Raw genomic sequence first — 144,179 nt, 5'->3', positions numbered from 1 at the left:
CAGAATCTCAAAGTAAATGTAAAGACCTCATAATTTAATGGAGTTTCTAATAATAGATAAATATTATTGCAATGGTTTCTACAACAATAAAAAAATTAGATATTGTTGTCTGATTTAGTAGCACGAAAGTCAGTTTATCAACATACTAATCCCATGAAACATAGCATTATGTGAAAGACATAAACTTTTGAGTACATTATGGTAATGTACAAAAAGAATCAAGCTGGTACTTACTTGGATATATTGTTTGCCATTAATTGATTTGTTCAATCATTTGTTCAAGACATGTTTTTTGAACCCATAATATTTGTCAGAAACTATATAGGATGTCAAAGTTTCAATGTTCAGAAAGACATTCAGGTGCCAAAGACAAGCATAAAATGAACAAATAATCTAACATATAATGATGTTATAAAATAATAACATAACTATGATATACATATGCCATAGGAAATTGGATATACAGGTTGTGAAGAAAATAAACAGATGACCACCTGGTAAATAACTGGTAGCATCATTTTAGGTAAGGCTGCTCAGAGATGAATTTCTAAGCTACTATCATTTTAATCTGAAGAGTAAAGTATGTCATCCCTGAAAATAGATGCTGAGAAAGTATTCTTACTCTGGAGTAAAAATTACAAAACTCTTCAGACAAATAAGGCTTGGTATATTTGACAAATGGAAAGAAACTCAGTGAAGTTAGAATATAACTAAAGAGGAAGGGAATAATGTGATTTGATGTTGGAATAATAGACAACAAATATGCAGAGCCTTGTAGATATGGAAAGTTGTTTGAGTTTTGATCTGAAAGCAATGGGAAGTCATTTCATTGAAGGGTATTACTAATAGCAGTGTTTATAAAGAAAAAACTGAAAGCCATCCAAAGTACATAAATAGGTGACTGGTTCAGATAACGATATATCTATAGAATGGGTACTGTGTAGCAGTAAAAGGAATGACATACATCTCTATAACTGTGCAGAATATGTAACACATACTGCAAAGAGTGTGGAGAACCCTGTGTACAGCCTGATATCATTCTTCTTCAAGCGGGACAAAGTCACACACCCGCCGACTAATATGCTTATATAGAAAAAAGAAGAGAAACCAAACCTTATTTAAATGATGGGCTACCTAGAAAGGGAGAAAGAGACTAAGGTGAAAGAGATTGGGGTAGAAATGAGATTTCTGTCCTCCTGGTTTGTAGTTTTGATTTTAGAATCATGTAAATTGTTTTTACAATCACACAACAAAATTGAATCAAATGTAAAGAAATTCTTAAGAATTGAAAGTTAAATAAAGCAAGTCAACTAAGTGCTAGCCTTTTTGCTGTGACAAACACTTGAGATAAATCAACTTGAAGGAAAGGTTTATTTTCACTCACAATTTCGGAGTTTGCCGTCCATTGTCAATGGACTTGGGGTCATTTGGGTCTGTACTAGCATAGTACCTGGCAGACTGCATGGTGGAGGGGGAGGATCTCATTGTGGCAGCCAGAACACAGAGAGAAGGGAATACTGGTTCCCCAATAATCTTCTAAGGAATGAGCATAATTTCTTCATTCTCTGGACCCCACCTCTCAAAAGGTTTCATTACCTCCTGCTAGTGCCACAGGATAGCAAGCAAGCCTTTAACACATGAGCCTTTGGGGGTCATTACAGGTTCAAACTATAGCAAACTGTTTACCAGGGGACTAAATTACACTGTCATTAATTACATCAAGTGATTTTAAAATACAGTAATTTTTGCATCTCCAATAGGTATAGTTTAAATACAAAATTACTGCAAAGAGCTCAAACTGTTTTTAGTAATCATGTTGTCATTCTGAAACTATGTGTCTGTGTGTGTCTGTGTGAAGCTATAATTGACAATCATTTGTACATAAATACATAGATATTTGCTCATATGGCATGACCAAACAGTACGTATAATAGTATTGTTAGCATTCAAGATTTTTACTAGATAAGAAAATACGTGTAAGAAATAAAATTAATATTGGAATTCAAATTTAACTATGAACTCATCGTATATTTTATCTTCATTTCTTTCCCAAGCTCTATCCAATGAGAATGTCTACCAATCCAAAAATGGGTATCTGAAAATAAACAGACATTTCTCAGACAAAAAGTAGAAACAGCAAATAAACATATGAAAAAATGTTCAACATCACTGATCATTGAAGAAATGCAAATGAAAACAATGCTGAGATTCCACCTCATCCCAGAAAGAATGGCTGCTGTCATGAAATCAACCAATAGCAAATGCTGGCAGGGCTGAAGGGAAAGAGGAACACTGCTCCATTGTTGGTGGGAGGGTAGACTGGTGCAACCACTGTGGAAATCAGTATGGAGATACCTCAAAGAACTGGGACTGGAAGGAAGTCCCATTTAACCTAGCTATTCCTCTGCTGGGTATCTTCCCCAAAGAATTAAAAGAATCATACCACAATGATATATGTACATCCATGTTCATAGCTGCACAATTTGTAATAGCTAAAGCTTGGAAGCAGCCCAGTTACCCATCAACTGGAGACTGGATAAGGAAAATGTGTTTTTTTAATAAAATGGAGTTCTACTCAGCCATAAAAAAATGAGAAATTAGAGACATTTATAGCTAAATGGGTACACATTGAAGCCATCTTCTTAAGTGAAATAAATAGGACACACATGTGTAAATATCAAATAGTTTCTCTAGTGTAAGAAACTGAAAGTATAAATAAGGACTAAAAGGTATAATAGATAATATGAAATAGGAAGAAAAGGGGCAAAGGGGAAGGGGAAGTGGAAGGGGTAGGGGAAAGGAAAGGGAATGGAATTAATATGAGAAAATGAAAAAATGTAAAGAAAGTCTTTGTAAATAGGGAGGGATGGAGGGGTTGAAGGGAGGGCAAGGGAATAGGGAAAAAGTAAGAACCAAGAGAGATGTAAAGGTGCAAATTTCCAATGAAGATTGACATTATAGTGTATACCTAAAATGTACCAATACAATTAATTTTTATAAAAGAAAGAATGTCTAGAATACAGACTAACACAGAAGCCATGAGCATTTCTAGCATTTAAGTTAAGATCTTCAAATATCATCATTTCCCACTTACAGGAACCAGAGTTATTAGAAAAGTGGCTGCTTCCGGGTCATGGACAAAAGTATAAGAAGAACAAAGATCTCAATAGAAAAAGTGAACCAAAGCTCAGGAACCAATTTGAATTAGTTCAACTTGTCCAAAATGGATAATTTGAACAAAGGAAATAATAATAACTGCAATAGATACATGTTTAAAATACTTTATGAAAATCTATGATTTTATGTTTATGCCACAGTTTTTAAAATAGTAGATATATTAAAGGATCCTAGGAAACCAATCCATTCTTATAAAATGTGCAAATAAGAGAAAAAATTTTCTATTTCCTGTGCAAATTCACCTCAGTATCCATAGCTACATGAAGAAAGTTTAGTTTCTATTGACATATTCCACGAAATAAATGAAAAAGGAATGTAGAGTTGGAAGACAACCAATTTACAACCTTTAACATAATAATGGATTTAGACTGAAAATATCAACAAGAGCTAAAACTACTAAATGAATTTTGGATGGGGAATATTATTATAAATACATCAGGCTAACAACATGTTAACCCCTGTATCTGTTTAAAAGTTCCATAAAGTATGATAATCGGTTATGTGACTTTATCAATTATGTAGCATACTAGGATATGTAAATATTGCCAATGAACTATTCTTGCTACACTATGAGCATGAACCTCATCTCTTCCTTAATGTAACTATTAAGACTCAGAAAACCTAAGTCAAAAAAATGTTAAAATACATCATGCTAGATTGCATGCAGTTAGAAAAATTCAAAATGAACGATACTGTACAGATCAAATGCCAAATATCTTCAACAGATAAGTTGGAAGGATAAAGAAAAAAAAAAGATGAACTATATAAATTTAAGAGACTTGAGAAATCAATATATGTACTAAATATACTTCTGAAATAGTTTTGCGACAGTCATGGAAATTTGAACACTAAGTACATGCTATGTATGATAGGAGAGTTAAAAATAAATCTTTCCCGGGCATGGTGGTGCATGCTTATAATCTCAGCACTCAGGAGGCTGAGGCAGAAGGGTTGCTGTGAGGTTGCTGTGAGTTTGAGTCCAGCCTGGGCCACATAGTTCAAAGCCAGCCTGAACTACATAGTGAAAATCTGTCTCAAAAAAAAAAAAAAGTATTTATCTTTCAACAATTTGTACTACCATAGTCACACAGCTAAAGTAATATGATGTCTGCTATTCACATGGTAAGGATGTGTCTGGGGAGGAGGGCATTTGAAGGTATAATTATTCAGTCTGGTGGGTGAGTACATAGGGATTCAGTGTTCTATTTGCTTTACTTTTAAATATATTTGAAAGTTTCCATAATAACATTTTGAAAGTGAAAAAATACAATGGGCATGAGAAGATTTTGCAGACATTTAGAAAAGTTTAGAAGGCGTAAGTAAAAACAAAAGACAAATTAGGAGGTTACTTCTGTGAGTCAGGAAAGGGATGTGTTGTTTTGACTATTGAGTGAGTGGCAATGAAGATGAAAAACTAAAAAGATTTGGTATATTTAGTTGAGGTAGCATCAATTGGATTTTTACTTGATTGGACTGTTTTAACAAGAATGCCTCCTAGTAATAACTGCTACTATCAAAAAGACTAATGATAAGAAGTGCAGGTTAGGATGCAGATAAAAGGGAACATCCACACACTGTTGTTGGGAATGTAAATTAACAGAGTCATTATAGAGACAAATATGGAGATTCCACAAAGAACTGAAAATAGAACTACCATATGATCCAGGAATCCCACTACCGAATATATACTGATAAGAAATGAAATCAGTATTTTGAAGGGACATCTGCACTCCCATATCTATTGCAGCACTGTCTACAATCACCACAAAACCCCCAAATTGGACACACCCTAAACGTTCATCTACTGATGAATGGATAAAGCAATACGAAACATATATACATATATATTATATATAATATCCTTAGCCACAAAAAGGATAAAATCCTGTTATTTGTAACAATATGAGTGGACCTGGAGATCATTGTGTTGATGAAATAAACCAAGCACAGAAAAACAACTACTGGATGATCTCACTCATATGTGGAATCTAAATATCAACCTTGTAGATATTAATAGAACAGTGTGTATCATAGACTGGGGAGTGTAGAACAAGGAGGGATGGGTAAAGTTTGATCAATGGGTAACAAATTATGTGTAGATAGGAGTAAGTAGTTCTGGTGTGCTATTGTAGGCTAGGGTGATTATAGATAACAATAATGTACTATATGCATAAAAAGCAGAGGAAATTATTTTGAATGTTTTCACCAAAAGCAGTGATAAGTGCTTGAGGTGATATATTTAGCCTGATTTAAACATTATATGATATATCACATACCTAGTACTTCATAAATATGTGCAACTTTTATGTTTTATCAATTTAAAAATAAATTTAGTTATCTAAGGGAGAATAGTCCCTAAGATCTCTGTGGGAGATATGGTTAGACAGAAATGTCTTCTGCTAAAATTGAGAAGACCAGGAAGAGAGGGAGTCACATGGAAATTTGAAGTAAGAAATAAGATTTCGGTTTGGAATATTTTACTATTAAGAAATCTATTCCACATCCAGATGAAGAGAGACACAGGGGAGAAATCAGCCAGGTGTTAAGAAAAACCATCAACATATAGATGAGATATAGGACTAGGTGGGTGGGGTATAGGACAGGACCAGAGGGGATCGCCTACAGAGATGATGGAATCGAAGGAAAGCTGGAACAGAACCCTGAAGGACAGTGGCACAAGACTCCATATAGAACAAAACGAACACAACGACCAGGGCACAGACAGCTGGGACCCAGAACTCCAGACAGTCACGCAGACCACTTTTCTTGCTTGTTATATTTTATAATTTATTTAAGGAGGCATTCTTAAAACTCTGCTTACTAATGAACAAATGAACTCTGCCCCTTCCAAACCAACTTGCCGCAGCAGTGCGCCACACAAGATGTCAACTTAATGTTGCAAATGTAAAGATTTTCATTTCACATAAAAATCAGACTGAAATCAGAACAAAGATATCCCCGAACATGACCAGACAATATACGTGATTTGATAACTTAATAGGAAAGCTAAGTATGACAGAACTTGTTCTGATCAGGGTACATAATTATTTATACAACTTACCTACTGTCTAAGCCAGTGGATCAGAAGACACTGAGCACTGAGTTTCCTTTATATTTTCCTGAATTCAGTGAGAACTGATTAACCCATTTAGAAAGAGCTAAACCTATCTTTATATGTAGCTAATTATGTTCTAATGCATACATTCAGTCATGCCATGAGGCTGTCCATCTGCAAACTGCCAGAAATAAGCTGCCCAAATTCAGAGAACAACTTATTTTAAGGCTTAAAAGTGACACTGATTTAAAGCTTGCTTTTGCTGATTTGATAAACTGTAAATTGAAACAATTACATTAATGTAGCCCATCTTAAGGCCAAGGATTTTTCTAAAAAGAAAAAAAGAAAGAAAAGGAACAAGTGATTGCCTTTAACGTTACATGTTAACAGAATAAAGGTGAGTATAAAAATCATTTTTTGACCATGTGAGAAGTGCTACACTAGAAACAAGTGAGTAGAACAAAAATGTTAACTGTTAATCTCACATGAGTAAATAATAGTTTCCAAAACAATGTTTCAGGATAACAGGTTTTACGGATTGGGAATTTTTAAAAAGCCATTTTTCAGTTAGTTTGCTCTAGCCATTTCCTTACTGAGACTTGGTAAAAATAGCAAAGGAATAAGGGCATAGTTCAGAAGCTAGCAGGATAGTCAATCCACACAAATGATACAACTGAAAGGCAAGGCTGCTCTGAAAAGATGGTAGAATCATCTGGGAAGAGGCCAGGAAGTAGAGAGGCAGAAGGCTATGGAGCACGGCAAAAGAGAACTGATTTAGAGACCTCTGAGACTTTTTGAGAAGAAGCCTTTGTCAAAAAGCCCCCTCAAAGGGATGAAGATGATCATGATAACAGCAAATCCATTGTTTCTTTGGGAAGCCCTGTTGGAAAAATCCATTTTCCTAATGACACCCTTAAACTGCACCTGCAGGACCAACACTGTCCTATATTACAGGTTTGGCCAGAATGGAAACATGTACAGACAGATTCATTTTTTTCACAATTTATCCACATTTTCTATTTTGCCTGTATTAAAGCATCCTTTATTTGACATCCCCACAACCAGCACATTGTATGTCTGAAAAGCATAAAACAATGAATCCTTGTTTAGTGGAATTTTTACATCTTGAATTTAAAAATACTCAAAGTTATTTGTCAATAATTATGTCTAATCTGAACTGGTTGGATTTTTAATTTTTCAATCATTCTAATATATTTTCTTTGTTTCTTTTCATTCCTTTTGAATGACAGTGGATCAAGGCCAGCCCGGAGTGAGAGGATTTGGCATGCCTGGGAAATTTAAAAGTAGTAGAGCCCTAGCAAAGTTTCTAATAAGATAACCACAATATGGCTAAAAGATTTTATTTATTATTTTTAAAGTGCTATTTACAGAAAGACTGTTTTAATTAATATGCACATCAAAATAGGGCAAATTTCTAGTTTGAATAAAAATGGTATAATTTAAGACAACAAATTTTTGCAAACATACAAAATAAATCAACCTAAAGTTGTCAAGATAATTCAATGATCAGCAATAATTATTTGAAAAATTCATGACTTTTAATAGTTCACATTATAAAATAAATAGCAGGTCCAAGATACAAAATTAGATTACTTTGAAATTCTTGCCAGTATTCAAGTTACTTGATAGTTAATTACATGTACACCATTGTAGCTTTATAATACTTTCCAGTAAAGTAAATGCATTTAGTGAAGTAAATGCATTTAGTGAAGTAAATGCTGATCCAAGTCACTGAGTGATATCTGGAAAGAAGATATGTCTAATATTCATAAACAGAGTCACGGTGTTTCCAAATAAAGAAAGAATATATTATAAAGGCAAAGTGTGCTACTTGAAGTGTGTTAATGTTGTTGCTGGGTAGGTATTTGATGGTTGTCAAAGGGGCTGTGTATTTCTAGAACTTTCAGCCTTGACTTGAAGACCACTAGGTTATGAGAACTGATAGATTAAAGCTAAAGCAATTTTTTTAAAAAGCCAACATGAAGCTCACATGGAAGGTAAAATCCCATCTGAGTGCAGCTCTATGAACAGCCTGGTGGTGTGAAATTGCACATAATCTGGACAAGATTTTTAGTCCTCTAATGCTCTCCCACCCAAGGAACTATAAAGAGAGGAACTCTTGGATGCATTAGAGGAGACCTTTTTCTTCTCGCTGAATAATAGTTTATTTTGTTCTTCCTGTGATCCAAGCATTGTCACTTTACTCCCAGTGCAGTTTTACCTATTCAACACTTTTCAGTCATATCCATCTATCTAAATAGTCCAAATCTACACATATTAACATTTCTAAGCAAAACTCTGGGCAGATTTTCACCCTGCCCTTTCCTTTCTTTAACACAATCTCTGTGACAGTTTCCATTTCCAGGTTGTTTTTGATATCATATAAAAAGATGCTGGTGTTGCCTTTGGGTTTTTCCTTGCAACTCAAGAAATCATTTCACTTCTAACAAATGATGGAGTGGAAAGCCTGTTAGAACAAAGGCATCAATATATTGAAATTTTTTTCTGTTCTTTCTACTGTGCAAGAACTAAAAGATGAAAATATATTTCAGTTTATGTTTTATTTGCAAATCTACATCAGTTAAAAATCTGCATTATCTACAAAATTCACACTTCTATTTTCTACCTTTGTCTTATAATTATAATACAATTATAATATAATTCTTACACCTTAGAATTATAGAAATAAATTTAAATCTCATTAAGAAGTGTTCATCTAACTTATTTAAACCAGTAGCATTCAATAAATGGAACTTGGGGCAGGGGGATAACTGAAAATAGCCTATCCCAAGTAAATCTTGTTAAACTTATACAGAGACTACTATGAGATTTGAAAGCATAATGCCCTATATGTCCTCTTAATAAAAGATTTTGAAGATATATTACCTAAGATAAACAAAAAAGACAGAATAGCATGTATAATGTGCTGCATATTGTAGAAATATTTATATAGTATCTATATGCATATATGGTCCAGCATATGAATGAGTAGCATCTGAAAAGATACAAAAAAGATCAATAATTTACCTCTGAGTTACAGGTATAGAGAATGTCAATTATGTGTGAATTGAGACTTTTTAATTTCAGTTGTTTCTGCCTGATCTCTTTTAATTCTGTTTCACTTATGCATATATTGTTTGTATTAGAAACATACATTATTAAGAAAGCTTACCTGGGTCTTCTGAAGGTATTGATTCCCTCTATTCAAGATTATTGAAAATTGGCAGCACAGAGAGGACAGAGTGTGGTACAATAAAAATTCTGGAAATTCAGATTTTCATGAACATGTCCTTGTGACCATGTTGTAAGTCACTCTTCATACTTTGCTTCATCAATAAAATATGAACAAGTGGCTCCACCCACCCCATCTTTGTATTAGCACTAGATATTGTGGTAGAATTTAAATAATAGGTGAAAATCCTTGCGAATCTTATGGGCCTTCTGCTTCAGATGCAAAAATCTGTGGATACCCTGTTCACTTTCAGAGCTCATATGATCTAAATCTCACTTTATCCTGAGTTATTTGTCTATTTCTACTTGGGATTTTTCAGTGGGAAAATGTACTCCACTAACATCAGATAGTGAGAGCCATGATCACAATAATCCATACCTAATCTATAAGAAAGATACTAAAAATGTCAATTTAGGTAGCAGATCCATAAAAAATAGTATGCTTTTTAAAAATATAGTTAGTATATACATTATATTGCAATAAGTTAACTGCTACACATTTTTCTGTTCACCCACTTATAATGATAATGAAAGTCATCATTTACTAAATATAAAGCATGATCTAAGAACTTAATGGTGTTATATATGTCACTTATATATCATTATCAAATTTTAGGTAGTCATTATTAATGGCATTGTATGAGTAAACATAATGAGACTACACAATGTTAGCTTTTTATTCCAAGCTACACGGCTAGTAACTAAAATCTGATTATGACTCAAGTGTATGTAAATGCAGAAGCCCATCTTTTCCTACCCTGTATTAGCTGAATCTATGACCCATTCCAATCCCAAACTTGGTATCTTCGCTTATTATTAGCTCTTAAACAACATCACAAATTTAATTATGTCTTATGGCACCAAGATGATTTTAAAAGGGCAGAATTTAATTCAAATGTACAGCTTTTGAAAAAAGAAAAAGGGGGAAAAGAAGGAAAAAAAGGCTCCCTAAGCAATTGGGTGGCAAAAGAAAAGAAAAAAATGAGGGAAAGTTTTAGGATCTTGACAAACCAAAGGGAACCAAAAATACTACATGAACCCTACTGCAAAACAAGCCAACCCTCTAAAATTACTGGATTGATAGGAAAAAAAAGATATAATTAGGATAGAAATTTTTGACCTGCATGACAAAAATGAACAAGAAGAAAATAAAATCCATACATATCTGTGTCAGAAACCAAGTAAATTAATTTTCATATAAATTAACTAAGAAATTTCCTCCAAATAAAAAATCTTGAAGCAGCAGAAAACTGTGTTTACTCCAAACAGAATTACATATGCTCAGTTGAGAATATAGCAAAAACATGTTAAGTCAGAAAATCAAAAACTATGAACTGAAAAGGAAATGGAGAAAATGACAAAATTATCTCAGTAATGAATAGTATTTCATGATGAATACACTAAAATGAAAATTTAGCAAGTAGAAACCAAAAGCAGGGAACCAAAAGAATGAAGATAACAATAAAAAAATGAAAGCTAATGGAAAATACACGAGAGGAATAAACATAAAGACAAGTTGTAATCTCATTCACAAATTGTTTTCCACCAGGGAATGCTCTAACAATTCTGAAGCTATGCAATTTCTAGATTTGAAAATTTAGTAAATCAATTGTAGATACTGGAAGTCAGGATTTTTATAGTTGGAGAAAGAAGTTACGAATCACAGAAAGTTGGAAAGCTGGGAGTCTGAAACAAATCTTGTTTTAGTATTAGATTGAAATCAGAAACAGGAGTACACCTTCATGGTACTCTGTGTGTTTTGTATATATGTGTTTTTATAATTATTAAATAATATAGGCTTTGTGAATTATATATAACTTCTGTTGTATGTATGTGATGTATGAACACATGCTTGTATAAAGTGGCACTTCAATTCACAAACTTAATTCTTTCCCTATTCTGGTCTCAATCTTAGTTGGATGAGAACCGAATCAAATTTAATGGTTAGGTTCAATTTTCTCCATGGGGAATTTGATTCTGTTCTCATCCAATTCGGTTTGCTACCACAATCATGGAAAAAATTAAATTCATGAACCGAGGCACCACTGTATTTACTTAATATACACTGAACACACATACATATGCATATAAATTTGTGTGTGCATGTGGCCCTTCAGATCCATGGGTTTTACATCTATGGTTTCAACAAATCCCTGAGAAAAAACATTCAAAAAAGATTTGTACGTGTATTAACATGCACAGACTTTTTTCTGGTCATTGTTCACTAAATAGCACAATATAAAAACTATCTACATAGCATTTACATTGTCATAGATATAAATATTTATAGAAGTTTTAAAGTATACAAGAGAATATGAATTGGTAATCCAAAAATATAATCGTACTTCTTGAGAAGTAGTCATATTGACTTAAGTACAAAAAAGAAAACGACTAGGATATTTGGTTGATGTGTGTGCTCAATATGAAAATGGGCTCCTTCTTATCTAATCATTGTGATCCACCCATTTCCTCTGCTCTGGTGGAGATTTCCCTTCCACTCTACTATAAAGTCTTTTTGGTCTTAGTTTTGGATAGGATTCCTGGCAATTTTGCTATTTATCACAAATTACTAAAAAGGAATATGATTTACTGGTAAGCTGGAGAGAATTATCATAAACCAGAAAGATAACCACGAATAATATATTCAATTTCTCACTGATTTGAGTGAATGAAATAAAAGGGCAAACAAATAAACAGTTTAAAGTATCCAGAAGCCTTAACTCATGTGTAAGAGGGCACCAGCAATGAAATGTATCCTATCAGGTGTCAGGAAGGGACTCTCTAGTCTGAGTGTCAGGGCTGGTTAATTAAACAACTTTGAAATTATTTTTTATTTTTGCAGCTAAGAAGCAGAAAAAAATCATATTTTGTATAATAGTGACAAAATAAATCCTCGCATATTTTCGAGTTCAGCAAATATCAAAATTAAGTTAAAAAAAAGAACAAATGTTCAGATCAATCATTTGAATGTATTTGATAAATTTGCATAACAAAAATTAGTTGAATGATATAATTTAATAAATAACTATATAATTACTGCAAAATAATTACTAAAAATTTAAATGCTCTGTTATATCTCTGTCATTTGAATCGTTATTTCAAAAATGAAAGGGATTGTATTCAACAGTGTTGGCAAATTTGCTAGGGGAAAATATTTGGATAAACTAATGATCCCTATATATTTTTCTCTTTTACAAGTCAGTTTTCTCCCAGGGGAACAAAGTTTTGTGGCTGTTGTTGCTTTTCTGTGTAGTCACAAAGTGCTTTGTAATTACATTCAAACTCAGTGAATGTCAGCAATGTGATCTCTAAGGGAGATGGCTTTAATTCCACCTGTTTCTAATTTCCTCATAGTCAATTCTTGATAGAAAGTCTGAGCTTTAATAATACAGCTTTAATATTGCAGGGCTATGGAGACAGAAGTATTATACAGTCTTCTGTTAAGAAACTAGATGGGAAAAATAAAACCTTAAGAAAACCTACAGTTTCTCAAGGTTGGATCTTTCTTATTCTTCATTTGCAGTCTAACATTAAGCCTAAATTCACATTATTTATTAGGAAGTTTTGGATGACCAAAACCATATTTCTCTTTACAGCTTGGCTTCTATCCTTCTATAACGCATTTTGTTTTAATAGAGTATATTCTTAGATAACATTAAGACTTTAAAAATTGAAATACAGTATTTTATTCAAATCAAAGCGTATGTCAAGAGAAAATACTGTTTGAGAGCAAGGACTGGGTCTTGTGTGTATTTAAAATGCTTATATTTTCCAGGACAATGGTTTTCACAGAATAAAGGCATAATAAGATAGTGACAATTTCTTGTACAAGGGGATTTAAATTGAAACAGCGCACACAGTCTTTTTGTAATCAATTCACTTTCCATTACAAAAGCCTTGTCTTTGATCTACCTTTAACATCACAGGGAAAGTATAGGTACCCATCCAGTACAATGAAAGCCAGCTTTCTGTTTTGGGGGAAGCACTAAAGTTTCAAAATTTGAAATTTCAATAGTTGTCTCATCCCCTGAACTCACTACATCTTAAATTATATGTTTTCATGAACTTTTTTATTATATGTTGGATTTTTATAACCCGTTTTCTTCCAATTGATAAACTCCTTCAGAGAACGAGCATTATTTACAATCTACCTTGCCACAGTACTCAGCAGAAATCTTTGCACATAACAAACATTCAAAGAATGTGTGTTAAATTCATTCTAGAAAAAAAATTAATGGCAAATATTTGCTCTTTCCTTCCTTCCCAACTAGAGATTCAAATACTGAATGATTACTTTTAAAATTTCCAAAGACTTATTTAAAATAATAAGTTTCCTTCTTTTTTTTTTTCTTTTTTCTTTGTGTTTGGACATGAAAAAATTGTTATAGTACTAAATATTAAGTAATATGTTAATTAGATATGACCTCCAATATCCAAGATCTTAAAGGAATGTTTCCCATGTAAATGGCTTATACTTTGCTATAGACTGAATATTTGTGTCCCCCAAAGTATTTTCAAGCCTAATGCTTTTTGGAGGAGGAGCCTTTGAGATGTAATCAGTTCATCAGGTTCTTAATGAATGAGGTAAGTGCCCTTTTAAGGAGCCCAAAGATTAGTGGGTCATTGTCATAAATGGATTAACTCTCAAATAAAAAGACATAAAGGAATTGAATGTTTAAAAGCCAACAAATTTTTTTCAAAAAATTGAATGAGGGAATATTCCTATATAAAAGAATGATAACTGCTTGAGCAGGTTGATTTATTTAACCTATTTATACATTACACAACGTAGATGTGTACTGAAACATCAGATAATACCCCACTAATATGTATATTTTCATGTTTTTAATATATTAATTAAAAATAACTATGATTTTAGAAAGAAGAGAAATATAACTAATTTTTCCATCTTCATTTTATACCCTGAAACTTTATTGAATTCATTTATCATTTCTAACATTTTTTGAGGTAGACTTCCTGGTTTTCCTAGGTCACATCATCTGCAAAATACAAATAATTTTACTTATTTCAGTCCAACTTAGATGCCTTTTATTTACTTTTTCTTACCTAATTTCTCTGACTTGAACTTGTAGTATTATGGTGAATAAAAATGGTGAGCATGAGCCTCTTGTTTTCCTTCTTTATCTTAGAGGAAATATTTCAAGTTTTCATTGTTGAGTATTGTATTAGCTGTGACCTTATTATATCTGATTTTTTTGTGTGTTGAGATATCTTATTTCTCTATATAATCAGTTGGTAATTTCTTTCTATCATGAAAGAATACTGAATTTTAACAAATGCTTTTTCTGCACTGATAGTAATGATACGATTTTTTTTCTTCATTCTGTTAATGTAATCTATCACCTTTATTGATTGCATATGCCAAACCATCTTTGCATTCTAATTATTTAATTCTTCTTGATCACAGAATATAATCATTTCAATGCTATGCTAATCTGGTTTACATTTATTTTGATGAGGACATTTCATCTATGTTCATTAGGAATATATACACATTTTTTTGGTACCAGGGATCGAAATCGGGTCCTTGCACTTGCAGGGCAGGAGCCAGAACCACTGAGCTAAATCCCCGGCCTAGTTCATTAGGAATATTGACTTGTATATTTTTCTTTTTTAGTATCTTGTCTGGTCTTTGTATTGGGGTTAAGACATGAGAGAAATGATTGTTCTCTATTTTCTGCCATGAGAACCTACAGAAAGCAAATGACATCTGCAAACCTGCAGAGGACACTTAGCAAACACTAGATCTGTAGACACTTTGAATGTTGACTTCCCAACCTCCACAACTGTGAGAAATAAATGCTTGTTGTTTGAACTAGTGAGTTTATGATAATTTGTTATAGCAGCTCAAACTATCTAAAAGATACATATTCTACCTTCTGTCATTGCTCTCTAAGACACAACATCATTGTGAGGAATATATGACAGAATGAAACTTAATAACATGGTGGCCAGGAAACCAAAAAGAAAATGGAGGTAAGGCTCAGTTCCCAATATCTCCTTCAAGAACGTACCCCTAATGATGGAACTTTCTCCTGCTAGGCCCTCTTCCTAAAGGTTCTACTCACTCCTGATAGTGCCACAGGCCAGCAATCAAGCTTTTAGCATAAGGGCCTCTAGTGGACATTTAAGATCCAAAACAGCACATAAAATATATTGTATGTTGGAAGGTACAATCATCAAAACCCCTGTGCAAACAGAACATGAGGCCACTTATACATGAGAGTGTCATCACAGGAGAAAACCTCAAAATGTACTCTCTTCATTTCACTGATCCCTGTTCAACCTTCCTCACCAGATGTCACATGTCTCATCTCACTGTGGGGAGTTACTGGGCAGACAAAGATAGCAAAAATGAGACAAATACAAATTAAAAAATTCTAAAGTTAAAGACAAATTGGTAGGCATGTTCTACCTGAGTCAGTGATTTTCAGACTTTTTTGGCATGCATCAAGTTTTCAGACAACTCAAGTGTTCATTTTATTTTTTCTTTAATTTTCACATTTCTTTATGCAGAGATAAGGAAACCAACAAAATGTCTTTGCAAATTCTCATCCATGAGTTACTAACATCATGGTTCATGATCAATTAAATTCTAACATAACCTTGGTACTTTAAAATATAGCATCTACATCTTTTAAAACATTGAAGAACTATCAAATTAACGCTTAACAGAAAAGTGGATTAAACTAAACATTAAAAGAATTCACCTTTATGTTTACCCTGCCAAAGTTATTGCTTTGAGGACTTGCTCAGACATCATTGAGACTTTTGTGAGTTAATTGATACTTAGGTAATGCAGTATTACTTTTGACATATATTACTTATATTTCTGATGATATTTTTTCACCAAAAATCTTAATTTCTGAAATGCCTCCAGAATAGAGTTGCAGAATTACTTAAGCATACAATGTTACCCATAGACATATGTAAAAATACTGGCAGAGAGGTAGGAAATAATTTCTAAGTGGACAGGGTTTTACTGCATAAATTTGCAAGTGGGTGCTTATTCTCATGAATCTTGTAATTCCTATATCTTTATAGAATAAAGACTTGCATTGTATAATCAGAGACACCCAACTCCTTCCACCTTTTTTAAACCCCTTTAGTGTGTGAAGTTTTCTGTTCAAGGTTTCTATTTAAAGTCTTTTCTTTATTATGTTTCTACAGGGATTTCAAGAGCTGCTTCTACATCTCTTGCTTTCTACTTCAGTTTAAAAAAATCCTACTGGGGTTTCTATTTTTGTGTTACTTCACCAGATGTCCAAACCATTTAAGACATGGCCTCTAAATCCTTGACAGCTATTTGAGGGTGTCAGTATGTTCTCAATTCTCTTCATTTTTACCTGATCTTGTCTTGCCTTTTCCTATGGAAAGACTAAAACAAACAAGTAGAGAGCCAACAGGATGCAAAACACAGTGAGTACCGGTGGGAAATATAATTCTCATTTTCTGCTCTTGAAGAACTCAGACAAATATAGAAATGTGTAACTTATTAACATTTCTTATATAGTGTGAGAAATTGTCCCATACCTTTTGGATTAAATCTCTTCTCTCTTGTAAGCATTTCTGCTCTTTCATCTGTAACCAATCACTTATTTCTCTCATTCTCTCACTTAATTCTCTTTCTGAATCTTAATCTACATAAGGTAATTTGGTCAAATTGATGAGAATAAAACAGTAAAAATATTTTATTGTTAAAGTTTTTTCTCTGTCACAAGAATTTAGAGAAACTGATTTCATGTTTACTTTGAGATTTAGGCTAAATCACAAAACAGAATACAAATATCTTGAATTGTATTTTTCTAGAATCAACCTAACCATTTTCACAAAGTGCATTTGTGCCTATGAAATTATGACACATGATTAGTATATACTTATAATACCAACAACACAACAACTATAGCCTTTCATGAGAAAGTGTTATATAATATTACTGCTACTATTAATGATCACAACTATTATAGCGTATTTAACACATTTGACTCTGAGGTAGTAGGTGTTTTGCCTAACTGAAAACTTTTAGCTGAAGTTTGACAGAAGACCTCAAACAGCAGACTGGAAACATGAATCTGAAACTAACAAGACCATAAAGCAGACCAGGGTCAGGGACCGTGAGATTCGTGGGTACAAGACCTGAACAGGCACACAAGGGCCCATTCGGTTTAACACTATGCAGGAGACATGATGAAATCCTTAATCATTTTATCTTTCCATTCCTGTTTGGTAGGTGAAAGTGTATCTATATACACTGCCATTCTTTGCCACTCTATTTGAATATAACCTTCATGAATACTTAATTAGCACAGAATCCATGTAGAGCCATCATAAGTTTGAGTTAATGAAAGTCAATGCAAGTACAATGTAAGTGTGCCATCTCTAGCACTGAGTAAGTGCAGGGTACTGACAGACCAAGAGAGCTTGTACTTTCTATTCAAACAAAAACTTGCTTCCAATGCAGAAAGAAAGTCAATGACATTCTAAGAAGTGCAAACTACCAAGCAGCCTTATAGTATTCTATCCTACTCATGTTCCTTACCTATTATCCCACCTCTCCCAGTGATAAGGACAGACAAAGGAAGAGGCAGGTCATGGTAATGTGGAGTTTCTCTTCCTTTCTGTCCTCACTTATCCATCTGTAAGCCAGTGCCAGTAGAATATGAACTTATTAAAAAGCGAAGTAAAAGTGTTGTGTTATGGTTCAGATCTAAAATGACCCCAAAGCATCATCTATTTGGAAACTCATTGAAATATGGGGACATCATAACTGATTTGCTGTTAGGAGGTGGGGCCTTGTTGGAAGAGGTGGGTCACTAGAGATGTGACCTGGAAGGGTTTATTTCCCTTTCTGTCTCTGCCCTTGACTCTCTCTGACTTTCTCTGCCTCCTGTCCACCAGGCTAGGAGATGCTTTCTCTCCTCCACTTTGCCCCACTTCCATGCTGTCCTGAATTGGACCCAGGTGACTATGAACTGAAACATGAGCCAAAACAAACCTCTCTTTCCTTAAATTGTGAGTATTGTGTCTCAGTGATGAAGAAGGAGACTAAGCCAAGTTTCATTAGTTTGGTTCAACATTTCCAATCTTGGAAACAATGGATTAAATATAAAACATAATTTGTGTAATTTTAGTAATTACCATATGAGTTAAATTCTCTTGTATTTTTATTTAAAACAGGTATTGTAAAGAATACAAAATTAAATAATAAATTTCACACTAATAATTTAAAATTATTTTCTTAGAATGACATTAAATAGTAAATAAAAACCATCAAAATAGTCTAACTGGGGCTCGAGATTTAGCTCAGTGGTTTCACTGCCTGCTGTGCAAGCTCAAGGACCAGAGTTCAATCCCCGGTACCAAAAAAAAACAAACAAAAAAAACAGTCTAACTACAAATAAACAAAGACACATTTTGCTATATGACAACTGTTTTGTTCTGGTTTTTTAGCAAGGATGTCCCATATTTTATTTTGAACAAGGCCCCTTACATGCCAAGTCCTGCTCATGTTAATTACTACCATGCTAGGAACCTGGGTTCCTTCTGTCCTGGTGCTCCATTATCTGTTTTCTTAGTGTTATGGCTCTCAAGACAGAATCCACTTCACTGGAAACACAAAGCCAAAGAGCACATAATGCTTCCTATTTGGATGAGTATAAGAAATATGTCACATGATTCTTCTCCCTTGTTTTGTAGCTCAGGACAATAATTATAACTAGTACTCTAATACATTTAAATTATGAAAATCAATGAACATATAATGTCTACATTTTAAAACAAAGCATTTTTATTTCAGTTATTCTGAAACTAAATATCAAGGAGAAGATAATAATTTTGAGAGAATTTTTCATATTTACACTCAATGGCTCTGCATGTTCTCTCTACTATGTTAATCAACTTACACCTCTCTTGCTACTGTCCCACTGTTCTATAGATATCTTGAATTCATTGTACTTTTATTATCTATGTTCAGTAAAGTTCCATGTATAATTAGTAGGTCATGTTGCACAAAATCATATAAATACATTTAATACCTAATACACTGAACTTGAAAAACCTTTCAAATAATTAACTGGAATTAAATGTCTCAGCATTCTGGAGAACTGAATAATTAAATAGGTGTATATTATTATCCCCATTTTATAGATGGAATCATAGATAAAAGATATTAAATAATTTGCTGAAGAATACAGATTTAGTCAATAGCAAGAATAAATTGGGAATAATACTCAAAATTTGCATTAGGAGAAAAAGTTCAGCAGAAATTTCTGCTACATCTGTATTCTACATAGAAAACTAAATTGGAGTTATCACTGCTTTCATTATTAATATTCATTTGGTATCAAAAATATGCTAGGTACTATAATATACACGGAATGAGATAAAACCCCCTAACCCCAGCTCAACTATATATCTAATTCTCCCAACTTATTACTAGTGCATCCAAATGGGTGTTTTATCACCTTAATTATTTTCAAGAAATGATACCAATAGAAAAGAATCTTCTCAGCCTAATTGCTACAGAAAATACATCTTATATTTGCTCATATAGTACTAACCTTTCTTTTTACTGTAAAGATGAAGACAGTATTTGAAAATGCATGTTATGCCCAGAAAGTAACTAAGGATACAATCTGTTAATTGGGAAGTTCTGTTAGTTAAGTAATTAATTTGGGCTGCATTCATATTACCACCACTAGTTTTAGTTGTAATATTAAAAATCTATTTTTTATCTATAAGGATGTGGTACGGTGCCAACCATAGTTAATTCTCTGTAAATAATTGTTCCTGATACCTGTGAAGTACATATTATCCCTAGTGTACAACTGAGGAAGAAAAAGGTTCTGAAAAGTGATAAGCGAGGCCAAATGACACATGGTTTGATGGTAAATGTATAGTTGTTCTTTTAGCTGAGTAATTTGTATTGCAGCATAATTACTCTCAAATTGTACAGTGCTTGATTGTCTTAAAATAAGACATATTTAAAACAAGAAAAATATTTGTATATGTCCATTTTAATTGTTAATATTTTTAGAATTATTGATATCATTGAATATATTTTTGCAATACTATATTGTGTTTTTAACTGACAAACATTATTCCTTTTCTTGCCTTTTGTGGAATGATATTTTTGAAAATTGTCTTTCTACCATTTTGGAAATTACAGTTCTTTTGCTATTTTTTATGGTTATCTCTAAAATTTTTTAATATATAAGAAGTTATGTTTAAAATTAATCAATTCTCTTAGTATTCTACTATAAGATTATCCTGTTTTATTCATGATCTTCTATTTTACATTTATAGTATTTTCAGGTTTTCACTATTATAAAAATTTTGGTATGAGTATATATCTATATATTTATCTAGCTGTCTACAGCTGCATGATAATTTACATATGCATTTGTATAACTGTGTGATTATTTCTATGGTATAGACCCATAAAACATGAATATTTTGTCAAAAATTATACATTTTAAATTTTGGTAGATACTGCTAAATACTTTCTCAAAATTACATATAAATTTATACTGACATAATTACATATAAATTTATATAATATATAGTTACATGTAAATTTATACTGAGAATCACCCTTCTACCATCCTTCTTGTCCTCCTTTTGCCCTTCCTCATCTTCCTGCTTCTCATTAGTTTTCTAATCTGATGCACAAACAGGAATATCTGACTATTGGATACTTTAACACTTTCTTGTTTTGGCAAAATATGCATAATATGCTTTTTAAATTTTTTAGTATTATACAATTTTATAAAATTTGGTCAATATTTTAAAAATACAAAGTTTCACATAACATTTCACTTTCCCTCAAAAGAAATTGGTGGCAATAAACATTTCATTAAACTACTTTCACATGAGTTTCTACATCTTGTTGTGAAATTATGTGCCATTTTCATTTTTGAATTGCCTATTGATACTTTTAGCAAATTCTGTGTTATCCTTATTGTCTAAGCCTCTTGATGCAAGAAATGATAGCCTTATAAACTTGTTCATGAATATCTTTTAAACTTTATTTTTGTTGTTTTTGTTTTTGCATTTTGTCTTCCCTTTTGATCTTATTGAGATTTGAATTAATATGTAGTTGTGTGCTTTTTAATTTCATTCTATTATCTGAATTTTATTCCATTATTTTGTCACCCTGGACTGAGGATTGAAAGCCCCTTATGTTCTTTTTTTATGGTTTTATGATTTTGTTTTTGGAGTTAATCTATACTTATTCTGTCACTGTTTTCAGTAAAGAGACAGGGAGGGGGTTGAATGCTCCCTCTCCTCTTGGTCAATTTTGGTTTTATTCATTTGTTTTAATCTTCATAGTGACATTGTCTCAAAAATATTCATTTAGAGATTTATTTTTCACATTGATTTGTAGTATCACCTCCATATGTACTAAAATCACAAATTTGCTTGAGGTTAACTCTCTCTTCCATTCCTATAATCTATCTGAATATATATATTATATAAATCTGAATATATATTTTATATATATATATGTATATATATATATATACACATATATATATGCATCATATTCTCTTCATTCCCGTAGCAATTCATTTTCAACTTTCCATAAGGGCTGTGCTATAGTTTGGATTTGAATGTCCCCCAAAAGCTGGGGAATGGGGAAAAAATATGAACCAAGAGAGATTATGTAAAGATGCAAATTTCCAATGATGAGTGTCATTATATTGTATACATTAAATATACCAATATAATTAATTTTTTTAAAAGCTCAGATATTGAAAGTTTAGTCCCCACTCCATGGCACTGCTATGAAAAGGTTGAATCTTTAGGAAGTGGTGCCTCATAGGAGAAAGTTAAGTCTCTTTGCTTCTGACTACCATGAGATGAGTAACTTCTCCCACCCTCCAAGTCACCAGTGGTGTTCTGCCTCATCACAAGCCCTAAAGCAACAGGACCAACTTATCAAGGATGTAAATCTCCAAAACTGTGATCCAAAATAAGCTTGTCTCAGTTATTTTGTTAGAGTAATGCAAGGTAACACAGACTGTCTTCTGAAATTTGTTTTCTCTAAGCTTTCCATTTTCCATAGTCCTGCTAATCTCCTTTATGGATTGCATCTACTTTCTGATAGTATATAATGATAGATATGACTCCACATAGATGCAGAGAGATGTTAGATATGTTGTTCCAATGAAAAGGTCAGTATGGGTATTGTCTATGTCTTAAATAAATTTCCTATAAGTAAACATAAAATGCAGGTGTATGGAAAAGCAATCTTTTAAGAAAACCCTTAAATATATTGTGAATGTACAAAATAATATAGACATTTTTAATAATGATGTATAAAATTTTCAAAATTTATAGTACAATGAAATCAGAAGTTAAAATTGATTTTTGATCCATTCTAGTTTCAGTAAGTGTCAAATATTTCAGTGTTACTTTGACCATCACACTATCCATTCTAGTCAATTTTATTTACAACAATTACTGAAAGTGTGACCCTAAAGAGATTGTATTTCATTGTGAAAAGTTTAAAATACTTTAAAATACTCAGAACTTTAAAATACTTAGTTTGATACTGTCATATCTATTCAACCATGAAATGTGCCTATTACATATAGGACAATGAAAAATATTATTTTCTCCCTATTCAAATACTCTCTGTAGATGACAGTATACATTATATGCCTTTAAAAAACACCATAAGTGTAAGAGCAAAGTGAAAATTTAATGTGAAATTTCAATTCTCAATGGTGCCACTGAAGGGTTATTGAAAGCAAACATAAATGTCTGAATTAGGAAGAAAATAAATAATTCTTTTCTTGTGGACATGATAACTCAAGGGATTGATAAGTTTGAATCTAACCCAGGTGGATGTTGATTAGAATTTTCAGGCATCTGACAGCTGAGTAGAGATTTGTGTGGAATAAGTTGTTGGTTATAATCTTAATAAAGAAGAGTCAACATCCTAAAAGCTTCCACTATGATTAGAATTAATTGGTGCCCTCTTTAGCAGCATTGGTCAAACCATTATGTTGAAATGGCATCTTTTCATTCTCTCAGCTTCACTAGCTAGAGAAAAGTAAGGAAAGTGGAAAGTGTCATTTGCTATTATGAAAGCAACAGAAAGCCAACAAATGAAGGACATCACCTCACTAAGCCTGCATCCATCCATTAATTCATCACATCTTGGTACACATGAGAGAAAGAGGGAGCAGCAAAATGAAATAGCTGCAGGTTTTGTTTTTGCATGGCCTATAATATAGTAAGGGAGATGAAATAAGTGCACAGCAGCTACAGAATAAGGAAAGGGATGTATTTGCCAGAAGAGAAAATAAGGAAAATGCTCTGTCCAGCACTCAGAGGAGAGAAGGGTGAGTTATATTTATAAGATGTGAGGAGGTAGGATTTTAGGCAGATGGAACTGTCAATGGGGAACACAAAATGAAACTAAAAAGTCCATTTCTATTCACTTATCTCATAAACCACCAATTCATTCAACCATGAATTCCTTTTCTTTGCATTATTGAACTCAGGTCATCAAAAATCCATACTACATATATATACACACACACATATATATGTATATATATGTGTATATATATCAAATCTCTCTCTATATATATATCAAATCAAAATATATTTGATATAGTTTGAATGTATAACTCAAATTATTAACTATGGACTTCTTAACATTAAAATGTAGGATTTACCTTTACATGATGTATCTTGAAAAAAAAGATTTTTTAAAATAAAATGTAGGATTTGTTAAGACATTCTTTCATTCTGTGTGATTGTTAAAAAATAGAACAAAAGAGCCCCCTTCAGACAGGCACCTCTCCAGATGCAGTTGGAGGGGCCCCGCCTGGGCGGAACACACCAAGCCAGCCCATGCCCAGGTAGCAATCCACTAGATCACCCCCCACCCTGCTCCTCTGGCTTCTTGGCTGTACTGACATCTGTTTCCACACTACAAAGACACAGAGGACACTGGACCACCAGACCACTGTGCTGGGTAAGTTGGAGCGATCATCACCTCCCATGGGAATCGGGACAATCTTCAGGGGAAGGGGAGCTGGAACCTGCAGTACAACCCTGCAGAGTACAACCCTACAGAAGGGCAAGGAGCTCAACTTGGGACTCCCAGCCAGAAATCTGCCCGAATCTCATGGGTCTGTGACTGGCTTGATGAAACTCATTGACTTATATCTGTACACTGCTACCCACGTTGTCTATTGTGACAACAGAGACATACCCTGAAAGAGGCCCTTCATTTTTATTTTTATTTTTCATTTCTAAAATTAGTATTATTGGTTTGTTTATTTTTCCTCTTTTCTTTTTGCTCCTCTTTAATTTTTTTCCTACTCTTTGCAAATTTTTGTCTTTCTCTCCTTTTTTTTTTCTTCTTTCTTTTCTCTTACTCTCTCTACTACACTCACTCTCTTGCTGTCCCATATTGTTCATCTCCCTTTTTGTCCCTGTTCTGGCCCTCATTCAGAGTTCTTTATTTTTCTATTATTCTCTTTTTCCTTCTTTCCTGTGTCCACTGGCCTCACTGCTAACCTTCCCTTATCCTTCTACCTATCTGTCCCTCCCTCCCCAACTCCTAACTCCCCATCCTGAAGGGTAAAGTTGTTATATTGAAGAGTTTACTCATTATAAACATATGTTGGGTTGGTCCTCGACCTTGATTTAATTCACACAGTTAAAGGTGATAGATTAATAGCTACCACAAAATGTCATTTTCTAAGATGCTTGATGCAGTGGTGTTGCTGATTGTATCACTTGGGCTAAGGTTTTGTTATTGATTTAGTCAGTGATTCTTCCTACTATAATGATAATGAGATGGCCTCAGAGTCACTAGAGACTCAAAACTTAAAGAGCAGCTATATCTGGAGGTCACCTCTGAGAAGCAATCATTCCACAAGGGTTCTAATTACAAGCATCAAAGACACTTACAGTGAGCAATTTCAAAGTATCACCCCAGTTGTTAAACCAAAGACAGTACCAAAAACAAAAATGAGAAGACATTTAAGCAAGGCACAAACTCAGACTTCCACCCCACCAAGGGTAAACCCTGGGGGAAATGAGGTGGAAAAGTCCGATAACCAACCATCCTGGACACCCTGAACTGATAGCACAGGAAGTAACAAAACAGATGAATGAGGCTCCAGAAAAATTCAAAACAGAAATAATCTCCAAGATATCTGCAGAGATGGTGAGTAGAGTGAAAGACATGATTAGAAGATCCACAACAGAAACAGATAAAAAAGTAGATGAGTTCAGAAACATGCTGGAAGCCATGAACACCCAGCATAAGAAAGAAATGGAAACCATGATCACCCAACATAAGAAAGAAATGGAACCCATGAAACAGATTCAAACAGATATTCAGGAGGTTAAAATCTCCATTGAAAGTATCCACAGCAGATTAAGGGAATCTGAAGATAGAATATCAGATATAGAAGACAGGATCACAGTTAGAGACCATGAAAACAGAGATTTCTTAAAAATAGTAAGGGACCATGAGAAATCAATCCAACAGCTGCTAGATGATGCAAAGAAGAATAACATAAGACTGATAGGAGTCCATGATAAAGCAGGGGTAAACAAAATTGACATAAAAAAACTGCTCACAGAAGGAATAGTGGAAAACTTCCCAGACAGAGGTAGAGAATTGGACATACCGATAACTGAGGCATATAGAACTCCAACTAACCATAATCAAAAAAATCTACATCTAGACATATAATAGTCAAGATCCCAGAAACCCAACAGAAAAACAAAATCCTACAGGCAGTTAGCAAAAAGAAACAAATCACCTACAAAGGAAAGCCCATCAGAATCACAGCAGACTTCTCAACATAAACCCTCAACTCAAGGAGAGCCTGGAGTGAAGTATTGCAAGCCCTAAAAGAAAATAACTTCCAACCTAGACTGTGGTATCCAGCAAAATTATCTTTCAAAATTGATGGGGAAATTAGATACTTCCATGACAAAGAACACCTGAGAAATTTCATGAACACTAAACCAGCACTACAAGCAATTCTAAACAATATCCTAGAAAAAGACTATGAAGGTCACAACTCCATGAGGTCCAACAGAGGGAAGCCACCAGGCAAGGTAAGACACTAAAGGGAAAGGGGGAAAAAATAAGAAATAAAAGAACCAACAAAAGTAAAACATAATGACAAGGATGAATCAATATCTACCAATTATAACTATCAACGTCAATGGCCTCAATTCACCAATCGAAAGAAGTAGACTGAAAGAATTGATTGAGAAACAAAATCCAGCAATATGCTGTATACAAGAAACACACTTAACTCAAAAAGAAACTCATAGACTGAAAGTAAAAGGATGGAAGACACTTCTCCATGCCATAGGAACCCAGAGAAAAGCAGGGGTAGCAATCTTATTTGCAGACAAAGTAGATTTCAAACCAAAACTAATTAAGAGAGACAAAGATGGTCACTACATCCTTGTGAAGGGAACAATCCAAGAGGAAGAGATGACAGTCCTAAATATACATGCACCAAATATGAATGCCCCCAACTATACAAAACAAATATTAATGGACATAAAAAGCCAAATAAACACTAACACAATTGTAATGGGGGACCTCAATACCCCACTATCACAAATAGACAGATCATCTAGACAAAAAATTAAGAAGGAAATTCTAAAACTGAACCAAGTTGTTGAATAAATGGACTGAATAGATGTTTACAGAGTGTTCCACCCCACAAAATTGGAATACACATTCTTGTCATTTGCACATGGATAATTCTCAAATATAGGCTACATGCTAACTCATAGGACAAGTCTAAGTAAATGTAAAAGAAGTGAAGTTACCTCCTGTATGTTTTCAGACCATAGTGTAATAAAATTGGAGATCAATAACATAAGAAACCACAAAACCCCTACAAACACATGGAAACTGAATAACGCCCTCTTGAACAACAATGAGTCACAGAAGAAATTAAACAGTTTCTACAAATAAATGAAAATGCCACTACAATGTGCGGGAATCTATGGGACACAATGAAAGCAGTTCTACGTGGGAAATACAAAGCAGTGAACGCCCATATTGGGAAAATAGAAAACTCAGATAAACAACCTAATGCAGAACCTCAAGCTGCTAGAAAAAGAAGAGCATAACAAATCCAAAGCTCATACAAAAGAGGAAATTATAAAGATCAGAGCAGAAATCAATGCAATGGAGACCAAGAGAACAGTACAAAAATCAATGGATCAAAGAGTTGGTTTTTCAACAGACTAAATAAAATCAATAAACTTTTAGCCAACCTTATCAAAAAAAGGGAAAAAAAGGAACAAATCCATGCAATTAAGAATGAAAAAGGTGAAGTGGCAACAGATCCAACAGAAATCCAGAGGATCATCAATACCTACTTCGAAAACCTCTACTCCAATAAAATGGAACACATAGAAGAAATGAGCAGATTCCTAGATACATATGAATTGCCAAAGTTAAATGAAGAAGATATAGAAATTCTAAACACCCCAATTACAATAAGTGAAATTGAAAATGTAATAAAATATTTACCAACAAAGAAAAGCTCAAGTCCTGAGAGCTTCACTGTTGAATTCTACAAGACACTTAAAGAAAAACTATTGTCATTACTCTTTAAACTCATCAAGGAAATTGAAAGGGAAGCAATACTTCCAAATTCATTCCTGCAAGCAAGTGTTACTTTGATTCCAAAGCCAGGGAAAGACACAACCCAAACTGCAGGCCAATCTCCCTAATGAACATAGATGCAAAATTCCTCAACAAGATACTGGCAAACAGAATACAGAGGGTCATCAAGAAGATCATACACCCTGACCAAGTCGGATTTATCCCAGGGATGCAAGGATGGTTCAACATTCATAAATTAATAAATGTAATACACTATATTAACAGAGTCAAGGACAAAAACTATATGATCATCTCAATAGATGCAGAAAAAGCATTTGACAAAATCCAACAATGATTCATGATAAAAACCCTACAGAAAATTGGAATACAGGGTATTTCTCTCAACCTGATTAAGGATATTTATGAAAAACCAACAGCCAACATCATACCAAATGGTCAAAAACTGAAAACTTTCACTCTAAAATCAGGAACAAGACAAGAATATCCACTATCACCACTCCTATTCAATATAGTCCTGGAAACATTAGCCACAGCAATTAGAAAAGAGAAGAAATAAAAGGAGTAAAAAAAGGAAAGGAAGAAGTTAAACTGTCATTATTTGCTGATGATGTTATACTTTACATAGAAGACCCAAAAAACTCAGCCAAAAGACTTCTAGACTTAATTGACAGATTCAGTAGAGTAGCTGGATACAAGGTCAACACTCAAAAAACAATAGTCTTCTTATACACAAATAACAGACTCCCTGAGAGAGAAATTAGGGAAACAATTCCTTTTACAATAGCGTCCAAAAAAATGAAATATCTAGGAATCAATCTAACAAAGAAAGCAAAAGACCTCTACACTGAAAACTACAGCACTCTGAAAAAGGAGATTGAGGAGGATATAAGAAAATGGAAAGACATCCCTTGTTCCTGGGTAGAAAGAACCAATATAGTGAAAATGGCCATACTTCCAAAACTGCTAGATAGATTTAATGCAATTCCAATTGAGATCCCAGCCGCATACTTCATGGACCTTGAGAAAACAATCCACAAATTCATTTGGAACAAAAAGAGACCCAGAATATTAAAAGCAATTCTAGGTAACAGAGACATGGCAGGGAATATCACAATCCCCAACCAGCAAGTATACTACAAAGCTACTGTGGTAAAAAAAAAAAAAAAAAAAAAAAAAAACAGCATGTTACTGGCAAAAGAACAGACCTGAGGATCAGTGGAATAGATTAGAAGATACAGAGGCAACTCCAGACATACTCGGCCACCTCATCTTTGACAAAGGAGCCAACCACCCTCATTGGAGGAAAGATAGCCTATTTAATAAATGGTGCTGGAAAAATTGGATTTCAACCTGCCAAAGATTAAAATGAGACCCATACCTACACCATGCACTAAGCTAAGATCGAAGTGGATTAAAGATATAAATATTAAGACAGAAACACTAAACTTGCTGGAAGATAAGTTAGGTAGAACTCTTGAAGACATTGGCATAGGAAAAGACTTCATGAACAAAACCTCAATAGCACGAGAACTAGCAGAAAGAATCAACAACTGGGATCTCCTCTTATTAAAATGCTTCTGCACTGCAAAAGAAACCACCAGCAGAGCTAACAGACAACCTACAATATGGGAAAAAAATTTTAGCAGCTGTACCTCAGACAGAGGACTACTATCTAGAATATATAAAGAATTGAAAAAAATCAGACCCCTCAAATTCAAAGACCCAATTAAAAATGGGCATCTGAAATGAACAGACATTTCTCAGACAAAGAAGTAAAAGCAGCAAACAAATATATGAAAAATGTTCAACATCACTGGTTATTTGAGAGATACAGATGAAAACAACACTGAGATTCCACCTCACCCCACAAAGAATGGCTGCTATCAAGAAATCAACCAATAACAAATGCTGGCGGGGGTGTGGTGAGAAAGGAACCCTTCTCCATTATTGGTGGGTGTGTAGACTGGTGTGACCACTGTGGAAATCAGTATGGAGATACTTCAAAGAACAAGGACTAGAGGTTCCATTTGACCCAGCTATTCCTCTGCTGGGTATCTTCCCCAAAGAATTAAAAGAATCATACCACAGCGATATATGTGCACCCATGTCCATAGTGGCACAGTTTGTAATAGCTAAAGCTTGGTAGCAGCCCAAGCGCCCATCAATTGGAAACTGGATAAAGAAGATGTGGGTTTTTTTATAAAATGGAGTACTACTCAGCCATGAAGAATGAAAAACTAGAGTCATTTATAGCTATATGGATGCATAGAGAGGCCATACTCTTAAGTGAAATAAATAGGACACACATGTGTAAATACCAATAGTTTCACTGGTGTGAGAAACTAATAGTGTAAACAAGGGTTAAAATGATCAAAATGAATAATTGATAATTTGAAATAGGAAAAAAGGTCCAAAGACGAAGGGGTGAAGGGAGGGGAAGGGGAAAGGAAAAGAGGGAAAGGAAAATCTATGAGAATAGAAAAAAAAATGGAAATGATGTCTGTGTAAATAGGGAAGAGTGGAGGGGGTGAAGGGCACACAGGTAATGGGGAAAAAATAAGAACCAAGATACATCATGTACAGGTACAAACACCCAATGATAAATGTAAACAAATTGTATACCTAAAATGTACCAATAAAAGAACTTAGAAAAAAATGGAACAAAAACCATTTCACATAATAGCTAGATTTAGTAAATATAAAATAATCTTCAAAATTCTGTACCTATGTATACATACATCAAAACAAAATATAGTTTATAAAATATGCCTAAATATAATGCATAAATATAACTGAATATTTCCACTGAGTACATCAGTTAATTTGATCAATGATATTTTCATAAAATACTAGTGTGTTGTAAAAAATATCAAAATGATCGTTTATTGCCATTTTGTGCTGTCCAAAACACTGTCATTAGCTGGGTGATTTTCTTGTGATAAGAAAAAAACATTCCTTCTCACAGTGAATCAAGAAATATATTTCACTTTGGTATAAGTACTAAATCTTATTAATCAAATGACTATATATGTCAAATGATTTTTTGTAATCAAAATGCAAAGATCTGACAGAGTTAATAAGCAATTATCATAAGATCTAAATAAAGTTAACAGAATATCATACAGATAAAGTAGATTCTCTGTTTTAGGTAATCCATTTGGATAAGAAGAAGTTGGAATCTACTTGTATTTTGTAGTGAGATTGCCTGAAACCAGAGGCAAGAAGTCTAACCACAAAGAGCCTCAGATGGTCATCTATAAAATCAAGTGGAGGGGAAACAAATTTCAGATAAATAGGCAATGCCAACAGATTCAAGGAGAGACTCAGGATGCTGCCACATTGGCCCCATGGTCTACTGACTCACAGAAAGAAATAGCAGGTAGCAAGTATTCAGAAAGGCAGAAATTATAGGAAAAATGGATAACTTATGGCAAGTTGAGCAGAATAGTGATGTTCACTTTGTAGAATTTTTAGGTGACTTAAAGAAAATACATGCAACATGCATAGCCTGGTATTTGGCAAATTGATGGATAGTCAATCAGTCCTTGTCTCTCTTCTTCCTGAGCATATTTCAGTCACATCATTCTTCTGCAGCAGCGCAACATAGTTAAGATTTCCTACTTTCAAGTCGTAATAGCTTTTGACTAAAATACTAAATTCTGCATTCTCAAAGGAAGCAGTATTGCTTAAAATAAAGGGCAAAAGTTGAATTTTATCAGGAAAAATAATCTTATTCCTCTCTATATAAAACAGATATATACTGTATGTACACTTTGAACCTGAATACACTATATCTGTGATATTATCATTTCATGGCAAGTCAATTAGAAAAAAGGTGTCAGAAAAGTTTCCTTAGGAGGATAGCTATATGAAAAAATTGTTAAACAATAGACTAACAATTAAAACTCACATTTAGAGAAACATTCAGAGACAGATCTGATTGCTGCTAAAGCATACAAATGTTAATTCACACATTGAACACTATCTATTAAATACCTGCTATATGTCAAAAAAATGAAATAGACATTGAAGGAATAAAAATATACGTGGTATAGTCTATGAACTCAAGGCACTTAGAATTTATCACCAAATGTTAAAAACATCAAGTAGTAAAAAGGTTCAAGTGTTCAGAGAAAAAAAAAATTTTCTTGCTTGAATGATCAAAAAGTTTTCCTAGGGGAAATTGTGTTCTCTGCCTTTTGAAGAAGTAAACATAAATGATCATATATGAACAGTTCAAATAGGGATAATATCATGAACACATTCCTAAACACAAGACAGAGTAGTTTTAAGAGTAATAGTGAAGGATGTCTGGGAATGAAAGGAAAATTGCCTGAGTGAGAAACTGGGATTACACATGATAAAGAGTGGAATGCCAGCATGATCTCAGAAAGACTGAAGCTAGTAGAGTTCCTGTGGCTTGGGACAGTCCTTCAATTTGTCACTCTCAAAAATACTAGAAAATGCAGGGACATAGCTAGAGTTCCTGCTCCTCCCAACCCAACTACTCCTTTGCTACCTAGGATATCTAGGAATGAAACAAAACTTTCTGCCCAAATATGACAGCAAAGGAAATGTCAAAGGCACAGTGAACTTAATACTTTACTAGGTAGAGGTCTGAGGAGGAGGAGAATGAGGAAATAAAGGGTAGAAATCTAGGGACTTTAAAGTTTCAAGTCTGAATGATTCTCCATAGATTCTCTCAATTCTAATAAGGAACACCTTCATGCTCAAGCTGAGAAGAAAAAGTTGCTTTTCTAAATTTGGTTGCACAAGCTCTACAAATCATACAATAATCATTAACATGACTCTACCGACATAAGTCTATGTTTGAGACCTAAAGAAAATAAAATCAGTATATCCCATAGAAATAGAATAGTAATATTTTCAAGAACTCCTTTCATCTGAATGTTGTGTCACACACCTGTAATACCAGCACTCAAGAGGATGACATAGGAGTACTGAAAATTTGAGCCCAGCCAGGTTACATAGCTAGCTAATTCAAGGCCATCTTAAGTATGTGGTAAGACGTTAGTCAACCTTCCCCCTTCAAAAAATGGCAGTTATCTTAAAGGAATGAATATCTGAGTGTTCACATTTACAAGAAAAGAAAGAAAGAAAGAAAGAAAGAAAGAAAGAAAGAAAGAAAGAAAGAAAGAAAGAAAGAAAGAAAGGAAGGAAAAGAGAAGGAAAGAAAGAAGAAGACAGGAAGGAAGGAAGGAAGGAAGGGGAAGGAAAGAAAAAAGAAAGAAAAGTCACCTGTTTAATTTTTCAAACCCTTTTAATGATAAGATTTAAGCAGTTAAACACATGCTCCAAATTCGTTCTCCATTCTCTATGTTCATATTATATATGCTTGCATGTAAGTAGTGTACATACAAAATTGAATTCCCATAGATGGTATTTGGAAAATACATATCTTATCTAAAATTATTTAGAGAGTTTTAAATTGGAGAACTAGTAAAAGATGACAATAATGTCATTACCTAATTGTATGACATGTATATCCTTTGAGCTTTATACAACAGTAAAATAACATATCTCATTTGTTTCCAGACACAATAATTAATGGAAGGACATAAGTTAATTGAACAATAAATGTGAACTGAAAAATGGAACTCTAGGGAGATAGAAAATATTTCTCGCACTCCAAAAAGATTGGGCCTTATCTAGAAGATAATTGTCCTACAGTATGGATGGTGGAATAAGGCTGACAGGAGTTTACTGTCTTTCAAAATACAAAATGAAGCAGCTATCTGAAATGAAAAAGTGGCAGCAGATGGCTCCCGATACAGAAAGAAAAATATTTTAAACTAGTGGGACATAAATCCCTTAAAGATAACAAAGACAAAGATAGGAATAAGTCTCATTTGCTCTTTCATTTTATAATATTATTCTATTCATTTTCTCTACTAATCTAAAATATATTTGAATAAAGCAATATACCACATGTCAAATGTATTCTTCCAACATTTTTTTTCTTGATCTTCATTACTGAATTAGTGTCATCACTGGAAAAAATATAGAGAAAAATTACTTGTGTAACAGCCATCATTACTTAATAGTGGATAAATCTTCTGTCTAGATGTACAATTTATTGGATATACAGAAAAATGAAATAGGTTTTCTCACAGGTGTAATTATGAATATTGACACTGATCTATGATGTGCACCTGGCATGATTCTCACAACCTTTGCTAATGGAATGACAAATCATAAGTTTGTCCTGTAATTTATAACAGGCCAATTACTTCTAGTCCTGTCAGTCCCATTAGCTCAGAGTGTGATGCAGAGCACACATTGTACACTGGCAGTCAGCTCTGGATGTTCCTTTTCTGAACACAAGGGGACTGTGAGACATGCCTCACAAATGCAGATGATTTTGAGACTCTAACAACCTATAAGCCTCAGCCACTCCTCAATTCCTTTTTCATCACATATTTAACTTTTTCATAGGAAATTCTGTGCTTCATTCTCAACTAGGGCCAAGTCTGACTATTCTGCACTCATTAATTTGTTTATTCTCATGAACAGAATAGAGACAATCTGTACTGAATCTGTGTTCCCTCCAACTCCAGTCTTTCTTGGTGAAAGAGTTGCAATTAATGCCTTTTACTTAAAAAGTAATAAAAGTGGTTTCTTCTAACAATTTTCTTGGCAACAATTCACCTCTTTTGTGCCCACAGCATAGCATCCTAACCTTAACCCTTCCAGTTATGTCCAGGAAATAGGATAATCTCATTTTGCATGGATATCTAAAAGAAGGCATTTAAGAATGATTTAAAGTACAGTTTAGTTTGTTTTAAAATACCCTTTGGTCTACTTCCAAGCCCTAGGATCTTGGAAAAAGTATTCAATCATTTCTATCAATTTCCTTAGCAATGAACTGAAAATATTGTTAAATAAATTGTTAAAAATTCATTTTTAACCCAGAACTTCAATGAGATTTTTATGTACAATAGAGGAAGTATGGGAAATGGGCAGGGAAAGGACTTATTTGAAATTTAAATGGAATAGACACAACTTGATTTTTTAAATTCCATATAATAACAACAAAAAATAAGAAAATTAAAATGAGGTGGACACTTTTGGTATGAAATAATCATACAATAAATATTTGAACCTTGGTGTTAGGATCTTTATAGAGAGAAAATAAATAGTAATTGCATTACTAACTATAAAGAAATGATTGTGAAAGAAACAAAGCAGAGGCACTATGATGGAATTAGTATTAATTTTTAAAAAATTTAAATTAATTAATATTAATTTTTCTTTAAATTGTTGTTTACCAATGATGAGAAAACTAACTGCATTTCACTGAAATAAAATAGTGTTTGAGCAAAACAAAGTATCTTATTAAGAAATATTTTTATTTCTGGTGTTTGTATATATATGAATTTATATAAATGTATTCTTTGAAGAAAAATATTGAGAAATATAGACCACAAACCTAAAAAAAAAAGAAACTTCCATGGAGCAATAACCACTAAATACATTCATATACTTAAACACTGGTGTTTTTCACTTTTTGTCAAGATGATTACAGTTCACAAACTGTAAAAATGAATATCTCATTGCAAAAGTTAAATGTATATCTTATTAGAAAATAGTAGAACAAGGTGTAATACTTCTAAACATAAAATTAAAACCTCAGTAAATGTTCAAAGAATATTTTCATAACAGCTTGAATTAGATCTTATGCTTTGATTGTATTTTGAAAGAAATATGACCATGCCTAAAATCCTGGCACCACGAAGTATTGATGCACAATAGAGCAGGGAAGTGTCATCTTCACCATGGGGCTACCAGCCTTCTCTATTCCATATACTATGACTCTTTCATGAGGCCAAAACCAAATTCATTGCTGTAAATTAATATTGTCATTATGACATTCACATGTCATGAAGTATTCAAGCTTGACTGAATCCCATATTCCTCACTAAATTCATTGAAGTTCATCTATCAGGAGCAACTCTACATAATTTTTGGGAAAAATCATTTCACAATTAAAATTATGATTAGGTCTAGTTTTCCTGACTATAGTCCAGCTATGACATGTCGAGACATAACTCTGTTTTCACCTTTGGTCACAGCTAAGACCTATGGTCCTGGGATGTTGTGATGCTCCAGGTCAGGATTACATCAGCTGAAGACATCCTGGGGATGGACAAATTCCTAATCCACATAAGTTCCTCCTGACCTAGGATCTTCATCTGCATAAATTCCTCATTGTTCTAGGTTTATCACCACTGCCCTCTGAGTCATCTGTTACTTCCAATGTACCAAATAAAGGTGTGGAAAGATCCGGGTCTTTCATCTTTGCTGCCTGGAGCAGCATTAACCAGGCCCAAAGCTCAGTTTCTTTAAGTCCCATTTCTGTCTATATATTAATTAATTCACCTTGTGCTGTCATGGCTCGCAGGAGACTAGGACTCACTGCAGGAGTTCTAGTAATGTCCCCTCTCCCTGTTCCCTACAGTTCATCCATTTTAAGTTTATGCTAATTCAAATAAGTGTTTGCTAGAGAAAAATATGTACAACAGATTGTGAAATAATTTCAAGATATAAAGTGTAATAGCAACTAAATGTACTAAGTAGGCTTATCACTAGGACATCTATTGTATATGTGACAGCTATTTCTGAAGATTTCAAACTCTGTATCTAATAACATGTGCTTGATAATATATTCCTTGTAACTCAATGTTCTTCCTTACTTTGTTGCAGTTTCAGGCATGCATATTTTATCATTGCTCACAAATTCATAAAAATAAAAAACACTCTAGAAATCATCTGCACCAATCAGTATTCATAATGCTGTGGCAACAAATTACAGAATTGTTTTGCTTAACACAGTGAAAATTTATCATTCCAAGCAAAGCTTAGGCATCTTTCCAAAGCAGCTTCCTCCAGTGAAATGGCTGCCTTTCAGTTGCATTCAGTTTTGTGACAACTGTACTTTCATACACACTTCCAAGACCCTGTGGAAAGGAAGGATACCGCGGACCACAATTGACACACATCACTTCAGCTCTCATGTCAGCTCTCAGAGAAGTTAAAGGACAACTTCAAACTTCAAGGAAGAATAATTGTAGCCCAGGGGCTGGGAACTTATCTCAGAGGTTCTGGCACCTGCCTTGCAAGTGCAAAGTCCTGAGTTCGATCCCTGGTACAAAAAAAAAAAAAAAAATTGTAACCCAGAATTGGAGAAAAAGTAGAAATACAAGCAGGCAATAGGAATGCTTACCAAATTATCTAATGCAATACTTTAATTTTCTGGCTAACCAAACTGAGATCCAAACTAGGACCACAAAATTAGCAAGTATGAGAGAGATGAGATCATAATATTATTCACTACTAATTTCATCAAATTAGAGTATCATGAAAATTATGGCTTTTAACCTGGTTTGATAATATCAGAGAACACTTTTACATTATTTTTGACTGAGATATTAAATCAAGAATCCAAAGTGAATTTTTATTTCTGGAAATGAAGATCATTTGAGATTATTATACCTTCCAGGTAATCCCAAAACAGTCACCACAAGTATAGGTAATAATAATTATACTGAAATAAATTAATAAATTTCTCTTATGGGTTATATAAAGACTATGCTTTTGCTTCTATTATAAATGTCTTCTGTATATCCTAAAGTCAAATATTCTCCAAATGGCTAATTGAGTACTATCCAGCCCAATAATCTTTATACTTACCAGCCAGTCTCCTGAGAAGAGCAGATAAATACTGTAATTCATAGAGATAATGCAAGCTCTTAAGTGTTTAGAAGATTACAGAAATTTTGTTTTACCTGGAAGCTAAATTAGGTAATTATGATAGGGACTTGCATTTCTTTTGCATAAGCATCACAAAACTATGTAGATTACAATATTCTGAATAAGACAGGCTACCTAAACCTGAATTGGGTACATTCCAGAGACAACCAAATATTGTTATCAGTGTGGTACTTACATTATACTTTCTTGAAACATGCACAATTGGATAAAGGGCTAGGATTCCAGTCAGATATGAAAGTTAATATTTAGATAAAATTTCTACCATAATATTCTAATTGTACAGAAACAAATAAAGGCACACAAACCATACTCATTTACTTATATTTCTTTGTTTAGTTTTGCCAGTGTTTATTAATATTCACTAAGGAAATTACAAAGCAAAACACACACACACAAATCGTGAATTATAGAAAGACATCCACGCCTTAAAAATAAGTCCTCTTATTCAAAAAACAAGTTCTAGAATCCCAAATTTATTATATATGGTAACAATAGTATGCAGACAGTAACAAGTCTATAATGATATAAAAATCTACATAGAGACATTTGGTAAACTTCTGTGTTTAACCAATTCACTTGGGATGATGCTGTCTGTAGAATATCATTTTCCTGTTATAATAGTCTTAGGCCTTGATATTTAATATAAATCTGGTTTAAAAAAAAAGGCGGGGTAGATATTTTGCTGGGTTTTTTGTTGTTATTGTCATTGTTGTTTTTGAAATGCATACCTGAATATAAGAGATTTAGGTAATGAGGATCTTTATACGAGATTACGAATTTACCTTTTGCTTAGCTGATGGAGAAGGTCCCATTTAGGATCTACTTTGCAATTCCCTTTCATATTGCCTCTTTTGTTTGTGATAGTTTGAGTTTTACTTATACTCTGCTTCAGTTGTGCTTTTGCATAGAAAAAGATCAATGGACGGTGTAAAAGAAAAATTGCACTGGACCAGTTAAAACAGGCAAGGAGTATTTTAATCAAAACTGTTATAAAAAAAACAGATTGAACTCTCCTTATTCAAAAACAAAAGGCAGGAAATTTTTAAAGCTAGAGTAAGCTAGTAGAAAGTACCAAAGGGTGTTTGTTAGAGATGAGGTTTGTCAGTGGTGATTAGAGCACTAGTATTGGATAGTTGTCAAATAAGTTAACCTCTTATTTTCCTCCAGATTCTGGGTGCTATCTTTGCTGTTGACTACATACCAAGGGAATGGCTTTCTAGTCTTTGAGAATTCCTGGGTTGTAGAAGACTTACATATAAAAGGAACATGAAATTTAAAATGTTCTAAATTAAATGCTTTAATGAAAGGAAAGTCAAAAGTATATATTTAGAAAGATATCTTCTTAGAATATAGTCAAGCTGAGGTAAATCCTGGCACCATCTTGTTTAGAAGTAAAGAGATGGGTTCCTGACTTTCATACTCCCTATTGCCAAAAGTAATTGAATCAAGGAGATGGAGACAGGCAGACAGCAAAATGAGATTTTTGTAGTAAGACATGGTATAGTAAGGATTATGGAGAAGAATTAACATGTGTTTTCTAGAAGTATAAAATAAATTCCTTTCTTTCTGGATATTTTCTAGAATAAAAATTATTCTTGGAAAGGGTATAGCTGGCACTTATTTGTCTTACATTATAATTTGTAATTTTTGCATTTGTTTACATTGTTGAAGTCTTTCTTCTATTAAAGACTATAAGCATCATAAAAGAAAGGACAAAACTCTACTTTTATTAATTCATAGCTATATAATCAGTACCTAAAACAAGGTCTGCACAAAACGGATGGATGAGTGGCAGTCAGGAAGTCAAGAATTCAAAATCTGAATTTTCTGCTCTTTCCACATCATTGCAAATGGAATGCCTAAGACTTTTATTATTTTGCTTAATTTTTCATATCTGAGTTGATTCTTTTCCTTTTACGTACCTGCAGGAGACTATGGAAGAATAGAGAGATGATGTTTCTATATTAAGCCCTCGTGCTGTGGTGTAGCCCCCTCCACCACCCTGCAGTGTCACCAGCTAGAATGATTAGTTGTATTGTGTAAGAAATCATCTAAGCAGATATGATTGAATTAAAGTGAAAGTTTATTACAGAAAAGAAGCACAGCAGATGAGTCCAGAGTCAAAGTAGGTTAAGAAGCAAAGCAAAGTGCTCTATGGACAGAGATTCCAAGGAAAGGAGAGCAGAACTGGCTACTCCACATCAGGCCAGCCCAGAAGAAAGGATGGATTTCATTTTTATGGGGTCTCAAAGGACCTTCATTAATTGTTTATGTTTTTTAATGAAAGAGTTGGGTATCTGGACTGGGTGGAATATAGTTACTGAATAGGCACTAGTTTGGAAGCTTAGGGTCAGTTTTTGTTCTAAATTGTCACCATCTTTACTTGTGACCCTCTCCTATAGCTTACTCACATATTCCAAGAAATACAATGTATTTCTCACTTAACTAACAGCTAGGTTTACTTTTTCCCTCTGTTACTAATAGTTGTAGCCACCTGATTGGTTTTTTCTTCAGAATGCTAACTTCAAAGTCTTGTCAGCACCCCAGTCTCTGCAAGAGGGGATTGTGTGCATTTGTCCCCAACTCCTTCAGTGACATCACATTGGTAGTCTCTGATTGGCCGAGGGAGGACTATGTATAACACAGAAAGGGATAACCCTACAAATCAGGATTTTGCTCCTCTGAAGAAATAGTACCCACCACCCCTCTTTTTTCAGTACTAAGGATTGAACCCAGGACATTGACACTGAGCTATGTCTTGAGCCCTTTTTTATATTCTTATTGAAACAGGGTATATCTAAGTCATGAAGGTGCCCAGGCTGGACTCAAATTTCCAATCCTCCTCACCCTCCCAGAGTGCTGGGATTGGAAGTGTGCACCACTACTCTCGAATCATTAAATAATTCTAGCAGCAAGTCATTGGAATTTTTGTCCTATAGCTAAGAAATTAAACAAAAATTATTAAACAAATCTGATAGAAAAAGGAAAATAGCATATGGAAAAGAGAACCTAATTATTTTCTAATGCTAATATTTTAAAACTGTAATACAGAGTTAAAATTTAAAATAAAGTCTTTTACTCTCCCAGACCTTTGACATTTTCATGTATTATGCTTCCTAAAGAACTCTTTGGTATTTGAAAATACTTAAGGAATATAAGCTGCTAGATTGATATTTTGAAAAATAAGATTCAGAAATATTAAAAGAAAATTTAATATAGATAATAAAATAAACAATTTAGAGATACCAAAGGCACTTTTTCTTTGTTAATCATTATTATAATTTAAAAGAAACAAAAAGATCTCTGAATCTAATTTAGAAGATTTAGATACATATATCTGTTCCTTTAAAAAAACACTCATATTAGTGTAAAAGTTCAGTAAGGAAACTGACAAGGCTTGGGCATTTATAAATGGCATTGAAATATGATTTTAAATTTTTACAACTCAGAAATGTAGCCCTTGATACTAATAAATAATTTTAAAAGAAAACTGAATTCAATAGAATAAATCCAAGCCATAAAATACAATAACATAAACTAAATACTTAATTGAAGTATTAGGCTATAAAAATGTAACTTTGATATCTATATTCTTAAATGTGTCATAAAATACATGTTCAAAATTAAGATCTAGACAGAGATCAAGCCATCAACTAGAACATTGTAAAATACCAGTCACTTGGCAATTACATATGAAGAAAGATAGCTATGCAATGTTGATCAAGTTTTGTGGAGTTTAGTTCACCCATTATGTTGGACTTGAGAGTTTTATCAGCAAGGTAAAAACAAAATTTAAATGTGTTTCAAACATTGTAGATTCCTGCAGACAGAGTTAAAGACCTATTATTTCAAATCATTTCTTTTCTTAAGTGTAGCAATATTAAATTAAATGGAAAATATACTAACAAAAGTTCTGAACCCCACTTAAAAAAAAGGATGCGTTTAATACAAATAATATTTCTCCTTTCAGCAAATAATCTCAGAGAAGAAAAGCTAAACTATCACGTGAATGAATGGAGTTGCTATGATGAACAATTTAGAAAGTGTGTGTGGTCCTCAGAGACAAGAAAATATAGTCAATCATTCTGCTGCTGGAATTAGAACACTCAACAATGGCTAAGAAAGCCAGGGAGCAGTTGAACAATTGTGACTAAGTAATATAAACTATTGATCAAGTAGCTAAGTGATTCAAAAGAAAATCACTTCCAAATATGCTACTCCTCAGATTAACTCAATTCTGAAGAATATCAAAGCAGATCATCTGTAGGGGGCAAAGGAATAAAATAACATGGGCCAAATTCCAGCTTCAGTATCCATTCTTCAAATCCTCAATACTCTATCACTGTACAAAAAGGTATAATAATTCTGTGCTGCCAAAAAAAATGGTTCCCGTGATCCAGAGAAATTCAAGCTGATATCCCAGGGTACCTTTTTAAATATCTCATTCCTTCTGTTTCTTAAAACACTTAATATTCAGACAAATCCAATTTAGCCAAGTAAAAATATAGTAGACACATGAGTTTTTAAAAAAATACCACTCAGGATATGGAAAATTAATTTGAAAGAGATGGTGACAGTTGCTGTGCTTGTAGATTTATCAGCAGGATACAACACAATAAACTATTTAAACCCCTGTGCCAAATTCTCAAATATGATAAATGACAATCATTTAGTAGAGTTCACCTGAAGATTTTTCTAAACCAAGAAAAGGATGATAGCTTCGACAACCAGAGAAGATTAAAAAAAAAATGTAATTATCTACAGTCTTTTCCTCTGTTTTTATTATTTCTTTCATTCGTTCTTTTTCTCACTTCTATCCTTTTATTCTATTTTATACCATCAGTTTGAAATAACTACACATAAAGAGCAGAACTTAGAGATTAATTTATCTATATTTACAGATTTAGGGAAGAATTCTACTACCAGATCAACAAAGCATTATAATATCCTCTTATACCATATGCTCAAATAAGAACTAAATTGTCAATTAAAAAAATAAAAGCACCAGTGAGGATCATCATATTGAACCACTGACAAGTCAATCAGTCAGAAATTTAACCCTTTTTAGATCCAGATTTTAATCATTTTTAAAATTTTTTAATCTTCAGGATCTAACCCAGAGTTGCACACATGCTAGGAAAATGTTCTCCCAACTATGGAGCTGCATCCCAGCACCTTGATATTCTTGTGTATACTGCTGGGATGGCAGATGTTTCCAAAGCATGATAGTAAATTGCAGATACCAAGAGAATGCCCTGTTTCATAATCTCTCAAATGTTCTGTTCTTGCTTTGCTCCTCAAGATACCTAAACACCAGTAGAAGTCAAAAGGTCACAGAAATCTAATACAGAGAGAAAGAGAGAAAAGGAAGAATGAATTGCTGAAATTCAGTTCACTTTTAGCTCAAAATAACACATTAAAAACAATACATCATTGAATTACTAGGACAATTATTAAATAGTTCTGAAGTTTACATTTAAAACTAACTTTGAAATCCAGTCAATGAAATTTCCTTTATATCATATAATTAATTCTGTCTTGTTAGTATTGCAATTTTTATGGGAGCAGAGGGTAGTGAGGGGAGAGAAAGAGAATTAAAACAACACCTTAAATACAGAACTGTACCTCAAGTAACACAGTGAGAATTCATAAAGCAAGAACTGTGGAATCCAGTAGTCCCCTGCCAAGATGTGGAAGGACTACTGAACCACATCAGACTCTAATCAGGGAGGAAAACATGTGCATCATGTTAAATACTTGAGATTTCTGGATTTATTCCTTGTGACACTCTAGACTAGCCTAAGAAATACAGCCTGGGTAATTTGAAGCAGATGACATGAAGAAGCCTACAAGTTCAGATGTTTTAGAAATATGACTTTATTGTCTATAACCTGATCTTCCATGACTTAAGTTGTATTCAAACACTTGCCCTCATGCTAGACCTGTGGGAAACTGGGATATCAGCCTTCCTCAACTTTCATTCTCCCTCTTCTTACCAGCATTCCATTCTACACCTACCTGAGGCCTTTACCACAGCAAAATGGAAAAGGCACTTAGACATTAAGTTACCTGTCACCCTATGCTATATCACCATGTCCAATCACTAAGCCAGAGCATCTTTTAGATACAGATGTCCCTTTTCTATTCATTTATTTGTTAGGCCAATTAGGCTTTTCCTGTTAGGTTGCCCCTCTACCAGGATCCATTGCCCCTGGATGCTTTAATAGAGATTGAGCTTTCCCTCTGGGGTCAAAGAATTTCTCAGAAACAGTTGGCAGTGGTCCATGTACACACCACCACCTTCTTCCTAATCTCCCTCTTCCACTCACCTAGGGGGGAAGGGATATATTTTTGTCCAAAGCTACAATTTTCTCTTCATGACTTTGAAACATATCAGCCATTTTCCAAATCTTCTCCTTACTCTATTCTGGGATGAATTAATATGCTTTATTTATCATAATGTTTTTGAAGTTTTATAATCTGAGCTTCCTCTTGTGAATTTGCACTATTTTTTTTTAATTCCCAAGAATATTTTAGACCTGTCTCTTTGGGATCCTTTGCGGTAAATGACAGTGACCTTCTTGGGAAGATAGACTACCTACCTCTAAGAGTTGCAAAATTTTCTGCTTGTGTTTTATAAATCATTGGTTATTAGTCAGCAAGCTTCTTATTTCCAGATTGCTGCATAGACATGTAGCACAAGAAAGACATATTTGGAGTCAGTATAGATATACAGCTGCTTGCCTTTTCCTAACGTTAATGCTCAAGTAACAGCCATTACCTCTGCCTTTTTGAGCAGAAGTCCGTGGGTGGAGTTTTGCTCAGTGACCTGTTGTGACCTGGCAACTGTATAAGCTGCCTTTTGATGTCCATCTTGGACAAAGCTACTTCTATCAGTAAACCATACCTCCTCAGATATGTCACTGAAGGGCATGTCACTGATGTCCTTACTTTTTGATAGATCTAGGAGATCACTTGTTCATAAGAGTGGACAACTTCTTGGCCTGTAGGCATCAAGGAGGCAGGATTAGAAGTATTTTATAATACTTCTAATTTTATACAACTTTTAATAAGAATTTATAAGAATTTTATAATAACCTGGGGGCTGTCTAAGAGCATGGCCTGATACTTAGCAAGCCATTCCCCTGTTAATCACAAATAATCTTCAGTCTCAAGAATTTATTTGACCTGATTAAGAGTCAAAACTTATAGTTTTTGTCCTAAAGTCTTCTTCTGTTAGCATTACTATAGCTGCTATTGCCCTCAAGCAGGGTGGTCATCCAACAGCTACCTCATCTAACTTTTTTTAAAGTACACCACTGGACAGAGCTCTTGTCCTAAGCTTTGGGTGAAGACACCAAAATAAATTCCTCTATTTTCTGATATGTAGAAGGAGAAATATTTTTTTAAACCAGGTACTTCGTTATACCATGCAGCAGAATCTACCTGTTGATTAATTAGGTCAGGAAGTCCTGGAGTAGTCCCAACAGGTACAATCCATTTTGGCCTTTGCTAGAATTTGATTATTGCCCCCAGTTTTGCTTAGTAAATCTCTTCCTAACAAGGGAGTAGGTTACTGTGGGAGAATTAGAAACTCATGGTTAAACATTTGGCTTTCAAAGTTACATGTCAGAGTAGGAGTAAAATATTTCTGACTATGGTTCCCCTCAACTATAACTGTAGCTAAAGAGTTTCTTGCCATTGATCAAGGGTATGGCCTAGTGGTGAAGTCAGCGGAATCTGCAGGGGATGGGTCATGTGGTTTCTGCTGACTTATCTTGAGACATATACAGAGAGACAACTAGGTCTTGGGTACTTTGGTTGGTATTTCATGCAGAAGGAGGAGACCTGATGAGACCACATATTATCCCTTGTGAGACTCAAGTATCACTAGAGAGACATTTCTGTTGAAAGCTACGATGATGCTGGTATCTTTCATAGAAGCACCATTTTGAGCCTCTTGATGTCTCTACTAGGAGCTGAGTAGGTCTTGGGTCACATACAGAAGGAGGAGACACAATTTGAACCCACAAAGCATCCATTGTGAGACTCAAGTATTCACTGGCATCTTTCATAAAAGCATAGAAAAAACTCTACTGAGGGCTTTTTGTCTCCCTCAAAAAGGGAGACCACCCACTGGGGCCCACCTGCTCCTTTGGGTCAGGGGTCTGAGCCACTTGATAACTACCTGGTCCTTTAGAATTCCTGTGAGATTAAGGTGAAATCCCCACCACCACCTGGCCACTCCTTTAGTTAAATTGAGCCACTTGATGGCTCTCCTTAAGCAGGGTGGAACCACTTGAGAAACAATATCTCTTGAATTTACTCTGATAGCAAAAATTTTGATACTTTGTTTGAGGCAATAGAGAAAGAAACCTCCTTTTTTAAGAAAAAAAAAAAAAAAAACTTTAAAAATCCAAACAATGATGGCTCTACCTTTGACTCACAGTCACTTGAATTAAGTTTTACAGGCTATTCTTTTGTTCTGCTCCAACCACCAGGCATATGTTTCTAAATTAGCTGCATTTTGTTAGAAGAAACAAGGGAGGGATTGAGCCTAAGTCAAAAGAAAAGAGGAAGGAAGTCAACACATTCTCTAAAGTCAGAGGCTTAGCACCAATCTACAAGGGTAAGGTTTTCTTGTGACCATGAAGTAACTTGAAATCAAACATGATGGACCCCACATGGATGATTCAGAATGGGCAACCCACCATGTGAGAAGACAAGGTGGCATCCAGTCATATGACAAGATCAGATGGAAAGAAATGGACATCTAAGGGAAAAGAAATGTACAACTATGGGAAAAAGCACAGGTGAGTCACTGGGCTCAAAAGGAGTAAAGTGGGATAGGTGGCTACACAGGTAGACTACCACTTTACCAATAGCTATTTTGTGCCCAAAGAATGAGAAAGCTGAGCAGAGTATCACAGAAAACAGAAATTTGAGATCAAAAAGGCATATTAAACTCTAGGTTGCACACATCGTACCTGAATAATAGGTTCTGCATCTAGATTAATAATAGGCTCCCTGGCTGTTCTTTACTAGCTTGTAGCTACTAGCTTGTAGTGACCAAAAATGGGGAAAAGAAAAAGAGGAAATAAACTTCAAGTGGGCATGTAGGCCTCCTATGGCTGGAAGAAAAACAAAGGCTATACATTCGCACCCCATCCCACATGCTAGGAAATATAGGAAACAGTTCCTGGCACCATGTGAAATTTCCCAGGTTCTCCAGCTGAGGTGAGAAAGAGAAAAAAACAATGTGCCAAAGAGGCTTACCTTTTCTCCTGCCTGGCCAAGCCAAATGCATCAGCAGGTTTTGGAATGTTGGAGTCTTCTAGAGGGGGTTTCTAGGTTCTTTCTGTCTTGAGTAAAAAATTGGGCAAGACAAGTGCAAACAGTAGCAAAGTTTTATTAAAGGTAAGAAAAGAACCAGGCTCTGTATAGTAAGTTTGGGCTAAGTAAAAGGAGGAAACAAGTATACCCTACAGCATGAGGTTGGGCTACCGAGAAAGAGAACAGAGTAGGAAAAACTCAATGTGATCTGTCCTTTGGTATCACCCACTCCTCAGGCTGATGTCAGGTCTAGATCATCCTATGAAAAATCTGCTCAAGTTCTCCTGAGAAGTCCACAGGCAGGGCTTTCGGAACTGTTCTGCGCATGTGTTCTGTGATTTTGTAATTAATAGGTCACACCTACTTCCCCAGCCAGTTTTGTGACACTCTAATCTCCTGTCTCAGTTCTCCACTAACCCTCCTCCTACGTGGTCAGTTTAATGGTTTAAAATATTAAATACTCACTGATGACTTTAAAATTTTTATCTCTAAAATCATTCCTGTTTCAGCTGCATATTTATCTTCGTACATCACAATATTTATTTAGCATTAAAATCATTGGAAATTTAAAACATCAAAGAAAGAACTATTTCTCTCACTCCCACCTTGTGCACACATATTTACTATCTCACTCTGATTTCTTCTTTTGTATTACTGACTCATTTTCTAAACAGTTATCCAAGCCTACAGTCATATTTGATTGTCTTATTCACATTCTACATGTATTCAAGCTGACAATAATTCTGTCTACTTCATCTTTTTAAATGATGGAGTTGACATATTTCCCAGTCTGGTCTTAAATTCCAGGGCTTAATTGATCCACCTCAGCCCCCAAAGTACCTGGGAATACAGGTATGTATTACCTTACCCAGATTTCTCTACTTCATCTTTGAAACATAGTATCTCTCATTGTTTCCACCACTAACGAGTGTGGAGATTGAACCTAAAGATTCATTGATGCTAAGCAAGCACTCAACCACTGACCTATATCCTCAGCCTCTGTCTGAAATGTTAAAGTAATCTTCTGGATTGAAAGTTTGACAGCTTCATGTCCATCCGGTGGCAGCCAGAGTGATTTTTTTTTATATGCAAATCAGACTTTTACCTTCATCAACACAAACCAAAGTAAAACCTCCCATTTAATGAAAATAAAATTCAAACTCCTTTCTCACTTATCTTTATAGTTCCTTTTCCCTATATATTTCACCTTGGTCACCATCTGTATCTACATAGCAATCATAATGTTGACATAAAGGCAAACTTTTTCCTGTCTCTCAGCATTCTTTCTTCTTATATTTCTCTATGATTTACTTTTGTACCTGGGAATTTTTCCTCGTTCAGGTCTCAATTAAAATGCTTCCACCTTAGAGAGGCCCTCCCTTTTCATCTACCTCCTTATTTAGCTATCCTATTTCCTTATATCATATTTTATTAAATTTATTGATGTATAATTTATCATATCTGTTTACCTGTTCATTGTCTGTCTTCCCTTCCCCAATACATGTAAGAGCTGCCTTCTGTACTAATTTTTATATTGCTGATATCTAAAAATTGTGTTACATTTTCAGATATTTAGCAGTTGTTTTTGATGCCAGAAATTTTATAACCAGCTAGGAATGGCAGTTTCAGTGGGCATGTAAGATGGCTGTACTTAAAACAACAACAATAAAAACTCCAATATTCAGGTGAGGGAATATCAGGGAAAGATTTGAACTTTGAAATTAAAATTTTCATTATCTAGAGACCAATGTACAAGTAGAATGCTTTTTTTAAAGAAATAGAAATAATATCTAGGAGGCATACATATCTTATAAGCATAGAGATCTCTGCACAAGGAATTCAATTTCTATAGCTTCTATCTTTTCACCTTTTAAGAATTTGAAAAATAGTATTGAGAATACAATTTTTTTAGGTATTGCATCAGTTGGTGAAGCTATCACAACAGCTAAAATAGACAGAACCCTGGTCCCCATGGAACTTTAACTATTCTTTTCCTTATTGTCTCTCTGAATATGCTGGTTAATTTTGATTATCAATTTGACAGGATGAAGAGACTCTTGGAGAGAAGATTGTATTATGAGGTCACTTTATCACTGGACTAACCGATTGATGAGGTCATGGCTAAACTGTCTGTTAGGAGCTGGGGCCTGGTTGGAGGAGTAGGTCAGAGGAACGTGACCTTGAGGATGATACCTGATCCTGGGCCCTTTCCTCTCTGGTTTACCACTGCTCTCTGCTTCTTGGCCTTGATGAATAGAGCAGCTTTCCTTAGCCATGCCCTTCTACCATATTTGTCTTGGAACCAACCATGATGGACTGAAACCAAGAGCCAAAAAAACCTCTCCTCTTCAAAGTTATAGGTGTTAGATGCTTTGCAATGGGGTATGAAACAGCACACTAGTTACCAGAATATAACATCCATCACAGCAAGAACCTCATCAGTTCTGTGCATAGCTATATGTCCAGCAACAGCCACAATAAATGCCTGTGTAATAAATAAGCGTTCAGTAAATTTATTAAAGCATATGTACTGAAAAAAAATAATAAAAGAAGGCCTGTACACTGCTGAACATAGTACCTGGCACATTTTATACAGTTAATGTACACTTTGAGTAACGGTAACATACTCCTTACCATCTCTCACCTCCTCGGCAACTGACTTCATATTTCTACTTCTTAAGGTGTTGTCACTATCCTATTCTACCCACACTCGACCAAATGATACAGTGCATCACTTTTAATTAACATCCAGGTTAAATTTCAATTGTATAATTATAATAATCTGTCAATTATATAATTGTCAATAATCTGTTATTTAGAACGTTTGGAACCAATGGAACAAACAAAACTCTTTCTATAGCAAGTGTTAAGAAATGCCTCCTGCACCTCCCCAGCAAGAGGCAGCTTTGTTCTTTGCTCCCTTAAACTGACACCCCCTCAATAGAGGGACAACTCAAAACCGATGACTTCAAAGTTGGCTAACTTACAGGCTTCATACCAGCCAGCTATGTGTACCACTACGTGTACCACTGTGTACCACAGTGCACATAAAAGAAAGATCTTTTCGCAGACATTACCTACAGGAAAATTCTCTCCGAGTTTTTTCTGGAAAGAAGGAAGAAAGAAAACAACAGAAAAGATTAACCCAGTTGCATAGAGAGCAGTAAAGACTCTGGTGCTATCACAGGTTTGCTTTATGGCTCCCTCCAGAGCAGGCTTGCATCAAGTCCTCATGCTGTGAGATCAAGGCATTGTTGCCCTGGCTGTATTTGGCTGACTGGTTATTTCACTTTCTTTTTGCTCTACGCACCTTATTCTGAATCCCCTTGTGAGGTGAAAACAATCCAGAAAGAATTAGACTGCCATACAGGACTCGTTATTTAATTTTCTCTTTCTGAATAATTCATAAAGGAGATCTTAGCAACTTGCCTTTTCTGTGAGGTTTTCTCATATCCAGTTTCCTCCACACAATGTCTTTCTTCAGTAAACTCAGAAGCTCTGGGTTCTGATTCTCCTCTTGACTTAATCTAAGATGAATGTCAGGTTTCAAGGTTTGATCCCAGAAGTCTCTGGTGCAATCAGGTGTGCCACTCAAAGCCTCACAGTCATCCCACAATTATTTCTGGCCCCTCCCTTGCTCAGGCTGTGCTGGAGCTATTGTCTTCGTCCCATGTGCTCAGCTTGAGTCCTACACATTCCTTCAGTCTGCCTGGACACCCTGACCCAACCCACTCACTCCTTTGCCTGCACCATAGAGTGATGTCTATAGCCCACCTATTAGTTGTCATTTCTTATTGCAACGCTGTATTTATTATCTCCATGTTATTCATTTTAAACTCTACTTTAGTAGCCAAAGAGCTATGCACTTAAACCTTCCAATAATCTAGATTATTTGTCCATTCTCCAGAAAAAAACAGAATGATCATGATCCATTTGTCTATCTATCCACTCCCCGTCCCCCAAATAAGACCTAGCTGGAAAATCATCAGCCATGGGTCTAGAGATCAAAAATGCCAGTCCCAATCAGCCTATCTTTGCCTTACTTGCAATCACTAGTCTCCTAGTCAGTGGCTACTCCGTAAGGCAGGTAAGGCAAGGGCAGGCTGACTGGCGCTGGCATATTTTATTCATTAAGTTTATTGGTACATTTTAGGTATACAATATCTGATTATTTTCTCTCTTTTTTTTCCAGTTAGGTCTTATTTTTCAAGGAAACACAGTATGAAAGCATAAATCCACATTTGATTTCCATATATACAGGTTCCTCATTCACAGATTCAACAACAGTGAATCGAAAATGTTAAACAAATTTGTGTTTGTGCTAAACACCTACAGACTTTTCCTCATCATTAAACCCTAAACAATACAACTGATTACGTATTTACATTGTATTCATAAAATAAGTAATCTAGACATGATTGAAAGTATACCTGAGGACATATCTATCATACATGCAAATAGTATGCTATTTTACAGAAGGGATTTGAATATTGATGGATTTTGATGTCTTCACAGGATTCAGGGGGTGTCCTGGAGACAGTTCCCCCCAGGGACAACTCCCACCCCCACTCTGTGTGTGTGTGTGTGTGTGTGTGTGTAAAGAGAAAATAATAGGACAGGGAGGATTTATCTTCAGGAATTAGCTCATGTGTTTGTGGAGCCTTAGTAAATTCAAAATCTGCAGGGTAGTCTGACAGGCGAGAGATGAATAAAGATTTGCCTCTTGAGCCCAGAGGCAGTTATCTGACAGAATTCCTTCCCGCTTCAGGGGTGATCAGGCTTCATTTTATTGAAGCCTTCAACTGATTGGATGAGACTCACCCATATGCTGCAAGGGAATCTGTTTTATTCAAAGCCCATCAATTTAAATGTAATTTTACCTAGGAAAAATACCCTCACACAAACACCTACAATGCCTGCCAAATACCTGGGCATTGTGTCCAGCCAAGTGGACATATAAAATTAACCACCACACAGAGCAATGTCATTTGTGTCTAACAAGAACCCCACAAGCCTCCATCGTATGACCTCTCCCCCTCTTTTCCTCAGTCATGGATTGTGTCATGCTTCTTGTGAAAAATATTGGAATGTTCTGTGTCAATGGTATAGTTCCCTTTCTTTCCTCTAGTCCCATCCATCCTTCATTCATTTGTAGCTTTCCCAAGGATTCCATTCCAGACACTTCAGACTAGTTTCCTGATTTCACCTCCCCATAGTAGGGAATACAAGACAACTTTCTTTCATGTACTTAGGAAGGTAGCACTTTTCACATTTATTTACTTTACATTAATTGAATCATATCTGTCTTCTATATTTCAATGTAAATTTAATGAGAAAAGAGATCTTGTCCATTTTTGCTCACATTTATGTCCTCAGAGTGTAGCCGTTTATGGCACATAGAAAATGTTCAATACACTTTTGTTATCTCAGAGGCAAAATGAATTAATAGCCACTCTGATTAATATTGCTCCCTTTGTAGAATGTTCCCAAAAAGGCAGATGGCACCCACATATTGCTAAAATGACCAGACCAAACATGCAGAAAGTGAAAGTTTAATTTATTCTGTATGCACAAAGCTAAATAATCAGCAAGTCATCGGCCTGAACTGCCTGCTTACATTGTAACAGGCACTGTCCAAAGAGCATAAGACCTTCTAGTATCAGATAAGGATTATGCTTCCATACTCCCTTACATAAATTTACATACACGAAGATGAAACTACTTGGAGAGAAAAGAGATAGACTGAATTTAAAGTTGCTGACCAAAGACACAGCTTTCCAGGCATCTACTGGGCTTGATATTTACTTAATCAGTAATGCATAAACGAACAGTATTTTGGAGTCTAAACATGGATCACTTTTTAAGAATGAAATCATTTTAAAAAAGAATCAAATGTGAAATTTTTAGAATCTCACTTGAAATCATTTTTTAATTCTCAGAAAAGTTCAAATTCTTTTCAAATCATCCCTGAAAATTTTTAGTCTAGATTAAAATTTTTACATTAGTTTCGATCTGGCTGTTAGTATCACTTTCTGCCTTTTGTTGGGATTACTGTCGTTCTCTAAACTTCACCTCCTTAAGAGTAAGAATGGGCTAGCCACAGAGTCTCATGCCTTCAATCCCAGCTACTTAAAAGCTGAGATGGGAGAATCCTAAGTTCAAGGCCAGCCTGGGCAGCATAAAATGTGTCTCAAAATAAAATGAAAAAAAGGGAAGGAATGAAATGAGGGAGGAGAGGAGGAAGGAGAAAAGGAAGAGAAGAGAAGAGAGGAGAAGAGTAAATGACTAAGGATGTAGCTCAGTGGTAGAGTGCTAGCCTAGCATGCATGAGGGCCCTGGGTTCAATCCACAATATCACCAAAGTGGAAAAAAAACACTGAGAATGAATGGGTTTTTCTAGTGCAAAATGGAATAAACAGAAACATCTTAGTATTAGACTATAATAGTTTTATGTTCTTTGGAATGTTTTGTTCTCTCACTCAGATATTTTTAAGGCAACTATTTCAATACTATGGCTAACCTGGCCACCTCGCCTCTCTGCCTTTATTTCTTCTGGGAATAATAAAAATACATAAACCATGAGGCTATTCTGAAAATCAAGTAACACATTTTATTTAAAAAATTCCTTTAAATGAGAAGTACTCTGTCAATAGCAGTGTGATTATTGTATATTAAAATATTTTAAATGATCAATTTAATATACAACATCCAATAAAAAACTATGAAAAAACCTACAGGAAGACAACATTCAAAAATATTATGCCAAAATTCTCAAGCTAGTTATGGCCAAAAAAATAGCCCCTAACCTTTACACTATGCTTTATTTTAAGTGTGGCCTTCCTGTTCCAATAAATACTTCTTTAAAACAAATTAATGTACAGCTGGTTGATAATAGAGAAAATGAAATCTGTATAACACACAAGTTGACTTCAACCATATTCAAATGTCCTAAGCACATTTATTTGCTTCAATGAATAACTGGGGTAAGAGACTAAGTAGACTTACAAACCTGAAAATAGGGAATAGGCTGAAGGGTGATGATACAAGGAAATACTCTCCCAGTGATCATGTTAGCAAAATTTAAAATGAAGACCTAAGTGGACTTTCTCTATTGCATAAGTATTGTTAAGTAGAGAATTCCTTCATGTATTTCTGAAATCTAACTCACTTGTGTCTCACCTCAGCTTACCAAATTTTGACTTGTATTCTATTTAACCAGTTCCTTTAACAAATCTTGTGAGTAATTCTGCAATCTCTGTAATAACAGCTATGCGGTTTGGTTACCAAGAACAACAAAGTTGAGTACGAATTTCAGTCTCACTACTTTCCTGCTACATCACCTTGCATGAGTCTCTAAACTCTAGACATGGCTATTTGTTCATCTATAAAGTAAAGCTAATAATATTATCTGCCTTTTTCACTATGGGTAATAAATGGCATAACTATTGTAAAAGACTATGCAGTATAAGTATCACATTTAAATTATTTTTGAAATAGTCAGTATTAACACTGTGGGTAGTCACTATGCTGTTAGTTGATTTCCAGTTTCTGGATCGTTGACCTTTCCTACAGAACATAAATTATTAGTGCATTTTAGTTTGTGAAAATGAATGTTCCATGTCTGGGTGAATGAAATCCAGCAGACTGATTTTTATTCTATTCTGTCCTGCGTTAAATAAAAAGTTTGACCTCAATTATCTCCATATCATCTGCATATTTAAATGAAAATATTGCCTGATCTGCATTGCCATCCTAGGTAATTATCTCAGCTCTTTACTTCACATTCGTGTTTAGATTTAACATCTCAACTTTCCTTGCCAGATTTACGTCTTCAATTGTGATTATGCTCAACCCTTTATTAATGATATTTTTTTAAAAAGCACCAAGAGCAGATATCATTATGTTTAAGGAGATCCCAAAGCATCTCCCAAACTTGATACTTAGATCTAAACCACTCAGCATGTTTGGCAAAATACTCACAACACAGCTATCTGTTTTTGGAATAAGTGCCCCTCTTCATTCTAGTTAATTGAAAACAACTCTAAATTGCCCTCCTGAGCATAAAAAAAACCCAGGGATTAAGATATAGTAGTAGAAAAGTATCAGGGTTTTAAAGACTTATATAAACAACACAGTTGTTTGAGCGGGTGACAAATAAATTCAAGCTCCCCAGGACACACTTGTTTAGGATTTTCCCAATTAGGCATTTTATTTGATCTTCGGGTCTGGGTGAGCCACAATTCTCTAGAATTGAAGAGGAGATTAATGGACCAGAGACAATGGCTAATTCATCTCCAGGGCTTTGTTCATTGCTTGTCTTTGCTAATTTAATACTGTTATTTCCAAACTTAAATAAATCAAAATGAGAATTGGGCTAGGCCAGCATGTCTTAAGGAGCTATGCCAGTACAGGGTGATTCTTCAATACCTGCACCTTTACACTAGGTATCTGGACTTGGAAACAATGCTCCCCTTTTGGAAAGGTGTAAATAGTAAAGGGATAACATTTTTATATAATCTCTCTTTTAACCCTGCTCATTGATGGTATGGAGAATGGAGCATAAATTAGCATATTTACAAAGAGATTGCAGATGGAAATTTTGGAAGGGTTGGAGTGTACGGACCTGATTGCTCACAGTAGCTTAGAGGAGAATGAGTAAAATAGGGGGCAGAGAAAAAAGAAAAAAAACAGGTTTTTCTTAATGATACTTCTAGAAATGAAAATGAGTACAGCAGGCTGGGATCATACAGTGTTTTTTTAAAGATATTTCATATCTGTAAACTAACAAAGTTTTTTATCTTTGCATACCCTCATCTTTGAATTGAGGATATACATTTCTAAGTACATTTTCAGGAGAAAAGTGATGCTTTTTTTATCTTGTTGAAGAAATAATTAAAACAATTTTTTATCCTACCGGAAATCAAAACACTTTGGCCTTTACAAACAACAAATCAATAAATGAATAACAACAAATCAATTAAGTAATACAAAGAAAATGCATAAAGGAAAGAAAGGGCTCATATAAAAGCTTTAACTTCTAGTCCTTTATCGTTTTCAATCAGGGTGTAAATTCTGGGCTAACATATTGTGAGCTGAACAGCTGAACTTGGGGGATCACACTTTTAGATCCATTTGCATTAGTCAAAATATATATGTATCTTTTTCCAAGCTCACCAAACTCCTTGAAAGAATTATTTTCTATAAAGCTCTATGTCTTCAGAACACTATGGGACTATGTGACAATATCCGTTAATTTCAGCTCATACTCCCCTGGGTCATGAACAAATAATAGAATAAGACTGAAGTTTTGTTTGTTTGTTTGTTTTTGTACCGGGGATCAAACCCTGGATCTTGTGCTTGTGAGGCAGGCGGCGGAACCACTGAGCTAAATCCCCAGACAGGACTGAAGTTTTTTAAAAAATGCCTCTTTTTTTCTTGTCCACAGTCTAGTCTTTATACAAGAACTAAAAATAATGCAAAAGCAGTCAATCTTCAAAAAGAAAAATCATAATGATGAAAATTAAAGCTTGTTAGATTTGTGAAGAATCTAACAAATGACTTGGTTTAAAATCACTTTTAAATTTTCTTAAGTTTTTGACTTACAGAGAAGGGAGAAGTAACCCACACAGTGGCATAGAAAGTCCATACCAAATCCAGTTTTCCTTTTATTATTTTGAGCAAAAATTTTCATATAATCTTTATGACCTGCATTTTTTTTCTTATTCTTTTTCTGTTCTTTTATGTAATCACAGGAAGAGCAGCCTGGTAATTAATTGACTCTTGCTTTGCCATGTTCTACCCTGAGTGCTAGCTAAGTCTATGCGAAGTAGCAAACATTTTGAAATCACTTACAAGTTGTAATTTGTGTAATTTAATGATTCTTTTCTTATTCCTGTTTCACTTTTATAATGGTAACTTTCAGTTAAATTCCTGTTTTTAAAGTTTCCATTCTCAGGCAACATTCACACTTCATGAAAATAGCCATGCTTTCCAAGGGCTAATTGAAGCTCTACAGCTTGTAGTACATCTTTTTAGAAAAAAAAATGATAAAATTATTTTATTTTAGTAAGAAGGAATAGAGAATTTCAAAGCTATCAATTTTTCTGTAAAATAACAGTTATTTTTACTTATTAAAAATGCATTCTTCATATATGCACAAGTATTTATTGAATACCTGAAAACTAAGAATGATTATGGTGGGAGATACAAACTGTTGGAAGATATAAATTAGAAGTGAAATTTTCCTTTTCAGATACTCATTACTATAGAATGGTCTTTACAATTAAAATAAAAGCAGAAACACCTATGCATTTTTTTAAAGTACAGAAAAATTCTATGCAATCCCAGAACAAAAACATTGAGTGTATTTGGAGTACTTTCTAAATACTGAGCAATAATTCTTTAATCCTTAAAACAACCCTATTAGTAAATATTATTGTCATGCACTTTTTATTGATGAGGAAACAGACCCAGAATTAATGGTGGGTAATACTTTTATATTAAACACAATAGAACTATGTATTATATGAATTTATATGACAAATTTATATGACAAATTCTCTTCTATACAGTAATAACATATAATAGTTGTGTTATTTATAAATAAAACCAAAGAAAGCTATCATACTCAGTCCACATTTCTGCCCGTAGTACATTTTTAGATAAGCTATAAAAACATCAGGAAGTCAGTTCTTATCTTGGAGTACCTAGGAACCAGAACAGAGCATGATCATGTATTCATCAGTGATTCTGTCCTAAAATAATGAATTCTTGACAATATTTGAACACACATGAAACACTCTAGAAATTGCCCATATACACAGTAAAATTAAAAGTGAAAACTTTTACAATTTTTCCAAAATGCAAACTATGACAAATACCTAATAGCCTACACACCCAAATGCATGGGTAGAGAATCAGTGTCCAGATGATTTTTTTCAAAAGTAAACAGAATAGAATAAAAATTATATTCACAGTAGGAGCATATAAACAACAACAAATTGGAAAAATCTTACAGATTTAAAAAATTGAAAAATACAGTCCATATCACCAAACAAAACAATACCCTAACAAAACACAAAAAGCAAAAGTTCAAATTGACTATCTTATTTTTCTTCATTTATTGACATATTCTTACCCAAAAAATATCTTAATAAAATTCAGGATGAAAATGTTGACAACTCTTTATTATCAGTGGACCAATTTAAATGATATAGTAATTCCTAATTTCTGAAAAATAATTGAATAAATTTTGTCTCTGAAACGTTGTATCTTTTCTAAGGCCACAGTCAGGAAATGGCCTAGGAACAGAGTAATATTTATTAATATTTAAAGGAACACTTGTAAGAACATTGATATTTTGTCATTCTTGACAGAATCAGTAGAAATCAATAATCGACTTTCCATTTTTTTTTTTTTACCGGGGATCGAACTCAGGTCCTTGTGCTTGTGCAGCAGGTGGCAAAACCACTGAGCTAAATCCCCAGCCCTCTACTTTCCATTTTTGACCCTTGTAGTTTCTAAAATTTAGAAAGTTAAGCAGAAGTTATCGTTTATAAAATAATTTGGGATAAAATGCATTTGTTCATTCAATATAAAGCATGTGCTGGTTCCTGGAAACCAAACATGAAAGCAAAAATAGAACATTCAAGTTGGACTAAGGAAAAAAGATGTAATACCCATAGCTAGAAACTGGGAAGTTTCATCCAGTCCCAGGACCAAGGGACAAAACAAAGTAGCATTTAGAAGAGTGAAGAAGGCACTGAGTAGAATGAGTCCCCTTTCCAAAGCCAAGGAATCCATCCTAGTAACCTTGTAATCTGCTGGTACCTCCTATCAGTTGAACCCAAGCAGACACTTTCTGGAACACAGAGCTGAGGAGAAGAGACAGAAACTGAGTTAGAGGAAATAAAGAAAGATACAAACAGAAACATAGGATTGCACCTTCCCTCAATAGCTTATTGAATAATAGGAGAACATTCACAGATACAAGTCAGGAGAGTAAACTTCTATTGGTTCTATAATAGTACTGAACTGTATGGTTATTGCTTTTAGGGTTCTCGCCCTACACACTGCTGGTTTTCTATGAACAACAGATATATGTAAAACAAGATACCTCAGATATGGGAAAGAACTGGTGAAGAGGAAGAAGGAAAACTAATAAAGAGGAATAAAACTAAGAATACAGGAAAATGTAGCATTTTGTTTGTACATGGACAAAATGGATAAGAAAAACAGGATAATAAAGCCTTCTCTCTTAAAATTTAGAGAAAATGTCATTTGATAATTGACATCTCAGTCTAGGGATTAATAACCATATTTAGCTGCAAAGACATCATCTCTTTGATCAATAGAATCATCAATATGCAGAATGTTGAGAGGGAAAAACAAGTAGAAAGTATTTGTATTTCTCCTTTTCCCTTTTTTTCATTTCCTCTTTGTTTCTCACATAGATTTTGGACAATTAGTATATTTTCCCCTTTCTACCAATGGGAATAAAATGGCAAGCAAAGCAGCACACTCCTTGACATCATAAAATTCTTATTCTACTGAGCAGAAGACCTGAAAAATAAATATACATATAAAATGCAATGAGATAAATTCTATAATGGATAATAGGGAACAATCTGAAAGAAAGTAACAGAGAATAGCCAAAATAGGGGTGAGGTGTAGCTATAAATAAAAAACTTCCTTCAGATATCTGTGTGTAAGCTGAGAATTTATTACGTAAAGTTGTAAGAAAGAAGAGATGAAAATAAAATCTATACTTCATAAAAAATTGAAAATCCAAACATGGAGAATATTGATATCAGAAAGACATTTAGGATAACTATACATAAATATATAGAACACTGGGTCATATATACAGAATCATATATATGTATATATACATATAAATCTACATATAAGTTTTCCATAAGAAAATTAAACAATGAAAAAGCATTTGTTAATGTATAGGAATAGAGGTCAGAATGAAAGGGTAAGGTGCATAGGGAAACATATTTTGAGGATGTTTGTAATGTATTCCGGAGATCTATACCCCACAATACTAAAGCAAGCGGAAGATTTTTCTAGTCAGTCAGAAATTGAAGCAATTAGCAGAAGTGTGAAATCCATAATCATTTGTTGAGCTGCTTTTAAAAGTGTTTATCATCACATTTAGTAAATTTCACTATCATAATTGACCATATTCTTCTCTCACACATGGCAAGATAAAGCACACATGCTCCTTATTGATGCCACTAGAAGGCACATACAGTAAACCTCAGGAGTAAAACGTAACTTTAATGCATCTTTAGGAAAATCACTTTACTCATAACTACCCACAAGGATAATTACTAAACAAGGATGAAATGGCATGCAATTAACTGGAATACACAGGGATCACCAAGGGCATAGTACAGAACAGAGGTGACCAAAGGATTCTGAGGTTTTGTTTAGGGAATAGCAAAACTATACAAGAGCATTATTCCTGTTCTTGTGTGACTTCTCAGAGGAGGCTAGAAATGTGACCTTGTGGAGTCAGATAAGTAACTACTTCTCTCCTGCACAGTCCTCTGTTCTCTCCATTCTGGTTACATCCAGATTCCCACTAGTGGTACACACTACTTGATCCACCACTTAATACACTGCTTTTACCTTAAAAGGCTAAGAAAAAAATTAACATGCAGATTGGACTAGTTCTGACATATGACATTTTCAGCTTCTGAAAGTTGTGTTTTAGCCATCAAAGTACCAGGAGGCTGATCTAAAGTCAACAAGACCTTAGAAATTGATACTTTAATTTTATGCTGGACCTGGTTACATGGCTGTGACATAATAACAGTGATCATATGTCTCAGTTTTCTTAAAACAGTTTCCATATTTTTCTATTGCCTTGGTGTTGTTACTAACAGAATTCGCCTTTATCTCTCAAAGTGTGTTTTTTTAGATATTCAGTTGGATAGTAAACCTATAAAGAATGGTAGCAATAGAGTAGTCTACTGAAAAAGTATACTTTTTAAAATAAGTCAGTAACTTCAAATGAATAATATTAAACTAATCAGAGTGTTTGTATTGCCTCTATATATTGGTTGGCAGAAAATATAAATACCACAATGGAGAGGCATTGGATTAAAAAATTGATATGGACTCTTATAAATTATACATAAAGGATAAAATTTCACTCATTTTGTGACAGTAATAAAATTTTCCCCAGCAGGTTGGGAGATGAAACATATCAAGCCAATTTGGATCATTACACAATTATATTGTGCCACCAATTTTTATATAAAAGTTGGCTTATTTTCTGCCCAAGGTAAGAGATACTCTCATAGTATACCAATACATGACAAAGGAAGCATATGACCTCCTTACCCTGATGAGTGTCAGTATGGAACATGCTAACCTTCCTTGCTCCGTGATGCTTGAATGGATTTGCTGGAATAGAGCGGTATGCAAGGCAAATAATCATGGAAGAGCAAAACAATATAGCCCACCTCATCAATTGTCTCTCCATAATCATACTTAGCTTTTGTCTTTTAAATTTTGTAATGCTGCATTAAAATAGGAGTTAAGATATCTTGTTACTCATGTAAGAGTTTGTTGAGAACTAAAACCACTTTTGCAATCCTATGCTTAAAATTGAAATGAAACAGTGTTCAACAAAAATTACTAAATTTCTTACATGCCCATCTATTCTTGTCATGGAAACCATACCTTTTCTTCTCTACCAAAAACCAGTAAGAAGTTTTGAGAAAACTAAAAACTTGTAATAGAAGAGGCTATCTGAAATGCTTTTCTACCAACTTAAAAAAATAGTAGCTAAATACAATATAGCAACCATTCTTCAGATCAATTCAACATTGAGATCTAAGGGGGGAAATGCACATGATTTGTTTAGTTAGAATCCTATAAAACCTGTGTTTGAGTTCATCTAGACAAATGAAGGGATCACATGTAAATAGAGCGAATTTTTGCTTAACAAATTAGCCAAGCAAAGAATAAGACAAAAGCGTAGCTAGAAACTCTCATCGTGGGGGGTAACATTTATTTCTAGATAAATCCCTATGCTCTTTGGATTTGGTTCCAATACCTATTTATGTAGATGGGAAAGAGAAACAACCAAACGTCCCCCTTCACCACTTCAAGGAGTAACTGCTGGGAAGACGCAATTATAGTCAAATTGCTTACACCTTAAACCCCAGGTGCTCTAGATGGATGGACAGCCCCTGACAGTTTGAAGCTGTGTCTCTGAGACTCAAGGGAGTGGCAAGAGGCAAAGTCTATGAGATGCATTTTGTAGCAGAGAAAGCAGAAAGGCCTTCAAAAGTATAGAACAAGAGGCAGAGGGGAATGGGTGTGAGCCCAATTTCAATAACTAAAGCACATAAGAAAAAGCAACATGCATTCATGAAAATACAAAAAGAAAGCAAAGAGGTAGGAGGGGAGGGCTCTTATATAAATGAAAGGAGTGAGTCATTGCATGTACAGATTTATCAGATGGACTTCTGGTTACATACTCAGAAAATGTTTGTTTAGTAACTGTAATGCACAAGACTCCATGAAGAACCAAAAATGACTCAGGCACAAGAGGTGAGATTTTAGAAGGAAAGGGGATAGCTAGCCTATAAAAAGCAGCACAGGAACATAAACATGTTGATTGAATGACAAGTTTACGTACCTAAAGGCAGGAAACAGTTTCGCCCTTTAGATGAATTTTTCATTAATAAATATCTCCCAATATTAATCAGTCTGTATTGGACTGAGATTTTTTTCTCCTCCAAGTTCAACCCTATCTTTGGCTTTTACAATAGGTTTTAGTTATTTGAAAGGTGTCTATGCAAATGTCTGCTGAGGAAATCCCAAACCAGCTATGAGCTGGTGTACCTTGCCCTTTAATTGATTTCCAGATAGAGAGCACTGCCCAGGGAGTCATGCAGCACACATTCCTGTTGAGCCATTCCCCTTTATCTGGATTACCCTTGATGTGTTATCAGGAAACCCATACAGCTCTCTCTCTTCAGGGGATCATTTTTTCCTTTGGGTGGAGATGCTAAGGTTTTACAGATAACTCAGTTGGGGGTTTTCATGGCTATTCCTCTTACAATCACAAACTGAAAAACAAAACCTCTCTTGCAGCTAATATAATCCTGGAACTTCTAATTTGGCATGAGTGTCTGCACAATATACTCTTTTTAAATAAAGCATTTTAAAAATTGTGTTTGTCAACATCCACCTTTTGATGCGGTGCTGATTTACTCCAGAGCAAACGCTATCAGATACCCATGGTTTCTCTGTACTACCTCAGGGGGGCTTACACTCCCACCACCTCAGATCTCAGCACTTCAAAGAGTTTCCCCGGAAGCTGTATTTACAGCCTGAGCTAAGAAACAAGGTCCTGCTTGCTTTCACACACCTTTTCCCCCACATTAAAATCCAAGCTGCACAAAAATAACAACTCTCTCTGCATCAGTTGGTGGTGGGCTTGGGAGTGGCTGCCATGCATTTTAACTTTTTGAAATCACAAACAGCGAGCCAAGTGAAAAATGATTTAAATGGCTTTTGCCAGATCTTATAGCCAATACTTTTCTTTGGATAGGATATAGCGCCACCTTATGGCAGGAAGTTATTTAAAGTGGAACTAGGACAAGGGAAGACAAATGGTGGCCTCCACCACCCACCCCACCCCAGAATCTTCCTTTTCTCTTTCCTTCTATTGCAGAAGCAAAAGTGACAAGAAGCAGTTCTTCCACGTGTCTTCCTTAGGTTTCTATAAAAGTCTCACATTAAGCCTGGTTAATGACTGCAAGTGCACAAGGATTGCTAAGGAGAGGGAAAGAAAAGGGATGGCTTATAGAGATGCAAAATACAAAAAACCCACAAAAACCCCTTTTATCATTTTTGTGTAGTCAGACCCCCAAGAGAGTCCAACAAGTTCTCCTCAAAGAGGAGAAGGGGGCTTCAGTCTGCTCTCCACCACCTCGGAATAGGTTTGCCAGTTTTCCTCATGGAAAAGCTCTTCAGGATGTCAGTGAGAGGCATAAACAGATTTATTAAGGGGAATCAAAGCAGTGTACACTTGGAAAGAAGTGTAGGCACTCCAGGGGCGAAGCATATTATGGTCTGTGGCTGGGATTATTTATGTGTTCTTGGAGGTAGAAATTGATGAAATTTGTGAATCTGTAACAGAGGATGGGAAGAAAAGAACAGGCCCAACTTATAAGCTTACTCTATCTTTTTAACTCTTAGGAGTTTTGGAGTGAGTGGCCTGGAAAAAAAAGAAAAAGACGTAGTAACCTTGGGTAACTTTGTATTGTAAAGCTTTGATTTTCTTAAAAGTACAATTTTAAAATTACAGTTTTCATTGTCTGATTTCTATCTTATTTATATTTCTTCTATCCTACCTCATTTTGATATTCTGATTAATTTATTGCTTTGCTCTACATATTTTTTTTAAATATTTGATCACCAAACGTTCCCACCCACCTGCCTTCTCTATCTTATCTATTCTTCTTCTTTGCTTGGTGCTAGTTTCTACATGCTAACCTCTGAAAACCGTGAATCACCTATTGCTGTACTAATGCATCAAGATTTATTTAGACTTTCAAAACCTTAGCATAAGTATTGGCTGTGCCTATATCCTATTCCTTACAGCTGTATCCTGGTAAGATGACAGCTGGATAATATGAATTTTTTAAAACTTTGTTAGTGAATATACTGGATATGTTAGAAATACATTGAATCTCATGAGGAATTTTTGAAGGGTCTTCACATTTATTCAAAAGCTACTTACGAAATTTGGAAAAAGAGAAAGAGATTTACTTTAGTTGCCATCCTTTTCATGTGCCAGCAATTCTGGCAGGCAGTGGAATATATTTTGTCTGACTCAAACCCACAACCTTCTTCTAAATATTCACACCCCAATTTAACAATACCATTCAAGAGCTTTTCCCAAATTCAGGTAGATAATATGTGTTCCATTGTGATAAATTGGCACCATTTTTAAAAACCATACCAATTGTCAAACCCTTTGAGAAAATAGTTGCATGAAAGTGAACATTTAGAATCTTTCAAATCCTACTGAATGGACTGCTACTTTGCCTATATATTTTTCCAGAAAAATTAATGTTAAAGGAACCTTATCAGATCCTCACATGTCAGATGCTAGCCAGATAATATAACCTTTATTGAGCACATGCTATATTAAGATATTTTGCTGAGTGTCATGAGAATATAAATAGAAAACTATCACTTCTCTCCTCTCTAGCACTAGGTAATTAATTGTTTCATCATACACATTTTGTCAAATAGTGTTCATGTGCCTGGTAATGGAGTGAAGTATGCATGGAAAGGCAGATGTGTAAGCCTCTTCTATCAGACTTACTGGTAACTGTCACAACCACAAGACAAATGATTCAGGTGACAGGAAAGGAAATAGCACCTTTGAGAATATTGCATTGAGAAAAATTTGTTGGACCTGGATTTTTAGAGTGAACATAGGTATCGTAAATCACATTAGCATTAGCTTCATTCCAAAGATAAACTTAAATAAGATTACGTATGTGCAGTCTAGTGATTTTTTTGTGATCATTACTCCAAAATATCTGGATTAGTATAGTGCAAATTTTCATCTTATAAATTATCAAAAGTCTGATAGCATCTCCATAGCTGAGGCAAGTTCCCACCTAGTTATCATTTACTGGTCAGCTTTGAATCTCAACATCTGCCTCTACCTCTGTAGCTCATTGGGACTCTGTCCTGTGCTTTCAGCTCCTCAAGATGTAGAATTTAGCTTTTCCCCTTTTTTCAATTTTTCTTTTTTTACCCCATGGTAGTGTAAGTTATTCCCATGGGGAATTTGTGATTATTTGACATACTTTGAGGATAGAAAACATGTTTGGAGAAATTAGAGAAAACCAAATATACAGATGGTGATAGCTGATAAGATAGAAAGACTACAGCGCAAAACTTCTTTAAATACTAGATATTTTATACTTAAGACCTCTTGATCACTTCCAAAACACACCCTCAAGCCTCCTTCTTAATTGCTCAGACTTTCTTCCCTTATTGGTTCCCCAAACTCCAAGTTCTCCCTTGTCTTTTTGCAGGAAAAATGGGCCAACTGCTGTGAACCCAGCACAGATCATCTTTAAAAATTCATTCTTATCAAAAGTCTCAGGAAAATAAGAGCATGTTTACATAAACCACTATCTTTATAAGGTGGCCATGTTTTTAAATATCAAAATTTCTCTCTTTAATTACCCATACAGTGGTCACAATAGTGTATAACCCTACATTTACCCTTAACAGCTATTAGCAGATTGGTAACAAATTAGCAATGTAGTGTAGTTATGTAAGAATTATTAAGATAACAAGAGTTAATATATATAATCAAATAGATATATGATACACATTATGTCACAGACCTACAATTTGAATTTTATTCATTAGAAGAACTAATTTATCTGATTTAAATACTATATTCTATGACAGCATGATACTGGATATAGCACTTTGAACTTTATAGTAGAAAGTGGAGCTCTAAGAGTGATACATAAACTAAGAATGATTACTTACAAAAATCAGTAGTAGCCCTTCAAAAATCAACATAATCTCAAAAAAATCAACATAATCAATGTCTTTCTGGTGATAAACTGATGTAATTACTAAAATAATTATGTCTATCCATTAGCTAGCTATCAATCTACTGCAGAGGAGGACTAAAGAGATATATAGACTATCTTACTTGAAAAACAAAGTAAACATTAGAAAAACATTATTTCTCCTCTCTCTTTCTTTAGTCCCTTTATATTTTGTCTTACTTTATGTCCTATCTTTTATGTTATGCAAATCTCATTCATGTCTTGATATGCAAGGTCAACACAAATTGTGATATATTCTTTATTATTCCACTTACTGTACATTACTTATTTCATTTTCTTCTATGATAATAATTGCAGCTGGTTGTGAAATTTGGTATTGGTATTGCTATCCCATATTACTCAGATAATCCTATTCACTTTAATTTTTTGGTTGTAACCAGCATATAAATAGTATTTAGTTTCTTTTGTATCTATGTCCAGTGTTAGTCACTTTTCCTCTGCTATAACAAAATTCCCAAGAGAAATCAGCTTAAAGGAGGAGAAGTTTATTTTGGCTCACAGTTTCAGAGGTTTCGGAATGTGATTGTATGGCTCCATTTGCTTCTGGGCCCACATGGGAGAGCATGTGATGTAGCAACTCAGCTTACCTAATGGTGGATGGGGGAAGAGGAAGGTAAAGAAAAGGGCCAAGGCAAGGTATACCCAGCAAAAACACTCCCCCAGGTATCTATGTCCTCTGAGGAGGCCTGTTAAGCCATTCAGATAATGAACTCATCAATGGGTTAATTTTATTGATGAAGTTAGAGGCTTCATGATCCTACCACTTTCCAAAAGCCTGTCAGCTCACAATTAAGCCTTCAATACAATGAGATTGTGGGGAGAGATATTTTGGATCCCAACTAGAACAACTACTAAGTGCATAATTGTTCACAAATTTGAAATATACATTTTTTTTTAAAACATTGCTTTTGAAAACACCTAAGTAGAGAAAAGAGGATTTTTTTTCTCAATACCTCCTGCCATATTTTGAGAAATCATATGAAAGCATAGGACTGACATGAAATAAAATTTTAATGCCTATTTCTTGATTTTGAGCTTACATTTCTATCCCTGATAGTCAGATATCTCTATGACATTCTGTCTATATAACCTCAGAGGCCCATTTTGCACAACACTTGGGCTATTATTCTTAGAAAACATCACTCAAGTTAAAATCATAACCTGCCAGCATCATTTTAGCTAATCTCAAACCATGAAAAAATAAGTAAATACACCAATGAATAAATATGTAAAACTTTTTAGAAAATTATGTAAAGGAAAACTTATTTCAATTAAATAAATTGAATAATTCATTTCCACATCATCATTTTTTCTGAGTTGGAGAAATACTTATTTTGCACAGTGTTTTAGGTGAAAAAACGATTAATGGGGCAGAATAACAACTGGTCTGTCTTAACTTATTCTAAAAGGTTAGGGAAGAGTGACCAAACTGCAACCCAAAGCGCACTTATTTATCCCAAAGTGCCAACACTGCAATTAAACCTGAGTACTGAAGTTTTAGTGTAGAAAAAATAACTAATATATTAATATCTTTTGTCTTAAAAGAAACGCAACATGTATGCCATCGGTTTACCACCACTGGCTTAAGTATAAGAAAATCCTTAGTTAAAAATCTACTTAGGTAATAGATTAATCAACAATCTATTAGGTACTGAATGCCATGAATATTTTGGTAAATATTTGATTATTCACATTACTGGAAAGAATTAAATGCAAATCATTAATATCTGTTTGATTTGGCTTAGGATATATTTTGAGCCACACATGCTAGGGTTTCTCAACCTCAGCACTACTGACAATTAGGTCTGGATAATTCTGTAGCATGTCTTTTTATTGGGACAAGCTTAAAAATGTCTCCAAGTATTGTCTAGTATTCACTGGAAGAGGGTGAAGAAAACCATTTCTGTCAGGGTATAATTGATGAATATAAATATAACTTTGGCTTTATAAATGAAAATTCACATTTCACTTCTAAGAACAAAGCTTTCAAAGTCTTTCTATATCTCACTACTGTAACCCATATACAACTGGATGGCTTACACTTGGACAAGTTAAACAATTAAAAAAATTCCCTTTTCCACAAGTCTTGTGAAGAAATGTAAATATTTACTGAAGTTACATTAAATACACAAATTAAGGTTTAGTTAAAAGATTTATCATTGACAGGTGCAGTTGATGATAGATTTAGAGCCATATCTCTTGCATGGCAGAGTTCTATTCAGGAATTTTAAGTAATCACATTGCTCTCTTAATAAGTAGAAAGTTATCTTCATTCAACTTTAAGGTCTTAAGACAAGCACACGAGGAAAGTATAAGTCCAAAGAGGTTACAAGTCCTTTCTACAAGGCTATGGTGTTTGTTAATGTCTACTAATGGCTCATGTTTTAAAGGCTTGGTCTCCAGCCTATGTCAATGTAGAAAGGAGATGGAATCTTAGAAGGCAGGGCCTCATCGATGGATGTTAGGCCATCGGAGGCATACCCTTGAAGAAGATCCTGAAATTCCTGACCCCTCTGTGTCATCGCCTTTGTTTGCTGGCCACTATGAAATGATCAGCTTAGCTTCACCACATGATCCCTAAGATGATGTTTTGCCTTGTCACAAGTTCAAAAGCAACAGAGGCAAGTGACCATGGACTTATGCCTCCGAAACTATGAGCCAGGATAGCCTTTTCTTCTTATAAGTTATTTATTTCAGGTATTTTGTCTCAGCAAGGGAAAGATGGCTAACATACACAGGGAGGATTAAAATGATTATCCAATGCAAGCTTAATGAAGTAAATGTGTTTAAAATTTCATCCTAAGAGAAGGTCCTATTTGAAATCAAGTCACTTTTTTTCATAAGTCTCTCAGTTGCAATTAAATTTGAAAGTGTTCAATATGAAGTTTTCCACACCTTAGGGTAAAACACCACTCTTAAAAATAAAGGGCCAGGGAGACTGAGCACCTGGCCTGAGACCCCTGGTCTCAAGGATGCCAGCAGCCCCTGTACCCCACCAGAGACCACCTGGCATGCATCATCTGAATCCACACAGCAGAGGTGCCGGGGGAACAAAAAGGCCATAATTACAAGCCCCAGAAGATAGAGCAGAAGCGAACAACAGAGAGGGCCTTTCTGACACTCCTCAATGAAAATTGAAGCCCACTGGGAATGTGAAGAAAAACTCTTCAATAAAAGCACACTGGACCATTGTGATTGGTAAGTTGGTGGGATCGGAACCTCCCATAGAAACCCACACTCACATAGAGGGACGGACAGCTGGAACCTGCAGCAGAACCTTGCAGAGTTTAATCCGGTAGGAGGTCAGGGACCTCAACTTGGACCTTGCAGCCAGAAATCAGTCTGAATCTCAGTAGACTACAGCTGGCTTGCTGGCTTGCTAATCTACTTAGACCAGCACATTGCTGCCCACATTGCATACCAGGACAGCAGAGACAAATCCTGAGGGAGAACTTTTATTGTTTGTTTTGTTTTACTTTTTTTTTCTTTTCTTTTTCTCTCTCTCTATACCTTCTGGCTCTATATTTCTCTTCCTCTTTGTTCCTGTTCCTGTCCCATTCTAATTTCTTCTCTCTCTGTCCTCTCAACTGTCACTTTTATACGAAGGTGAATACAATTTCTAGCTTCACTATTGTTGCCAGTTTGTTCTCTACTTGTCTCTGTTCTTTCTCACTCTATCTTCTCCTCCTGTCTTCAAAAGATCCCCACAATTTGTGTGATCTTCCCATGTCCTCTAGCCTCACCTCTAACCTTTCCCTCTCCCTCTATCTCTCTACCCACCCCTCCCCAACCCCTCCTAAATCCTTATCTGGAAGGGTAAATTTGCCATATTGAAGGGTTTACTTACTACAAATTTATTTTGGGCTGGCCCTAGATTTTGATCTAGCTCCAGTGGTTAAAGGTAACAGATTAACTGCTACCACAAATTTTCATTTTCTAAGCAGTGTTTAATGCTGATTGTGTCTATTGGGCTAAGGTGTTGTGATTGATCTACTCAGTTGTCCTCCCTGTTATACTGAAAATGAGATTGCCTAAGAGTCATTAGAGATTCAAAGACTAAAAAGTCCAGCTATACCTGGAATATATCTCTGAGAAGCAATCACACCATAGGGGCTCTAAACACCAGTAATAAAGATACTCAAAATAAGAAATATTGGAGTATCAGCCCAGGAATTAAAGCAAAAAACAGCACCAATAACAGAATTAAAAATGAGAAGATATCTTTGCAGGACACAAACACAGACTTCCAGCTCACCAAAGACAAATTCTGGGGGAAACGAGGGAGAAAAGAATAACAATCAACCACCTGGATACCCTGAACTGATAGCACAGGAAGTAACAAAACAGATAAATGAAGCTCTAGAAAAATTCAAAACAAATAATCTCCCAGATAAATACAGAGATGGTGAGCAGAGTGAAGGGCATGATTAGAGGCTCTAGAACAGAAACATAAAAAAATAGATGAGCTCAGAACCATGCTGGAAGGTGTGAATGCCGAGCATAAGAAAGAAATGGAAACCATGATCACCCAACATAGGAAAGAAATGGAATTCATGAAACAGATTCAAACAGATATACAGGAGATTAAAAACTCCATTATTCACAGCAGATGGAGCGAATGTGAAGAAAGAATATCAGATATAGAAGACAGGATTCCAGTTAGTGACCATGAAAACAGAGATTTCTTCAAAATAGTAAGGGCCCATGAGAAATCAATACAGTAGCTACTAGATGATGCAAAGAAGAATAACATAAGACTGACAGGAGTCCACAAATACAGGAAAGTACAAATGACATAAAAAAAGACTGTTCACAGAAGTAATAGTAGAAAACTTCCCAGACAGAGGTAGAGAATTGGACATACAAATAAATGAGGTGTATAGAACTCCAAGTAGCCATTATCAAAAAAAGCTACACCTATAATATATATATAATAGTCAAGATCCCAGAAATGCAACAGAAGAACAAAATCCTACAAGTAGTTAGAGAAAAGAAACAGATTACATACAAAGGAAAGTCCATCAGAATCACAGCAGACTTCTCAACACAAGCCATCAAGTTAAGGAGAGCCTGGAGGAAAGTATTTCAAACCTTGAAAGAAAATAGCTTGCAATCTAGACTGTTGTATCCTGCAAAATTATCCTTCAAAATCAATGGGGAAATTAGATACTTCCATGACAAAGAACACCTGAGAAATTTCATGACCAAACCAGCACTACAAATAAGTCTAAGCGTTATCCTAGAAAAAGACAATGAAGGTCACAATTCCATGAGGCCCAACAGAGTGAAGCCACCAGGCAAGGCAAGAGACTAAAGGGAAAGAGGGGAACAATAAAAGAGCCAACAACAACAAAACATCATGGCAAGGATGAGTCAATATTTATCAATTATAAGCATCAATGTTAATGTCCTCAATTGACAAATCAAAAGACATAGACTGGCAGAATGGATTAAGAAACGAAATCCAAAACTATGCTGTATGCAATAAACACACCAAATTCAAAAAGACATTCATAGACTGAAAGTAAAAGGATGGAAAACAGTTCTCCATGCTACAGGAATCTGGAAAAAAGCAGAGGTAGCAATCTTATTTGCTGACAAAATAGATTTCAAACCAAAACTAATTAAGATAGACAAAAATGGTCACTACATCCTTGTGAAGCAAACAATCCAAGAGGAAGAGATGACAATCCTAAATATATATGCATCAAATACAAATGCTCTCAACTATACAAAACAAATATTAATGGACATGAAAAACAAAATAAGCACTAACACAATTGTAGTGGGGGACCTCAATACCCCACTGTCACAAATAGACAGATCATCTAGACAAAAAGTCAACAATGAAATTCTACAACTGAACCAAGCTTTTGAACAAATGGGCTTAATAGATGCCTACGGAGTGTTCCACCCCACAAAATCACTTTATGTTTTCAGCTGCACACAGATCATTCTCCAAAATAAACCACATGATAGCTCATAGGGCATGTTTAAGTAAATGCAAAAGAACTGAATTTACCTCCTGTATATTATCAGACCATAGTGCAATAAAATTGGAGATCAATAACATAAAACACCGCAAAACCTCAACAAACACAAGGAAACTGAATAACACCCTCTTGAACAACCAATGAGTCACAGAAGTAATTAAAGAAGAAATTAAACAGTTTCTACAAGTAAATGAAAATGCCAGTACAACATACAGCAATATATGGGACACAATGAAAGCAGTTCTATGAGGGAAATTCATAGCAGTGAATGCTCATATTAGGAAAACAGAGAGAGCTCCAATGAACAACCTAATGCTCAACCTCAAGCTCCTAGAAAAAGAGAAGCATGAAAAACACAAAGCTTGTACAAGAGAGGAAATTATAAAGATCAGAGCAGAAATCAATGCAATGGAGAATAAGAGAATGATACAAAAAAATCAATGGATCGAAGAGTTGGTTTTTTTAAAAAATAAATAAAATTGATAAACCCTTAGCCTACCTTATCAAAAACAGGAAAGCAAAGGCTCAAATCCATCCAACTAATAATGAAAAAGGTGAAGTCACAACAGATCCAGCAGAAAACCAGGAGATCATCAATACCTACTTGGAGAACCAGTACTCTAATAAAATGGAAAACACAGGAGAAATGGACAGCTTCCTAGATACATATGAATTCACCAAGTTAAATGAAGAAGATATAGAAATTATAAATGCTCCAATTACAATCAGTGAAAATGAAAACATAATTAAAAATTTACCCACAAAGAAAAGCCAAGTCCTGAGAGCTTCACTGCTGAATTCTACAAGACACTTAAAGAAATGTTGCCATTACTCTTTAAACTCTTCAATGAAATTGACAGGAAAGCAGTACTGCCAAATTCATTCCTGGAAGCAAGTGTTACTTTGATTCCAAAACCAGGGAAAGACCCAACCCAAAAAGAGAGCTATAGGCCAATTTCCCTAATGAACATAGATGCAAAAATCCTCAAAAAGATACTGGCAAACAGAATATAGAGGGTCATCAAGAAGATCATACACCCTGACCAAGTCGGATTTATTCCAGGGATGCAAGGATGTTTCAACACACTTGAATCAATAAATGTAACACACTATATTAACAGAGCCAAGGACAAAAACCCTATGATTATCTCAATAGATGCAGAAAAATCATTTGAGAAAATCCAACACACACTTATGATAAAAACCCTACAGAAAATTGGAATAGAAGGTCTTTATCTCAACCTGATTAAGGCTATCTATGAAAAACCAACAGCCAACATCATATTAAATGGTCAAAAACTGAAAACCTTTGTGCTAAAATCAGGAACAAGACAAGAATATCCACTGTCACCACTTCTATTCAATATAGTTCTGGAAATATTAGCCACAGCAATTAGAAAAGAGAAGAAATAAAAGGAGTAAAGAAAGGAAAGGAAGAAGTTAAACTGTCATTATTTGCTGATGATATTATACTTTACATAGAAGACCCAAAAAATTCAGCCAAAAGACTTCTAGACTTAATTGACAGATTCAGTAGAGTAGCTGGATATAAGGTCAACACTCAAAAAACAATAGCCTTCTTGTGCACAAATAACAGACTCCCTGAGAGAGAAATTAGGGAAACAATTCCTTTCACAATATCCTCCAAAAAAAAACAAAATATCTAGGAATCAATCTAACAAAGGAAGCAAAAGACCTCTACACTGAAAACTACAGCACTCTGAAAACAGAAATTGAAGAGGATATAAAAAAAAAAAAAATGGAAAGACATCCCCTTGCTCCTGGATAACAAGAACCAATTATAGTGAAAATGGCCATACTTCCAAAACTACTAAATAGATTTAATGCAAAGTTGATTGAAATTCCAACAATATACTTCACAGAACTAGAGAAAAAAATCCCAAAATTCATTTGGAACCAGAAAAGACCTAGAATACCAAAAGCAATTGTAGGCAATAGAGACATGGCAGGAGGTAGCACAATCCCCAACTTGAAACTATGCTACAAAGCTACAGTGATAAAATAGCATGGTACTGGCAAAGAAACAGACCTGAGGATCAGTGGAGTAGATCAGAAGATGAAGAAACAACTCCAGACACACTCAGCCACCTCATCTTTGACAAAGGAACCAACCAGCCTCATTGAAGGAAAGATAGCCTCTTTAATAAATGGTGTTGGAAAAGTTGGATTTCAACCCGACAAAGATTGAAACTAGACCCATATCTATCACCATGCACTAAACTAAAATTGAAGTGGATTAAAGATCTAAATATTAAAACAGACAAACTAAACTTTCTGGAAGATAAATTAGGTAGAACTCTTGAAGACCTTGGCATAAGAAAAGACTTTATGAACAAAACCTCAGTAGCACAGGAACTAGCACAAAAAAATCAACAACTGGGATCTCATCTTATTAAAAAGCTTCTGCACTGAAAGAGAAACAACCAAAAGAGCTAAGAGACAACCTACAATCTGGGAAAACATTTTTAGCCACAGTACCTCAGACAAAGGACTGCTATCTAGAACATGCAAAGAACTTAAAATAAGACCTCCAAAATTTAAAGACCCAATTCAAAAATAGGCATCTGAATGAATAGACATTTCTCAGACAAAGAAGTAAAAGCAGAAAATAAACATATGAAAAAATGTTCAACATCACTGATCATTCAAGAGATGCAGATGAAAACAGCACTGAGATTCCACCTCAACACAGAAAGAATGGCTGCTATCAAGAAATCAACCAACAACAAATGTTGGTGGGGTTGTGGGGAGAAAGGAACCCTTCTCCATTATTGGTGGGGGTGCAGACTGGTCCAACCACTGTGGAAATCAGTATGGAGATACCTCAAAGAACTAGGACTAGAGGTCCCATTTGACCTAGCTATTCCCCTACTGGGTATCTTCCCAAAAGAATTAAAAGAATCATGCCACAGCAATATATGTGCACCCATGTTTATAGTGGCACAGTTTGTTATAGTGAAAGCTTAGAAACAGCCCAAGTCCCCATCAACTAGAAACTGGATAAAGAAGATGTGGGGTTTTTTTATAAAATGGAGTATGACTCAGGCATAAAGAATATGAAACTAGAGACATTTATAGCTAAATGGATGCCTGTTGAGGATACTTTTAAATGAAATAAACATGACATACATATGTAAATACCAAGTAGTTTCTCTGGTGTGATAAACTGAAAGTATAAATAAGGATTAAAATGAATAATTGATAATGGGAAACAGGAAGAAAAGGTCCAAAGGGGTAGGGGAAGTGGAAGGGGTAGGGAAAAGGAAAGAAGGAAAAGGAAAACTTATGAGAAAAGGAAAAAATGGAAACAAAGTCTTTGTAAATAAGGAAGGGTGGACAAGAAATGGGGAAAAAATAAGAACCAAGATATACCATGCAAAGGCACAAGTAGCCAATGATAAATGTAAACATACTGTATACCTAAAATGTACCCATAAAAAAACTAAGGAAAAAAAAAATTAAGGGCAGGGGGTGGGGATTTAGCTCAGTGGTGCTACTCCCTGCCTTACAAGTGCAAGATCCTGAGTTCACCCCTGGTACCAAAAAATAAAATTAATTAATTAATTAATTAATTTAAAAAGAAAAGGACAATCTGTGACCTTAATATGCCTCAAATCTTTGACATCTGTCTACATGAACCACTGAAGATTTGGGATCGTGTTGGAATTCTTTATGTGAAGAGCAAGGAGATTTTAGACTTTACCCTTTTTTTTTTCCTCCTATTAAGTTTATTGGTACATTTTAGGTATAAAATACAGTTACATTCATCATTGGGATCTTGTACCATTACATGAGTCTCTCGGTTTTTATTTTTTTCCCCCTTCCCTTGCCCTCACTTCACCCCTCCACCCTTCCCTATTTGCAAAGACTTTGTTTCCATTTTTTTCCTTTTCTCATATTTTTTCTTTTCCCTTTTTCCCTTTCCCCTACCCCTCCCACTTCCCCTGCTCCTTTAGACCTTTTCCTCCTCTACACAGTATCAATTATACATTTTTTAAATTACAATATCAAGATCTAGGAGACATCACCACAGATTTTACAGAATTTAAAAGGATATAGAAAGCATATTACAAAAATCTTTTTTGAAATAAATTTGACCACTTCTAAGAAGTACCTTGAAAGACAAATTAATGAAACTAACTCTGGAGGAAATATAAAATTTGAATAGCACCTATTAAAGAAAATATATTCCTAGCTTGAAAACCTACCTATATGACAACAGCAGCCTCATATACATTTAACTGATAAATTGTATAAAACAATTAAAGCAGAAAAAAGAAGGAACACTTCTGCCCTCATTTTAGGAACTCAACATTGTGCTAATCCTAAAACTGGATAAAGATAATAGAAGAAAAAAGTATGAACATAGATAGAAATTTGTTTAACAAAACAAACTATTAGAAGTCAGATCTGGCAGGATGTAGAAAGTGGTTTTGTTATAGGGATGGCAGTGTTGGTTCAGCATTGGAAGATCCACCCCAAAAGTCATCATTTTAACAGAGGAAAGGAAAAAGCCATATGATCCTGTCACTAGTTGGAGAAAAAGTATTGGACTAAATTCTACAGCTGTTCATGGTAAAAGCTATCAGGAGACTAGAAGTAGAACAAAACCTTCTCAACAGATTAAAGACATGTACTCCATACTTCCAGTGAGAATGCCTTATATGAATGGAGAAGATACAATGCTTTCTCCTTAAGGTGGGGAACAAGGGCAGATATGCTTACTCTTTATCTGTCCATTAAACTTTGAAACCTAGGCCCCACCAAAATAGTCTGGCAATAAAATGACACAACTAGGATAGGATTGGCAAGGTAGAAGCAAAATCTTTATATGTAGATGAAATGATCATCTACAGAGAAAATACTAAGAAATCTCTAGGAGCCCCTAGAACTTATACTTGAATTTAGCAGGATTAGAAAACACAAGGTATATATAAAAATTCAGGTCTGTGTATACTTGCTATAAATGAAGAATTGGATATTGAAATTTAAAAGTTATGTAGGAGCAAAAAGGACCTAGAAAAGTTAAAAAAAAAAAAACAGTGTTGGAAGATGTTTAATACCTAATTTTAAGACTTCTTCTAAAGCTACAGTAATCAAGGCAGAGTTGGTGTAAGGAAAGACATATAGATCATTGAAATAAAACAGAGAATCTAGAAATAGAACCATATATGGTTCACTGAGTTTTGAAAGATTATTTAACATTAGCATTTTATAGAATATAAACTCAATTCAAGAGCCAAGGAAGAGATGGTGCTTTCAGCAAATGGCACTAGAACACTTGGTATCCGTATATAAAAAATTAACCTCAACCTTTTATTTCCATACATGAAAATAACTTGAAGGGATCTATGAACCTAAATAAGAAAGCCTAAAAGTATAAAACTTCAAGAAGAAATTATAAGGGAAAATGTTTATGAATTCAGGATAGGCAAGAACTACCTAGGATACAAAAGACATGATGTATAAAAGAAAAAAATTTGATAAATGAGATTCCATCAAAATTTAGAACTGTAAATGACATCATTAAGAAAATGAAAAGTAGTCCTTAAACAGACCATATTTATAATACATATAACCTATGACCAGAAAATATAAAGAACTCTTACAGCTCATTAATAAAAAACCCAATTAAAAAGTAGACACAAAAGGATGATAAATAGCCAGTATAGCACAAGGAAAGGTGTGTAACTCTAGAATCAGAAAAATACTAATCAGTACAATAACAAGATTGAATTATACACTCATTAGAGAGATGAAGTTAAAAGTTTTAAAAGCCTTCCCATGGCTTTTTTCTTTTTGATGTATTCTCCCCCTTTGCCTTTAATTTGTCACACCCAATGGATTCATTCTGCTGGGTTTCCTGGGGTTGTGATCCTCATTGTCTTTTCCTAGGGTATTGTCTAAAATTTTTTGGAGTGCCAGTTTGATATTCATGAAGTTGCTGAGGTGCTCTTTATCATCAAAGTATTTTAAGTCTCCATCAATTTTGAAAGATAGTTTTTCAGGGTACATCAATCTGGGTTGGAGGCTGTTTTCCTTTAGGGCTTGAAATACATCACTCCAAGCTCTTCTTGCATTGAGGGTTTGCATTGAAAAGTCTGCTGTGATTCTGATGGGCTTTCCTTTGTATGTGATTTGTTTCTTTTCTCTCACTGCTTGTAGAATTTTATTCTTCTGTTGGATTTCTGGAATCCTCACTATTATATGCCTATGTGTAGATTTTTTTTTTTTTTTTGATTAAGGCTAGTTGGAGTCCTATATGCCTCACTTATCTGTATGTCAAGTTCCTTTCCCCTTTGGGAAGTTTTCTGCCATCACTTCTGTGAACAGTTTTTTTTATGTCATCTGCACTTTCTCCTCTTTCTTCATTGACTCCAATCAGCTGGATTGATTTCTCGTGTTCCTTTACAATTTTAAAGCAATTTTTCTTTTCCTGGTCACTAATTGCAATCTTTTCTTCTATATCTGAAATTCTATCCTCACATTGGTTCATTCTGTTCTCAAACTTTTGATGGAGTTTTTAATCTCCTGGAAATCTGTTTGAATCTGTTTTATGGATTCCATTTGTTTCCTATGTTGGGATTCCATCATGTTCCTCAGATCCTCTATTTTTTTATCTGTATCCTCTCTAGATGTATTAATCATGTCTTGCACCATGAGCACAATCTTTGCTGTTATCTGAGTAATTATTTCTGATTTCATTTTTCCCAGATTATCATTTGTTGCCAGTTCAGAGTCCAGGTGGCTGAGTGTCAGATTGTCCCATCTCGTTTCCCTTTGGGGTTGCTGTAGGTGATCCAGAAGTCTGTTTTTGAGGCTTGTTTATGTCTTCTCATTTCCACGTGGGGTGGGGTGCTTCTTGCTCCCGTGTGACTCACCTTCTCTGCCCTAGGAGCTTGGGATGGCAGCGAGGGTGCTTTCTTCCGGATGCTGGGACTGGCTCAGCTTCTCTGCCCTAGGAGTGTGGGATCTAGACTTCACTCTTGAACTATTGATTATTATTGAACTCTTTTTAATCTAAATGAAAAAAATTTTGCTGAAAATAGTAGCATTCCTCAGAGCTTTGTTTAACTTTACATCTTGCTTTGATTCTATGCATATGTTTTTTCATCTCTGTTAGTTTAAAATAAGCCTCCAGTTATTAATATGCTTACAAAATCTACATCCATAGTATCACTGTCAGAATCAAGCAAGACATCAACTTAAATGTATCAGAGAAAAAAAATTAGTCTTGGACCTTTTCACTTTCATCTAAATATTTTTATATTCTTTTAAAAGATATTGGATCCTTGCCCACTTGCAAGAGTGAAGAGGAAAATAATTACCCTTCTTTGCAATAAGGTCATGGTTTTATTATCATGGATTGTGACAGACCTTAGAAGAATTATGAACTTGATAGTTATCAATCAAGGAGAGGTAATTAGCATTAATTATGATGACATGTGTACTTATTATTTTAGCTCAACTAAATAATTCACCAATATTTAAGTGGTTAAGATTAACTAATTCTGTCCATCAGGGCAATCAGTTCTATTTCTGTCAATACTATTTTGAATCATGTCAGTAATATATTTATTATCATATCAAGAGACCAGTTATGGCAGTTAAGGTTGAGTTTTCATTTGACTAGCTTTGGTATCTGCCCTGTGGGATTGCTGGAGCACACTTCTAAATGTGTCCAGGTGGGTTGTGGAGGCTGGCCTTGGGGCCTACATCTGACCCATGACCACTCATTCACCAATGGTGAATGACCATTCACCACTTCCATTCTTGCACTCTTCCATCTGTGGTTCTTTGTCACCTTCAACTAAGCAGTTTTGTTCTGCCAAGCTCTTCTGCAAGGATTTCTCTGCCTTAGACCTAGCTAATCATGTACTGAAACAGTGAAAAAATTAAACCTTTAAGTTGTTGGAGTTAAGTATTTTGTCTCAGAAATCATAAAGCTTACAAAAATAGAAAATTTTTTCCACGTTTGGTTATTGCTCTGATTGTATCTGATCATGTGGTTTATAACTCTTTATTTTTATTTTATTATTTAAAAAAATTTTATTAGTACCTGTTTGCAGTACATGAAATTTACATTTATCTTGGAGACTGGTGCAAGTATATAACAGAGCTAGTTTCTTGCAAACATCTACCCATTTGTTTCCTTCTATCCATCCTTTACTTTGCTCTTTGTTTGTACTTTGGCTTACTTAAATGAGAGATACTGTATGATATTTAAGCTTGTGTGTCTGATTTATTTAGAAACCTTTAAAAGTGGTTTACAGGAAATTTGAAAAGGTTGTGTAGGAAGGGTAAAAGCCTAGAATTCTATAGGCAGAGAGCTTCTTGGATGATTCTCATCAAAGCTCAGAAGAACCAAGATGCTGATAGGAATGCAGGAAGTAAATGCCAGGCTCAGGAGATTTCAGCAGGGAGCAGACTCCATTGGTAGTTGCACTAGAGGGTATGTGTGTCTCACTCTGACAGAAAAATCTGTCTACATTTTGCTCATGTTCTGGGATCTTGCAGGAGACTGAAGTTAAGGTAGGCAGACTAAAAAATCTAGTGGAGGAAATTTCAAGACACACTAATATTTAGGCTGTGTCGTGAGTACAGATAACCTACTTTTAGCCAGGTTTATAGTGAGAATCCTAGGTAAAAATCAGAGCAGAATAATTTGAAAATTTCAAATTTTGGCCTATAAGTTACCATGGCTAAAGTTGGGGCCAAAAAGATATGGCTACTTAATAGATTCACATCATTAAAAAGCAACCAAGTACTTTGTACAGGGATAAGAAGACACCTCCGTGGCATCTCAAGAATCATCAAGACCATCAAGGCTCAAAAGTGCACAAGTGTCAGCCTTTCATTTAAGAAGAGAGTCCCTGAAACCCTAGTAGGGAAGGCCATCTAGGAAATTGGTTCTTGTATTGATTTCACCATGTTCAGTCTACTAGGCACTCAGAGGCTGCTATAGCTACAGTCCATGAGGGCCTGGATCCTGCTTCCACTGACAGCAGGCCTTGCCATCATCCACATACTGTTAATTTAACTTGCATGCAGAATGCAAGAATTTTAGTATTAGGGAGATTTCCCCACAGATTTCAGAGGAAGGTCTAGGAGGCCAGGGAAGGAAGCCCTCAGAGGGAAATGTATGAAGCTGTGAGAATAAAAACAAAGGTCCAGGGAAGACCCCAGGAAACTGGAGATGTCAGGAACATGGAATGTCTTTGCAAGAAAACTGGCAGTCAACAGTGGAGCCAAACCAAGAGAACAGCTCTGTAGACTGCAACCAGCAAGGCCTGAGGAATGAGGCTGCTCATACCCTCTGTAACTCATGTTTCACCATTATGTACCCCAGAACCCAGATATGGAGCTATGGGATTTAATGTTTGCCCTGCTGAGTTTCAGTCTTGATTTTAGTTCTGATTCTTTTCTACCTTATTATTATACCTTTTGGCTTGGAAGTTTACCCTGAGCCATTGTGCTTGGGGATTATGCAACTTGTTTTTGATTTTTATGGAGGTTCACAGCTAAGAGTTTGCCATGACTCTCAAGAGAGATTTGGACTCTTGAAAAATTCTGAAACTGTTGAGACATTGGAGAAGGATTATTGATTTTATGGTTATATTTAGGATGCTTGTATTGTGTTAAGTAGAATTATTATGAACTTGTTACTGTCTTTACTTGAGATTAAGTATGGTTTAAGGGGATGGGTTTGGGTATGAAGTTGCCAAATGCTGAGATGTGGTGGTTAGGGTAGGGTTTCAGCTTGATTGGCCTTGGGTTCACTCCCAGGGATTGGTGGAACATACTTTAGGTATGTCTTTGTGGGTCATATTGTTGTGGCGTTATTTTCTATGTCTGGTCTCATGTCCATTCCACCCTGACACTCTTCTTTTGCTCTGTTTTCTGGCCTCCATAAACTAAGAAGCTTTGCTCTGCTATGCCTTCTACCATGATGTCTCTGCCTTAGACCCAGACAATCATGGGTTGAAATCATAAGCAAATTCAACTTCTACAATTTTAAATTTTATATTTAATCTGTGATCCATTTTAAGATAATGTTTGTGTAAGATATGACTTATATTAAATTCCTAGACCTTTTGCCTGTGGATGGGCTGTTATCCCAGCACCCCATTTTTGAAAAGTTTATCTTTCTTGTATTGAATTGTACCTTTATAGAATTCAGTTAGGTATGTGTGTTCTGTTAGTCAGCTTACTGTAACTATGACAATATACCTGATTAAAATAATTAAATGGAGAAGAGTTTATTCTGGGTCATGATTTCAGAGGTTTCAGTCCATGGTCACTTGACTCCATTACTTCTGGGCCCATGAAGAACTACCATGTTGGGAGCATATGATGCAATAATACAGCCCAATAGAAAAGCAAGAGGCCAGGAGAGAGTGAGAGAGCCAGAAAAGGAGAAAGCGATAAGATATAGTCCCCAATATAAGGCCACCATGACCTGCTCCCTTCAATTAGACCATATCTCCTAAGTCTCTACCACTTCCTCCAAATGTCATCAAATTGTGGATCCATAAATAGCTTAATCCCCTGATGAAATCAGAGCCTCATGACTCATACACTTCGCAAAAGCCCATCATCAGAACATATGAGGCTTTGGGGGACATTTTCCATCCAAACCATAATACTTGTGTTGATCTGTTTCTAGATTCTTTGACCTAGTTCAAGGTATCCTTCCACCAATATCACAAAATTTTGATTACTGTAGCTATGGCTGTGCAGATTCCTTCTCATTATTTTTCTCCTTCAAAAAACTGTTAGCTATTTTGACTCCTTTGCCATTTCGTGTAAATTTTAGAATAATCTTATTTATATCTTCTTGAAATTTTGATGTGTATTGTATTATATACACATTTCACTTTTAATTGTTTATTGTTTTAATTTTGTGGCCCATGTGGTTATTGGAGTATATGAGAACAAATTTGATATTTTATATTTTTCTTATAACTTATAATCTTGTACTGAACTGGTGTGTTCAACCAGGTTTACTATAGATTTCCTTAGGATTTATTATATAGATGATCATGTAATCTCCAAAGAGTAGTTTTTAAGAATTCTTATAATTTCTTCTCTTGTTTTACTAAATTGTCTAACACTTCTTCTTTTCTTTAAAATCAGAAAAATGAGAGCAGATGTCCTTGCTGTGTTCTGATCTTGGGGGAAATGAAAACAATGAAGCCAGACTACCATAGACTGAAATCTCTGAAAATGTGAGTCAAAATGAATTTTTCCTCTTTTCAATTTATTTTCTGAATTATTTTGTCATAGCAACACAAGGTTGTCTAACAGAGTTGAGGTGTATAATTCTTTTTATATACTGTTGAAATCTATAAGTATTTGCTAATATTTTGTTAAGAATTTTATGTTTGTACTTAACAAGAATAATTGTCACTTTAATTCATGACTTTGGTTTTCTGCTTTCTTTAGGATTTTTAGGAGCTTAGATTCGTTCATTTGAAAAATTTCTTCTTTCCAGATATATACATTTAGTGCTATAAATTTGTCTTTAGATACCACTTTAGTTGTATCCCATACAATTTGATATATTGCATTTTCATTTTCACTTAATACAGTTAACTTTTAAAATTCTCTTGACACTTTTATTTAACTCATGCGTTATTTGAGATGTATTTTCCAATGTTTGAAAATTTTCCTGTCATCTTTTTACTATTGATTTTTTACTTTGATTCCATCGTATCAGAGAAATCACTCTGTATGAATTCAATTATTTTTAAAATGTTGAGATTTGCTTTGTAGCTTGAGACATGTGCTTTGTGGTTTATCTTGGTAAAATTATGATCACTTGAAAAGAAAATATAGTCTACTGTTCGGTGGCGTACTCTATAAATGTAGACTAGATTCAGATGGTTGAGCTCTTATATCTTTGCTAATATTCTATCCCTATCAATTTAGTGGAGCAGTATTCATGTTTTCAACAATTATTGATTTATCAATTTCTCCTTTCAGTTTGGTAATTTTCTGTTTCATATATTTTGCTTATCTTTCTTTTGATGTATATATGCATTTAGAATTTCTGTGTTTGGATGAATTCAAACTTTTCTTATTATATTATATTCATGTCTTTCTCCCATAATTTTCATTACTCTAAAATTTACTTCATATGATATTAATTTAGGCACTATTTCTTTTGAACAAAATGTACATGAAATATCATTTCTATCTTTAACTTTCAAACAATCTATACAAACATTCCTCAACTTAGGATGAGATTACATTCTGCTTAATTTATTGTATGGTGAAAACAAAGGATAAAAATGCATTTATAAACTTAACCTACCACATATCATAGTTTAACAACACAGTACTCTATTTAATATGAGATTGTTATTCTCATGATTGTTTGGCTGACTAAAAACTGGCTCTCTGTCAACACTACAACAGCAAATGATGTCACATACTGTTAGACTGGGAAATGATCAGAAGTCAATGTACAATTTTCACTGAATGCCTATCAGTTTTGTACTATCCTAAAGTCAGACTTGCTATTTGCATTGTCAGAAGTAGGAGATCATCTATACTGCTATATTTGACCAAGTTTCTTTTTGTCTTTTCAATGTTTTTATTAGTACATGTTTGCAGTACCTAATGAGTATATTTATCAGGGGAATTTGCAAATGTACATAACATATCTTAATTCTTTTTTTTTTTTTTTTTTTTTTTTTGGTCTCCTACCTCTGCTAACTCTTCCTGCTCCTTCCAACTCTTGGTCCCCTTCCCATTTGCAAAAACTCTATTTCCACTTTTTTCCTTCAATTCTATTTTATAAATCTTCCTTTTCTTCTCTTCCTTCCTACTCCCTCCAACTTTTGTTCCCCTTCTCATTTGAAAAAGAAAGATCCTGTACTTATTATTTAACTTTTATTTTGCTCTTTATTTGTATAATTGTTTCTCAAAAAAAGAGAAACCATGCAATATTTAAGCTTGTGTGTTTAATTAATTTCTGCAAATATTATGGTCTCAAGGTGCATCCATTTACCTACAAATGCCTCATGTTTATAAATTTTTATGGCAGAATAGTACTGTAGTGTGTATAAATATCAAATTTTCTTTATTTATTCAGCTGTTGATGGGCATATAGGTCATTTCCAAGATTTGGCTATTATAAATTATGCTGCTATAAACATGACTATATATGTATCACTGTAACATGATGACTTTAACTTCTTTGGGAAAATACCTAGAAGGAGAATAGCCAAGTCAAGTGGAATTTCTACTTTTAGTTGATTGAAGAATCTCTGTACTGATGTCTACAGTGGTTGTACTAGTTTACATTGCTACCTACAATGTACAATGTTTCCTTTTCCCCAACAGCCTCATAGCATGTATTATTTGATTTCTTGAGGATAGTCCTACTTTCTGGGGTAAGATGGTACCTCAGTGTTGTTTTATTTTGCATTTCTCTAATGGCCAGTGTTGTTGAACTTTTTAAATATGTCTATTGACCATTTGTACTTCTGAGTGTCTATTCATTTTTAGATGCCCGCTTTTGGATTTTTTAAAATTTGGGGTAGGTTTAAATTTTTTGAATTCTTTTATATTCTAGATATTAGTCCTCTGTACAAGGAATAGATGGCAATTGTTTTCCATATGTATTTTGTCTATTCATGATGTTGGGTTTTTCCTTTGCTGTGTCCAAACTTTTTCATTTGATATGATCCTATGTGTCAATTACTGGAATTATTTCTTGTGTCATGGGAATTTTCCTTAGAAGTCCTTGCCTAAATCTATGTCTTTGAGAGTTCTACCTATTTCATCTTCCAACAGATGAATTGTTTCTGTTTTAACATTTAGATCTTTGATCCATTTTTAGTTTATGTTAGTACATGGTGAGAGATATGGGTCTAGACTCAATCTTTTGCATGTGGATATCCAATTCTCCTAGTGTCATTTATTAAAGAAGGTGTCTTTCCTCCAGTTTATGTTTTTGTCACCTTTGTCAAAGATCAAATAGCAGTTTATTATAGGCTTCATGTAGTGATGTAGTTAGGTGGTGTTTTTTTTAATCTACTCTATCAAATTCTACTTTTTGATTGGTATACTTATACCCTTAAATTGAGCATAATTATTGATACCTTAGAGTTAAGTAAGCAATTTGTTTTTTTGGTTTTTTGGTTTTTTTGCTTTCGGTTTGTTCTGTTTCAATTCTATATTTTCTTTTTCTTTTCTTTTTGTGAGTTTCTTCAATATTTTTACTCACCTATACTGCTTTGACTGATTTTTTACATGGCTATTTTAGTGATTATTCTATGTATTATGTTATATATCCATGATTTACCATAATCTATTTGTGTCCTTTATTCACTAGTTCTAGTAATCATAAAAATACTACTTCCTTTAATTTCTTATTCTCTCCTTTTTCAAGTTTTCTTAAATTTTTCCTCAACATATACTTAGAACATCTTATAATTTTTGTTTGAACAATCAACCACAGTTTAGAAAATTCAAGACAAGGACAGTCTACTCTATTTACATATTTTTTTCTCACTGTCTTTCTTTTGACTGAAAAGAAATCCACCATCTCCTACCATTTTGTAATTGCCAGAATCTTTGTTAAACCCCCAGCCCCAAAATAGCTATTCATTGTCAAGGCCTTAATCTTCTTGCATAGAATGTAATAATTTGACCAGACTTGGGGTACACACTACAAATCCTGTCTCTTCTAGATCTGTCTTTCTGTTAGCACACTTTGAAATCTCCAGCTGACTCAGTAGGCACAAGCTTTGACTTCCTTTTGCTCAGAAAGAACACTGGGCCCCACTTTCCAGGCTAGCAAGTAAAGAAGTCAGGAAGCTTTGATGAATGCTAAGCTCATCTATAGTTTACCTTTTCTCAGGGACCAAATCTCTGCAATATCTGCTGCTCATCCTCCCAAACAATAGTCTTGTATATTTATTCAGTATCTCAGTTGTTTACGATGGAAAATTAAATCCAACACGTAATATTGCTTCATAACTGAAATCAGAAATTTATTTATTTTTTTGAAACATTTAACAAAAAATAAGCTATCTATTAACATTTAAATGTTTCTGAAATCAAACACTACCAATACCAGGCTGGTAGTTATAGCTGTATAACTTTTTAATAAAATGCAATGTACATTTATTAAAATGTTTGTTTATAGGAGGCAACCTTAATTTAAAAATAATCTTTAATTTCTTGTCAAATTTACCTGCATAGGCTGCCTTTTAAATTTTGTATATTATTTATTAGTATCTTCCTGTTATATATAATTAATATAATTAAAGATCTTGTGGCACACTCAGTGTTCATTGCATAACCAAAGAAAATAATTTATTTCAATATTGATTTCCTTTGTTGAAAGAAAAAGATAGTAAGGAAGTGCCAATGATGCTACTATGAATTTTTACTCTTGAGATTTCATTGACACACAAGGTAAAAATAAGAAAATGCTACATGTGTAACATAGCTTAGGAGTCAAGATTAATTTACTCTGCATCCTTCCTATTTACCATACAGGTCTCGTGAGGAAGAAGCAAAGTTACCCCATCCTGGGGTTAGAAAATATTTCCCAGGAAAGCAGTAAGATAGAGTGGAAAGGGTTTTGTTTTTGTTTTTGTTTTTTAGTCAGACTAATATGAAGTTAAGTCATTTACTAAGTATGTCACTTTGGACATTTTTCTCTTTACATCTCTGTGGTTATCTTCTTGTCAGCATTTTGGGGCAAAATTTTCAATCTCAGTACCCAGTTCTTGGATTTAGATGCTATAATAGATGAAAAGTATGTTCCCTACATAAACGAAATGCATTTGTTAGTTGTTTGCCATCTCTTTCTTCCGTATTTCACCAACACCACTATTAAACAATTCATATATATAATATATATATTATATACACATAATTTTGCTCTGCTTTGTCCTTGGATTTTGTAGAAGAAAACCAAGTGGTTTTAAGCTATAGCTTTATCTTGTGAAACTGAAAATTCACATGCTTTGTATTTCAGTTTTATGATCTGCACAAAATAAATATCTGTCCAGTTTCTCAAGAATGTTATGCAAATTCATTAGCTTTTTGTAGAAAAATGAAGCTTTGGAGAATAAGACAAAAAAAAGTTCTATGAGATAATCTATTTTTCAAGGTCTTTGGGAGAAAATGGAAAATATTACAATAATCTTACTTATCATTTATATTTTAATGTGCCTTAAATATGAGTTTCTCTAACAACCACACACCTGATATATTTTGTTTTAAAAACAAAATAAGTGTAAAATCCAAATTGTACAGGACCTGCTCACTCAGGGGATATGGAATATACCCTCTTGAAAGCTGTAGCATGTTTCGACTCACCGTTAAGGTATGTCCTGACATCAGGATATCTAGCTCAAACTACAGTACAAGAATTTAAGTACAAGAATGCCTGTTGTAAGCAGGAAGTCGAATTGGGCACCCAATATTAGTATTGTTGTTGGCAAGATCGGACCTTATGGATAGAGGTGACGTGTTCACCACATGTCATTTAGCAAAAATGCCCTTTGGAGCAATAACACCCAAATACCCTCCATGATTTTCTCCTCTCCTTCCTTATTTGAACCCCTTCCTTCAGTCAAAAGGAGTCACCTTGAAATGACTGTGGGCAATGGTGAGGTTCTTATTTCAAATGTTTTAATTATCAGATTCCATAATAAAAACGAATCTGTTCACTCTATAAAATATATATCATTATCACAAAAAAAAAAACTAAGGAAAAAATGTAAAGAGAGAGAGGGAGAGAGGGAAAGAGAGCTGTAAAGTCATAAAGACTTTAGGGAACAAAAGTAAAATGCAATGTCACACTTGCATTGAAACAGCATCCAGAGGTTGATGTTCACCTATACTATGAAATGTTATTTTTCTGTCTTCAGGGTCTACACTGCAAGACCATGCTATAAGAGCACTCAGAGGTAGTACAGGGAAGATTCAAAGTCTAACAAACCTGATAGCAAGTCCATGTTTGAAAACTTATATGTCCTTTTCCAAGTCCTCTAAACATTTCTAACCCTCTGTTCCCAGTTTCTTAAAATGGATATACAATAAACATATTTCACATAGATATTACAAAGAGCCCATGAAATGAAATATGATAATAGCTACTTAATAATAAATAATAAAAATCTTAGTAACTCTACTTAGTAGAAAAATGGTAACTCTTACACATAGGTAATACTGAACTTAAGGTATTAACTTTGTTAGATTGAACACATACTGAATTCTACATTAAAGCAAATTATTAAATTTCCAATCCATAGATCATTTATTTTGGGTTTCAATATTAGTACTTTTCCCAATAAAAGTCTACTTTACATAATTTATTGATCAAAGTTCTAACACTAACCTACAAGTTAGTGTATTCTTCTATTTTTTACCCTCTAACTTCTAGAATTGAACACATTTTACAAGATTAATTTAATATATAAGAATACTATGGACAACTATATAATTTGGGGTCTTTAAATTTCTGATTTGAAATTCAATGAATAAAGCCTCACAAATTTTCCAGGTACAAATTCATTCCAAAATTTGATCCATTGACCAGTTTTTCTCTCTCTTCCTCCTCCATTCTCCCTCTCAATATATCTGTTGATTTTCTAAAAGAAGGACACATGGAGTTCAGTAAGTTATCAAGTGAATTTCAGAAAACATCTTGCTTTTATAATCTATCACAGCAAAGAAGAGAATCTGGGATCTCAGAAATCATGCAGCAAAAGGTAACATTATCGTTACAAACGACAGATGCACTAAGACGTATTTGATAAAGTTGTTTGATTATAACTTTGTGAGTTAGAGGACTGTACCAGGACTATAGTTATAGGATTAACTCTAAACCCTCTCCAGTTCTTCTAGGGTTCTCAAGTAAGCAAGCTTCCCTTTGCCCATATTGCTTCTACACCATGCAGCTAATCTTTGATGACACAGTAACATTTTACCAATCTCAGTAACACCTGGTAAGTGCCTCCTGTTGATAGTAGTACTGTGTTTTAATGAACAAATAAATAGCTTATCTACTCTTCTTGGCAAAAAACCCCAGCTATTGAGGCGAAGCACCAGCTCTCCCTATGTTACTTGGGCTAATTGACTCTTTGGATGAAGTTAAATCACACTTATCCCCAGTGGGATGTATGTTTGCCAGTAATCAATAGCTCAACAAGATCCACATGGCAGGTAATTAAGTGGAAAGTAATTAATACCCATCAAAGGTTTTATTAACTGGTTGCCATTCCTTCACTCCAAGGTCCCACTGTACTGTAAATAAGGAAGGAAGAAGTAAGGGGACAAGGCAGGTGGGAACTAGCTTTGTTTACTAGGAAGCCAAGTAATTGCAATTTTTTTCTCAGTTAATAACATTTTGAGGATAACAACTGCTCTCCAAGTTATCATTTGGGTGGTTTGTTCTCTATTTCATTTTTACAAATATTTAAGAAAAAATAGCCTCTCAAAGAAATCATTGTAGAAAAACTGTTTTACTCTGATATTATTTTTAAAGGTAAAAAACTAAGATGCCACAGTATTAAGAATTTATATGTTGTGATGGTTAATCTTGGTTGTCAACTTGACTAGACTGAGAGATGCCTAGAAAATTAGTAAAGCACACTTCTGAATGTGTCTGTGAAATTATTTTGGGAGATAATGGTCAGGTAGGGAGCAAATGGGGAAGGGAAGACCTGCTCTGAATGTGGGCAGCACTCTCCAGTAGTTCGGGGGCCTGGATGAAACAAAAAGTGGAAGAAAGGGCAAATTGTCACATGCACAAGCTTAATTATGCTTGAATGGTTCCCCCTGCCCTTATTTTGCTGCTGCTGCCACCACCACCTGCAGGTATCATACTCCAGACTCTTCAGCCTTTGAGTATGGATTTACAACAGTAACTCTCTAGGGAGCCTATGGCAAAGGCAGAGGGCTGTTTTTAGCATTGAAATCTTTACAATGTTCGCCATCACTGTCTAGGGCTTTAAGCTTGATCCCTCTTGTTCTGAGGCTTCTAGCCTTTGGACTGAGTAGCCACTGTTTCCTCAGCTCTCCAGACTGTAAATGACCATTGTGGGATTAATTTAGCCTCTGATCAGATAACCCTATCTAATAAGTCCCCTCTTATAATTATATGCATACTATTGGTTTTATTCTTCTATAGAACCTTGATAATACATTTATTGAAAATTGACTGCTGATGATGGGCTAAATGTTGGAAGAAATAAAGTGATTACATCCTTAATTGAATATTTTAACTTAGATCCTTTAGTTTATATTCATTTTTGAAAATGATTTTTTAATTGATTTTATTAAATCAGTCCTGCCTCCAAAACCTGAACTGTGTAAAGCCAGATTCTACGCTTTGAACTATCCTCTTTTTTTCAGCCTTGTGTGCTGACACCAACATGGAGAACATATTCTGTGGACAAGAGTCTTGAGCTTTTTTTCATGTTCACAATTTCTTCTGGGAAATAAAATGAGTCAATTTCCAAAGAAGCCCAACAGTAGATGAAACTCTTGAATAAGATGGGGAAATGGAATGGGAATGATGACCAAAGGTACACAGAACAAATAAGCCACCAGACAGGTAATATTTCATTTATTTGGAGGTTTCTATCTTTATGCCCTACTAAGGCTTACATTTTTAGACCTAACTCATTATCTTTTCAACCTCATTTAGTTTTAGTTTTTAAAACATAGTGATACATGTTGCTAAAATTAACATGGGTAAGAGTTTATTCCCAGTTACTAAATCTCTTTTTTACCAAATCTGAATGGTTTTATAGTGGCATCCCTTCCTTGGAGTTACTGAGCCATGAAAATATTTTCATTAGAAAAGACACGTGTTAAAGATTAATCATGCCACTAAATCTATGAACATTTGACAAATTGTTGCATGCATGTATATTAATAAATTGTATGCCTATAGAATTTTTGTAGTGTCAAGTTAAAGACAAAATTTGTTTAAATATAGCACTGCTATATCCCTGAAAATGAGTATCTTTATTGTGCCTCTGATGAGATAATTAGAATATAAGAGTGTCCGTGTAAATTAGTCTAGAAAGGCAACAACACCAACAGATGTTTTTCACATTGTCCAATTGTTCTATGTATTAGTGTGGTACTCAGAAAATGCACCTATTTAATTAAATTTGTTGTTTATATTGTTACTATGCAAATGTTCTGTACACATATTTATGAATTGATTTCATCGATGCATACACAAATGAATAATGTGTTCATATGTGGGCTTTTTAAAAAGTGGTTATTGTTTTAAAAAAATGGTTATTGTTTTTCCCTGTTTCTCAGGTGTAGTCCATACTCTCACTAGGAGAAAATGAGACCTTCTTATATGAATATAAATTCTATCATGAAAAGGTGAAGATATAATATTGGCTTTTTGTTTTTTCATTTACTTCTTGCCCAAGAGAGCCAAAAAGTAGCTATGATTACAGAAATGACATAAATGAAAATGATTGAAGCTCCAAGAAACCAACTGGCTAGAGCTCACAGAGCTAAGGAGGAGCAGATCCACTTGCTCCCACAGTATTAGTTGTCATAGGCTGAATGCTGTATGTTTCAAAGGAGAAAGGAGAACCAAAGCACCTCTGTTAGAACACCAAATCATGCTAAATAGAGAATTTAAGAGAGAATGGTGCTATTGATGCTTTCCTTAATTCCAGAATCAGAGTTTCTAGGAGATGCAGGGGATAAACTGCAGGAGCCCAAGTCCTGGATCCATGCACTCAGGGGTCAATTCTTTCCTCTTCTACCCTTTGCATTTCCCTAGAAGGCCTGTGAGTAGGTCAGTTGTCAAGTGGCAAAGAATGTCAAGTTGTGCTGCATCCACATCTGAGTTTGTTTGTAGCAGCGTGAAACAGGTGATTTGACAAATAAACAGGAAATACAATCGTGGGGGAAGAGGAGTTCCGTGATGGGCAGTGTCTGCAGTACTTGTAAGAAGGTGAAGCTTGACAGCAGAAATCTTAAATGTCTTTAGGCCACTTTGCACTCACTTCCGCAGTGATTTCTATTGAAATAGTGGTATCTCAGTAGTGATAGCTCAGAAAACTTTGGCAGAATGTTAGGTTATCAGAAATGATAACATGTTTTGATGAAAATAATTTATATTCAGGATGCATTGATTTCATGTGGCATAATCATGATTATTGCACCTATCAGTTTTCATATACCAGTTACTTTGCACCCAGAATTTATTTTTTAATTTTTTTTAATTTATTATTTTTAATTTATTTATTTTTTTCATAACAGTTTCTGGAAGTGTGTTATTGACCCTATGTTTCAGATAAGAAAACTGAAGTTTGCAAAGATGAAAAAATATCTCAGAATTCACAGAACTAGCATAAGACAGACCGTAGCTTCAAACTCATGCCTTTACACTTTAGGCAAAAGTCTCAAAAGAAGCAAATCCTACTACATACATTTCCACGATCAAATAATTGTATGAATGGTAAGCAAATCCATTAATATCAGAATTCTGATAGGTGAAAAAGAAAAGGTAGCTGCTACCCTTGTCTAATTGTAAGCAATTACATGTACAAAGGGTATATCCCAAGGAGCTACTGGCATTACAAGCTACATGGTGTTAAAGAGGAAAGCGCTTGCTAATACACCCAGCCCGGGGCCCACTCTATAATTACACTGCTAGCAGCTCTGTAATGAGCACTTTGTCCCCCTCCCTCCCTCCAATCAATACAAATGCCTATCAATGTAAAATAGTCACACAGCTTTCTACAATCCAGAGAGTAAAATGCAATCCCAGGGTGACAGTATCTATAATGTATTTGAGCATACTGCTTCTTTCAAAATGCATTATTGGTGTTATTTAACATGCGTTGAGGGTGGCCAGCATGTAGGAATAATTACAACAATGGACACCTCCAATAGAACACATAGATGTCCTGCTGTACTGATAATGAAAGGTGTTATCAGAGGCAAATCACATCCAATTAAGGCTTAAAAAAGGAGACATTATTAATGCTTAATTCTGACTGTGTTTGAAAATCTGTTTGCCTTCTTTTATTGCTGATAACACTACTGTCCTGACCTCACTGTAAAATTGATCCTATGCATTATGTTATATTCACTACAAGAAATATGTGTGTGTATGTGAGCGTGCAGTCTTTGTGATTTGTGTCTTTTTAAAGACGCTAACTCATTCCTAAATTGGTCCACTGCTCTTTTAAAAATGCAAAATCTCAGAACAGAGAAAAAAAAATTTTTTCACAACAATAAACACTATCCCAGTCCAATTTAATTTCAATTCCCATGAGCTGTATAGGCTCCTGTGAGCTAGGTCCTACTTTGCTTCCTTGCTTTTTAACTATATACCCTTTACTATGGCTACTTAAAGATAGGAATAGGTTTACAGTGGGTTGACCTTTTTAAATCACCATCACCGTGTCCTCCTTGCTAGAAACTGGTAACAACTCTGAGTGGTGTGTCTCCACAGCTGTTGCCTGGACCTTCTCTGGTGGCTGTGCTGTGCTCTCTCTCCTGGTGTCACACCAGGTCCTCTGTGTCTGGACATATGGTTCCATCTGTAGGACTCCTCTTCAGTCCTAGATCTTCTTTGAAAACTTCCTGGAAGAACATCATCTCAGCTCTGATTCTTTCTCAGTTCCCATTGGGAATGCCTCTGTCAAGGTGACCTCTGCTCTGCATAGAGATGTCTGTGATTTGTTATGGCTTGGTTGGTTGGTTTGGTTTTGCCTTGATATACAGGATTAGACACAATCATCTTTAGAGGCAACAAAACACTTTCATTGGAATTCACCCTAAAAATGGATTTGCCATTATATCTATGCCCTAAAATTTTTTTGAATAGCACCATTCATATTCTCTAGGCAATAGGCACTTGGTGTTATTGCTTCAGTAGCATAAATGATACAAGTATAAAAGTAAAAAAGATACTTTCAGAATAAGCCAGCAAATATATATTGAATATTTACTACACACCAAGCCTAGGTAAGCCAATTTTTCTTATTTATTCACTTACTTATTTCTATTGGGGATTGAACCCGGGGAGGTTCTACCACTAAACTAAATCCCTAGCCCTTTTTTCTTCTTCTTTTAGTTTTGTGACAGGGTTATACTAAATTGCTAAATTGCCTGGGATGGGCTTGAACTTGAGATCTTCCTATCTCTGTTTCCCAAGTAGTTGAGATTACAGGTTTGTGCCACCATGACCATCCATAAACTGAGTTTTCAACAACAAAATAATCCATTAACCAATTCATCATTCTATTATCAATGAAGATTTATGGTATAGATGAGTCCTATAAAAGGTATTGATGTGACATGAGGGTCCCTCCCACAAATGTTCTAAGAGAAAACAATGTTGCTCTTCTGAGAATAATTTTACTGCATCAGGTACTACATTTTTCAGAGTCAGGATAGAGAATAAGCAAAATCTAACCAACCTTTTTATCTTTACTGAGTTATCTTTCCTATTGAGTAAATTACTTCACCGCTCTTTACCAAAATGTATTATATAAACGTTGTCCACTAATGATAAAAACAGGAGAGTTTTGAGTGGCCAGGAAAGAGCCTTACTCGGGCCAAGTCTCTATGAGGAAGAGTGAAGTGAAAAATAAGGCCTTTTCTTTGGCCATGGTATTCACCCACCTACACTCTCATCACCAGCAAATTAGTAGAGATGGAAACAAAGGACTATCAAGGACCACCTACATCTCTTAGGGCAGGGCAGTGACATACACTGTGAGCTGTCATCCTCCTAGAACCTGCTTTCCTTCATCACCTTGGCAAAACAGTGCAGCATCTATGCTAAGTATTCATTAATAAGAGTTAAAGAGGGTTGATTTTTTTAATTCAATGACAAATGAATCTATAAATTCCTAGGGATAATGGAGTTGTGACATGTCAATATCTTCTCATTCTGTTCCATTCTGAACATTGACTATGTTATTCTTTTGTGACCTTGTAGTACACATTATTTCTTCAAGATTTGTCATTTCTTAATGTACAGAATTATGCATACAGATGCTAATTATTTAAAAAATGTTTTGCCTCTGATTACTAAGAGATAATTGAAGGGAAAAAAAAGATGGAAACAGTGAAGGGAAAGGAAATAGGGAAGGGAAGGAAGATTGGATGGAGGAGAGGGGAATGGGAAAAATGAATTAAGATCTACTACATACAGGTACAAATTACATATGGCAAACATATACTAATGAAAAATAAATTTTAAAAATGGTTTTGTTTGAAGCCCCTTCCTCCACATCTCTCTAAATCAGGAATGGTATATACATATATCTCCCTTCGATTATGAAAAACTTTGATTAATTAATTTTTATAATCACTTCTATTGTATCTCACAATCCTTCTCAACACAGCTCCACTCCTGCACCACAGTTAATCAGCAGAGTTGGCTGGGAAAATTAAAACATCTTTGTTATCCTGCCTAGATCACTGCGGAAATGATATTTTGAAGTTCATTCTTTATATACCTGCCTGAATTGTGTACTCACTGAGTTATCATCACATCTGTATGAAATAGGTTTTTACTTTAATCTTGCTTTGTTGACTTTGGTTTTATGTCTTTTGTTAGTTTTACCTTTTTTTCAGCACTTAACAAAAATACAGAACAAATGTATCCCAGGATTAATAATTGCCTCTAATTTATTTTCTTTCCTTTCAGAATATATCTTTACTTCTGCCATTTTGATTCAAGTATTTTCTAAGTGTCTAATATTTGTTAGTTAGAAGTAATGCTTGTTCTATTGGCCATTATTGTTGACTCAGGCTAGGTATGTTTTCTCTTTTATATCTGTACAGTGTCAGTGTGTAAAATCCGATCTCATATTTAATCAGCCTTCCTCATGGAACTTAAGCTTTGTAATTACATAAGCAGGGATGGGACAACAGAAATAGAATGAATTTTATTGGCTTTTCTGCTCACCTGCTTCTTGTAGGCCAGGTCTTAGTGAATATACACTCAAGTGAACTTGAGTCCTCAAGGAGTGTCTGTCCAGGATGCCTTGCTGCGGTTTCATGCCTGTCTCCCTTTCACTGGGCCATCAAGTGTCACAGTCTTGCTCCACTCAGACCTGCAGTCAAGTTCCATCGCCATCCAAAGAATTCCTGTGATTATGAAAATTCCTTGGTGCCATTAGCTGAAAGCGGCTAATGAACTCGAATGTGACTAAAGGCTGAAATTTTAATTTTAATTATTTTAAATTTAAATTTCCACTTGTTGCTGAAGGTTACTGGATTGGACACAACAGAACTTTCAAGTGTCACAGTTTTGTAATTATTTATAGGTAACAAAGAGAAAAACCATGTGCTTGTTCTGTGATCACTCAGCCACTTGCATCTTTAAACAGTCCTCCGTGTGGTCCGTGCCTAATAGTGACATCACTAAAATAATCAAGTTGTTTTATTTCTTTGCTAGGTCACAGACATTAGACAGACTATAGTAGGACACAATTTTTACTGTTTATAAGTTTTATTACCGTACGTTTGCAGTACCTAATGACTGCATTCATCATGGGTACCTGTTGGTGTACATAGCACATCTTAGTTCCTTTTGTTGTCCCCTTCCCTCCCCCCAACCTTGCTTCTCTTCCACATTTACTCAAGTTCTATTTAGATTTTTTTCTTTCAATTCTTTTTTTTCTTTAAATCACTTTTCCCTTCCTTCCCTCTTCCACCTCTATCTCGTGTTCTCATCCCTATTGAACTAAATACACTTTAATTATGTCTCTGTATCTACTCCTTTACTTCTCTACCTCCAAACTAATGTCTTCTTACTAAGTTTTTGTTTTCTACCTTCAGTCCACCATTAAAAAAACACCTTTGACACACATGAGCTCCCTGGGGAATACATAAAAATTTGATAATTATTACATACATAAAATAATCCACATATCAGGCATGTGACATAGAAACAAATTAGTATCTACTGTGTTCAAAGTTCTTAGCATCCAGAAATAAAGAAATAGAAAATTCTCTATTTGTTTCCTGCTCTTCTTTAACTTCATCTTTACTATCTTCCACCCTCTAGGACACCCTCCCAATATGGAAGACAAGCCAGAAGGTATATCTTTGTCTTCATACTTCCAATCATCTTCAGTGTCCAAAATACTTTAAAATGCAAATTTAAATCTTATAAGACCCTAGCCACATGGTTCTTCAATTAAGAAATTAATTTGGATTATATTTTTATACATCTGGGTGTAGTCATATTCTGCCTCTCATGTGTGTTCACTTTCAATCCCAGAAAATTTCTTTTTTGAGCAACTGTTATCTTTCAACTTTCTCCACTGTTATCTTGAATTATTATTACTTATAAGTTCCTCAAGAGGAAAAAAATAATTGGTTTTCTACTTAGCTACAAGGCATGATACATAAGAACTAGTATTATAACAAATGCAGAAAAAGTCACCATGTGAATCATTTTTAAATTTTAAATTTTTAAACTTTATTTTATTTTATTCTTTTTTTCCATTAAGTTTATTGGTACGTTTTAGTTATACAAGATGATGACATTCATCATTGGGAATTTGTACCTTTACATGATGCATCTTGGTTCTTATTTTTTCCCCATTCCCCTGCCCTCCCTTCACCCCCTCCACACCTCCCTATTTACAAAAACTTTGTTTCCATTTTTTCCTTTTCTCATATTAATTCCATTCCCTTCTTTCCTTTCCTCTACCCCTCTGACTTTCCCTTTCCCTTTAGACCTTTTCTTTCTACTTCACATTATCTATTATGCCTTTTGATCCTTATTTACACTTTCAATTTCTCATACCAGATAAATTATTCAGTATTCACACTTGTGTCTCCTATTTATTTCACTTAAGAGTATCACCTCAATGTCCATCTATTAGCTATAAATGTCTCTAATTTTTCATTCTTTATGGCTGTCATACTCTTTTTTTTTTTTTTGCTTTGTACTCCATTTTATAAAAGAACCACATTTTCTTTATCCAGTCTCCAGGTGATGAGCACTTGGGCTCATATTTTTTCCTCTCCCTTCTTCCCTTTCCCCTACTCCTCCCACTTCCTCTTCCTTTTTAGACCTTTTCTTCCTGTTTCACATTATCTATTATACATTCTGATTCTTATTTACACTTTCAGTTTCTCACGCCAAAGAGACTATTTGGTATTTACACATGTGTGTCCTATTCATTTCACTTATGAGTATGGCTTTTATTTTTAACGGATATATAAAAATAAAAATTGCTATGATGCTTTGTACAGACATAGTAATGTTTATGTCAAACTAAACATCTTTATCATCAAAATTCATCATTTCTTTATGATAAAAACATTCAAAATCTTTTCTTCTAGCTTTGCAAATATCCAGTATATAATTATTGTCGATGATCACTCTCCTTGCAGGAGCACACCAGAGCCTTTTATTTTTATCTAACCACAATGTGCTCCACATTGGTCAATCTCCCCCCAATCTCAAGCCTCCAGCAGTCATTATTCTATTCTCAACTTCTATAAATTTAAGTTTTCTGTACTCCACATATGATTAAGTTTATGCAGTACTTATGTTTCTGTGGCTGGCTTATTTCACTTAACATTATAAGCTCCAATTCCATCCATGTTGCTGCAAATGATGGGAACCATTTTGATGATTATATGAAGCTGTTTCTCTCTGTATTCTTAAAATCCTTTCCTGGGGTGTGTTTATATGATCTATCCCTGAGAAAACACCTCACACATAACTTTCATAACACAAATTCATACCATTTGATCAGAGACCTGCATTTTACTAACAATATTTTTGTGTGGAAGTTATGTAGGCTTTCAATTCTCTATTTCTTATTAATGTAGAAAGAGAATCTTTGCTGTATTGATGTGAATTGATAATAGTGTAAAGAATCTAGTTCAGAGGCCCAACCACTATTATTCTATCCCACTTAGACCACTGTATCTATTTTCAAAGTATGTAAATACATTGAATATACTTTAATGTACAAGAGATTACTTTTTTCCTATCACATTGAAAAGAGTTTTTTTTTTAATTTGCAGTTTTGTGAGACATAAGGAAACAAGTGCATGCTTATAAATGCTAGCATGGTATAAACGTTAATTTTGGAAACCTTTATGATGAGAGAAAAGAAGAGAAGAAAACAGAAGAAAAGAAGAGGAGGGAAATAAAAAAGGAAAGAAGGAAAATCAAAGGAAAGAAAAAAGAAAGAGAGGGCCAAAAAAAAGTTTTGGAAAGAGAGGAAAAGGGGGAAAAAAGAGAAGATATTTTGAAGTGGGTGAAGAGAGCAGCAGGGCTGAGAGACACTAACTACCATGGATGAGCATACTCCCTCTGGATAGAGAAGCCAGTGAGAGCGGACTTCTGAGGTGCACGCTGGTTCTAGGCAGTTGCTGCCCCGCCCTCGGTGCTCTCATGTCCTTCTCATCTGCCCTTTCCTTGAGGTGGTCATCTAGCCCTTAACCTGAAGAGGGGAGAACACATAGCCACTTTCCTCTGTCCTGGGCTTTGTTTCCCTATCCACATTTAATATTTTCATATACTTTTGATGGTTATATATGAAATGCAGACTCATATTTATTCCCAAAGGCACAACATATACCAATGGTTGCTTTATTTATCAAATTTAAACTGTTTCTAGACCCATATGAAATCCAAAAATGTCTGAATCCCAATTGCATTCTAAGAATGAGCTGCACATCTCCATTCTTTCAAAATCATACTCTTAGCAAGCTGACAAGGGATCAACTTGATTGTGGTCTTCTCCCCATGGTTGAGAACTCTTTGGAATTCTCAGTGGAAGAAAATAATATGAATGTGTGGAGAGTTAGGTGGGCAAGGGTTGGTGTGGATACTGTAATATATAAAATCTCTCATAACGAAAGAGAAAAAAAGCAACAGAGATTAGATATAGGTACAGAAACAGATATTTCCATTTACTGATAGACAACAGAAAACTTTAAAATGCAAGAGCTTACCATAAGAGTAAATTAAAAGTCTGAACCAAGATCCCCAAAGAAAAAGAACCAAACAAACAAGTCATGTCTTCAGCTTTCTAACTGATGTTAAACAGGCTTAAGACCCACTTCTATCATCCCTCTGAATCACAGGTACTGCTGTATGCCATGTACTTTATTTATACTAACCCAGCTAATGGGTTTGTGGCTCTTCTGAGATAATCACCTTTTAATATTAAATATATTTCAAAAATTTAAATTATTTATTCAAATTTTTAAATATTTATTATGTAATATATAATATTATTATATATTTGATCTGTATTTGGTACATATCACAAAGATTAAAATATAGTTTAGAAAGAATTAATGCACAAGGAAAGCATGCTGATTTTGCAGAAGAGTGTTTGTCAAAAACAAAATAACTTTTTGCTGGTCATCTGGTATAATTATTAAAATTGTCAAGGTGCTTAGAGTTGTGAATTGTGCTATACAAAACTCCTAGGGTGATTTCACATCATCTAAACATAAAAGTATGTTTTTAGAAATTAAGTGCATGTGGGAATGAAGAAATTAAAAATGTTAAATTATGATTCTAGTAGCAGCAAAGATTACCAAGGCCACAACTAAATTCAATGCAATATTTTAAACACTTTATATAAGTTCAAGGAGAGTACATAGAACTCCACCTCCAAACCTGGTAAAGCCGATAAAGAACAATAATAACTTTATGGAGTATTTAAAAAGGCAGTCAAGCAAGCATGCCTACATCAATATTTTGGAAACTGTGAATTAACAAGCCCTTATTGAGTTATGAAATTAATGTGACACACTGGGTGCATTTTAATGGGGTGGAAGCAAACAGAAAATGAAACAGAACACAAACATAAAATAGGAGAGAGAATGCTAGCATATCTTCCAAACCCAAGAAGGTGCTTCAGAAAAACACTTCTGTTTCAGAAATATATATGTAAACAGACAGACATAGATCTTTTTACTGTGTTTATCAGTAAATGTTTTGTTAGCCTCTGCCTTGTGCATTATGAGTGAAGAGCAATTTGCATAACACCAATAAGGGGATGTTCTACTTTGAAAGTGTTTCAAATGGTGACCTTTCTGCTAGTACAAATGACAAAGCACTTCACAAATAAAACCCTGCAGTCGAATAATCAATACGAAGTGGTGATGTGGGGAAGAAAGGGGGACAGGCAAGAGCTGTGGGGAGTGGTTGGCAGCGATAAAGAGCCACTTCAATCTAACAAAGAAAAAATGCAGCTATTAGATTAGCAACTGTCCACAACTACTGGTTTCTTCTCCACTTCCACGTCCCATACAATCTTTTTTCAAAAATGTGAGTTCTTGGACAATACCGATTTTGACATTTCCTATAATATAGAATGGCTCAAAAATCATTACAATCAACAATCATTACAATCAACTGAGTGAAATGGCTGGAAGATGCTTAAATGCCTTGAGTGCTAGCTTCTCACTTGCTGAAGCAAGCTTCAGACCATCTCTAACTGCTGATTAAGCCATCTCTTAATGCATTGTAGCTGGAACTCTGATTTACTAGAAAAAAGGGGGCCTAAAGAGCAAGGAAAATGTTGAATGTTTTAATATGAACCAAAAGGTTTCCCTCCATTTTTCTACATGCTATAACTTCATACTGCCAATGTGTTGCTTCTAATTATGTTGACAAGATATATTCTGGATTCAATGCTAGAGTAAGGTTCTTTATGCATTGTGACTGACTTCCCAATCATGAAGAAAAATTAAATCTGACAAGGTTTTCTGCACTTAAGTGACTTAAAATTTATTATGTAAAAGAGTTATGTGCTTATCTGCAAGAAAGGTCTGAGAGACTGGTGTAATGGAGAGAACCCAAAGGTGTTGTTCAGGACAACTGGGACTCTTAATTAGCCTCTAAATTGCTGTGTAAAATGGTCACACATGCTGCTATTGTTCAGATAAGTATCTCTCAAAGGGCCATGTGTTTGTCACCAGCCTGCAGTGCTACTGGGACGTGGTGGGACCTGTAAAAGACAAGGACTGGTAGGAGGAGGTTATGTCATTGGATTGTACTCTTAAAGGGCATCTTGGAACCCAAGTGTCTTCCTCTCTCCCTTTGCTTCTTGACCGCCATAAGTAAGCAGTTCCTTTCTCCGTATACTATAGCCATGATATGCTGCCTCATTGCAGGATAAAAAAAAAAACATAGGATCAAAATGCATTGAACTATGAACTGAAACCTTCAAAACTGTAAAGCAAAATAAACCTTTTCTCTTTTTAAGTTTATGTCCAAAAGCATTTTATTACAGCAATGAAAAACTGATTAACTCACATAACTTTCTCTGGGTTTAGATTTATTATCTATAATAACAAATGTGAATGGCTAAATGTGTCAAAAATTCCTTTGATTCTAAATTTTATATAATTTCTTCCTCAAGATATTGAACAAATGTATAAATATTCATTAAATATTCTATATGTTTCCCTAAATTTCCTGTCCTTATTTGGACTTGGGTTAATGTCTCATGACTAGTTCTGGCAAAGGGCTGTGAGCAGAAAAGATACATGTTATCTGAGGGTTTAGATATCTAAAAGCAGGTTTGATTCAGGATTGCCAAATTTAGCAAATAAAAATAGAGGGCACCAGGTAAATCTTAATTTAGAAAAAATTTTAGTATATTCTGTTCCATCCAATATTTACATGGAGACTACTTACAGTAAAAGAATTTCAACAATAGAGCCAACCTCTTAGCATATATTGGTGAAATATCATTTTACTGAAGAAACAGAAATTGCATAAATTTGAAGCATATTAAAAAATTGTCTGTGTAAATAGTAGTATCTGTATTCAACAATGCTTTACTTGAGCAGAGTCTACTCTGTAATTCTACTTGAAGAAATGATTAAAAGCATTTTTCAGAAATCACAAATTTTAATGGAAGAAAGCAGAATACAACTTGACCAAAATATTTCCATCTGAAGCCAACAAAAGGACACAATTTTCATGTTTTTTGCATTCTCATTTTTATTTTTAGCTGAGATATGAGTTTCTCACTGATATCACTAGCTTATCCACTATACCGTCTATTGATTTTTTTGCTTTTCTGCTACTCTGTATATTTTTTAAAATTCTATGTGCACACTCATTGATTCTAAATTTTACTTCACTAAAAATAGTATTCTATGTTTTTGAAGAATACAGTGTCTTATTTCCTAAGAATATTATCGTTATTAAAATGCTTTAATATTGTCTTCTGCTGCTTGTGTGTATGTTTTTCCTGGAAGTTCTTCATATTTATTTCTGTTTGTTTGATCTCAATCTTTATCATTAGTGATCTCCTAAAAATACCTGCCTAAATTTGACTGTTTATATTTATACCTGAGCCAATCAAACATAATCACACTCTTTACTTCTCTCAACTTGATTTGTCTGTCATCATTAGAGTTCATTGCATGGGATCTGATGGAACAATTTCATTTAGGAACCTGTTCCTTGGAACAGTCACTGTGATCATTAATCATGATATTTCAACTTGATTCAAGTAACAGCACCTAGAGTATCAGTGAAGCACAGTACTGGGTGTGTCTGTGCATGATTGTCATGTAGGCCAGGGAACAGAAATGCAAAGACCTTCTCCAGATGTAGGCGGCAACAAACAATAGACTCCTTTCTTGCATTGAATACAAAGGGAAAGAAGGATGAAATGTGTCCACTTTGAAGGAGCTCCAGTTTTTGCCATTGCCTTTGGACACTGGTCTCGTTTCTTCAGACTTTCAGCGCGGACTTCACAGTGATCTTCAACCTTCAACTGATACTGGATCTTTGATCACTCTTGTTCTTCAGCTTCCATCTTCTTGGGCTGAGCAATTCCTGAATCTTCTGGCTCTCTAGCACATAGATGGCCATCATGGATTCTTCCACCTCTGATCTTCCAAGCCTACCGAATAAATCCCTTCACATAATTATATATATATTTTCTATTTTTTTTCCTCTAGAGAACCCAAACTAATACAGATGATCCTCCCATACCCTGTCTGGTATATGTGAGTGTAGCTGGAGTGTCTGAGTCAAACATTAGAAGGTTGATGGCCAGGCTCTCATCATTAAGCAGGTGAGTTTTTTCTACTTCTCCCTGGCGTCAGTTCTTGTCTAGACTTCTTCTGAATTTCACATAATATGGTAGAAGAAGGCAATCACCCAACTGCTGAAGAAGTGGGGACAAAGACAAAGAGGCTTGGTGGCTACTTACCCAGGCTCTGCTCCAGTTATTGTAATAGATATGCCTTTGTCAGGACTCTCAATTCCAAAGCCTATCTCAGGTTTGACATTATAAGTATTCTTGACACTTAACTTCACTTTTAGCCAACTTACATCTACATTTTGTGTGTGTGTGTGTGCTCTACCAGACCAGGTTCCTGGCATCCTTCTGCTCACACTCACTCCTCTGCTCTTCCTTCTCAGATTCTGTCCTTATGAATTTGTTTTCTTATTCTTTTAATGTCTTTTCTTTTGTTCATGAAAATTTCAAGAAACTGAGATATGAACCTAGACCCACAAAACATAAAAAGTTTATCTAATTTCCACAAGAAACTATCACCCCTCACAAACACTGGTGGCACAAATGAAAACTAAGAAAAATGGAAATTTTTGAACTAAAGAACTGTTCTTGTTATGGTTAAACTAAACTGTCAAGTTAACTAGATTAAGCGACCTGGAAAGGTGATCAAATCAGGGGTTCACTGTACTCCACCAGTGGCTGAATCCACTGATTTTCATAGTTGAATGTGCCATTAAGAGGTAGGATCTAGTTGGAGGTGAATCAGTGAAGATATGGTTTTAGAAAGTATGTCTGTCACTGCTGCTCTTCCCCTGTGCTCTACTTCCCAAACACCATGCCCTAAGTGTTTTTGTTCTGCCATGCCCCTCCCATCATAATGTTACTGCCTTGGAAAGAAGTGACATGGACTGAACCCTTCTGAAGTCATCATCCAACTAAACCTCTCCTCTTTAAGTTGAAGGTGTCAGGTGTTTTTTCTAGCGATGCAAAGCTGACTAACACAATATCTTATTTTGGTAGACGCACTTTTAACCAGGTAAAAATGTCAGAATCATATGTGCAGGAAGCTGTATTGACATGAGATACTGTTATCCCATTGGGAGAACTTGTTTGAGGACTGGAGGAAGAATATGTCTGTATCTGTCACCATTCCCATTAATAGATCAAAATATTTGACATCAACATTTCAAAATGAGAGAGGTTTATTTGGCTCACCATTTCAGAAGGTTCAGTCCATAGTCAGGTGGCTCCACATCAGAAATGGGGTGGTGGAAAGGCATAACAGAGGAAAGCTATTCTGGTAGTCAGAAAGCAAGGCATGAGGGAAGAGACTGGAACAAGAATACACCCTTCCCAGTCACTTCCCCAGTGATCCATCTCCTCTAACAAGGCTCTGCCTCTGAACACATAAGACTTTTGGAGAACATTTTAGATCTAAACCATATCAATGTCCCTTTTCATTTTTCCTTCAAGATTAGTAGAAAGACTAATAGACTAGCATGAAAGCAACTACAGTGATAATGAGATATTTAGAGTTGTCCTAGTGAGAACAGAAGTGTTCTCCTTAGAATGTTGAAAAAATTGAGACTATGAGGATCTCAGTGAGTACAAATAATTGAGCAGGTATTTGGAAGATATGAATTCTGGAACTGATCTGGCTTTAACTTGTTTTCCAACTGAGGTTGTAGTATGAAGTATGGGACTGAGTGGAATTAAATTTAATTTAATTCCTGTAACTTGTATATAAAGTCAGGTGAATATAAAAATATTGTTGCCTGACACATGTAAGGGGAAAACATAATAAATTCAAATAAAATACACTAGAATGCACAGTATTTCTAATACACAAGAATAGCAAACTTGGACAATATAATCTGTGTACAGACAATTGTGGAAACCATTTTACTTTCTAACTTGCTGTCTTGTGCATATGTTTGACTTTCATACGTGCTTTCCTTTCTGCTTGTTTTGGATGAAATTTTGAGAGGATGTAATTTTTAAACTCAGAATCAATTGAAAATGTTAATATCAACTTCTAGTTTGTTTTGAAGAAAGAAGTAAAGATATGTATGGCTCATTAGTACCAAGGAGTCTTAGAAAAAGTTGTTTGTTACAAGCATTGGTGAAACAGATTAGCTATATCATCAATGTTTAATAATACTAGAGACACTGAAACTAAATAAGACCATTTAGCTTTTGGTAACCAGCATAAAGCTTAATCATATATACATAAGAAATGAATTACAGAATATTACCTTCAGACCATGTCTTCCTACCTTCCAAGGAGGTAGGTAAGTTAAAGCTTTGACCTATGGAAATAACATCATAAAAATTGTTTCAAGGCACTCTTCCTAGTTACTATTCCTATGGATTAGAAAATATTCTTGTTTCTCAAATGGTAATAGACAATAATGTTAATACATATGTTCTTCAAATTATATCAAGTACATATTAAATATTTGACCGTTTCCAGCCTAGTAATCCTTTTATTAATGACATTCATTAAATCTCCACATTTTTTCCATTGTGCTCTATTTCATTTTCTATTATCTTCTTTTAAAATCCTGTAGTTCCTTGTATTGTTGCCCTGCACAGTGGTTTATCAGTGTTGGTGGCCTAGGTTTTTGTCATATTTCATTTCCAAAATGTGTTCTCAACCCTTTAGGTATAGACTTGCATTTCTTTTTTTTTTGTATTGTCAATTTTTCTAAAAGATTAGTTATACATGGGTATGTTGTCAGAATGCGGCTCTAAAAAAAATAAAAGAATGAGGCTCTAATAATCCACTTGGGAGAATAAAGAAAATGTTCCTGTCTCTGCTGGCACACAATCAGTAAGGACCTGGATTCTTGAAATTTTACTTATCTTATAGCCATATCTGTAGCATAAATGGAAATTGGAGTGCTTAAGAATTCTGGAAATATTCATACATTTTCTTGAGATGTTTGGGGTTCAGATTTGCTGGTTCAACCCTGAATGCTTTTGTCATTTTTCGTCTGCTGAAGATAAATCGTCATTCTAATCCCCTCAAGACATCACTGTTACTACTATGATTTCCTTTTAAATTAGTAGGTTTAAATTCTTATCTCTTTTCTGTTTTTGAGCAGTACTTTTTTTTATGTTTTTAGCTTTCTTTATTGTTACTTCTTTGCCTGACATACACACATCTGGATGATATTATCCACAATATAGTGGCCTATTTATTCAATTCTATAACATAGAAAAAGTAGTTTCACATTTTAATGTAGTACAATATTTATGTGGCTTTTTTTGGGGGGGGGTACCGGAGATTGAACTCGGGTCCTCACATTTGTCCAGCAGACGGCAAAACCACTGAGCTAAATCCCCGGCCCATTATTTGGCATTTTCAACCTGTTTTTCAGAATACTGTCACAATACTGTGAACAACAAGTTATATAAGTTGTTTCTTCACTTTTAAAACATTTTTTATTTTAATATAATACAAGTAGATATTAATAAAGAAAATATAAAAAGCCATTCTATGAAAAATATTTTTCATAACAAAATGATTAGAGAATAACAATGGTAAATACACTATGTATCATGATCTTAAAAGAATATATTTTCATTTGCTAATCTCTCTGCTCCTTTCCTAGTAATACTATAACTCTTTTGGCTAAAACTTTTTAAACATTCACAAAGAATCTCACATTCTTTTTAATTGTGAACAGTGAGCAGTACTTTGGCGAAGATGCAAATGGATAGAACATTCTTGATTGGCAGTGCAAACTTTTCACCGGATTATTTTGATTTTTTGATTTAAGAAAATAGGTGACTCCAAACAATACTATATTATTTGCTAGGAATGATGTAAAAGTAATACAAACTGTGCAGCTTAAACAACAAAATGTATTGTGTTGCAATTCTAGATGCAGAAATGTTAGATACATGCCATGTTCCTAGAGAAGGCACCAGAGAAAGACCAGTTTCAAGGTTTTTTTTCTTATTTCTGGTAGTTCTTTGGCTTGAGGAGTTAAGACTTGACTCTTCACTGGACTTTTCCTATTTGAGTGTCTGCCCCTATATTCAAATATTCCCTCTTTTGTAAGGGCACCAATCACATTGGATTAGGGTACACTTTATTCCAATATGACTTTCTCTTAAGTAATTACATCTACAAAAACTATTTCCAGATAAGGTCACAGTCTGTGGTGCTAAATTCTAAAATTTCAACATACAAATTAGGGGGGAAAGTCACAAACCAATATATAATACAATTCCACATATAACTTCATTTATGAAGCTGTTACTTTATTCCAAGACCTAGTTTTTATTAAGAGAAACTAATTTTAGATTAGTCTCTGAGGAACTCATTGAAGAGCACTCCTTCAAATTTCAAAGGATGCTAGGTGACCTAAAGCACCCAAAGGAGTGAGCACAGGAATGATACGTATTAATGCTCATCAAGTTGTGCAAGTAGAAATAGTATTTTTCTTTTCAGTGCAGTAGCTGCTGAAAAATGTAAATACTGTATGACACCGAAACAATTCTAAAATCCACACAAAGTATTAAGATTCTTACATACAGCATTGATTCACCAAGCAATAACACATTTGAGTTTGCATAAAAAGTCTAGACTACTCCTTAAATGAAGATCTAAATTGAGGTATAAAACTGTGACTATGCTAATACCAATTCAGATAAATTCATTAGGTGTTAGGTCTTCTGATCTGTACTTCACAAAAGATAGAGCTTGAGGTAAATTTTCATTTCCTTATGCAGCCTTGTACATTCTTTAAAATTTAAAGATGTGGGGCAGGGAAGCTCAGCCAGTCCCAGCACCCAGAAGGAAGCCCCCCACCACCATCCCAAACTCCTAGAGCAGAGAAGGTGAATCTCAGGGGTGTCAGAAGCACTCCCCCTATGTGGAAATGAGAAGACACATAAACAAGCCTCAAAAACAGACTTCTGGATCACCTACAGCAACCCCAAAGGGAAATGAGATGAAACACTCATACTCAACCACCTGGACTCTCTGAACTGGCAACAAAAGAGGATCTGGAAAAAATGAAAACAGAAATAATTACTCAGATAACAGCAAAGATTTTGCTCATGGTGCAAGACATGATTAATAAATCTAGAGAGGACACAGATAAAAAAATAGAGGATCTGAGGAACATGACGGAATCCCAATATAGGAAAAAAATGGAATCCATAAAACAGATACAAACAAATTTCCAAGAGATTAAAAACTCCATCGAAAGTCTGCACAGAACAATGAACCAATGTGAGGATAGAATTTCCCATATAGAAGATAAGATTGAAATTAGTGACCAGGAAAAGAAAAATTGCTTTAAAATTGTAAGGGAACATGAGAAATCAATCCAGCACCTGCTAGATGATGCAAAGAAGAATAACATAAGACTGATTGGAGTCAATGAAGAAACAGGAGAGAGTGCACATGACTTACAAAAACTGTTCACAGAAGTGATGGCAGAAAACTTCCCAAGGAGGGGAAAACAACTTGACATACAGATAAGTGAGCCATATAGGACTCCAGCTAGCCTTGATCAAAAAAAGTCTATACATAGGCATATAATAGTTAGGATTCCAGAAATCCAACAGAAGAATAAAATTCTACAAGCAGTGAGAGAAAAGAAACAAATCACATACAAAGGAAAGACCATCAGAATCACAGAAGACTTCTCAATGCAAACCCTCAAGGCAAGAAGAGCTTGGAGTGACATATTTCAAGCCCTAAAGGAAAACAGCCTCCAACCCAGATTGACGTACCCTGAAAAACTATCTTTCAAAATTGGTGGAGAAAAAGATACTTTCATGACAAAGAGCACCTCAGGAACTTCATGAATACCAAACCAGCACTCCAAAAAATTTTAGACAATATCCTAGGAAAAGACAATGAGGATCACAACCCCAGGAAGCCCAGCAGAATGAATCCACAAATTAAAGGCAAAGCGGGAGAATCCAACAAAAAGAAAAAGTCATTACAAGGCTTTTAAATCTTTTGATTTCATCTCCCTAATGAGAGTATAATTCAATCTTATTATTGTACTGATTAGTATTTTTCTGATTCTAGAGTTACATACCATTCCTTGTGCTGTACTGGCTATTTATCATCTTCTTATGTCTACATTTTAATTGAGTTGTCTATTAATGACCTCTAAGAATTCTTTATATATTCTGGTCATAAGTTATATGCATTGTAAATATGGTCTGTTTGAGGATTACTTTTCATTTTAATGATGTCATATAAAGTTCTAAATTTTGATGTAATCTCATTTATCAAATTTTTTCTTTTATACATCATGTTTTTTGTATCCTAGGTAGTTCTTGCCTACCCTGAATTCATAAATATTTTCCCTTATAATTTCTTCTTAAAGATTTATAGTTATAGGCTTTCTTATTTAGGTTCATAGATCCCTTCAAGTTATTTTCATGTATGGAAAAAAAGTTTGAGGTTAATTTTTATATATGGATACCAGGTGTTCCAGTGCTGTTTACTGAAGACATTATCTCTTCCTTGGCTCTTGAATTGAGTTTATATTCTATAAAATGCTAATGTTAAATAATCTTTCAAAACTCAGTGGACTATATATGTGTGGTTCTATTTCTAGATTCTCTGTTTTATTCAAATGATCTATACGTCTTTCCTTACACCAACTCTGTCTTGATTACTGTAGCTTTAGAAGAAGTCTTAAAATTGGGTGCTAAATGTCTTCCAACACTGTTTTTGTTTTTGTTTTTGGCTTTTCTGGGTCCTTTGTACTCCTACATAACTTTTAAATTTCAATATCCAGTTCTTCATTTATAGCAAGTATACACAGACCTGAATTTTTATATATACCTTGTGTTTTCTAATCCTGCTAAATTCAAGTACAAGTTCTAGGGGCTCCTAGAGATTTCTTAGTAGTTTCTCTGTGGATGATCACTTCATTTACATATAAAGATTTTGCTTCTGCCATACCAATCCTATCCTAGTTGTGTCATTTTATTGCCAGACTATTTTGGTGGGGCCTAGGTTTCAAAGTTTAATGGACAGATAAAGAGTAAGCATATCTGCCCTTGTTCCCCACCTTAAGGAGAAAGCATTGTATCTTCCCCATTCATATAAGGCATTCTCACTGGAAGTATGAAGTATGTGTCTTTAATTTGTTGAGAAGTTTCTGTTCTACTTCTAGTCTCCTGATAACTTTTACCATGAACAGCTGTAGAATTTAGTCCAATACTTTTTCTCCAACTAGTGACAGGATCATATGGCTTTTTCCTTTCCTCTGTTAAAATGATGACTTTTGTGGGTGGATCTTCCAATGCTGAACCAACACTGCCATTCCTATAACAAAACCACTTTCTACAACCTGCCAGATCTGACTTCTCATAGTTTGTTTTGTTAAATAAATTTCTATCTATGTTCATACTTTTTTCTTCTATTATCTTTACCCAATTTTAGGATTAGCACAATGTTGAGTTCCTAGAATGAGGGCAGAAGTGTTCCTTCTTTTTTCTGTTTTAATTGTTTGATATAATTTATCAGTTAAAATGTATATGAGGCTGCTGTTGTCATATAGGTAGGTTTTCAACCTAGGAATATACTTTCTTTAATAGGTGCTATTCAAATTTTATATTTTCTCTAGAGTTTGTTTCATTAATTTGTCTCCTAAGTTACTTCTTAGAAGTGGTCAAATTTATTTCAAAAAAGATTTTTGTAATATGCTTTCTATACCCTTTTAAATTCTGTAAAATCTGTGGTAATGTCTCCTAGATCTTAATATTGTAATTTAAAAAATGTATAACTGATATTCTGTAACAGAAAGAAAATGTCTAAAAGAGCAGGGGAATTGCGAGGGGTAGGGGAAGGGAAAAAAGGGAAAGGAAAGAATATGAGAAGAGGAAAAAAATGGAAACAAGGTCTTTGCAAATAGGGAAGGGTGGAGGCGGTGAAGGGAGGGCAAGGGAAGGGGAAAAAAATAAGAACCAAGAAACTCATGTAATGGTACAAGATCCCAATGATGAATGTAACTGTACTTTATACCTAAAATATACCAATAAAGTTAATGGGGAAAAAAAAAATTTAAAGATGCTAGTCCTCACCATTCACACGGATACAGAAGTTAGAGACATGTGAGTTTTTAAGTTTTGGTGTGCATTTTATCTACAGGAAAAGAGCTTTATTTGGGAAACATTTATTTAAATAATAAATATATTTTATTGAAACATATCTCCACTATGGACTGTGTTTTACTGAAAATTACATTTGTGCTTAACACAGTGCTTTGAACACAGTTCCTAACCAAAAATGTTGCCTGAATGAATAAAAATAATGTACCAAGAAAGTTGTTCTGTTTTTCTTCCACATGCATTCATTTACTGTGGTTAAACTTTGAACTGAGACTAAGAGAGAGAATGAAGAAAGGAGAAATGATGTAGACAGAATGGTCGGAAAAAATGAGAAAAAAAGGAAAGAAAAAGAGGACAGAGGAGAAGTTTAAGGAGAGACTACAATCCCCTTGTTCTCATAACACTAGGTTGCTCCTTCAAAGGTCATCCCTGTTAAAATACATTGTTCCCTCAAACAAAACTTGGAATTTGAAATTACTTTCAAAAATTCAACATATTCATTTAATGTCAAATAAATGATTTGCTAAATTGGGTGGGGGGACCCAGGAGGCTGAGTCATGACAAGAAGTCTTCGATCTTATTGGCTTATTTTGATTGCATTTGCAAGTACCTGATAAAAATGTGCAAATCAACACGTCTGCCTTTCAGGCTTCCTGTTGATTGTGTGACAGAGTTGCTAGGCACATAACACATTTGTTTTACAGCACTGCATGATGAACTCACAGTGTTTTACCTCCAGGACTGAAAGTCCTTAATTTGTTCTTTGAAGAATAGTCTGTTTTCATCAAGAGACACACTTTTGTTGATCAAACAATTCTACAGAGTGACATTAAAGAAAAAGAATCCAAGGATAAGGGTTAGCAGGGAAGTATCTGCCCAGTGTCCATGAAAACATAGCAGTTCTTACGTTCCAATTAAACACATTTATTACTTTTTAAATGAAGTTTCAAGAATATGCCTGCATCCAGCACAATTGCAATCTCCAGGGCAGAGAAAAAAATGAAACAAAAGCAATGTGAAAAAAATAAGTGAATCTGTAGTTAGTATTTTGTTTAAAGGAAGTAATAGAAATGTCAAAGAATATAGAATGGATTTAAAATACGGCTTTGATAGAACATTTCTGTCTACTTAGGAATCTATTAGAATTTTCCTAATCCAATTTAAATAGGTAGAGGGGTAAAAAGAATACATGTATTATAAATATTGTTTTTCTGTTTAGTATTAAACTTCTTCTCAGGGAATATCCTGATGTATTTGTTGAATACATACTTATTATTAATGTAGTACCTGTCAGCCAGCTGCTCACACGTTGCCTCTTCAGACCCTTGAGGTGAAGACTAAAATGAGTGACACTTTCCCTCCCCACACGGATCCTCCATTTTAGCAGGAGCTCCTCACCTCAGGCTACTGGTGGAAAGGTGACATGCAGTGGGCTGGAGTGAGAAAAGAAACAGAGAAAAAGAGACCAGGGTTGGTGGCACATTCCTGCAATCGCAGCAGTTGGAAAGGCTGGGGACGGAGGTTTGCAAGTAGTGCACTGTGGACAAGTGAGAGATTAGGGAGACCCTGTGTCAAAATGTAAAAAAAAAAAAAATTGAAAAAGGGATTGAGAGTGTAGCTCACTGCAGAGGCCCTGGCTTCAATCCCCAGTACAGATAGAGAGAGAGAGATTCAACAAAAGAAAGGGGCAGGAGTTTGGGGCTGGGGAGGAGCATTAAAACAGGTAGAACTTTTAAAGTTTAGAAGGAAACTGCATGTAAGTCTTACAAGCTCTTTCAGAACATAGGCATTATCCATGGAAAGAGTGTTCTTACATGTACACACAAATTTTAAAAGAAATAGGTTAGAATTTCTTAGTTTCTTGTCCATAGCATTTTTAATGTTTAATAACAGTTCCAGAGCACTTCAACCAAAATTAATGCCTTAATTTCCATTTATTACCTAAAAAAAGCACTTAGGTTCTAAAAATGCAGTGACCAATGAAAAAGTAATTACAGACCCAGATTTAAGGAAATAATATTTTATGTATTTCTTAAATAATATAATAGTAAATAAGTGGTAATTCATGCTGATCCCACCTCGAATGATCAACACTTGCATTCCTTTGGATCACTGTCTGGTCTCCGGAGCTCTTGTTGCGCACTTGCATAGTAGAGGAGAAAAGTGCCAGGAAATCAATATTCCCAGGAATACCCTCAACCAACCACTAAGAAGGAGGGTTGTGCATTCTACTGTCTGAGTGTTTTTGTTCCACTAGAAGTACTCAGATGTAGAAGATCTAACCCCCAAGGTGATGACTTAGGCCCTTTGGGAGGTTATTAGATCGTGAAGGCAGAGCTCTCAGGAGTGATATTATTGTTGTGTAGGAGAAAAGAAAGAAAAACTGGAAACAAAGCTTTCGTAAATAAGGAGAGGAAGAGGGGTTGAGGGGAGGGAGGGCAATGGGAAAAAAGAAGAATCAAGGTATATCATATACGGGTACAAATTCCCTATGATGAATGTGATTATTATGCATACCTAAAATACACCAATAAATTTTTTAAAAGAGAGGCCTGAGAAAGATCTCTCACCTACCCCTGCTTTCTCTCATTTGAGGTTACAGTGAAAAGAGGAATATCTGTGAATTGGGAGGTGGGGCCTCCACCAGACAGAAAATTTGCTGGTGCCTTGATCTTGGATTTCCCAACCTACAGACCTGTGATAATTAAATTTTTGTGGTTGATAACCTATCCAGTTTATATACTTTCTTATACGAGCCTGAACATACTCAAACAGGGCATAACTGCTGCTGCTCTTTTACTCATTAGATGACACAAATATGCGATGTTTGTTCTCATCTGTCTCCCAGAGTTCCCCTGAAATTAAGCCCCAGTTACCCATGTTGGGCTCTTGCTTGATCATATACCCTTTTATTGGATGCTTTCCCTTTTCTGTTTGGCTTTGCCCACTCTTTATAATGTCTCCTCGAATAACTTCCTAATCAGTGTACCAGGGAATACTGTCTTAGGCTCTTCTCTGAGTAGAGCTCAAATTCAGACAAATGAATCAAAGCAAATTAACAAATCAACAGCCATGCATCATATTCTAGTCATCTTTTAGTTTTCATTCTTTCTCTTGCTTCCAATAATCAATGCTAACTAAGAATACAAGTTATAGTATTGGTACTGAATCAATCGTTGTATTCATGTGGTGTCTAGTCTTACCACAATTCAGTCAATTAAAATGCATCAAGCTACCATTTTTAATGATACACATATATTTTTAAAATTTTAATTGTACATATATATGGGAGACTGTGATATTCTGATACATGTACACTTTGCATAATGGTGAAATCAGGGTGTTTAGCATACTCTAACACTTACCTTTTTTGAGGTGAGGACATTTAGAATCCTTTCTTCCAATTATTTTGAAATATATAATACAATATTATAGTCAGCCTGCTGTGCAAGAGAGCACCAGAACTCATTTCTTCTTGCTATGGCTTGTGTCTAGATATCCACCCAAAGCCTCATGCAATCATAGTGGGGCTTTTGCAGAGGTGGTGGTATCTAGAGTGTGTGATGCTTGGATTGAGGGTGCAGTTCACTGATTGGTTTGCCATAGTTCTGCATAGGATCAAAGGTACTAGGATTAGGGTTGTAAGTGATACCCGGCCTAAGGTTCGGTAGCCTGAAAGAATATAAAGGACAGAAAGGATCACTTGTTTCTTGCTTGCTTTTGCTGTCTTCTGCCCATCATGAACTGTTTTCCCTCTGCAATGCCCATCTGCCATGCCACCCTGTCTTGGAGCCAGCCAACTATGAATTGAAACCTCTACAACCTGTGAGCTAAATGAACCTTTCCTCCCCTAACTTGAGAGCATTGGGTGCTTTGTCTAGGTAAGAAAAGTACTAAGACACTCCTATACAATTGTAATTTCATATGCATTAGCCAAGCCTTCCCCATCTTGCCTCTCCTATCCACTCCCATCCTCTAGTAACCACTCTACTCTGTTTTTCCATGAGATCAACTTTAATAGACTTCACAAATTAGTGAAGTCCTCATATTTTATATGTACTGTGCCAAAAAGAACAATGTAATAAAGTATATAATCCGTGTTTTTAAAGCTCCTAGTCTCCAAAAGATAAAATCTTATGAACTGGCGACTGACTGACATTATACAGTAAATGCTTCAAAGCCCTCAATAAGCAGAGTTAGAATACACAGATTGGCATCCTTCTCATCCCCACAACTATCTTTACCTTTCTCATTGTGCTCTTCTTTATCCCTTTTCAGAAAATTGCTAGAATACAGCAAAAGCAGGGGTTACAGATCTTTTTTTATTTTAATTCTCAGGGGCTTGAACTCAAGGCCTTCATACTGAGCTCTATCCCCATCGCTTTGATTGATTAACTGAATAATTGATTTGAGACAAATTCTTGCTAAATCTCTAAATAGCCCAGGCTGGCCTTGAAATTGTGATCCTTCTGCCTCAGGCTCCCAAAGCGCCAGGAATACAGACCTGCACCATCAAGCCCGCCTTGACACAGGCCTCAAGTCACACACTGAGGCAATTTTCACTGATGGTCTCTGCAATGAGTATAGAAATACTTGGTTCATCTGTGTAGCATCTGTGTATGCATTATGACTCTGAGATCATAAGTCCCATCTTGGGCAGACATATGGAGAAGAGAGCATGAAAAAATGAGCACAAATCCATTCCCTGTGCTAAGCAGTTTGACACCAATGCTCCACTCATAGTGGGACAGTAAAGGAGATTGATTCATGGGGGGAATGAAATGGAAACTTGCTTTATTTTCTAACTTATCTCCACTAATTAATAACAAAGATCCCTAGGAAAAGTCCTCTTCAGCGATCAGAAAAATTTTATATGTCTTTTTGCATTAAAGTGCATATTCTCTTGCCAAATTAGTCATCCTTGCTCATGTGGAATTCAGTAAAATAATTAGATAGATAGATGATAGGGAAATATGTCTTGAAGGTTATAGGATGAATTCATAATTTCTTACCTATTGTCAATAACAACAAAAATATTGAATTACTTTTAAAAATTAAGGGTCATTTCCAATTTAGTTATATTTTCACTAAAGTTCTATGATAGGCATTGTCAGAGAAGTAGAAGGAAAATAATTCTATTACTACAAATATCACAAGGATATTAGTAATGTGACTATGATTATAATTTAAAGATATCAAATATTATTAGGAGCCGTGTCAAAAGGGAAAGACAAAATTGGTTTGAAAAGATTTCCCGTTTGCCTTCAACATGTTATACTGAACTCTGTTGGTCAGATGTAGACTATAATTTGTGCCCCTGGTGTTGAAGGTTGGAGGGGAGGAAATTTCAAACAGAACTAGTGTATCCCTTGAATGAGACTTGAAGAAGGATTTGTATGTATTTGTATGATTATGGGTTCCATATGCATAACATGAAACAAATTATTTTGTGCCATATAATTCAGCTTTTGACAGCAAGAAAAGTTGTCTACTTTCATGCACATATTCACACACACACACAAGTATTCATACACACACAAAAACAGGCAAGAGTGTTTTAAAGCCCTGTGTAAAGCCAATTTTGATACTTAATTCTCAAAGTCAGAGTCCCACCCCTCAGGAACCTGAAGTAGGAGAATCATGAGTTCAACATCAGCCTGGACTACACAGCTTAGATCTTGTCTTGAAAAACAAAATATAAAACAAAACAATAAACAAAGTCAGTCATTGGTTAAATCCAGGATATTGATGAATAAAGATGAAGTTTATGTTGCAGTGCAATCTACCACTATGTATCATTGCCACAGAAAAAAAAGCAGGGATTACCTTAGAAAAGTATGTTTTAATTTTTTTATTAATTGTAGTGAACCTTTAGAAAATGAGTAGTAAAGTGTCCATCACATTCACTCATTTCTTAGATTCAGGACACCAAGCTCATAAACATTATATATTTTCTGTTTTGTAGTATTTTCTGGTAGTATTTTTTTTGCTTAAATTTTTTTATTCATACATTTTAGGCACACAATACATTTACATTTATCATTGGATGCTTGTATCTGTACATGATCTCTCTTGGTTCTTCTTTTTCCCCATTACCTGTGCGCCCTTCACCCCCTCCACCCTCCCCTATTTACATAGACTTTGTTTCCTTTTTTTTTTCTCATAATTTTTCCTTTCCCTTCTTTCCTTTCTCCTTCCCCTCCCCCCTCTCCTACCCTTTTGGACCTTTTCTTCCTATTACAAATTATCAATTATTCATTTTTATCATTTTAATCCTTATTTACACTTTCAGTTTCTCATACTAGAGAAACTATTTGGTATTTACACATGTGTGTCCTATTTATTTCACTCAAGAGTATGGCCTCAATATGCATCCATTTAGCTATAAATGACTCTAGTTTCTCTTTCTTTATGGCTGAGTAGTACTCCATTTTATTAAAAAAACCACCACATCTTCTTTATCCAGTTTCCAGTTGATGGGCACTTTGGCTATTTCCAAGATTTAGCTATTATGAACTGTGCTGCTATAAGCATGAATGCACATATATTGGTGTGGTAGGATTCTTTTAATTCTTTTGGGAAGAAACCCAGCAGGGGACTAGCTGGGTCAAATAGGACCTCTAGTCCTAGTTCTTGGAGGTATCTCCATACTGATTTCCACAGTAGTTGCACCATTCTGCACTCCCACCAACAATGGAGAGGGGTTCCTTTCTCCACACACCTCTGCCTGCATCTGTTATTGGTTGATTTGTTGTAGCAGCCATTCTTTCTAGGGTGAGGTGGAATCTCAGCGTTGTTTTCATCTGGATCTCTTGAATGACCAGTGATTTTGAACATTTTTTCATATGCTTATTTGCTGCTTTTACTTCTTTGTATGAGAAATGTCTGTGCATTTCATAGGCCCAATTTTGAATTGGGTCTTTAAATTTTGGGGGTCTAATTTTTTTCAGTTCTTTATATATTCTACATAGTAGTCCTTTGTCTGAGGTACAGCTGCTAAAAATGTTTTCCCACATTGTAGATTGTCTCTTAACTCTGTTGGTGGTTTCTCTTGCAGTGCAGAAGCTTTTAAAAAATTTTTATTTTATGGGTACATTTTATGTATACAATACAATGACATTCATCATTGGAAATTTGCACCTTTACACAATCTCTCTTGATTCTTATTTTCCCCCCTTCTCCTTCCCTTCCTTCTACCCCTCCATCTCTCCTTATTTACACAGACTTTGTTTCCATTTTTTCATTTTCTCATATTAATTCCAGTCCCTTCTTTCCTTTCCCCTACTCCTCCCACTTCCCTTCCCCTTTGCTTCTTTTCTTCCTATTTCACATTATCTATTAAACCTTTTAGTCCTTGTTTACACTTTCAGTTTCTTACACTACAGAAACTATTCCATATTTACACATGTGGCCCATTTATTTCACTTAAGTGTATTGACTTAATGTGCATCCATTTATCAATAAATGTCTCTAATTTCTTATTTTTTATGGCTAAGTAGTACTCCATTTTATTTAAAAAAACACATTTTCTTTATCAAGTCTCTAGTTGATGGGCATTTAGGCTGTTTCCAAGTTTTAGCATTACAAATTGTGCTGCTATGAATATGGGTGCACATATATCACTGTGGTATGATTCTTTTAATTCTTTGGGGAAGATACCCAGGAGGGAATAGCTAGGTCAAATGGGACTTCCATTCCTACTTCTTTAAGGTATCTCCATACTGATTTCCACAGTGGTTGCACCAGTCTACACTCCCACCAGCAGTGGAGCAGGGTTCCTCTTTCCCCACAGCCCTACCATCAGTTGTTATTAGTTGATTTCTTGATAGCAGCCACTCTTTCTGGAGTGAGGTGGAATCTCAGTGTTGTTTGCGTTTGCATCTCTTGAATGACCAGTGATGTTGAACATTTTTTCATAAGTTTATTTGCTATTTCCACTTCTTTGTCTGAGAAATGTCTGTTCATTTCAGATGCCCATTTTTGGATTGGGTCTTTAAATTTGGGAGGTCTGATTTTTTTTTTTATGTTCTTTATTGATTCTAGATAGTAGACCTTTGTCTGAGGAACAGCAGGTGAAAATTTTTCCTGCATTGTGGGTTGTCTCTTCACACTGCTAGTGGTTTCTCTTGCTGTGCAGAAGCTTTTTAGTAAGAAGAGATCCCACTTGATTGTTTGTGCTAGATCACAGGCAACTGCGTTTTGTTCATAAAATCTTTTCCTATGCCAATGTCTTCAAGAGTTCTTCCTAAACTCTCTTCCAGCTGGTTTAGTGTTTCTGTTTTAATATTTAGATCTTTAATCCATTTAGATTTTAGTTTTGTGCATAGTGAGAGATATAGGTCTAGTTTTAATCTTTGGGAAGTTGAAACCCAATTTTTCCAGCACCATTTATTAAAGAGGCTATCTTTCCTCCAGTAGGGTGTTTGACTCCATTGTCAAAGATGAGGTGGATGAGTATGTCTGGAGTTGTTTCTGCATCTTCTAATCTATTCCACTGATCCTCGAGTCCGTTTCTTTGCCAGTACCATGCTGTTTTTATCACAGTAGCTTTGTAGTATAGTTTCAAGTTGGGGGTTGTGATACCCCATGCCATGTCTCTGCTGCCTAGAATTGCTTTTGCTATTCTAAGTCTCTTCGTGTTCCAAATGAATTTTGGATTGTTTTCTCTAGTTCTGTGAAGTATAGTGTTGGAATTTCAATTGGCATAGCATTAAATCTATATAGTAGTTTTGGAAGTATGGCCATTTTCACTATATTTGTTCTTCCTACCCAGGAACAAGGGATGTCTTTCCATTTTCTTATATCCTCTTCAATCTCTCTTTTCAGAATGCTGCAGTTTTCAGTGTAGAGTTCTTTTGTTTCCTTTGTTAGATTGATTCCTAGATATTTTGGGGTTTGGGGAGGATATTGTGAAAGCCTAATGTAATTTTTTCCCTAATTTCTCTGTCAATGAGTCTGTTATTTGTGTATAAGAAGGCTAATGTTTTTTGAATGCTTACCATATATCCAGCTACTCTACTGAACCTGTCAATTAAGTTTACAAGTCTTTTGGTGGAGTTTTTTGGGTCTTCTATGTAAAGTATCATATCATCATCAAATAATGACAGTTTAACTTCTTCCTTTCCTATCTTTATTCCTTTTATTTCTTTCTCTTGTCTAATTGCCGTGGCTAATGTTTCCTGAACTATATTGAACAGGAGTGGTGTTAGTGGGCCTTCTTGTCTTGTTCCTGATTTTAGCATGAAAGTTTTCTTTTTTTGACCATTTAGTATGATGCTAGCTGTTGGTTTTTCATAGATAGCCCTAATCAGGTTGAGATAAAGACCTTCTATTCCAATTTCCTGTAGGGTTTTTATTATGAGTGGGTGTTGGATTTTCTCAAATGCTTTTTCTGCATCTATTGAGATGATCATAGGGTTTTTGTCCTTGGCACTATTAATACAGTGTATTACATTTATTGATTTACATATGTTGAACCATCCTTGGATCCCTAGGATAAACCCGACTTGGTCAGGGTGTATGATCTTCTTGATGACCCTCTGTATTCCATTCGCCAGTATCTTTTTGAGGATTTTTGCATCTATGTTCATTAAGGAGATTGGCCTGTAGTTCTCTTTTTGGATTGGGTCTTTCCCTGGTTTTGGAATCAAAGTAGCACTTGCTTCCAAGAATGAATTTGGAAGTATTGCTTCCCTTTCAATTTCCTTGTTGAGTTTAAAGAGTAATGGTGATAATTCTTCTTTAAATGTCTTGTAGAATTCAGCAGTGCAGCCATCAGTGCCTGGGCTTTTCTTTGTTGGTAAATTTTTTATTACATTTTCAATTTCACTTATTGTAATTGGGGTGTTTAGAATTTCTATATCTCCTTCTGGTAGTATTTTTAAAAGGAAATAAATTTAGAATAGTCTCCATTTGTATAATTTTACATCTTTAATCATGTGTATTTAAGCAAGGGGAAAAATATTTAGATTTTTAGCCGAATTCCCTATTTGGCCCGAAGTTAAAGGGAAGTAGCTTGAATTAATGACTGGGCCGAAGTGAATTCTCTTTCTCCCTTCTGACTACATTTCAGTATCTCACACTAGGCCAATAAAATGTTGCCTAGAAGCAGTCATTAGAGAAACTACTTTACTAAATAAGAATTTAAATAAGAATGGGTTACAATTTGTAGTGTATCAATTGTTTTAAGGGAATATTTCAAAGTACAATTTACATAAACTAATTAAAGTCAACCCCAACAAACTTGTTTACATGATAAAATCAAGCCATGAGCTCCCATAGCTAGAAAACTAGTAGTCCAAAAGTTTGTAACTGTTTGCACAGCAAGCTTGAAACAAATGTTTCAGTACAATAAACACTACATATCCACGATTCTGACACCCGTATTGACCAGAGGAAAGAAGTGCTAGCAAAGTAGAATTCCTGAAAAAAATGCTGATCACATTTAAATGATCCACTTAAAACCAAAGGAAAATAACAAGAAAAAGTCTTGTAACTCCCAGATAATTATTTTAAATACATGTTTGTTTTTAATATGTGAAAATCACAACATCAGAGACATTAAACAAACAAGCAAACAGACTTTGGTCCAATATCAATGAATTGATTCAAGATAGGGCAGAGATAAGAATAGAATTAAGAAAACATCTTTAAAAACAACATTCTGCTATTCAAACTAGGGATCAAATTGCAGGCAAATGACGAAAAATAAAGGTCTGATGTCCCCCTTTCCCAGGACATTTGTATTATAGAACAAGGTAATTTTTTAAAATTGGGAAACAGAAAGAAAATAGTACATTTAAAGTATGTAATGAAGACCTTTCTTTTACAGGTAGGGATGGTAAACATTGTTACCAGAATGATGGAAGATATTTACCCATAATTCTATAAAAATAATTTTCAAACTCATATAAAAGCATTTCCTCATTTTAGCTTCATTCAACCTCTATTCATCAGTTTCCAGTTAGGGAAACCTATGAACTGGTTTTTGTTATACTTTCTTTGAAAACCACAAAATTTTTCTCACCTTACTTTTTGTACCATTTAAATTTTATTTGCAAAAAACAATCCTATACAGCATCCAGGCAAACAAAAAGATGCAAATGGCACACTGACTAGCTCAGTCTCATAAATATTTAGAAACTATTCTTCCCTAGAATGGGCATTCTGATTGTTCCGCTCAGAGAATGTTAAAGTAGCTGTTTTCTCTGTACAGAGACAGAAAGAACAATACCTGACACAATAGCAATTCATATTTTCATCATTTTTGTCATTGATATTACAGAATCATCAACAGTTAAATGTTCTGGTACAAACCACATTACAACGAACAGCAAAAAAATGGAGAGAGTTTGCAGAGAGTATATTGTGAGCTTTTAAATGTAGTTATCTTTGGCTTCCACTGCTGGGATGGTAAAAGAGAAGTCAAGCTACGTTAACATCAACTCTGGTAAATTTGCCAGTGACATAGACACTTCAGTCATGGAGAAGTATAGTGAGTCTACCAATTCTTTTTAAACCAATATTTAACAAAGCTTTCTAAAAATATTACATATGGCACATATCATGGTGTAACATAGGCCCAACAACAATGGATATAAATGTAACCTAGGAAATTAGAGATGAAAGGCATACAAACCCATTAATAATTCATACTATTCTATTTTAGCAATGCACAATTATCAGTTATGGCACAATTGTGAACAGTTTTGACCACAACCGTTGTCATGTCATTGCAGGAAATTTACACCAGAGCAGGTGTAGGTATGCTCTTTGGAGCTGTTGAGGGTAGTGATGGAGAAGAGGCTATCAACAGATTTGAAATAAAAGGTCAAGGTAGCATAGGAATGAAGATGGTGGCAGCAAGGGAAATACAGAGCTGTGTTGCTGGGGAGAAATATGTTCTCCTTGGAAAAGCAAATAAAAAGTGGTTTAGTTGAGGGAAAAATTGTTGAGGGAGTAATTAGGTTGTCATCTACTAGAACTGGTTATTATCAGTGAGGAGCAGCTCAGCAGGGATAGCAGAGAAAGAATACAGACAGAAGCAACTGTAGTCATTTCATCAAAAAGCTTTTATCCCACCTGAAACATCCACAGTAAAAAATCAATAAACATGCATACCAGTATACACAGACATCATTTACAAAAACTACGCTGAAGATAATTACCATTATTGTTTCTGAAAATAAGCTTAGCATTAATAAGAGAAGAATAACAATAAGTGGCCAATTGAATTTCAAGATGAAAAAGGGGTACCTGAGTTGAGTGGTAAAAGTAGTGATAGGCAAGAATCAGCAGAGCCTGAGAGAGACTTTGAGTAAATAGATTGAGCTGAAGCATTACATTATAGAATCTCATTATTAGAACATTATTTTGCCCAGTGAAGTTTCTGTGATGGAGTAAATGTTGGACAGCTGTCCTGTCCAATATAATAGACACACTTGCCTATGGAACACTTGCAATGTGGCTAGTGCAATTAAGAAAGCAATCTTAGCCGTCAAATCACCCCGCTGCAGACAGGCAGGTCTGCCCATGCCCTACTGAGGTCCTGAGTGGCACAGAACTTGCTGAATCAGCCCGCTGCACACAGGAAGGTCTGTGAACGCCCTACCGAGGTCCTGAGTTGCGCAGAAGACACCGAATCACCCCGCTGCAGACAGGCAGCACCCTGGTTCCACACTACAAAGACGCAGAGGACACCAGACCACCAGACCAAGGTACTGAATCCCGCTGTTCCCAGCCCAGATGTAGGGGCTTCTGAGCCATTGTCCCACTGCTCCTGGTCCAGAGGATGGGGCTTCTGGTCACCATCCCTCCCGCTGCTCCCAGCCCACAGGAAAGGACTTTTGGGTCACCATCCCTACTGATGCTCCTGGCCCCTGGCCCACCTCACCCAGCTCAGAGGAAGTAATCCATGCAGGTGCTAACAGCCCCCTGCCCCAGTCCAAATGAGAAAACACATAAATAAGTCTCAAACCCAGACTTCCAGATCACCTACAGCAATCCCAAAGGGAAATGAGATGGAACATTCTAATACTCAACCACCTAGACCCACTGAACTGGCAACAAAAGGGGATCTGGAAAAAATGAAATCAGAAATAATTTCTCAGATAACAGGAGAAATTGTGCCCCTAGTGCAAGACATGATTAATAAATCTAGAGAAGACCTGAGGAACATGATGGAATCCCAACATAGGAAACAAATGGAATCCATAAAACAGATGCAAATAGATTCCCAGGACATGAAAAACTCCATTGAAAGTCTACACAGCAGAATGAGCCAATGTGAGGACAGAATTTCAGATATAGAAGATAAGATTGCAATTAATGACCAGGAAAAGAAAAATTGCTTCAAAATTATAAGGAAACATAAGAAGTCAATCCAGCAGCTGCTAGATGATGCAAAGAAGAATACCATAAGACTGATTGGTCTCAATGAAGAAACAGGAGAGAGTGAAGATGACATAAAAACACAGTTCACAGAAGTGATGGCAGAAAACTTCCCAAGCATGGGAAAAGAGCTTGACATGGAGATAAGTGAGGCATATAGGACTCCAAATAGCCTTGATCAAAAAAAATCTACACATAGGCATATAATTGTTAAGATTTCAGAAACACAACAGAAGAACAAAGTTCTCCAAGCAGTCAGAGAAAAGAAACAAATCACATACAAAGGAAAGCCCATCAGAATCACAGCAGACTTCTCAACACAGATCATCAAGGCAAGAAGAGCTTGAAGTGACATATTCCAAGCCCTAAAAGAAAACAGCCTCCAACCCAGATTGATGTACCCTGCAAAACTATCTTTCAAAATGGATGGAGAAATAAGATACTTTCATGACAAAGAGCACCTTAGGAACTTTGTGAATACCAAACCAGCACTCCAAAGAATTTGACACAATATCCTAGGAACAGACATTGAGGATCACAACCCCAGGAAGCAAAGCAGAATGAACCCATCTGGCATGACAAGAAATTAAATGTAAAAGGGGTGAACCAAAAAAAAATGAAAAAGTCATGGCAATGACAAGTCAATACGTTTCAGTTATAACCATCAATGTTAATGGTCTCAATTCACAAATCAAAAGAAATAGACTGGCAGAATGGGTCAAGAAGCAAAATCCAACAATATGCTGCATACAAGAAACACACTTCATTCAAAAGGAAACTCATAGACTGAAATTTAAAGGGTGGAAAACAATATTCCATGTGACAGGAACCCGAAAAAAAAGCAGGAGTAGCTATCCTCTTTCTAGATCAAATAGATTTCAAACCAACACTGATTAAGAGAGATGAAGAAGGACACTACATCCTTGTAAAGGGAACAATCCAAGAGGAAGAGATGACAATCATAAATATCTATGCACCAAACATTAGTGCACCCAACTATATAAAACAAATACTAACAGACATGACAAGTCATATATGCACTACTACAATTGTAGTGGGGGACCTCAACACCCCACTGTCACAAATAGATCAACTAGACTAAAAAGAAGTAATGAAATACTAGAACTCAATTGAACTCTTGAACAAATGAACTTAACAGATGTTTACAGAGTCTTCCACCCCACAAAATCAGAATACACATTCTTCTCAGCTGCACATGGGTCATTCTCCAAAATAGACCACATACTCACACATAGAACATGTTTAAGTAAGTGCAAAGGAATTGAAGTTATCCCCTGTATATTATCAGACCATAGTGCTATGAAATTGGAGATCCATAGCAAAAGAAACTCAAAAAAATTCATAAACACGTGGAAACTGAACAACACACTTCTAAATAACCAATGGGTCACAGAGGAAATTAAAGAAGAAATCAGACAGTTCCTTCAATTAAATGACCATGACAATACAACATATCAGAATCTATGGAACACAATGAAAGCTGTCTTATGAGGGAAATTCATAGCAGTGAATACACATGTTAGGAAAACAGAACAAGCCCAATTAAATAACCTCATGCTGAACCTCAAGCTTCTAGAAAAAGAAGAACAGGACATCCCCAAGCTCATACAAGGGAGGAAATTATAAAGATCAGAGGAGAAATCAATGCAATGGAGATTAAGAGAATGATACAAAAAATCAATGAAGCCAAGAGTTGGTTCTTCAAAAGAGTCAACAAAATTGGCAAACCCTTAGCCAACCTTGTCAGAAAAAGGAAAGAAAAGGCCCAAATCCATGCAATTAGGAAGGAAAAGGGTGAAATTACAACAGACCCAGCAGAAATCCAGAGGATCATCAATAACTACTCCAAGAACCTATACGACAATAAGATGGACAACACAGAAGAAATGGACAGATTCCTAGATACATATGAATTACCAAAGTTGAACGAAGAAGACCTAAAAATTCTAAACAACCCAATATCAACCAGTGAAATTGAAAATGTAATTAAAAACTTATCAACTAAGAAAAGCCTGGGCCCTGATGTCTTCACAGCTGAATTCTACGAGACATTTAGAGAGGAACTGCTGCCACTACTGTTGAAACTGTTCAGTGAAATTGAAAGGGAAGCAATACTTCCAAATTCATTCCTGGAAGCAAGCATCACCTTGATCCCCAAAGCAGAGAAAGATCCAACTGAAAAGGAGAACTATAGGCCAATCTCACTAATGAACATAGATGCAAAAATACGTAATAAGATAATGGCAAACAGAATGCAGAAGATCATCAAGAAGATCATACACCCTGATCAAGTGAGATTCATCCCAGGGATGCAGGGATGGTTCAATATAAGAAAATCAATTAATGTAATACACTATATCAATAGAGCCAAGGACAAAAACCATATGATTATCTCCATAGATGCAGAAAAAGCATTTGACAAAATCCAACATGCATTTATGATAAAAACCTTACAAACAATTGGAATAGATGGTCTCTACCTCAAACTGATAGAAGCCATCTATGAAAAACCAACAGCCAATATCATTGTAAATGGTCACAAATTGAAATCCTTCACATTAAAATCAGGAACAAGACAAGGATGTCCACTATCACCACACTTCTTCAATATAGTTCTGGAAACATTAGCCAAAGCAATTAGACAAGAGAAAGAAATAAAAGGAATAAAGATAGGAAATGAAGTCAAATTGTCATTATTTGCAGATGACATGATGCTCTATATAGAAGACCCCAAGAACTCCACCAAAAGTCTTCTAGACTTAATAATCAAATTCAGTCAACTAACTGCTTACAAGGTCAACACACAAAAATCAATAGCTTTCCTCTACACAAATGACAGACTCACTGAGAGAGAAATAGGACAAATAATTCCTTTCACAATAGCATCAAAAAACTGAAATACCTAGGAATCATCCTAACGAAAGAAATCAAATACCTCTTCTCTGAAAACTAGGGCACTCTGAAAAGAGAGATTGAAGATGATATCAGAAAATGGACAGACATCCCCTATTCCTGGGTAGGAAGGATTAATATAGTGAAAATGGCCGTACTTCCAAAACTGCTATATAGATTTAATGCAATTCCAATTGAGATCCCAGCAGCATACTTCATAGACCTCGAGAAAACAAGCCAAAAATTCATTTGGAACAAGAAGAGACACAGAATAGCAAAAGCAATTCTAGGTAACAGAGACATGGCAGGGGGTATCACAATCCCCAACCTGCAAGTATACTACAAAGCTACTGTGATAAAAGCAGCATGGTACTGGCAAAGAAACAGACTTGAGGACCAGTGGAACAGATTAGGAGATGCAGAAACAACGCCAGACACACTCAGCCATCTCATCTTTGATAAAGGAGCCAAACACCCTCACTGGAGGAAAGATAGCCTCTTTAATAAATGGTGCTGGAAAAATTGGGTTTCAACTTCCCAAAGATTAAAACTAGACCTCTATCTCTCACCATGCACTAAACTAAAATCAAAATGGATTAAAGATCTAAATATTAAAATAGAAACTCTGAACCAGTTGGACCAGAGGTTAGGTAGAACCCTTGAAGACATCGCTGTAGGAAAAGATTTTATGAACAAAACCTCAGTTGCCAGTGAACTAGCACAAACAATCAACAAGTGGGATCTCCTCTTACTAAAAAGCTTCTGCACAGCAAGAGAAACCACCAGCAGTGTGAAGAGACAACCCACAATGTGGGAAAAAATCTTCACCTGCTCTTCCTCAGACAAAAGTCTACTATCTTGAATCTATAAAGAACTTAAAAAGATCAGAACTCCCAAATTTAAAGACCCAATCTGAAAATGGGCATCTGAAATGAACAGAAATTTCTCAGATAAAGAAGTAGAAATAGCAAATAAATACATGAAAAAATGTTCAACATCACTGGTGATTCAAGAGATGCAAATGAAAACAACGCTGAGATTCCCCTTCACTCCAGAAAGAATGGCTGCTATCATGAAATCAACCAATAACAAGTGCTGATGGGGCTGTGGGGAAAGAGGAACCCTGCTCTGCTGCTGGTGGGAGTGTAAACTGGTGCAGCCACTGTGGAAATCAGTATGGAGATACCTCAAAGAACTAGGACTGGAAGTCCCATTTGACCCTGCTATTCCACTGCTGGGGATCTTCCCCAAAGAATTAAAAGAATCATACCACAGTGATATATGGGCACCCATGTTCATAGCAGTGCAGTTTGTAATAGTTACAACTTGGAAACAGCCCAAATGCCCATCAACTGGACACTGGATCAAGAAAATGTGGTTTTTTTATAAAATGGAGTACTACTCAGCCATAAAAAATGAGAAATTAGAGACATTTATAGCTAAGTGGATGCACATTGAGGCGATATTCTTAAGTGACATAAATAGGAAACACATGTATAGATACCAAATAGTTTCTCTGGTGTGAGAAACTGAAAGTGTAAATAAGGACTAAATGTATAATAGGTCATGTGAAATAGGAAGAAAAGGGGCAAAGGGGAAGGAAGTGGGAGGGCTAGGGGAAAGGATAGAAGGGAATGTAATTAATATGAGAAAATGGAAAAATAGGAACAAAATCTTTGTAAATAGGGAGGACTGGAGGGGTTAAAGGGAGGGCTCGGCAATGGTGAAAATAAGAACCAAGAGAGATTATGTAAAGGTGCAAATTTCCAATGATGAAGGTCATTATAGTGTATACCTAAAATGTACCAATGATTAGAATGAATAATCGATAATGTAAAATAGGAAGAAAAGGTCCAAAGGGGTAGGAGTAGTGGGAGGGGCAGGGGAAAGGAAAGAAGGGAAAGAAAAAATGATGAGAAATGGAAAAAATGGAAATAAAGTCTTTGTAAATAGGGAAGGGTGGAGGGCGTGAAAGGAGGGCTAGGAATGGGGAAAAAATAAGAACCAAGATGCATTATGTAAAGGTACAATTCCCAATGAGAAATGTAATTGTGTTGTATACCTACAATGTACCAATAAAAGAATTTAATACAAAAAAAAGAAAGCAATCTTAATTTTATTTAATTTTAATTAATTCAAATTTAAATGTAAGTGGCCACATGAGGCCAGTGGTATCAGTATTAAACAGAACAGCTCTAGAGAGTAAGATATTATAATATATTTTCAGAGACAGACAAGATAAAAACCAGGTTTTAGGTAGCTTAATTTGTCCACAATGTTTAAGAAAGTTTGGGGAAAAAAATGAGAAAGTCTCTTGAGATTATGTTGAATTTATAAAGATATCTAGAGGAGCTGACATCTGATATGCTTCCAACCAGGAATGTGAAGGAGTGCTCTATTTAATTAGATTTTTCAATTTTTAAGTTTCTCTCAACAAGGTTTTACAAACTTTTATCAACATAGTTTATAATAATAAAATGTGGAAACAACCCAACCAACTGTTCATCAAAATGCAATGTGCATGTGGGCCGGGGATTTAGCTCAGTGGTTTTGCCACCTGCTGCACAAGCACAAGGACCCAAGTTTGATCCCTGGTACCAAAAAAAAAAAAAAAAAATCTAATGTGCATGGAAAATTTTATTGGAAGAAAAGTAAAAAATATGCAACATTATTAATAATATTTTATAAATGAAGTGAGACAAAGAATGAGACACATAGCATTATTTCACTCAAAAATACAGTAGTAGGTGAAACAAATCTTTATTATGTGCATAATAAAAGCATACAGAAAAGTGAAGAAATAGTTTATTATAGGGTCAGGATGATGGTTTTCTCTACATGGAGGGAATGAAGTTGCACCATAGGGGATTTCTATGATTATTATTAACCTGCTTCTTTCTCAATTTGAGTGATTGTGCTATAGGCATTCAGCTTCATAATTATTCATTAAGCTGTAAATGTATGTTTTATTTCCTTTCAGGATGTGAATTACAATATATAAAGGAAAAGATTAAACAAAATTCAAGGTGAAATGAAAATGAAACTGAAGTCATCAAAATAAAACATAGATGACAGATTATAAAATATGACCACAAATTCTTGTAGCTCTTTCCATGCAAGAGGCAAAGTGTTTCCTTCTCCATCCACTGAATCTAGACTGGCTTGTGACTTACTTTGACCGTTGAGGTATTACCAAATATAATATAAACAATGGTTTGAAAATGTCTTGGACCTAAGTGACATATAGATAGATAGATAGATAGATAGATAGATAGATAGATAGATAGATGATAGATAGGCACAGACAGACAGATAGATATCTCCACTTTTGGAAAGCAGTTGTCAACTGAAGAGGCTCCATGGACAGATGCTGGAGATAAATGGATGGCTTGGTACTGATCATCATCATCTCAGCCAACCGCAGCACACATGAGTGACGCCATCTGGTCCCAGGTGTCCCACTAGCTAACTGAAACTACTGCAGGAAGACAAAGCATCACCAAGAGAGGAGCTGACTAGCTAAATATCACACAAATACCAATCCACAACATCATGAGTTAAAAAAATGTGTTTAAGGCACTAGGTTTTAGTGGTTTGTTTTCATCAAAAGCTAGTTATCAAAGCAGCAGAATGCTTAGATAGCCCAGAAAAGAGTAGCTCAGTACAATCAGTGATTCTAAATCCCAGTATTTTCACAATAAAGAGAAAACACACTGCAGTGCATAGTTATTTTCTGATCAACAGCTACCAACCAAAGGCAGAGAACAACATGTTGCCATGGACTAACCTCAGGCATAACTTTATCACAGTGGGTTTCTTTAAAAGGACATGGGTTTAAGCTCTGCTCACCCCAAGGTATAATTAACCTCAATTTTGGAAGTGATAGAGGAGTTATCTAAGTCAACTGCTCTTAAATTTCTCTTCTGTAAAGACAAAAAGATTATGGCAAATAGTAACTCTAGGAGGGCATTTCAGAAGAGGGTAGAGAAAATGTGACCCACATCATTTGCATACACATCATTCTGAGGACATCATCTTCAACTATCTTAAGGCATCTTTTCAAGTCATATTGTAGACATTTCATGAGTAAATTTATTACATTTTATATATGGGAGGGTATATGGGTAAACTGAGAGATATTTTCTTCAGGTACAAGAGATGAGGGCAAATTATTTCACTGAAATATCCTCAAAATCTTGGGCCTGATTTTCTTTACTTCTTTCACATTTTCTATTAATGAATCTTCTTACTGTAAATTTTAATTCTTACTTTTATGAACCTAAATTTCACATCTATACAGTGACTCTGAGTTTTCTATGTTTAAATCTATTTGCAGCTCTCTTGCTCTTTGGATATCCCAAGTATGTAAGCAATAACCTGAAAACAAAACCAGCCCTCTGTATGTAGTGTACAACTTTCAGTCAGCAACTGTTTATGGCACTTTTCTATATAGACTATATTCTTTCCCTGTACTCACTATTTTTTTTGTCTATGAAAATGCTTCCAATATTTCAAGACGTGTTTTGAAAAAACAATACTTATTTGAAGATGTACCTAAATACTGTTCTCTCTAATTTATATCATTTTAGTAAAATTTTCTTTTGCTCTAACATAGCCACTGTGTGCCTGCTTTATTCATCTTAGCTCATCTTAAGTGTTTTGAATCCAAAGACTGTATCTTATTGTTTAGATTCTCCACAATGCTTAGCACACTCTTATACTCATGAAAAGAGGCTTGATAGATATTTTTTAATTTTAAAGTTTCAAATGCAATCTTATATCTTCTCATAGCCAGAAGGTCAGCTTATTCCAACATGAGCATGTGTCTGTAAGTAGAAGTGAAATTAATTTGGTTAAAATATTCTGAAGACTGTGGGCAATATGGGGTGTAAACTTTGAAAGATAGTTATGCCAATGGCATCATCTCACGAGCAATCTATATGGAGCTTCAGTAAAATAAGATAAGCCATCTTGGGAAAGAATTTCAGTTAAAAAGAAAGGAAAGAAGATGAGCAAAGAATAATTGGTGGGAGGAAGAAATATATAAAGGAATTTTAAAGTCTAAAGAAGGTTTTAAAACCTGAGATTTAACAAATGTATTGGGAGATCAAAGAACCTAAGGACCGAGGAAAGATGCTGGACATATATTAGAATTTGCAGTACTTTTAAACACTAAAATAGATCCCTCCAGTATCTTTCACCTGGAAAATGTTGTGTAATTATCAATTCAACTGAACTGAACACTTTAGATTTGTGCATTTTGTTGTACATAATGGATACTTTAAAATTGCATGTACTGTATATTGCCCAGCCAATATTTTTTAACTTAAATTTCACAAATTTCCATTTGTACTAAAAGTAGAATAACATCTATTTTGACAAAATGCATGTTATTTAAAACAAATGAAACCAAGAAATATTTGATTTAATAGTCAATGTAATAATGGAAAAATAATTTTTAATTATTCAAGGAACCAAATGAAAAGAGGAAGGGAACAAATACAAAGTTATTATTCCTAAACAATAGCTATATAATTATGGTGTTCATTGGTATTAGTAATAGCAATATATCAAGTAACAATTATTTTTTAGAGATTCACCAGAAACTCTATTCCTCTGAATCATATAAAAGGGAATGTTATAGGAACTTAATTGCCTAGTTGCGGGGACAAATATCAATATAGATCTACTTTTAAAATAAATTCAACACTATGTAATTTTATATTATAGGGTTGTTTCCATATATACATTTAGGGAGCAGTAAGACTTAATAGTCATACAGATGCTCAGATATTTTGTTATTACCATCCATAAATTTTTTGTGCTGTAAAACCTCATCAGTTTTCTTTAATACTATTAAGATTGTGTCAAACGCTATAAACATTTTGCTATGTAAAAAATCATAGGGTTTAAGAAAATTTGCTACAGATTCATTAAAATTTGTCCTGCTTATACTCTTCTATTATCCTATTTCACATGTGCATAATTTTATATTAATGATGAATCTACTCTTATTGGCTGCTATTACAATTTTCAATATTAATAAAACTTTAAACCTCGCTGAGCTTGCTAAAGCAAAAGTAGTGATAATCACAGAATATTTGATCCTTGATAAATAAAGGAGTCACTTAGCTTTCTAAAAAAAGAAGACTTCAAAATTGATACATTTTTTAAAATGCTAACTTGAGTTAGTGGTCCAGAGTTCCCTGTATTTCATATATTTCTGAAGAATATCATCCTATGTAAAATTAATATTGTCATGTATCACCTAGATGGCTCAGGAAATAACAGAGCATTTTAAAAAGATTAAAACTTGCATGTGTATGTGTGTTTATTTTTGTATTTTAAAAATAAAATATCCATACATCTAACACATAATGACAAATTCCCAGTCCATTTGTTTAAACTGCACATATGATTTAATTTGATGTGAAAGAATAATGACAGTATTTGGCAAATACTGCTGACTCAATATGATTAATCTTAATCATTTGAGTGGTAATTTTGGCTTTTATAAAAGATATCACTTTATTATAAGCTTAGGAAAAATAGGAAATATTTTCAGCTTGTTATTTAAGTGTTAGGGATATAGAAAATACATTCCAAAATAATTGTCAGATATTTTTTACCAATTTCTTTTTTTAATTGAGAATTTTAAGAGTTCTAGAAATCGAATCAATAATCTTAGAGGCAGATCAAAGGTTTATAAGGGAAATTTTGTCTGCACTCTCTATAGCATTCCCATATTTTTCACTTATTCACTCCCTAATTCCTCACAGAAATTTTCCATGAAGAATTTAGAGGCTAAAGGATTCTTTGCCCAGGTTATCAGAATGACAGAATGGGAAACCACTCCATCATAAGAAAGAGAAGGACAGGTCCTGAGCATATGGGTGAATGATTCGTACCAAGTATGAAAGAGGAGAAACATTCTGAACTGCTTTGAGCAAAGGAAACCTTTGAGACCTTTTCTAGAAACACAAAGGGAGTGTGGGGCTACAAAGCCAAAAAGGCTCCATGCAAGTTCCTGGCTTGTTAGAAAACTGAAAATAATTAACCCCAAATGTTGTTATTTATGCACCAGAAGTATTTGCTTTATTTTAAATCTTGAATCTGAATTCATGGTCAAAATAAATATTTTTCTCTCTAGTCAGTAACACTGAGCACATGCTCAAAATATGAAGGTTTTTTCTGTGTATACTCCTGTGAATGTCACATGCATCGTTATTCAATTTTAAAAAGGTACTTGCATTCACTTCAGATTATGTGTTTACAAAAATCTATTTTATTCCCTGATTAATTTTTCTGCCACCATTAATAAAGTAAAATGGTGTTTAATAAAACTCAGCGGTCTACAACTTAGGTACCAGGCAAGAGCCTTCCCTTGAAATCCCTTTTCTCCTCCCTGCCCCCACTAATGGATTTAAGATGATTAAATTGCAAAAGACAGGACAGAAAGGTGATGTTTTGACAAAATGAGCTTGGTTGTTTGGAAGCAGCCCTGGAGCAGGAGCCCTGAATTGGGAGCCTTGTGGGTTTCTCTCTAATGCAGATAGAACTTCATGATATATTTAAATCCTTTTCCGCAAACATTTCCCTGATTTGTTGCCAAGCCATCACTGAATTTAGTAATCCAGACAGATTACCAGAGGGGTCCTATTTTTAGGGTCCTTCTGTTGCTGTGGCAGTTGCGGCTGATCGGATTACAGCTCTATCCTATCCATGTAAAATGCATTGATGCTTCAAGAGAAACCTGCACTCCACTCCTGTAATTACAATGTCAGGCTCATAGCTGGATATTTCTCTCTGAATTTATTTTGTAGCTCCGTTGTGGCCAATCCATTATTAACTCATAAGATGGTGTGTTGTCTTTTAGTCTTGCTCTGTGCCTTTCAGACTAGCTCACTAGTGTGTGTGTGTGTGTGTGTGTGTGTGTGTGTGTGTTAGGGGAAGGGTGGGTAGTAAATACATACCGTGGGTCACAGAGGACAAACATTATTTCTCTGATTCTGAGGGGGGGAAAAAATGTGACCTAGACATTTTCTCGCCTATAAATGACAATATCTCCATCTAGTGGTGAAGAAGGCCTTAACCATTTCCTTATCTTGTCCTTTACCATTAGGTGAGGAAAAGTAGGATTTACAAATTTGTCTCAGCAGGGATTTTGCATTTTGCCTTTACAGCATCAGTGTTTTCCTAAGAAGAATAGATGTTCACTCAATCACATTGAACCGCACCTTGCCATCTTTGCCAGGGACAAAGCTTTGCTACTGACTTCAAAGAAAGTTCATCCTCCACTGTTGCCTGCTATCTAGATGCACGGCTTGTTTTTCAGAACATTTTTTTCGTAATTTTTTACAAAGAGTTTGGAAGGAGGCAGTTATAAAGTATAACAAAATCATGAATTGAGTTAATTTCCTATGAAATTATTTTTTCTAAGAAGTAAATTACCCAACAAATTATACACCTTCCTTAAAATGATCGTCTATCAGTTTCATGGCTATTATACAAGTATTTATTATACATAGATAAGCAAATAAGTAACATTTGCCCTTGAAGGAATAAAGTCTGATGCAGAATGTGGAGGATTTGTTTTTTGTTTTGTTTTTCTCTACCATAACTTATTTCACCTTAGTTGAACAGCTCTAGAAGTATGAAGCCAATAAGATAAGGTTGCTTTTTACAAAGGTTCTTGATTACATCATTTTTGTTATTTTTAATGCAAATGTGAGATGGTTTTAACTAATGTTGGACTCATATCCAAATACATACTTTGTAGTAACAAATTCATTTACGTGTCATCATAGAAAACCAAGACCATGAAGTTGGCCCCAGGCACACAGCACAGCCGCCAGGGGGCAGCACGTGGCCGGCCCTTGCTTTGTATTCAAAGACTCAAAATTGCGAATACCAGTGTGTTAGGGAATGCCGACTTATGCAGACAAAATTGAATGTGCTGCCAAAGAACCCCAAATCAGAGAATAGAGGAAACGTGTCTGTAGCCTTGGCAAAGCTTTTACCCAGTGTATGACAAAATCTACTGACAGTTACCTATGCATTACTTTCTTTCTTGTACTGGAGATTGAACTCAGGTCCTTGCACTTGCGAGGCAGGCGGCGGAACCACTAAGCTAAATCCCCGACCCACACTCCTTCATCTTTGAAATAAACCTTCTGAACCATTTTTGGCTTGTCTTGTCTAATTCTTCGTTCCAGACAAGAACGACCTGCAATACTTCTGGTTTGGCGATCCATTCTTAAAAGAGCTACCAGATGACACTTCGGTACCCTCCCTTGGCTTCTATCATTTAATAATAACACTAGTAGGAATATGATATCAACAGCAACATCAAGAGAGACAGCAATGAAGGCAAAAATATTTGTGTATCTGTGCAGTATTGAGATGATCGCTTTTAATCATTTTAACCACACTATTGTTACCTATGCATACAGAGGACTAAACTACAGGGGGATGTTTACATAAAATTAATTCAGAAAATATTTTCTGCACACATATTATGCAATCAAAATGCAACAGGGATAAGATTGGATGGATACATGCTCGTGTGGGGTGTGAATTCTGGAAAGACAGAACCTGAGAAGCTTAACAAAAAAATCACAAATTGTGAGAAATGTTTTACAACTAATAAAATGTTCTGTAATTAGATAAAGATTAGGGTTAGCAGTAGATACAAGTTAGATGCTTGCTATATTTGGTCGTGTGTTGCTTAAGGTCTGGGTTACTTTCTGAGAAATGCTGTTAGACAATGATTCTGTTGTTGCCTGCTGACCAAAGTGTTGTGAAGCCAAGCTTGGTGTGCAGGTACACACACGAGTGTAGGTTACAAGGTGACTGTGTGCTCAGGATCTACTGTCCTGCTTTCTAAGCTGCTATTGACTCCGGTCTTGTAGACTTCTTGTACATTATAGTCTTTCTCACACACTACATTTTTGGTGTTTGCATTGTCCATAGTCTTTCTTCACATTCTGCAGAGAATAATCTTTAGTTACCTTAAGAAAAACACATCAAATCACACTTCCCTGAAATAAACCCAACAAGTTCTTCAGTAACATATTCGAGACAATGTCCTACTCATAGAGGTCATGAATCTCACCCATTACACATTAATTCCTATTTTAATTTGAAGTTGCAGGGATTTCTCCTACATCTCTTTATTATCTAATTATCTTTGTTATCTAAATATCTGATATTATATTTGTGAACACATCATGTTAATAAAAATGTTTTACATATTTTAAGATATATTACTAGCCACTTTAGAAAATATATAACTTTCAATATAATCCTTTTGCTAATTTTATGCAATCTAAAATGTTTATAATATTATTATTTCATAAAATTTTAACCCCTTGGTGCCCAGGTTCACTGTTGATATGAAACAGAAAAAATAAACAATAAACATGACAAATGTAGGGATATTTGAAATAATGGTAAAGGAGAAACATATACTGAATCCAGGTTATAAACAACACTTACACTGAAAGAATTCCATTTTTTCTCTTGAAGTTAAAACGCTAAAGATTTTTTTTTATAAAAGAGGCACAGCTTTAGAATAATCAAGGTTTTCATTTATTTTCTGGATCTTTAATGCTTAAGAATAAGCAGATATTAAAATGCATATTTTAATTTTATATTATATAAATATTCCTCAGTGAAGAAAAACAAAATATTTTCCAAATCATCACCTCATCACCCTATTTCCATTGGGTAGTCAGATTGTCTACTGTAGACTTTCCAAATTTGACCTGCTTTATAAAAAATGATATGACAATATTATTTAAGGAATATGTGGATTTTTCTTATTCTCAGAACACAGTATCTAATGCATAATTGTTAAATAAATATTCATTGAATGTGTTAATAAATGAGTGAAGGTCAGTATCCCTTAGGTAGACAAAGCTATAATAGTCTCAAGACCAGAATGTTCATGTTCAGTGTATTCATTCACAATATTTTTAGAGCCCTTTCTGCCTTCTAGCAACTATGTTAGATTCTGAAAGTTCAATTTTAAGAAATAACGCTGGCATATGAATAGATAAGACATATTAATAAGTTATCTTTAATTTCAATTATTGCCAAGTTCTGAGAAGAATTTCAAGAAACAGGCAAGAACAGGATGCTTCATTGCTGGGAACCAAGGGTCTAAAGTAATGAGAAGCTAATGAGCTACTGAAGGGCTAAGATGCTTTTAACATGGTTCTAAGAATAAATTTAGGCCCTGGTGAGGCTTAACTTTTTCGAATGTGTTCATTCATATCTTATATTGGTACAAAAACAAAATGAAAAGCTCAAACTGGTAATCTTAATAATGGTACAGGGAATAAAAAGACTGTTCATGGCCTCTCATCTGGACAGTGACAAAATTAAGCACTTGGGAGTCTACCATGAAATAGGTGTGTATATTAGATTGGATTGTGTTATGTTAATTTCTTGATTTTAATCATTTTACTTAGGCTTTGTAAGAAAATATCTTGTTTTCAGGAAATACATGCTGAGGTATTTAGGAGCATTATATTTAAAGGTGTTTTCTAAGGGCTCCAAAAATGTGTGTGTGTGTGTGTGTGTGTGTGTGTGTGTGTGTGTAATAAAGGACAGAAAAAAGAGACATGTTAAAATCAGGGCACCTGAAATGAAGATACATTCTTATGACTTCATTGTAAGTGTGAAATTCTTTAAAATAAAAAATTATAACTTCAATGTTTTACAAATATACTTCTTGGTACTACAACTCTCAAAATTGTCAAGCTTAAAATTAATCGTTTTTCAACAAAACCATCTGAATTAATTGTTGATATGACAAATTAAGTATGTTTTCCATTCAAATTTTAATTTATGTGAACCTTTAATTTACAAAGTGAAAAGCAAAATATTTGTATATTGTGTGTCCTCAGAGACACTTTAAAACAATGCTCACAAAATTTTACTTTAATAAATATGATCAAAGAGCTATAGGAGGGATAGCCAAGAGATTGTAAAGTTGTGTTGGGCTCTTGAGGTTGCTAACCTTCTTGGCCAGCCCTACAACCAAGCACCTCCAGACTTCTTGTTAGGAGCAGGAAATAGATCCTTCCTTATTTAAGCCATAATAACATTTATCAGGTTTTCTCTCATCTGGAGCCAAAATCATTCCAAAACAAAACATTTAAATGTGTAAATGCAATTATTAGAAAAACTCAGTGATGACACAATTGAAAAACATTTCTAACAGTAGATGATGTCAGGGAGATTGAATAAGATCTTATTTTCATTTCATATGATAGGCACATTAACAGGTACTTTCTAATGTTAATGAAATAAGAAGTAAATCTATGTTTCTTAGTAGGAAATATTGTATATAGCTACCTGAAGAAGAACACGGATGCTTCAGATGCATTTGCCTGTGGAACATTGTACTTTCCTTGGCCATGTAAAAATTAAATTGGGAAAGGTGGCTTAGGTGATTTAAACGAATTTCAAATAAAAGCAATACGAAATGATATGTGTTGAGAATATGAAATGAGGAAAGATACCATATAAGATGACATATCATTTTCTTAATTTAATAACATACCCACATTTACCTGTACAAATAAAAAATACATAAACAATTACTAAAGTACATAAAGTACAATTACTCAACATATTTCTCAGTGTTCTTTTTCTCTAAAGAGCTGAAAAATAATTCTGAAGAAAGTAAAAATATTTTTTCTTTATATGGCTAAAAATAATAAATTGTTCACAATGTTAAGGCCTTGAGTTCAGGTAGAAAGGGTGAATATGGAAAGTTTTATTTCCCCTCAGGTCCTCCAAGTGTTCAACAGGTTACTGGATATGCAAGGTGAGGGCAGGTAAGTGTGTTGTAAAATTACAAGAGACAAGAGATACCAATGGGAATCAGGAGGATTTATTTCAGGTTTTAAGTGAACACTGGCTCAACGGACTCCTGTCCAAAGGAAGAGCATTGAACAAAGAAAAGTTCTAGCTTTTATACATTTGATCGAAGGGGGTGATCTTTCTAGTGACATAGCAAGTGAATTTACCAGAACAGGACAAGGGCAGACAGTTTTGTGATTTAGCCTTGTAAGAAGACAGAATCTTGTAAATCTTACGAGAACAAGATAACACAAACTTTGTTTATAGGATGTACTCGCCAATTTTATCTGTATCAGAACAAGGAGTTACAGCTGCAAGAAAGAGGGGGCTGGTGGGGAGCTGTCCAAGGCTGGGAAGAACTTGTCCTTCTTTGAGTCCTCCTCCAAGTGCTCACATGTTAGATGTGAAGGGCATCAAAATGCAAATGTAAAATAAAAAAGTATACATAGAAAATAGCATGTGACCATTAGTAAACCAAGTAGACCACCTTGGATATAGAAGTAGCCTATAGAAATAGTTAAGTGACTAAGAAACTAATGAGAATAAAAGATGAAATGGAAGAGAACTATAAGCAAACCAGAGGCTTCAAGTCGTGAGAGACAGAGATAAGAGAACCACCCAATGCGGGGTGGGGGGGCGGAGGGGTGGAGCAACCACTAAAAGTGGTTAATTCTTACTGATAAGATCACTGGCCGTTGTCCAGTCACTCCGTCTGCAGGGCAGTGACTAATCGACACTAGTGAAGAAGAGGAAACAGTCCCTAAACTGTGCTGGGTCAGAAATCATGGAGAAGAGTAACAGGAACGATTGTGTGATTTCTAAGTTTATGCTCCATTGATCTTATGCAATGAAAAGCTGAATTAGGGAAAACTGGATATTTGTTTTCCAAAGCTTTATGAGAAATAAATGTAATAAATATATTACGTCATTGTTCTGTGTTTCCACGATACATGTAGTTGTTACCCATTG

The sequence above is a fragment of the Heterocephalus glaber genome, unplaced genomic scaffold (genome assembly GCF_053883595.1).
Source record: "Heterocephalus glaber isolate CG9 unplaced genomic scaffold, H.glaber_assembly_v1.0 deba00001481, whole genome shotgun sequence".
NCBI classification, from domain to species: domain Eukaryota; kingdom Metazoa; phylum Chordata; class Mammalia; order Rodentia; family Bathyergidae; genus Heterocephalus; species Heterocephalus glaber.
The sequence above is the reverse complement of the archived record's forward strand: the minus strand, read 5'-3'. Positions refer to the sequence as shown.